At 39.8% G+C, this 121,896-nt stretch overlaps 4 protein-coding genes across 8 annotated transcripts; 1 reads left to right on the top strand and 3 right to left on the bottom strand.

The window, feature by feature from the left end:
• Positions 1–1,331: 1,331 nt before the first annotated feature.
• On the bottom strand, positions 1,332–16,775 carry heg1 (heart development protein with EGF-like domains 1). Its single transcript, XM_069154567.1, has 14 exons — positions 15,986–16,775; positions 8,741–10,409; positions 7,338–7,828; positions 6,216–6,329; positions 5,854–5,976; positions 5,639–5,742; positions 5,481–5,536; positions 5,003–5,160; positions 4,399–4,533; positions 4,168–4,210; positions 4,043–4,080; positions 3,857–3,944; positions 2,761–2,938; positions 1,332–2,630 (listed from the first exon to the last, which is right to left on the bottom strand). Exons 1-14 carry the CDS (start codon positions 16,260–16,262, stop codon positions 2,487–2,489), a joined length of 3,618 nt encoding a protein of 1,205 aa, XP_069010668.1. The 5' UTR covers positions 16,263–16,775; the 3' UTR covers positions 1,332–2,486.
• Positions 16,776–17,040: 265 nt separating this feature from the next.
• Positions 17,041–35,260, bottom strand: slc12a8 (solute carrier family 12 member 8). 3 transcript variants are annotated; one of them, XM_069154564.1, is made up of 14 exons: positions 35,123–35,260; positions 34,376–34,510; positions 34,045–34,182; positions 32,391–32,582; positions 31,981–32,212; positions 26,042–26,155; positions 25,725–25,812; positions 25,210–25,297; positions 23,958–24,104; positions 20,544–21,198; positions 20,353–20,450; positions 20,123–20,240; positions 19,033–19,093; positions 17,041–18,675 (listed from the first exon to the last, which is right to left on the bottom strand). In XM_069154564.1, exons 2-14 carry the CDS (start codon positions 34,502–34,504, stop codon positions 18,507–18,509), a joined length of 2,229 nt encoding a protein of 742 aa, XP_069010665.1. In that variant the 5' UTR covers positions 34,505–34,510; positions 35,123–35,260; the 3' UTR covers positions 17,041–18,506. The 3 variants fall into 3 exon arrangements, with proteins under 3 accessions (XP_069010665.1, XP_069010666.1, XP_069010667.1); XM_069154565.1 differs by lacking the exon at positions 35,123–35,260 and adding an exon at positions 34,616–34,651; XM_069154566.1 differs by lacking the exons at positions 34,376–34,510; positions 35,123–35,260 and having other exon boundaries at positions 17,042–18,675; positions 34,080–34,163.
• A 908-nt stretch (positions 35,261–36,168) lies between these two features.
• Positions 36,169–46,660, bottom strand: znf148 (zinc finger protein 148). 2 transcript variants are annotated; one of them, XM_069154562.1, is made up of 7 exons: positions 46,571–46,660; positions 44,309–44,686; positions 42,729–42,854; positions 42,496–42,619; positions 42,283–42,366; positions 42,059–42,177; positions 36,169–40,977 (listed from the first exon to the last, which is right to left on the bottom strand). In XM_069154562.1, exons 2-7 carry the CDS (start codon positions 44,663–44,665, stop codon positions 39,340–39,342), a joined length of 2,448 nt encoding a protein of 815 aa, XP_069010663.1. In that variant the 5' UTR covers positions 44,666–44,686; positions 46,571–46,660; the 3' UTR covers positions 36,169–39,339. The 2 variants fall into 2 exon arrangements, with proteins under 2 accessions (XP_069010663.1, XP_069010664.1); XM_069154563.1 differs by having other exon boundaries at positions 44,369–44,686.
• A 1,018-nt stretch (positions 46,661–47,678) lies between these two features.
• LOC138201239 (polyprenol dehydrogenase) lies at positions 47,679–95,365 on the top strand. Of its 2 annotated transcripts, none has more exons than XM_069154560.1 (7): positions 47,679–48,304; positions 62,642–62,749; positions 71,556–71,624; positions 84,351–84,452; positions 85,393–85,600; positions 87,576–87,783; positions 91,115–95,365. In XM_069154560.1, exons 2-7 carry the CDS (start codon positions 62,644–62,646, stop codon positions 91,292–91,294), a joined length of 873 nt encoding a protein of 290 aa, XP_069010661.1. In that variant the 5' UTR covers positions 47,679–48,304; positions 62,642–62,643; the 3' UTR covers positions 91,295–95,365. The 2 variants fall into 2 exon arrangements, with proteins under 2 accessions (XP_069010661.1, XP_069010660.1); XM_069154559.1 differs by lacking the exon at positions 47,679–48,304 and adding an exon at positions 61,043–61,172.
• The last annotated feature ends 26,531 nt before the right edge of the window (positions 95,366–121,896 follow it).

Genomic DNA, 121,896 nt, shown 5'->3' with positions numbered 1-121,896 from the left:
AAAATGATTTCCCCTTTGCCACAATCAGCATTTTGTCTAGTCGGAAAAGGCACCAGAGAAACAAACCAGACACTTTCTTTTGATCACAGTTCGGAATATAGATGTAATTTCTATGTGATATACAATTACAATATTGTTTTTTTTTGTTTTTCACCTCAGTTCACATTTCTTCAGCCAGCAATAATGCTACTGGGTCATGAATGTGTAGTCTTCTTTTCTGCTGTTCAGTTAATCAGCTCTGTCAAGAAAGAACTATTTTGGTGTTCAAAGGTCAAGTTCACTGTAACCCTATTTTAACATATTATTGTATGTCATCCAAAATGGCCTGAAAATATCATCGTATAGCATGTCCTCCAAAATGTAAAAATTAAATTCATACATTCATATATCGTCCAAAATAACATACAAATGTCATATGTCGTCCAGTATGTGAAATGAAAGTCTGGTACTTTAGGAAAAAGAGTACCAGAGTGCTTTATGATTTTTTTTTTTAATTATTATTTGTAATATAAGAACAGCACACAGAATTATCAGGCCATTAATAGCCTGTTTAAGAATTATTCTACTTCATAGAGTAATTTATATTGTGGACAGGTCAGTTGTACAGATACCAGTCCAAAGAAAATGTGGGAACATATGAAATAATACCACCTGTCTAAAAATGGATGAAATGTGGACGTGAATTATTTTATTACTGCGCGCTGCTGTCTGCTGATTGAGTTCATTTGTGTGCCATAATTTCACATCAGCATGTCTGATTTTAAAAAAGACTTTGAAACCCGATATCACAGCTGGGAGCACTGACTGTTTCGAATTTAATATTTTAAATTATGAACTCCAATCCTTCACAGCCACTTAATATGGAATTTGGTTTCTATTGTAACAGCTATGAAGGTGCCATTCGGTTCTCTTAACTTCAGGGTAGTTTGTTATTGCTATTTCATACTTGCAGTGACAATTAAGCTATCACCATAACAACAGAATTAACAACATCCAGCGATGAAAACAGAGATGCAACTAAAGCTCTGGAAATATGCAAAAAAGTTATTCTTATTTTTTTTTTAAGTATGAGGTATACTTGTTGTCCTCCTTGCTTTGTACCAAAATATTAAAACAAAGAATTGTACTAAAAATGAAACCATGTACGATACTATTTTGACAGCTCAATTTTATAAATGTTAAGCTTGAACATTTTTTTTTAAATATATTAATTTAAGCTTTGACACAAACTGTCAACTATACAACATAAAAGCCTCGGAGGATCAGAAGGGTTTAAAAACAAAACAAAACAAAAAAATCAACGATCATTTCAATCAGAGTCAGAGACAAAATGCAGTGCAATATGTTTTTACTTAAATAAGCACTTCTGACTAAAACGCCAGAATCAACAGACCATATTTACACAAAGAAAGATAACACTCACATAAAAATATGAATTCACAACAGAAACAGCTAATTATAATACATCTTTACATTCAAATACTTATTGACAGTTATGATCCTTCTGGTATACAGATAAGTACTTTTAACACACAAACACACACAAACACACACAAACCTCAGACACATCAATACTAAAGAGATGCACATACTTGCTCAGCGTCTCTTTTTGACACACACAAATGCAGATACAGACACACTAACACACACACTCACACACTTAAAGCCACAGGTTTATCCCTGTAAAGTCTGTCAGTGTGTATGTATGATACGTCCATTGTGCTACATGTCAACAGTGTGGACATACATGGAATAAATAAAGGTTGGCATCCGATTACAAAGTCATCCTCAATTTCTATTGGCATGAAACTCAACTTTATGCATCTTTCAGTGTATTTTTTTTTTTGGTCTCATACTATAATCTAAGATGAAAACGATTATTTTTGAAAATCACAGCAGTGGCGTGTCCATATTCATATTTCAGCATTTAATGAACCACAGCATCTGTGTTTTTGCATGTTCTAGTCTATTTGCAACACAACACACGTTACTGCTGTGTATTCCCACATAGGAAAATGATCCATGCTTTTTTATTATCAGTGTGCATTAATTCAGAGCAGATTTTTCAAACAAATCTGCACTGCGTCACCAGGCAGCAACAACATAACTCCGACAACAGGTGGGCAGGGGTGATGTTAACCGCAATGGATCACCTACTTCCACACTGAAGCAAATGACAATCAGTGGCTTCATGTAAGGCGGGGAAAATATTAGGTAACATGAGCTGAAGTAAATGACCTAAAACATGCAAAAACACTGAAATGGTTACTCAAGGACACATTTTACTTGCAAAAATATGTACTTTCATAATGTGCAGACACACATTTACATATTTAGTGTGCAACCCTGAATGCAGCCGGTCAAATGGGTTTTCAAAAACAGTGCCGCTCACATTGTGACCGTGAAAGAAAACCATCAAGACACATCTCTTTTGTCAGTGTGACAGATGGTACGTTTCTGAGGGCGTGTATGTTAAAGCGAGGCACTTAGAAGTAGTCTCTTCTCCGTGAATCGTCACTGGTGAAAGAAGGGTTCCACTGGGCAGGGTAAATGCACGAGTGACGTGAGCCCGGCAGACCTGTGAACGGATACAGGCCATTTCTCTCTAGGTCAGAGTTACGCAAGGCAGGCTGAGGGGGAAGAGAAAGAGAAAATGAAGTCCGTGATGCGATTCATCAGCTGCGTCCATACAGACAAAAACTAAGTCTTAAACAAGAAATACAAATGTAAGAAAAAAAAATTTATTATATATTTCCTTACGGAGTAGTAAATGTCGGTCATCTGTAGAAGGTTTTTCGTGCTGCCGTTCTCTTGCATCTCTATGGTCTCCCTGCCCCACTCCATGGATATCCGGTTATTTTTAGGGAAGTCTGCGTATGGAGACATCTGCAGGTCTCCACTCTTGAAAATGATCTTATTGATGTCATTTTTGTCTTTCCTGAAACATTTTAAAAGTAAAACTGTTACCACAGTTCATCAAAATTTACATCACCAAACTAACTGAGAATGTTTTTTGTAATTTAGGTTAACTGATTCAGATGATGAGGGGTGCTCGTACCGAATAACTCGTACAGCTTTGGGACAACATGCACCAAATTCAAGTATGTGGTGTGACCCTATTGGGAATGGTTTGCTATGACTTTTTTTTTCGAGCTCCGTTGTATTTTTTTTTTGTTGACGTTGCAAAAAAGTAGCGAAAATGGAGGTGTTTTTGTTATTTTGCAATATTTAAAAAAAAAAAATCCAATTGCAAACGTTATCACACCTTGTACAACTAAGACTGCTGGCATTTCCCCTCAATAGTGCCACCACGTGGCACACTATTCAATATTTCAGTTTACTGTTAATACCTCCCACACCATTACTCATGGCGGAAAAACTCTTATTTTTTTCTGGGGATTTCCTAGATCATTTGTGATATTATCTATCGTTCTCCTGCAATTGGTTCCCAAATTTGAGTGGGCGGGTTTTTTTGGGTGTTCAAAAGATTCAAAGTCAAATAACTCTTGAATGGATCTTTGTTTTGCAACCAACTTTTAGACAACCGTGCACATAGGAGCACCGAGCAGCCACCCACAAACTTGTGGAATATGGCCGCCAGATGGCATGACATTAAACAAATGATATCTGTAGTGTCTCCTACTGTCCATATTTCATCCAATCTTTACCAAATCTAGTGTGCGTGGAAATTTTGGTAACGCTAGTCCTTATAGTCATTTAGCAAAGTTGCATAGGTCAGGAAAAAAGGATGCCTTGAAATTAAGGTTTAACATGGCAGATTACTGTACTGATTAGAGAATGTTGAAAAATATAATGATAAAGTGGAAAGAAATAGCAAGCCAAGGAGAAATCTTACTTGCAGCAGGTGACAATGAGAGCAATGACGAGGATGAGGAGCAGGGCGCCCCCTGCAGGTGACACCACGACTGCGATAAGCTTGTAAACTGCAATGTTAAATAACAACACATTTAATGCTGCACTTACAAAAACACACATTTACAGATTCAAGTTGAGCTGACATTGGTCTGTGAGAATCACTTACAATTTCCACAGTTGAATCCTCCGAACCCAAACATGCACCTGAAAAATAGAAATAGAAGTTGCAGTGGACTTAAATCTTTCAACATTTCTGGATTGATACTAAAATAAAATAAAAGGATAACTTACGGGACACAGGTGCCATTTTCAAACTTGTAGCCATCCCCGCAATCTGAAACGAAATGTTTTGTGTGGAAACTTTGAATTACAGAGTTTGGTATAAAAGGTCTCAAAAGCCAGTACTTTTTAGATCATTTTCAGTAAATTAACTATATAATATTATGCTTTCCCTTCACTTGGTTGCCACGATCTAGTTTATGGGCATAAACAAAAATACAATGAAACTGAAGAAGACCTTACCTAAGCAGGACAAGTCATCAGGATTGTGTTTGTAGTATCCTTGAAGACACTGGCAGTGGGCTGTGCCACTGCTGTCTGTGCAGGTGGAGCGCTCTGTGTCACACTGAGTCCTCTGAGCCACACATAGACTCTCCACTGGAACACAGTGAGGACAGCGTTATTCAGGACTTTAACAATCAGATCATAACTTGGACAAAATTAGAAGTCAGAGAATACAGAAAACACCAATGCACTTCATTGATGCTGTATATAAATTATGGTGTTTGTACCCTATAGTTTAGCATTGAATGGTCCAGCACCATTTCCTACATTTTAACCATCGGATTTTTTTTGTCATATTATGCTGTGAAAAATAGCATATACATGATGTTTTTGTACAATGTAGTTTATGTATATAATGTTTTCTCAAACGTATCATACTACTGTTCACAGAATAATTATTTATGGCCAAGCTATGCCCTCTGGTGGTTGTAAATATACTCTCAATCACTTTTAAATTTCTGCTCTCAATCTAATTTACAAGTTGGAGATAGCATTAAACCCGTTAAAACAAAACAGCTGATCATGTCGATGTGCACGTGTTATTTCTGGTTAATATACTCACTGTGGTAAGTGAGCTGGTGGTGCAGGGCCATGCGGCAGTGGGCCAACGAGGAGCTGCAGTTGCTGAGAGACATCTGGATACTGTTGTAGACCTCAGCAGTCGTCACGTCAGTGGATATGGAAAACATGTTGACTGCCAAGATATGAACTCCGTCCTCTCTGTGGGGAGGAGATCAGAAGTCAATGTTAGAGCACTGCTTTGTCTCGTGAGCAACCCCCTTCATGATGACAAGTGATGCTTTTTTTCATGAATGTTTTAGCATTCTTAAAATGTGTCAGTATACTGAGAAAATCACTTTAGAATTGTTAGAAATGCATTGGAAACTGCAAAGATAATCTTACAGTGTGGGTTTGTTTTTCTTTTCTAATAAATAAAAAAAACGGGTTGTGAAAGCTTTTTCTTTTTTTTCTTTAAAAAATATGACACAACAACAAAAAATGTAGAGAAATCAAAAAGTTTAGTGATAACAAGAACTTACTTCTTACTCAGTGTGGAGCGACTGTAACCTCGAAGGACTGACAGCGACACATTGAGCTGCAGAAGAGACAAGAGCATATGATATAACAGACTTAAATCCAGTAGAGATTTTCTCCGAAATGTGCAGAGAAGGCACAGCGATGTAGATTTGTTTCTCACCAGCTGAATGATCTCTCTCTGGAGCTCATGCATGGTGGCGCTCTTGAAAGTACTGGGGTCATGTGGCGGTCTGTTAACACTGAAAGTTCCCAGAAATGTCTTTGCTGTGGAGAGAAAAAAATTATACTGTCAGTGATTTAAAATAAGGTCTTAAGACTCCAGAGATAATAACGATAATATACTTGTATGTAGATGTATATGTAGAGCGGTGCTACCTCTGGAGCATGTGCGTCCATCCTCAAGGTCAAAGCCCAGCGGACATTCACAGCTGAAGGAGCCTCGCGTGTTCACACATCTGGAGCCAACAGGGCAGGGGTCCTGCTCACACTCATTCATATCTAAACACACAGCACATGCAGGCATTACAATATTACATTTATAAGGGACTTCACTGAATCCATAGATATCAATTCAAATTTCAACCCTCAGGAACTTTTTTTTTTTAAACGAAAACTTACTTCAGTTTGAAATATTTTGAAGATTTAAAGAATTTTGTGCATTGAAACAGAACCTGTGGTAGCATGCACGTTGACAGTGTTGTTATCAAACTATCAGGGAGAAGAGAGGCGATGCTCACCCTGGTTGCAGGTCTGTCCTGTCCAGGCCTGCTGACAGTGACAGGTGAACTGATGCCCTTTATAGCTCGCGCACATCCCTCCATTCATACAAGGGTTGGACACACAGGGGTTACCTGGAGTTCAAAGAATAAAAAGAGGGCTTTACCTTCAATTTTAGAAACTGAAGCCTTAAAAAGTTAAAAACAGTGTTCTTTGGGCACATACGAGTACATTGTTTCCACACCGACTTCTCATCAGTCTCATAAAGTGATTGTTTTATGAAGCATGTTTTCACACCTGACCTGGTTTCAGTATCTTTCTATTTGTCTGCTTTTCTCTGCATTATTCTAAAAACTCATACGATCAAGTGTAGACATCACTGCAGTATGATCAGCACATCAGAGGCCCTTCCAAAAAGTGTATCACTTGAAAATTAATCAATGACAAGGGAGCACCTTCTTCAGAAAACAGATCAGTGGTCATTTAAATAAACTCTTTTACTTTACGCTCCTAACATTTCCAAGATACATGGACATCAGTGTTTATTTTGTATAATGACATCAGTGATACGTATTGACTTGTTAAGGACTACTACCTTTCTTTAACCTATCCATTCAAATTAAAGTGTCTGCACTCAGTAACGGTCAATTATAATGAAACCTAAAAACCCGTAGAGCGTAACTTGATTGAACAAATAACTTGTGGCTGAGTTGAGCTTAAAAGTTCATACTTATGCACTATACCATACATTATGCAAGACAACACGTATATCTCCTGACGAATGACCTGGAAGTGATATGATTTTTAAAGTGTTTGGAAGATTATAATCCATCATACTTTAAATTAATTTCAGTGCATTTTCAACATTAACATTATTACCATAGTAGTCTACTCAAAGAAAAAGAAACATTGCTTGAAATGAGATACGTTTGCAAAATGCACAACTAAGTTTTGAGGGGAAATTTCCTGCTACATACGACCTGATGTACTTGAACATTTCTGTTTTGGTTATAGTGAATACAAAAATCATGTAACAACAAGCCACCACAGTTAAATTAAAAAAAAAAAGAGTAACTGTGAAACTGCTGTAAAACTGCATGCCAAGGATTGCTGTTTGAAGCGGAAAAAGTCACTGCACTCACTGGGTGGTGATGGTGGTGGTGGTGGTACTTTGGTGGGTTGAACTTCAGTGGTCGGTGTTGTCACCACCATCTCTGTGGTTCCTCTGTCGGCCTGTTTCCAGGTGGTGTGGAAAGCCTCTGTCGGGTTGGTTGGGGTGCTGTGGGTGTAGGTTGTAGTGATGTACTGGCTCTGAGCTGTGGTGATCCTATGAGTTCCTGTGCTTGTTTCAATCTGCAGGGTGCTGACACTGGTAGGGTTAGGCGTCCCAGTAGATAGTCCAGGCGTTTGGTTAGGTGAGCCACTGAGAGTTGAGTGCGCTGCAGAGGTCTGCAGGGTGAAGGTGGAGGCTGTGGTGGAGCGTGCAGTGTATGGGACGGTTGCCTCAGTAGGGGATCCTGGAATAGAGCTACTAGATGTACTACTGGGCCTCGTAACCAGGGGAGGAGTGGTGGCGGCCGTCGTGCTGGTGAAGGCGGTGGCTTTAAAAGTTTCTTCCTCTGTTGTCTGAAATCTGTTAAAGAAAAGATAAACCAATTAAGTCTCTCAAAAAAATACATTGAATCGTTGTCATAACAAAGACTAATGCACCTCTAGACTGACGTGACACTGACGTGCAGGATTCAGTGGCATCTATTGGCAGATGTATTTTTGTTACCTAAGAATAAGCCCTTCATATCTACATGGGGGGGAAGGTCCTTCTCAACAGAGTGTGCCATGTTGCACTGCAATATTTTTACTGTAGCATAAAATGGACAAACCAAACTCTGGCCTTAGAGAGGGCCTTCAGTGTGAGGTTCATGGCCACCGGAGATTCTCCTAAACGCTCCGAAGGGGAGGGTGAGAGGAGGGACGTTAAGTTATCTACACTCTGATACCACTAAATCCTGCTCCTTTAAAGTTACACAGTATACTGCCCTACAAAGTAAGAGATCAGTAAATAGGTAGTCAGAAAGTCAGAAAAAAGGAACCTAAATACTGTCTAAAAACTGCAAATGATACAATCTGCCTTTCGATGGAATCCAAAATGTAAAATGCCTTCATTGAGCTTTCTTATTTAACTGTAATTAGAAAAAAAAACATAGTTTGGTTAATTTGGGGCCATAGCTCATAGTTGGCTAAGTGTCCATCCCTTCTTATATTCATGCTAAAATTATTTTAATAAATACATTTACTATATATTACTTTTAAAAACATAATTTCAAGGTAGCTTTACCACACCAGAGCTTAAAGCTGAGGTACCATTGAGCTCATTAGAATGAATATTTTTCAGAATTAAAAAGTTTATTTTATTTTAGCTTTGCTCCAACTTGGCATTGACCATCTCTCCACCTAGCTTCATTGGGCAGTATAGAGCATGATTTCTCTGCCAAAATAATGTTTTCTCACAAAAAGAAAATTCTGTTTAATAAACAATAAAACATACCTTGCTGTAACAGTGGCAGGTGTGGTAGTGAGGAAGACCTCAGTAACCGGCATGGGCCCGTCTGTCACTGACGCATCGATTTCAGATGTACTGCTGCTGACTGTAGAGGGCACGGCAGTCAGACCCCAGCCCACATGGTCCTCTCTGGTCTGGGGTGAAAGCCCCTCAGTGCCCTCCAGGTTTTGAGTGCTGGAGCTCTGGGCTCCACTGGAAGACTCGGTGGAAGCTCCAACACTGGAGTCCAACCCCTGGTCTGTCCCCGAGATGTTGGCAGGACCTCCTGCGGTTGAGGTGAAAGGAGGTGTGGAGGAAACGGACACTTCAGATTGGTCAGTGCCGGGCTCCGTCACCCTGAGAGGTGGTGTTGAGTCGAAGATTTCCTCTGGCGTTGACGTGTGTTGATGCCGGGTTGTGTTAGGTCGTCCAGTTAAACTCTGGGTTCCTCTTGACCCCACTGGGATCCCAGTCTCTGAAAATGTCCCCTTGAAGGAGTCGGTCATGTGCTGGTCGGTCGTTTCCCTTCCAGTAGTCCTCGTGGACGCGGCACTGGAGGTGTAGTCTTCAGTCTCCGCAGGCCTCGGCGGAATCCCCCAGGTGGAGGGAGGCTGATGTGAGTTGGAGTCTTCTGTAAAAGCAGATGATGTGCTGTTGCTGGAGGAAAAGGTGACGGACAGCAGGGTCCTCTCCCCAGCTCGGCTGATCGTGGTGGTGTAGGTGTTGTCGTCGAGGTCGGCTGTCTGCGACACCAAAGCCGTGGCGTCCCCCAGTCGGACGGTGGTGTCTGGGCTGTCCTGGGCCAGGCTGGTGTCCTCTGTAAACACCCGGGACCTGGCCTCCCAGGATACAGAATGGGAGATGCCTGGCATCTGGTCTGTGTTTGTAAAGTCATTCCAGTCCCTGCTGCTTCTGCCATTGCTGCTGCTGCTGCTGCTGCTGCCGATGCTGCTACTGCTGCTGCTGCTGCTGCTACTGCTGCTGCTGCTGCTACTGCTGCTGCTGCTGCTGCTGCTGCCGATGCTGCTGCTGCCGATGCTGCTGCTGCCGATGCTGCTACTGCCGCTGCTGCTACTGCTGCTGCTGCCGATGCTGCTGCCGATGCTGCTGCTGCCGATGCTGCTACTGCTGCTGCTGCCGATGCTGCTGCTGCTGCTGATGCTGTCGCTGCTGCTGCTGCCACTGCTGCTGCTGATGCCGCTACTGCTGCTGGTGCTGGTGCTGCTACTGCTGCCGATGCCGCCGGTGCTGCTGCTGCCGATGCCGCCGCTGCTGCTGCTGCTGCCGATGCCGCCGGTGGTGCTGCTGCTGCTGATACCGCCGCTGCTGCTGCTGCCGCTACTGCTACTGCTGCTGATGCCGCTACTGCTACTGCTGCTGCCGCTGCTGCCGATACCGCCGGTGCTGCTGCTGCTGCTGCCGCTGCCGCCAGTGCTGCTGCTGCCGATGCCGCCGCTGCTGCTGCCGCTGCCGATGCCGCCGGTGGTGCTGCTGCTGATGCCGCTACTGCTGCTGCCGATGCTGCTGCCGATGCCACCGGTGCTGCTGCTGACGCTGTCGCTGCTGCTGGCCTCAGTGGTGGTTACAAGGGTGGAGGTGATTGGCTCAGTAGAGAGATTTATGGCCTCTAGAGACCTGCTGCTTGTTTCTGTGAGGGTTTGTGTCTGCTCAGTGTCTGTGGATGAAGAAGAAAATACATATCATTACTAAATATTCAATCAATCAAACACTCAATTCACTAAATTCATCATCAACATTTTTATGGTTTATTTACTATTTGATGTTATTAATCAGAAAAACTACCCCAAAATACTGGTTCCACATCAATTTGGAAGCACTGACGAGAAACTTCTATAAAATAGTGCTCCAATTATCTAGCAGATAATGTACACCTCTATCGATATTGATACTCCTTTCAGTCAATTATCAAGCGAAAATGCCAAAAAGCTCACTTGTTTCCAGCCTCTCTGTTTTAGAAGGCTTTTAATTTAAGGTATTTGGGTTTTGTACTATTGCATGTCACGTTAGGCTCTGAACTTTAGTGTTTATTTAAAAAAAAACACTGATAGATCTTATCGCACTAATTAAAAAAAGAATTATGATCTCTAAAGCGTTACTTTTCATTTTTCGCAACACAATTTTACTTCACATTGCAGTCAATTCAATCTGTGGCCACCAGAGGGTGATCTCCAAGCTGTGTCTGACCTGTTTAGGCTGCAGAAAGTGACAAGAAGCTGTCAGAATGCAGAGAGCTGCATACATGGGCAATGATTTTGGGTGGAGAACAACTGGCAGCCAGCTTGTCGACTCTAACAATGGCTTGAACTCCTAAATATGGCGGTGACTGTCTCTGTTGGGAATCAGCCATTTCCTTCCTAAAGCTGAGTGAGCACAAGGCCCCGGCAGAAAAAAACGGTCACCATGAATCTGGGTGTGTGTGTGTTCATAATCAGTCTTTTTTAGTCTGGTTAAAAAAAAATGTTAAGTCATTTTAAACTCCCTGAACACATCCAGAAGTGAAAAGAATGTTGTTGTGGAGTAGGAATCTTGTTTTAGATTCATGTTTTGGCATGTTGCCTTTTACAGTTGACAGAAGAGACCGACAGGAACCAGGGGCAGAGTGGGATGACATGCAACACATTTCCCCGGCTGGAGTCAGTGTCACAATCTCACAATTAAACAGCATGCATCTCAGAATACTCTGCATCTACATTGTTTTCATGTCTAATATCCACAGCTGAATCATTTGTATATGAACACATTACTTTAGATCTTTAGTGATTATATATGTTTATCTGAGGGCAAAGGAACACATTCAGCTTTGCCTGTTTACACATGCAATGGGACAAGGGGTAACATTATGATTCATTTAGAATCATAGTTATGGCCATCTGACTAGTAAAAGTCCAATGCTTGATCCAATAGTCTTTTTAGCTGTTTTGTTCTACAGCAAATGCTCAGTAAAAATTCTGTTTGCTCAAAACTAATATAGGTTTGCAAGTTTGTTGTTAACTGTCTGTTGGATGTTTGGCACTGGTCAAATACCGTATCTATTAATTTAACATAAAACACTTTCCTTCATAAATGGCCTTTTAGGGCAGCATGGTATTGTGCCAAAACATGTAATACACTTGTTAGTCCACTAGAGGACATCGTGTCAATCACATTTTGTCTCGTCTTGGCGTGAAAAACGCATGCATGTATGACCATGGTTGAAGGAGGAGGGATTGGATAGATCAAACACAGGACTTTCACCTGGGGGACCGATATCCGAGTCCGTGTAATGTAAGTAAGTTACTTTCATTATGAAATGTTTTTAACAAATATAACGTACGTTAAGTTGCTTACGTGATGTACCTACTTACTTTTTTTTCAACCTAGACCCTGATCTTTTCCTTAAGATAACCACAAGAGTTTTGGTGCCTAAAATGAAGGCAACTAACTTTTCACGCTTAGGCGAGTTAAAATGTAAGACTGACGCGGCCTTACAGGCTATGGCGTAACACCTGGTTGTTTAGGGAGCATTCATCCAACGTGAAGGTTTGCTGAACTTCAGAGTGCGGTGAGCAGCTTTAACGTAGCCTACAAGCACCTCACAAACAAAAGCCTTAAAGTATCAAGAGTACTAAAACACGAGTCAGCCGGGCAACACGTTTGTGTGCGAGAGGTTTTTCTCTTGTCTGTCTCTGATGCCGTGGCGTCTGCCAGCCTTTCACTTTGCTGGTGTCCAGGACGGGAACAACAGCACTCTGAGGATGAGAGCCAGTGCTGCCAGCAGCCTGTTCACTGTGAATCTACGAGGAGCGCTGGACCACCAGACTCTTCTCCTCTCTCACTTCCTCTGCATGTGTCTCTCTTATTACTTTCTTTTCTCTTTCTGGATCCAGTCTGGCCATCAAAACTCAGACTGGAACGTGGTGTTGGCAGCAAGTGATGGACACTCCCAGATCCTCTGCTGGTTATTTTTCAACTGTTGTCAGTAACATCTTTTAACATCTGTTATACCTCAGAAACGGTGCAATTCGCACATTAATTCAAGTTAATGTATTTAGCATATCCATGAGCTCAGATGATACTGTAGCAGTGTTGTGAATAGACCTGCTGATATTCATTTCACAGTCCAGATAGGAAATAGGAAGTTTTTGGTTATAGTTGATGTTCATAATCCGTTTTGTACGTTTGACGCCGGATGACTTTAAAGGCTGGTTTAGGGCAGGCGCAGTGATTCAGAGTAAAATCTGGGTGAAGAAAGTATAAATTCTTTCTGTCTTAAGTTTCCTTTGCAGCATCAATGAAAAGCTCAATGTCACGGCTTTCAAACCCTTGCAGCTGGTATCACACCAAAGCTTGTAATACTCCTGTCAGTCCACTAGGGGAAATCGTGTCAGTGTCACGTTTTGCCTCACCCATAAGCATGAAAAGTTCGGATGAAGACGGAGGGTATGGTTTAGCTTGCGTTAGTTATAAGTAGCTTAAATGTAACATAAGCTTTTGCAGTTGCTCAAGTATTTAATGTTAAATTGCGTTAAAAACATTGACATAAGTTAGCGCAATGTTACTCGAGGCTAGACGAAACAGGGCAAATAGGAATAAAAACATTTTCTTTATTAGCCTGCCACATGTTACATTATTTTTTAAATTAGTAGGAAATATAGATTGCATCACAAAAATTCTTCAAATGAATACATACATTTTAATATAAGAATAATACGTTTTAAATTCTACTAAAATTATTAAACTTGTAGCACTAAAGGAGTATCTATACTGTAGTGCAGCATTTGCTGTGTATTCTACTGCCACAGACACAAATTAAGACCAATGTTTTTAGGTTTGCATTACATTACTACCTTCGCTGATTACTGTAATCCCTGATTGCTAGTTTTTCTCAACTTTTTTTTTAACCATTTCAGAGGATTTATGGAAGTATTTGATAAACAGAATTTATTACCAGTAGTATAGCTGTAATCATAGTAGGTTTGTATTTAAGCGTGACAGCAATTGCATTTTTGTGATTTTGAGAGTATACCAGTGTAATAGTGTAAATTAGAGCAGCAAAACTGCCTTAAAAAAGACTAATTATTTACAGCTAGCGCAGTCTAATGTCGAGATCCGAGTCATTATTGGATGTGTTATGGTACATTATTTTGTTATCATCCTTGTAAATGGTTGCGTTAAGCATCTTGATGGTAAAAACGTTTTTTGTTTTTTTTTCATACATACTTTCAATTTTCAATCCTCCTTTCTTCAGGGGTGAAGAGTTATTCTGTTTCCAGTATAGCAACTCACTTGAGGGATACAACTTTTGTTTTCTGAAGAACGTGTATCAGCAGTTAAAGGCTTTTCTAATGTTTTATCTTTAATTGCTTTGAGGAAAAATCCCAGTGGTGCAGGAATATTTTGAGACATGCTTTCCTGCCACTTCAGGCCTTTTGGTTGAAAATTGTTTCTACCCACGAAGTTTTTCTTCTTATACTGATGGATGATATTGGGGTCTTGCACACAGGAAATTGAGCCTGAAATCCCATTCTGCCTTCCAATTTTCTGGAGCTATAAAGTGAAGTGAAAAGGGGTGCTTGTTCAGATGTGGTTTCCCTCCACTTAATATCTAAAAGAGTTCAATTGGCAGCTCTTGTGTGTGAGCCACATCTCTCCAAACCAAAATGCATCACAATCCTGCTAAAGTACTGCAAGAATGATCAATTAATTGACTAGCTGAGTGACAGAAATTTTTTTTGACAACTATTTTGACAATCGATTAGTTGTTTTGACTTTTTTTTTTCCATGAAAAAAATGCTAACATGTTCTGATTCCATCTTTTTAAATGTGAATATTTTTTGGTTTCTTTAGTCCTCTACAAACTAAATATATTTTGATTGTGGACTTTTGATTGGGACAAAGCAATATAATTCAGGCTTCACTTTGGGTTTTAGGAAACACCCGTTAACATTTTTCACCATTTTCTGTCATATTAAAGACCGAACGGCTAATGGATCAGTCAATGAGATAATCAACAAATTAATCTGATAATGAAAACAATTGTTTTTTGCAGCCTCAATTGCATGTCTGCTTCGATTCAGGGGCAGCTTTTTTTTTTTTTTTAATGATTGATATATAATTGTCTTTAAGAAGCTGAGCTTTAAGGAAGGCACAATTTCATGCACCTTATCAACACCTGTGTGAGCCGGATAACAAACAGCAGCACCTCAACTAAAAAAGTTAAGTTCCTCAAATGAGGTTGCTGATCATGTAATGAGCGGTTATCAGTGGTTATTATAAAACGTAATTTTTAAGGTCAGTTAATCCTCTTCTATTAGAACCCCAGAAGTGGGCGTACGAGGGTTAATAAGACTTCTCATACTGGATGAGATCTGAAACAATTAGTTGGTGTCTGATTAACCGAGAGGACAAAGAAATGATCTGTATCAATTTAGATAACCAATTAATTAGTGCTGCAATTATTGAATTACTTTAACACTGTTAGTGTCTAATTTTTTCAATTCTATTTTGCCTTTATAATGTCAGAAAATGATGAGACGTGTTGACCAGTGCTTTCCAAAGTTGTTAAATATTCACATTTAAGAAGCTGGAAACAGAGAGTTTAAGAACTGACTCAAATTATTAGCGATTATTAAAATAGTTCTTGCAGCTCTAGCTGGATTGTGAGGGTTGTAGTTTCAGTGGAAATGTTAAAGTCTGACTTGTTGCAATCTCTCAAAACCTCAGACTTTGAGAGAGTATGGGTTTTGAAATGTGGGTTTTAAACTGCTGGTTGAATAAAGCTGGGTATCTGAATATCAACTTGGGTAGGGACACATGTGGTGGGCATTTTGTTCAGTGTCTGACAATTATTAGACCAATCAATCCATCAAGAAAATAATGCGATTTCATTCTATACTTTGTGGCGTGTACACAGCAGCAAAAGGAACATAATTCCAGTGGCATTTTGATTTAGAATTGAAGCCATTCTGCCAAAACAGTAAAAAAAATAAACAAATAAACAGTGCTCACTTCAGACAATGCACTTTCAGTTCATAGTTGTAATTAGGAGATGACCACTACCCAACACAAAATGTTGGGCTACCTCAAACTGCCATCATATGTGAACCTTTCTGCTGCATCCACCAGCTACAGCTCATTTTAACAGGGCGAAAATACAAATATTTACTGAGGTTTTAGTTTGCGGAAAAGAAGACTTCTCATCGTAATGGGAGTTACACTTGTCTTGGCAGGCCTCACTAACAGTGGTCTTACCGAAGTTTCCTGCAGCAGCAGCAGCGTGTGTTTCAGCAGTGTCTGTGAGCAGGAGGTTCCTCTGTGATGGTGATAAACTCTCGCTGGAGTATGAAGTCGAAGTTGCATTGTTGTCCATGTTGCCGAGTTTGTCTGTGGCCGCCGAATGATGAAATCCATCCGTTACCGGACTAGTGCTGTAGCTGCTGGGGGTCCCTGCCCCGAAGGGCCCCGGCAGACCGAGCAGGAGGACCGACAGAGACCAACCGAGGACGTGATTCAAAAACCACGTTTCCATGATTTTCAAGACCCCCAAAACGTTCGCCGATAGTTTCCGTAAAGTCGAGTGAATGCCGGGGAGTCTCCCGGGGACACCATGAGAGGAGCGCTGCAGCCTTTAGGGAACTTTTAATGGGAAATGAATAAATCCTGGTGGAGGTCCGGAGGAGATCCGCTGCTCAGACGGCGGGGAACGGAAGATAACAGAGCTGAGGCTGCAGCCTGTTATCACGGCGAAGGAGCCCGGGCTCCTCCTCCTCCTCCTGCGCGCACGCACGCACACACACATAGACACAGACACATACACGTCCCGTTACTCAAACCAGTAGCCGCCTGCAGGTGTCGGAAGCCCTAAAAATGTCCCTTTATCAGCCATAAGAGAGTGATGCTCCACAGACGTGAAGTTTATAGAGAAATAATCCTTCTGCTGCGGGTCGCGTGGTACCCCATCACAACTGTTAGAATAACTGTTCAATTATCTTACGATTTATAATGTCCATGGAGGATCTCAAATTTCAGGTAATAATAATAAGTCTAGCTTCTGAAATCTTTACTAAAAGATATCCTATGATATTTGTGTCTACAATACGTAGCTATAGTATAACTAATATTACTAATGATTTTATGATCCAAACTTAATTAAAGGTTTTCCTAATGGGAATCCAAAAAATAGGTGACAAATCAAAGCTGTTAAGTATTGCTGGTTTAGGAAATGGAATTTTTAAGTTCACGCAATGCCAGCAAGTCACAGCAGGTCAAAAAAAAATAAATCCCCTTTAAATCGTGGTGATTTCCCTTGACGTACTAAGCCTAAACAAAATAGTTAACTCCAGTGTCTGCAGGGAAGTAGTCATATTTACATACCAGGAAGTCATTGAAGCATCTGACAACTATCAATTAAAGCAGGGAAACCATACAACACTTTGAAGTATAGCCTACAGTACTGTAAAAAAAAAGTTATGGGTACTACAATTTAGAATGAAAATAGAAAATGTATTAACCCCAAATAACTGTAATATGAGCGCATTTAAAATTTTTGCATTTTCACCTGAAACATTTGCTCTTGTTCTTAACTCACTCAAACACACCATAAAGCCAAAATATCCTGTGTTAAAACGTGTCATGTTCAGGCCTGTCCCCCAACTGTATTTCATTAACACTGCTCACATTTCAAGCCACTGTGCCTCCACTGAAATTCATATCGCAACTTTTTCACTGTACACTGATTTAAACCATCCAGAGGGTTTTTCCCTTGGTGTGATCACTGGCATGTGGATGGTTGTGAAGAGAAGCTGCAGAGACAAACAGGTAAACAGTGCCACAGATTGTGTCATCTCGAGACCAATGGAAATAATGTGGTGTCAGGACAGATGAAACTGTGCCTGCTTGCAGGTTCCTGCTCTAACAAAATATTGAGAGGAAGTGGTTTTCAGAGCCTTGCAGTCAAGCTGCTAGAAAAAAAAAAAGCGAACCCTGTGACACATGCAGTTCACCCAAATTGCATTTGAAATATATACAGCATTTATTTTAAATCACACCAAATACCGCCTAAATTACTTTTTTTTTCATGACTGAGAAAAAAACTGATCTGACGCTCTCTCTTGTGCTGGATCTGCGTAACAACAGGCTGCTGGCAAAAAAAACCTTTAATTTGTTTATCCATTCAAATACAGTTTCCAGGATATTTTGTTTTTGATTTGACTATCAGATGCCATAACGAAGTATGATATATTTGTCATTTTGTTATTTTTAAACCATTGAATGTCTGAAAAGAAGATTCGGCCACCTCTGAAATTTCACTGACAAATATAGAAAGGCAAACATTTTAACAGCCTCAACAAAAGCCTTCAGCAAACAATGAACTGAAATAATTTAATTTGACTGCTGTGTCACATGTGCACGGGATCTGAATGCTACATGAGCACTAACTTCTAACAGTGGAGAGTTCCTCAGATTGTGATTTTTCACTCAAAGTAAAAGTTTACTATATTAAGACAAAACTTCCTTTCCTTTTACGCGATATAAACAAAGTCTTAGATACTCTGTCTCTAGCCTCTTATCGTGTCTCTTGATCTCTCATACAAGCACTCACGCTTTGTGCGCCTCTTAGGAAAGCTCAGGAAGTTTCCTTGAACCATCACCGGAAAATAATTTGAGCCACTGAAAGTATTTGTTGAGTCCGACAGAACAACGCGAGACAGATTGAGGCATAAAGTGTCGGGCCGTCCGCGATGACATCTAACTGAGGAAGAGTTGAAGTCAGTCAGTCAAACAGTGGTTGAACCATCTTGTCCGTCCTGATGAATGAGGATTGATGATATGGGTGACGGGAGGCAAAGTCATCATTTTCCTCTGTCAGTTGCTTGGTTTTCATCCCGACCCCTGACAGAGAGGGTGTCACTACGATCTCATCCCGGGGAGATCCTTTTCTCCTAAAATACAAGGAAGACGGTTTCAGATCAAAACTGAAATCGCTGACATTTACAGTATTTACTCATATAAGTTCTTCCATATTATGACATAGTAATGCAAGTACTTTTAAATTACAACCTGTAAAGTAGCTAACTCTGGTTTCAGTCTGTGTTTTATCAGTAAGGAGAGATTATTTACTGAAAGTTTTGAGACTTTTGGTTAATAAAGCTTCAATTTGTTGAAAACATCTTTTTAATTGACACTAAAACTACAGATTAAAGTGACATCAAAATTCCGTACTTCGCAGTCACTCCCTCATTCTTTAACTGTGACATAGACACAACATTTTTTATTGTAACAACAAAATCACACAATACCTGCAAATGCTGCTTAATGTTGATTTGAGCCACGTGAAAAAACTAAATTGAGCTGCAATACCTGCAAAATAAACCGCAAACTGTTATGTTATTATCTGGAAAATATGTATGTTTTCCTGCTGCAATAATAACAAATTTCAATTTCCTCAACTTTAACCTATTTAATGTCAAAAGTATCTGAAGATGTAGCGCTGCACCAAATTGGAGTAACCACACTGAGACATATCAAAGTTTTATCGTCCACCTGTGGGACAAATGTTTGACACTTGCAGTGCTTCTGCTCAGAAATGTCATGAGTTGGACAGCTACGGCACAAAGTAATGTGGTGAGTTTAATGCACAGTTGCCGGGTGTCCCATCCAGCTATTCTCGAAATCCTAAGCCACAACAGCTGCCGGCCAAAGAAACCGCAAGTGAAACTCCCAGCAGATTGAAACTCCCAGCAGAGTATAACCAGGTCACATAATGACTGAGCAAAGGGGGACCAGATCCAAACGCTTAAAAGGCTTTTGCAGGACATAATGAGATAATCTAAATGATCTAATGACACATAATCGTGATTCGGGCATTACTTGTAGATTACACTAGAGTAATAAAAGGCCTCAACTTTCACAAGTTTATGGAATATGTTGTATATGTTCTACAAAACCTAAAACAAGTAATAGAGAAGTCATTTCCTCCTTTAGTTGACAGTACTGATTAAGTATCAACAAAGTGTGGAGTGAATTAAGTTCAGTAAAATCTGCATATCATTTATAAAAATGTACTGTCAACAAAGTGCACTGACTGAACAGAAATATCAGACAGAACTTTAACTGATCTCTTAAGTTTAAAGATCAGATTGAAAATCAAACCATAGGACTTGACTGGTGGTGGATACTCAGTCCACCAGAGGAAACATGGATGAGGTCACAGCAACATGAGCTGCTGGTGCCAAGCACAGCACCCCAGTGCAAAGTAAAAAAAAAAAAAAATCAAATCAGACAAATACAAAGAGTCTGCGACCATCATTTTGCAAATAAAGTTAACAGGAGCTAACTATGAAGCAATGCTCAGTGTCTCTACACAGAATATGAAAAGCTAGAAATCACCTGTAGGAAGTCCCGGACTTGTTTTCCCGATGTAGAAGAAGAGCAGCAAGGCAATGACTATGTTTGCAAGGGCATACACCCACTGAATAACAAACATAATCAATATGGAGCTTAATGCCTGGAAGAAAACAAACAATAAGATCACGTCATTTAAATTCTGTGAAAATGATCTAAAAATAAGAAATCAATGACGGTCAACAAGTGTAGACAAAAAAATTAAAAAAATCTACCCCGATAAGAGCGATCCAGTGGTTACACAACTTTGCATAAAAGGAATTGTGAATGGGTTGGATTTCAAAGCTCTGGTGTTCTGCTTTATCTCCATCAGCTGAAAGATTTCAGAAACGTTAGTACAAACAGGTATTAAATAACTTCTGTGATGTATACTTCCGTCTAATGTTTAATGGATGAATGTGATCACCTGCTTTGTGACTGTGAGTCTCAGCAGATGAATCAACATGACATATTTTTGTGCGACACTTGACTCGAGGTTGCTCTCCAGCCCCGAGCTCCCGGCTTCCACACTGCAGCTCAGCTTCCTCCTCCGGTGGAGCTGAGCTGATCTCATCTCCTTTCTCTTCTGAGAATATATTGCTGTTCAGGTCCAAACCAAAGCTGTCCATCAGCATCTGCTTAGCAGTAGCCTTTCTGCTCTTAGATCTGGTGCCGAGTCCTTGCACGGAGGAGGTCTTTTCAGCTGCAGAATCAGCATTTGCGACAGATGGAAAGATCTGGTCCATGTCCCTGGTGAACTCCAACAGAGTGCCTTTACTCTGAGGACTCTTGCCTCCGCTCCCATAGTTCGGGAGAGTGGCTTCAATCAGCGGTCTGGAGCTCTGCCTGGTGGACCTGCGCTGGTTTCTTTTGGCCAGGACGAAGGAGTCCCTCCTCTCTTTGGTCTGATGCTGGAAAGTCATGGCCACGCTGAAGTAGGAGTAATCGATGAAGCTGTAGGTGAGCATGAAGTTGATGGTGACGATGGGCGCCAGCACATTGACCCCACCGATGAAAATGAAGGCCATGGTCAGCAGGCTGGTCAGACAGATAGCTGCCACTGGAGTCCTGTTTGGTCCTTTCTGTTGGAGAGAGTCATCAAGGTGTTTAGTGACCGCTGCTTTACACATGAAAGTCTATTGTTGCAGCCCAATGCAAGATCAAGACAACTAAATTTAATCATCACCCAGGGAGTGTTATTTTGACCATTTAAAAGCCCACTGCTTCACCTGAAGACTTCATTGACATAAAGCTGAAAACAGACCTCACAATGTTTTGCAGATATATTGGTTTGTAAGTACGTAAACATACGCACATCTTTGGCCTTAAAGTGAACACAAAGAAATGTTTTTCCTATTTCTCCAAACTGAGATATTTGGTCACATCTATCATGTGCCAAAAAAGTGGGTGACAGTTACAGACACAGGAAAAAACATTAGCCCGGAGGAACAGAGTGATACAATGAAAATAAACTTCGTATAAAATCTGAAATTGATAAAACTGTGGATGATGAGGAGCTTCTGCTGTGCCTTCAATTTTAAAAAGTTCAATTTTTATGTTAGATTTTCCAAGAAGTAGCTGTGAACTGATTACCCATTAATGAACTATATGAGTATACTTTATGGTGGTAAGGAGGTTTTACAGTAGAATTTTGGTCTTTCACTATCACTGCCAGTACAGTACCTCAAAAGTTGTGTTTTTTTCACTACAATGCTGCTACAAAAAAACAAACCATTTGACAAAATCTTCCCATGACTTCATCGGGCCTTTTTCTGGCTAACCGGACACTGGACAGCTGTGACACCCATCAGAAAGCTATTCCCACTTGTAGGAAAGTATCAATCCTATTTTTTCCATTAATATATCTACACTGAATTTAATTAAAGTCAACAACTCCTCAATAAAGATGAACAATACCTTTTCGGGTTAAAGTTAAGGAAAGTGAAGCTTCCACTTTACAACCCAGGAAAAACCACTTAATTGAAACTGATTATCTCGAAATCATTAAACGACAAAAGAAATTCCAAAACAATGATCCAACTGGAAAACTCATTTTAACATGTGGTTGGCTAACCAGTTAACTTTGACTTCCCAGGTCCTACCACAAAGTGTGAGGAGCACTGCTGTGTGCCTGGCGGGCCTCCAGAGCATACAGCGGAGCGGGGCCCTGCCCGTCGCCCTTCCTGCGTTTGTTCTGAGGCTTTGATTTGGGCCAAGATGTCTAGGGCCTCATTCCAGCCTGCTGAGAGAGGTCAGACAATGCTGCCATCCAGGGAAGTCTGAGGAAAACTCGGGTGGACGGGGTCAGCATGTCAACGTGACTGAGTGCACCTTTGCAGAGCAGCAGTGTGTCATAACTCTTTGCTGAAATGAAGTCAGTGCACTCACTTATATGGAGTTCACAGTCTATAATTAGGCAGTCCTGTTAACTGTTTCCTGTTGAGTCCAAACATCACCCCTCATATACATTCAGGCGAGGCACACTTACATGATTACAATATGCCAATTACTGCAATCACTCAGAGATGCCATTTCTATTCTAAACACCACATGACTCGTATCTTAATTACCGAAGAATGCATTCAAAAGAAATTCACCAACCGGGGGAATTTTACCAAAGCTAGACTCCTTGATGCTCCTTTTATGTCGGAGTGTGAAGATGAACTAAATAATGAGTTTATCTGACTGTAGTGTCTAATTTGCAGATGTCTATTTTAATATAACTAGCTTGAAATAAATCCTCAGACAGTCTAAGCCTAACATAACATTTCTAAAGCAAACATTTGTACAGGTTCATACAAAATCCTCACAGTTTCATTAGACTGAGATATTTTTGGCAGCGGCTTGTTCACCACATTTATGAGTTTTTCTTGTCCTGAGATGCACCTCTCATGCAGCGCATGTTTAGATTTATTTAATACAAGGTTTAAATCAGGATTTACCTGTCTTGGGGAAGGAGACAGGATGTGTACACACATAATGATAAGAAGAAGTTAGAAATTCTGTTAAATGTAAAATAAGCAATAAAATCTATGAATAATTTTAACTCGAGATCTCTTTACTAGGTTTTTGGAGATTTCAATCATAACACAGTTTTGAAGGTCTGCTCAGTTGCCATGGCGATAGAGCTCTTAAAAAGCTTGTTAGTAGTTTGGTGCATCATGTTTGAAACCTGTGAAAAAACCTGACAAGTGGACTTTTAACTGGACATTTTTTAGTCAAAGTAATATCAGAAAAGTCAAAGATTAATCATGTTGCCTAAACGATAATGTTTAAAAAGACAAGCCATCAAGGTTGGGAGACGTTTTACGTTGTGCTTCTGTACTTCTGATAGTAGCTGTTTCTATAAGAGTTAAATTAAATAAAACTAATCTCAGGCTAAAATTGAGATTACCCACCAACTCATGACACACAGAGAAATTTTTTTTAAAAAGTGCATCAATAGTGTTATCTAAGATCAAGTAAGTATGAAACTAATAATACTCCTTAACATCAAATCATCCCGTAATAGTTGGTCAACTGTTTGCCACTCTGTTGCATTGCAGATCCAGTCTAACAATGAATATAAGCAACAAATAAAAACATTTTAAAGCAGTAAAATGTCTCAAAATAAAGAGACATATTAATAAAAATCTAAAGATAATAATGTGGCAACTAAAATTGTTTTAGTTTAGCTCATTTGGGTTTAGAGCATTAAAGTGAACTCACTGGTGCATAAACACACACCCTCGCAAAAATAATCGCAATTGACATCATGGTGACTTGCTAATATTTCTCAGCATGCTGTCAAAGTCCAGACATTCCTCCCTTCATGGCTCCATCCATCCATTCATCCACCCACCCCTTTTCCCAAGAAGGCCAGAGAGGGGATGACCCTCTCTTGGGCGATGCACTGGAGGATCCTGGGTGCCCCGTACAGACCGCCCATGCAGGAAGCCAGGGAGGAGATGTAGAGGCCCAGCAGAAAGAGGAAACCCACCAAGGAGACCTGGAGGAAGAAGGAAAACAAACAGAGGGTGAAATAGGATGGGGTGGGGTCGGGAGCGCACAACAGCTACACCCAGTTCAGTTCCGCTGCAGCCAGCCCCTTATAAAAACAATGAGAACCAACTACTGATGGAGAAGTCAAGGACATTTGCAACTGGCTGAAGTAAATTTCATGATTACAGTTTAACAATTCCTCTCAATAATGTTAGATTAATTTAGTATTAAGTGACATCTAGTCAGGCACTTCGTTTGGAGATGGCTTTAGAAGAACCACTCATTGAGGTCTACACAATCCTTGAGTCGTCTCTAGTTTGTGGCCTGAAACAGATCAACTACAAAGCAAACTAACAACTGAGAGAAGAGCTTAGCTGCTTTAGAAATCCACAAGTGATCAGAATATAAGTGATCTTCAATTTAGATCAATCACTCCCTCCCTCTTTTCATGGCTAAAGAAAAATAGCCATGACCAGCATGTGTTATTGTGTGCAACCATTATCTTGGCTGCGTTCGATATAAAATGAACTTGTCACTCCTAGTCTCCCAAACACTGACAAACACAGGGTCTGTTGCTGGGAACTCATAGATCACATTCAAAGGCCCATTCAACAGACACAATTATATATAAACACTGTGTGAAACTGGTGCTCACTTTAGGATAAATACCTTGAGTATTAGTTTCCAATCAGCACTCTTATTTTAATTTTAGCATGCTGTGACTCAGGTACTGGAATTGAAAACTTTAAAGTCATGTTCAAAACAGAACATGAAATACTGAGGTTAGACGGTTGAGATTTGTGTGGTTTTTGAGTGTCACCCTCACACTTGACACATTGAGAATATTCTATGAGCACATCATAAGTGTAACTAACTAACCAATGAGAGATAAGACATGGATACATATCGTCTAATCCAGAACAAGAGACAAATGTCATAGAGCCAGAGAATAGTGAAACCATCACTACATATCAAACATTTAGAGAGTACGTAATTCAAAGAGCTTCAACTAACCACAAGAAACCAACAAAGTGAGGCATCGCAGGGAATCCCCTCACCTCGCCCCTCCTGTTAGAGAGCCTGTGTCACAGGATGGAAACAGAGCAGTTTACCTTTTCTGCTATCAAGAATTCATAGCGCAGAGCTTCTCTGGTGCAGATGGCCCCCAGGAGGAAGACGAAGACCAGATACAGGAACCACCTGTGGGTCACCGACAGTACGCCACATGGACTTATTAACAAATGTTCCTTTCTCACATATAATAGGAGACCTGAGTCATTACAGCTTCACATGTGAATGTCTGATAGTACTGGGAATGTGCTAGTGCTCCAGTGAAAGTGGAAAGATAGTGACGTGAGAGTACCTCAAAAATAAAATCTAAACATTTGGACATTACTCTTTTGGATGAATCATTCCATCACAATATATCATATTAAAGTGTAATTAAATAGACCCATTTGTAAGCCTTAGCCTTCCGTTAGTCTTTATTTCTAACTGTATCACCACTGTAGTTACTGTCTGTTTACATGTACTGAAGTTGCAGTCTTGCCCCTTTAATTATGTTGTTTTTTGTTTTTAACTATATTGTCATGTGTGTGCTGGGGGTGGATTTGGGGTGTTGTCATACGAGGTGAAGACTGCTGCCAGCGTTCCCACAGGGATGTTGTGTTCAGGCCGCTGAAGGTCTGAGCTCATGTTGAATCCTGCCATAACCCCTACACACAAGACACACAGAAAAAAACAGGCACACACAAACCACAAATATGTACACAACACACTGTACAATACAAAATATATTTTTACACATTGCCTAAGTAGCAACACAGAATCAAAAGCAGGGCTGGAGTGCTGACATACTGCACGTTTACTATTCCTAGTATGTTACGTTTTTCCTGAAAAACAGAAACGATGGAATCTAAAAGGAGATGTGGGGAGTTTTCTCACCTGTAGCAGTGGGGAAAAAGACCCCAAATACTGTGAAGAAGTTTTCTCCCGGGGTGTAATCTGGCAGCGTGTTACTGCTGAGCAGCCCGGCTGAATAACCAATGAACCCGTGCTCTGGAAGAGGAGGCAACAACATGCACTTCAAACTTCTGACAGGATAACTTAAGAGTGAACAATCAACAATATCAATATATCCACCGTTCTGTTGTGCATCATGTCGGGCTGAATAACTTCAGCCTACAGTGCCGACACCACTGCTGATATTTTAAAACAACTCTCAGTATTTGAGAGAGCAATCTCACCACAAGGTCCGTCTAGGTCTAGGATCTGATCCGCATCTGCACATGGAGTTGTCCAGTTGTCATTGTCACAATTTACAATTTCAAGATGACTGAAAAAAACATATCCTCTGTTAGATGTGTTTTATTCATCATGTGACTTAACAACATGAACGTTTTCCTTCATATCTAATGCAAAATAATCTTTTTTTTTTTTTTTTTTTGTGAAAACACTTCCTGATAAGAAATGTGCAGATCACATTCTTTGATAAATTTATTTCAGCCTACAAGCATCAGCCTGTTTCTTTTTTAAACAGGGAGAGAAAGAAGAAAAATCCAAAACAGCTTTTTCGTGTCTTCAGTCCAGACTTGGCAACAAATAAAACATTATTTCCTAACGATGTCCTTGAATGTTTACCTTTTGACTCAAAAAATATATTTCCAATAATGAAATTAACCAAATGTTCCAGAATGGTTCCCTCTTTTACACAATGATGTCCAAGTAAGATTGAATTGTTTTGGATTTGACTATCTTGCAATAAATCATTTAAAAAAAAAAAGTAAAAACAACTGTGACTGAAGTGCCAGACTGCAGTTTCTGTTTCAGTTTTGCTAACTGCAAATACAATTTGATTTAATTGCATCACTATCACTGGTGTTAAGTGATCATTACAGTGGATCAGATTGGACGTGCTTGTTTTTTTTCTTTAGAATTTATCCACCATGTTTGATCCAATTTTTATTGATTTATACACTACTTCACCTGGAAATAAAAACACATCACACACCATGGGATTATCAGAGGAAAAACGTACAGTACCCGACACTCTGTATCTTAAAAGATATTGTAAATTTAGAAAATATTGCGTTGTATCTAAATAGTTAGCAGAGTGCTAAAAAAAACTCAAACAAATGGACCAATATGCATCTATCATGGTCAGAAATGTAATATCACCAAACAAAGCCAACAAAATTGAAGGTTGTAACATGTATTTCATTCCATAAACATGCATGTAGACGACAACAACAGGTAGTGAAACATAATAAAAGGTGCAGCGTCTTCAGACTGGACAGGTCGGCTCAGTCCAGGTCAGTTTGTTGTACATATGAGGGGAGATTGTTCTGCATTAGTGGGGGCCAGTTAAACCACACAGTCTGAAGGACCCGCCTATGTTACAACACCGGATATTTCCCCCTCGGTTATCTTGCGATGGGAAAGAATGTGTTCTCTCAGATTAATGACATGTTTATTCAAAAGGAAGTCACCACCCTTTTCAGAAGCTCAGCAGCTTCCAAGTACAGAAGAAAGAATCAAAGTGAGCGAGAGAGGGAGACAGAGAGAGTGAGCGTTTTGTTTTAGACAAAAGCTAAAACCCAAAGGGTTGCATTTAGTCTTTGTTGAGAGTGTGCATGCTCTCCACTATATGGATATAAGGAGGGGTAAAAATGAAGATCAGATGGGTTGAGCCCAAACTTTTACTAACGTTGGGACCCGGTGAGATCGCCCTCTGTCCAAACAACCAGGGTCCAACAAATCCAGGGCACTCTGTGTCCATGTCTGCACCAGGAGCTCCCCACCCATATTACAACATCATGCTCCAACATCCAAGTGAGCCGGACCCTGCCAGCTCTCACAACTGTGCTCTCTCAATTGAGGGCGTTCACATGTTCCTAACACTTTTTAACTTAATGGATAAAATGCTCAGATACAACATGGCAACAAGATACTCTCACGCACACAGTTTCACTTTATAGATAATGAGCAGATGAAACGTGTTTGAGGGTCATAGGTTTCCTGTTGCCCCCTGTGGCCTACAGTGCACACAGCATGTTACAAATGGCAGCTTCATTATATTTCACACATGACTTAGAAATATTATTTTGTGTGAAAGTCAGATTCTTACATAGGTCTCTGCTTACAATAGCAATAATTTGCAATGCAGTTGATATTGTACCTTAGTGGTTTATTCCCAAATCCCAAACTAATCTGAAAGTAATCAAATTCCATTACTAACGGACATAAACCTGGAGGTCTGGTGCCAAAGGACAAAGGTTTGCTTTGCCTGGTGCCCGTCTCATGATGTTTGCCAAATGCAAGCTGCAGCTTGAAACATGAGATCGTCTCATGTTACATTTGGCACCTTTAACTCATCAAAAGGAATTGCATACTTTCGTTTCATGCATCAGCTTGGGAGAAATTGAACTATAGAACTGATAAATGTATCTACAATTTCGCAATAGATAATCGTGTGAAATGGGGTGCTGGTCCTATTTTTGATTTTTCAAACTGTTTTTGTCAATCAGGACCATAGCACAGGGCCAGTATTGAATTTGACCCATGTTCGTGGTGCAGCTCCATTTTGTGAAATTACATATCTGGTGCCAACAGTGTGACGGAGCAGTGCTGAGCCCCAAAATATGATGTCCTATGTAACACAAATTCCCTCTGACTTGACTGATGATCCTCTGACTGTTTCTCACACCACTAGCAGGCTGACATACTTTTAGGGCCACGACTTCACAACTATTGGATGGATTGCCATGAAATGTGGTGCAGATATCAATGGGGTCCAGAGGATGAAGTTTAAAGACTCTGGTGATCCCTTCATGAAATCATGACTTTGCTTTATAAGCCTACGGATCATCCAGGTTTTTGACAAAGCTGCATGGCGAGCGTTCTAGTTTGCCTATTTGTTGAAAAGCAAGTGTATAGGCAGAGTGGGGCTGCTTTCTGAGCTCGGCATTCCTCTGATACACACTGGAATGTGTAGTCGGATTACATGAGCATCTGAGGCCTCTCCCTCTGTCTGACTGACCTCTCACTCTCCCACACTAACCAGTATAAACTGCTGCACATGGAGTGCAGGGCAGGCTGTGATTTTACAGAGGTGGGGCAGGTCCCACTGCGATGATTGAAAACTATATATTACAGAGAGGATCACAGCGAGAGATGATGTGTCGGTCTCTGGAGGAGCATGAGGCTTCTGATCTCAGTTCCGGCCATCTCCCTTTGTCATTTTCCAAAAATGTGGGTGAGTCTGGTTAACACCCTAAACCCCAGACCGAAGGAGCTCATTACGGCTTCCCGTTCTGTGGGGAATAAGCTTTGACTAAAGAGAGGGTGAGGCGTTGCAGATTGTAATTCATCTCTGCACCACAATCACAACAGTTTGTGGTTAAACTGTTTGGTCGCAAAGACAATACATTGTCAGCGTTACCGACCACACTGATTAATTGACTACACTTAAAAAGCGTATGTGGCTTCTCCTCCCATCAGAGATGACAAAACACCGATTCTGAGCTGTCTTTCACGTTGCAGTCATTCAATTTTTCAGCTTTGCCTCCACCTCTTATGGTGCTGCAGGAAGGACTTGTCACAGTCCACCCTCTCAACAGGTGCATGTGGCTGGGGAAATGACTAAGAGTTAATATACGCAGAAAATAATCCCCCGAAATTCATCTTCTCGTGATGTCACCTTAGAGTCATCAGTCGGTCACTGTTCTCATGAATGGCATCACATGGGAGGTGTAGAAGGTTAACTCAAATTATCTGCCAAAAAAAAGGCCAACTGAAAAAATCTCATAGATTCAGTAATGCCCATCCATTTTTTGTTGTTGTTGTTGTTGTTGGGAATACAAGTTGCTAAAACTACAGAGGCGCTAAAACCAAGGATGGTAATTTTCTGCCCAATGACTCATCGTTGAGCTCTGAATTTGACCCTCTTTGATCATAAGAGAGGTGGGAAGTAGCCAAAGTCAACACTGTATTAAAAACCCATATTTGCCAAACATGCTGACAAGCCCATATGTAATTAAGGTTTTGAAAGAGTACATTACTTGGCTGACGAGACATGCCATAGCTATGGCAGTGATGGACAATGTTGTGTGAAACCACAGCGATAGCATTGCCAAGTGTACACGGGGGACACGTTATCAAACCACATGATTTTTGGCGGCGGCTACTTTTCCTCCAGGATGTGCCTCAGCGTTCAATGAGTTCAGGCTCATCTGGGCTGTTTCAGCTACGGGACCTGCTGGTCCTCTGCCAACCATGAGGTCACCACAATACACACATAGCAGCTCCTAATTGGAAAAACCTGGAGTAGCCATTATGGCTGGTTCTCCCACAGTTTGTCAGGACGGCAGACTGGCCTCAACCAACTGCGCTATACAGCAGACTGGAAGTCGGGAGGGGTGGAGCAGTAAAAGTCAAGGTCAGGATGAAGGCCTGGCTTTAGTGGAACAGGGGTACCTGAATAACACAGCTAAATCTTGCACAAACAAAAAATCTAGCCTACCATTGGGCAGGTGGCCTGATTCTTTCTAGCAGTTTGGGTAAAAGCAGGGATATATGTATGTATTTGTGTGTTTTATTGCCTGTTTGTTTTTATGTAAAGTACAGTGAGCATTCTTGTTTCTGAAATGTGTTATTGACAGACTGGCTTGACTTCTGGACCACTTTTCTCTTCCCACTGAACAGGAAGTAGATAATCACTGAGAACAGGAAATGTGGGGAAGGACTTCCTGAAGGCCAACAAAAGAATATAATCTCCTCAAAAAGAACAACATTTCCTCACCACACACACACACACACATACAAAAAGAAAAATCTCAATAAATACAGCACCAGTCTCAAACTTAGCTTAAAGTACAACAGAAGGAAAAGAGCATTTTCTCATCTTTCACTGGAGAAAAACTGGTTAACAGTCAAACCAGTCTCAGCAGGATACCAGACTGATAAAATAAGTGATACGACAGCAACACCTACTGGCCTGAACAGGCCATACACATTAACAACTCTGGTCAAGTCAAAAGTTCAGAGGTTCCCAAACTTTGTCTGTCATGACACCTCTTTTCAGCTTCCAAAACTGATAAATTTCACACCCCATCCCACACAAGAACAGTACATTTAATGCAGTTTTATCAAATGCAAACAGTACTGTGGAAACTTGTAACAGTGGAGCCCAGTTTAATCTAACTGATAAACTATCATTTGCAACATGAACGGTTTCTTTTCATACATGTCTCATTAGTTAGTGATATGACAGGCCAGTCATGACAGTAAATACTTTCATAAATGGCACCTTTCAAGTACCGCTGCTCCAAACTCATTAACTCATTTACAACAGATGCTACCGATCAAAACGTTGGCATCCTTAAGTAGCTTTAAAGACTCAATTAAAGACAATTCATCAATTAATGAAGAAATGCGTCAATATGCAAGCACAGTCTGAAAACCTATCTGACACAACCACAGCACTGCCTCTGACTTGTAGCTCTCCAGCCAGTTTAAACACCATTAGCTGCAGGTACTTTAATTGAGTTTACTTGGGAGACTAACTCATTTAAATAATCTTCTGTTATGCTTCCTTTTCTTTGATACGGTAACTGGGGTCTGGATTATTTGTCTTATTTTAAAAGTATTCTCAATGGTTGGGCTGTATTGCTGAAATTTCCTGGAAATATAAACTATATGTCTAAATAACTGCAATTAGTCTAAATGCAGCTTCAGAGTCTAAACACTGATTGATTTAAGGATTATTTTTTGATTTTTAAAAATCCTATAAAGCGTACTGGACAGATAAAACAACATCTGCAATGATTTAACCCTTCCTACAATACCTTTCCCCCTTAAATCTACACCACTGACCTCAGCCCTACCTGGGTCAAGGTGTGTGAAGGTGCCAATGACAAAGTCCAGAGTGGAGACGGCCAACACAGCCAGCAGCAGCAGCTGGAGTCTGACAATCCACTTGACGCCTGCCAGGTTGATTCCAAGCAGAGCCAGCAGCACTGCGGCTGACATGCAGCGTACTGCCCACTGACTCTGCAGCCCCAGCAGCTCCGCCACTGACTCAGAGAAGCCTGTGATGTACATGGCTCCAGCCACACACTACAAGATAAGAGACGGCATGAAAAGAGACACGAGAAAGGAGGAAGATGGAAATTAAAATGTGCGCATTTGTATAAAATATTTCAGTTATGTTATAAAAGGGGGAAAAAAAAAAAATCCAACCAAAAAATATTCATATCAGACTTGTCTAGCTGAAAGTCTACATCCTGTTGCTCACCTGTCCAAAAACATAAAGGAGGCCTACAGTGCCCCCCACCCTGCCGCCGAGGACGGTGGAGATCATGGAGTAGATTCCTCCACCCCTAACACCACAGTGCTCACACAGTCCGATCCCCGACATCACCGTCACCAAAGCAACCAACACGACCATGGAGACGAGGAACATCCCGAGCAGCACTCCCGTGTTCCCCTAAATCACGTCAGGAGACATTATGACATAAAGACTCATTACTGCGCATATATTTACATCTGTAGCTGTAAACTGAATGGATTTGATGGATGTACAGCTTGGACTACACGTGTCTGCACACCTTTAATTGCTACACTGTACATGCTGAATTGTTTGTATAGAATTCACTAAATACCTGCGAAAGCATCACATTTCTCTCCAATAGTTGTTTTTCTATTTTTAAGTCTCGTATTTTTTTTTCTTAACCTGCACACTCATTGTCGACATTGAATTCATCTTTTGGGGAAATAGTCCGTATCTTGGTTGGACCTCACGCTTTTGTTGGTATTGTCAATAGCATTGTGTTTAAAATGCACAAACTGGATAAAAACTAAGAAGTGCTACTATGTGCTGCTTTAAAATTCCTATTTATACGAGAAGCTTTACTGTTCTCCAACTACAACTTAGTGACAAGTGACAACTAATTTTAGCCTTGGTGTGAAGGAAAACTAAGGATGGTGGGGAATCCTTAGGGGGTTAAGGGGCCAAACATGAATCACAGTGTCCCCAGTTTGCGTGTGGCCGAGGAAAATTTATGCTCCCTCCTCTCATTGCCAAATATCCCTCAACAGCTATCTGTCAAATAAAAACTACAGACAGGGTATGATGCACAAGGGTGTTAGACTGTCTGCTGAAATCAGCCTCATCGACACAGGGAAACATGTGCTTAGCTAAAAAAAAAAAAAAAAAAAAGGTATCCTATCCCATAAAAACAAGCAAGTATTTTCTGATGAGATGCATCTCATTCCAGATAGGAAAACCTGACAAACTATGTCAAACTAACCTCAAAACAGATGCAGCAGTAACAATCCCAGGGACTTTGTATCTGTGTCTCACAGTCACACATTCCTATTGTAGTGCTTAGGACAAACTATCAGGGTTAACAAGGCTAAAAATAAAAAGCCTCACTGGAACTGAACAGAAAAACGTAAACCCCACACCATTACCAAACACGCGACGAGGTACTATCAAGTAAGTGGAAATAAACACAAGAAGTAATCCTTCAATTCTGTTCAAACCATCGGTCCACTTATATAATCAGCCATGCACCGATGTTTACTCACCTCGTATATGAAGCACCAAAGTGTCATCTCACCCAAAATCATGAGTAAATTTACACTGTCCTCATTGCAGTGTCGACCACGGAGTCGCTGTAACACAGTCTGCACTGTAATGCCATGGTGTGTTGTTGTGTTGACAGGATGGGTAAAATAAATTGTTATGCTTAACTGTACTCCAGTCAAGCTCAGGAAAAATTCATCACTACTCTCGTCTTAACACCAAACACCAAGGTTTTGTCAGGTTTGTCACTTTGTGCATTCCTGTATATCTTTGGCCTCCCTGCGGTGCCTCTGACTGGACATGGCTTGGCAATTGGTTATGATGCACAGGCTACAGTAATATATACAGAGTCTCTACTAACCACCAGGAAGCCGGTGCGGAGGAAAAGAACCACACCAAAGATGTTGATCATGCAGGTGGTGAAGACGCCGTCCCAGGTACCGAAAAGCACCGGCTCCCAAACAAACAGCTGGATCCTCCACCATGGCTGACTGGACTGCTGAAAACCCCAAATACAAAAGCACAAAATATGTTTCGTTCATTTTCAAAAGATCAGCGTTATCATTGATGTTTGAGCAACTCTGACGTTTAATGTCAGTCTTCAAAAATGACAAATACATATTCTTATGTAAATGACAGTATGTCCTGATTAGTCTGAAAAAATATTGGCGCTTATGTGGTAAACATCTTACCTGTGCATCTTCGTGGAACAGATCATGGACATGTGTTTTAGTGTCAGCTGATCCCTCCTTCATCAGTTCTGCCCCAGCCTCCTCCTGGTCACAGGTGTGCGTAGCCCAGCCGACTGGCAGGGTTTCCATCGCAACCTGCAGGTATAAACAGTTGTGTTTAAAAAAAATAAAATAATAAAAAAAAAAGATTAATAAGGGACCAAGTTGAGGGTGTGAGGTGAGTTCGTCTTGAAAACTGACAGGATCGCAACTGGTGCTGCTGGTTAAACAGGTACAGCATGAGGACACCCGGACACAGCTGGATGTGCTGTTGACACTGCAGCCTGTCCACAGAACGACAAATGGCGTTTATTTGCGTCACAATTTCAAAATCTACTTGGGCAAAAATCAACTGTTTTGCAGCTGTGGTTGTTTAAAAATATTGGAAAGACCGTTGAAGCCAAACCCATTGAGCAAACTTGACAAAAGTAAAATGTGCTCCAGGGCATATTGTGATTTTCTTTACTCTTAAATTAACCAGTTTCCTAAAAAATAAAAAATAAAAAAATAATAATTTCTGACAGGAAAGTCAAACAAAAATAGTTACAAGTTTTGTCAAAATAAGTTAGTTGCTTTATGTGCCATTTTGAGGCACACCTGTGCATTCCGATAGATCTTAAATTGATCCATTTTTGAATGGAGTTTGGTGTGTGACGTTGTTTCCATTCGTGCAGCTTCTCAGCCAAATTTAAGCTATCTAAACCTTACCTTTCACAATCCCATATTATTCCGTGCTTCTGAGGAATAAAAGAAAAGAAAAAAAGTGACAAATCCAATGACAAATTAGTTAATTATTCCTCTGATGAATACAGGCAGTTTATGACAGCGTGTTTTAAGAAAACGTCAGCTGCCTGCCAACAGGAAACTCTGATGTGCTGTCACTGGGTTACCTTTCCAGGATGTGTTGTTACATTGCAGTATTTGCACAAGGATCCTGTGTTGGTTTTGGCAAGCCCTGTGGTGGGTAAGGTTGACTAATGATTAAAGCTGAAAATGCACGTACTACTTGAATACCTTTATCTTTTTCTTTGTGGAGTTATTTTCTGAAACATGTTTGGATTTTATGATGGAAAAGGACAGGTTTGCAACTTCAGAACAGGCCTGCATTATGTCTGCCTGTCAACCAATCTATTATTCCACCCAACAAAACAGAATATAAATATCTCGTGGAAAAAAAATTGAATAATATTAGGAAGGGTTCTCTAAATGTTCCACAAAAATAGCCTTTAAGGGCACTTCAGATAAAGACGAGAGGCAGTCATCTCAACACGAAGGTCCAATTCACATTGCTGCGACTTTACCCTGCAACGTTCTCAAACAGTTTCGTCTCATTGCGAATCTTTTATCTGAATTGGGCTGTAGAGAAGGTTCCTCGAACTTCTTTTCCAAGGTTGCAAAAACTGTAACCTTCAAGAACCTTCGGGGGATGGGGGGGGGGGGGGTGTTCCTTGACGGTTCTCTAAAGATGTCTTTGGGTTTGGAATAGTCAGCTGTCACCCTGTACCACGAGCAATTGGGCTGAAAAAGGAGGGTTACAAATTCTATGAAAGTATGACAATAGTTTGTTGCAGCCCTGCAGTTTGACTTTTTGCTGAGGAACTCTTCTAAACACAGCAGAAAACAACAAATTCAACCAAATCTTTCTATATCGCTGTATTTTGTTTTACTTTTTTGCTTCGGAATCAATAAAATGTAGAGTAAATGACACAAGCAGCTGGTCAGCCTTTGCATATCAAAAACAATTCAAAGTCACATACTGTGAATTGTTTTATTTATAAGGACATGACAGACAACAATCAAAACAACGATTTAATCAGATTGCTTACAAATCATAATATATTGCAAAAAATCTAATCATATGGGTTACTTGACTGAAATTAATCAGCTACAATTAAAGCTGCACATTATTCATAAAACAAGATCACTCGACCCAACAAGTCAGAGACCATGCAAACAAACCTGTCTAACATCAGACCAACCTCATAATGAAGCAGGTGTGTGTGTGGGGGGGGGGAGGGGGGCTTCCTCCTCAAATTCTGAATTCTGAGTATGAAAATGCCAAAGTTCAGACTCCCATCTGTACTAGAATGATCTTGACACACATGACTTGTGCAGAGATAAATGAGGGTAGCAAGAGTGACTGCATACGGTATACTGTACATATCAGTGGCTTAAATGACATGTTTCAAAAATAGTTTTTATCAAAAAATTCAGAATTCAGATCTTTTTACACAAAACAAATTTTTTTTTTTTTTTCTCTAGCTTATACAAGGACACTTATGGCCAGGTTACTGACATTATTAATTAAAAGGAAATAATGGTACTGCTTGTGAAGTTAATGAATCTCTAACGGTTTTACATTGTGAATGCTTCACTGAATTTGAAATTCTCCTAAGAGGAATTTAACAGGAGACCATTTGCAAAAGCAGAATTACGCGTCTGCACTGTGCTTTTAAAGATTGCTTACAATGAAATGGGCAGCTCGTGGAATATCGCCTCCCCCCCCCCACATAACTAATTATCTTTAGGTCATATTCCACCCAAAATCTATTTGAATTGACATTAAGTCGAGCTGCTCAATAGCTGCTGAGGTTAAATATTTGATCCGGAAAATGTCGAGTCATCAACATTTTCTGGTGGTGAGGGACTTTCATGATCCAGTTTTATACAGCAAAGTCCACTTTAAATATTTTTGGTAAATGTGCCAATTTTTCCTCTGACAACAGTGGTGAGATATATACAATCCTCAGAAAGCCACATGTTGTCGGGAGGTGAGCGTTTCACTGCTGAATCTAATAAATGCTTGCAAACAAATTAACATGCCTTCCGCTGACAAAAAGTGTCTCTTGCACACACGCCTCGTCTCTCTCTCTCGACAAAGATCTAACAGTACTTCTCGGAACATAAAAAATATACAAGGTATTTACAGCAGGTTATTTCTATACATTCTAGAGGGAATGATTGACGAGGAGGAATAGAGTGTTTGATGATTTAATGCGGTGCTGTCTGTCCCTGATTGTCAGTGGAGTCGTAACAAGAGGGAGCTCAAGATCGGTTTAGAACCAAAAGCTGGATGGCGCAGATTAAAACAGTGTTTAACACATTAGCACCTAAGACGTCACGTACACATGAACACATGGGAAACAATCAACAGTGTGAGGGAGTACAGAAGAGGCCTCGATCGTCGTCGCTCGCGTGTTTAAAACTGCATGGTTTCAACAAGGCCCGGACATAGATCTGTACTCGTACTGCTGCGGTCGGTGACGTGCCGTTTCCACCCAGCCACGGATAAACAGGCTGACAGTTAAACTTGTTGATATATCTTGCTAAAAAAAAAAAAAATAAAATAAAAAAAAAAAAATTTAAATATGAAAGGCAAAATTAAATAAAGCTCCCACATTTCAACATATTACAGGGTGAATAAGTTGATAGCTTATTGTGCAAGAGTTGGACTGAGTAAAAAGAAATACATATGCAGGAATGAGTGAAGGAAATTCTGGAATAAAAAAAAAAAAAAAATACAAAAAAAAAAAAAAAAAAAATTCCAGAAAGGCACAGATGCAAAATGAATGAAATTGCTAAACCAAACACCTCTTTTTTTTTTTCCCCACGTGCTGTATATTTCTTAATATATTCAAAAAAACCCACAAAAAAAACAACTTCAGTGAATACAAGGGACCTCATCCCATTGTTGTTCCCCCCCCAAAACCTGTGTTATGAACAACAAAGTACTTTAAAACTGCAGCTACATGAGCAGCAGCCTTTTAACTGACAAAAGCAAAGAGCATGATTTGTAATTTCAAATAAACCAAATCTGACAAAGTTTTTCATTATAAGTGGTTTGCCTCACATATTTCATTTTTAACAAAAAGTGGCCTTTAGGTAAATTCCTTAGCCGTGAGGGTACATACTACATTCCCTGTAGTGAAGAATGTGCAAATTGTGCAAACACTAAGCACAATCCTGTTAATTCATTTAGCTACAAATCACATAAAAGAAAAGAAGATTTATCCTGCAACCATTACATGTGTGCAGCTACAAGAGGCCCAAATCTCTTATTGGGGGGAGACGAAAACTTTTTACATGTTAGATTTAACAGCCCATCTTGCACTAGAGTCACGTTTGTAAAAAATCAGTGCCAAGAAATCCAGCCACCGGGGGAATACATCCACAATTTAGATATTATTTTTGGCCATCACACCCACCAAATCAGACCCAATCTGTGAATGGAAAATGAATCAGTCAGATCTTTCCTGTACTACTCGGTACACACACCCCGTGGAAATACCCATTTCAGGTAAGAATAAAGTGACTTCAACGTAAAGTGAAGGATGTGTTGTTGAGTTACGATGCTCTATCCACTGTCATTTCAGTGGATGATTTAACAGCTGGACTAAAAAGGTTCTACCGCCGAATACAACTTGTGTTGTTTTATCAGATTAACGGCGAGGGGAGGTAGCTACAGCAAGAACAAAAAGGCATACATAAATACAGCCTACATTTTAATAAGTGGAAATATTGCATCAAGCAGCAACAGAGTGACTTGATCGTTTTTTGTGTGCAGGGCAAACTGATTGACACCAACATCAAAAATAAACTCCGTGCCGATGGTATGAGAGCATATTAATTAATCTCTTGCGTTACCCTTTGGTCGCTTAATCTCTTAAATGTACATTCTGGAGAGGATAATATTTTTCAGAGGGGAAATGCTAATTATAGTATAATTTTATAAATTGTTAATTAATTCCATTAGTTTAAAGTGATAAGAAAAAAAAAAACACAAAAGAAACACGAATATCTTCTCTGAAAAACTACTTTAAGAAAGAGCGCGTAATTGTGATGGGACTTGTTTTGGCAAAACAGGAGAGATGAGATAAAGTGCCGCTGAAATTATTAACAGAAATGATTCCCCCTCCTCTTTTCCTTCAGCCAAATGATTCGCTGGTTGAAACATCAGGGGAGGAGTTCAGTTGAGACCTGGTCTCAGTGACTCTAACTAAAGGGAACTCTGAGAAGTCTGTGCTGTGTCCTCGAACACTTACTTGTCCGTTGGCAACGGTGAACTGTGACGAGGATGCAGATCTCGATGTCTGGAAATGAGATTTAAAGTTCTGATCAAAGGAGCTTATTTGAAAAGTTTGCAGTAACCCTTGCGAGGAGTCCGTCTTTTTGGAGGGCGAGACCTGCTCCAGGAAGTCCTCCTCAGCTGGGGACACTGCAGAGGGAGGGGTGGTTTCATCACCTGAAAAGGAAAACGAGTGCTGGGAGTCCCCAACCAGCAATCCGAAGTGAGGTTTCTCTAAAGTGGACCTTAGCGGAGAGCTCATCCCTGATTTGAACCTGCTGGGGGAAGGAAACTGTTTCTCTGTGGAGAACAGAGGCTGTCCAGCTAATGTGGGGTTTTCGGAGACCAAGCTAAGGCTCTGGCTGGTCAGGTAGCTGTCGTTCTGACTCGTCCTCTCCAGAGCTTGCTGGAGAAATTTGGAGTATTCTTGCAGGAGACTCACTTTCTCAGTAGGTGGCTGAACCTGTGCACTCGACGCGCCGAGGCTCTCCACGGGGCTGCTGTCTGAAACATCGGAGGAATTAATAGATATACTTGAGGTAACCTCTGTGTCGGCCACGCTAAAAGAAATGTCAGCTTGCCCGTTAGCTTTGTTGGAGTAATGGTCCAACAGTGTCTGAAGAACCTCGTCGGGCAAAACATTCTTGTCGTGACTCGTCTTAATCTCTGCGTTGATTGGCTGGGGCTCCAGAATGGTGGCAGGAACAGTCTCGTCGATGACGGCAGACACCACAGTTTGTGTAACAGGCGGCTGGGAGGAAATGCTGCTCGTGTTCAGGCCATAATCCCGACTGTTGTTGGCCATGGCGGCTTGAAGGTAACGTTTCTTCTTGAGAAATTGCATGGCGTCGTCGTAGTTTGTGCTGCTGGCTGCTGGTTTTGTTGGCCCTCCTTGAAGAGTCTCGACTGTCTCGAGTTCAGTGTTGCCTTCTACGTCTAGAAGGCCCTGCTTGTCCACGATTTCAAAGGTGTACTGCGTGACCTTACTGTTCTCCTCAAAGGAGGACAGAGTGGACAAGATGGGAGGGGTTGGCTCACTGGACTGTTTAAGACTCCTCTTGGGGACTTTCTTCAGGACTAGTTTAGGAGGCGTCGTCTCTTCGGGTGACTCCTCTTCCTCCTGGTGTTGGTTACCCGTTTCTTCAGGAAGGTCCACAGAGTAGTCAGCGATAACATACTCGTGTTTGACTTTGGAGGACACAGCATAGAGAGCTAGACGTTCGATTTTATTCGGTCTCTGCTCCTCTTTCTCTTCCGTTTCTACGACAGCAAAAGTGTGCCCCTCCGTCTGGGCAGTCGTGGGAGCGCCTGAACTCTTCTCTGCACACTTCTGGCGCTTTTTCTTGGGCAGTGAACACTCTTTGGCAAGAAAGGGGGGCCCTAAAGAATCTGCTTCACGCAGAGGTCCGACTTTACCAGCAGACTTGTTAGTCTTCCTCTCCCTGTTCTCGTGACACATTCGTCTGTGCTTTAAAACCCGGTCTGTTCTGGAGAAGTACTGTGGACAAAGGACACAATACATACATCTTACTGCTGCAGGAAACAGACACGGTACAGTAGAGAACATTTAGGAGGGCAGTTCAAGTCAAACACTTTCTGCTTTCCATTTATTCAATTCTTTCAATATTACTGAGATGTTTTCATAGAAATGACATACTTATCGTGATAGTAGTGATGCAGCAGCCACTGGATGACTTCAGCCTTGTTTTATAACTGACTCTTTTCTTTATTGCAGTCGATGTAAACATTATCTTAACTACTTTGACATCGGTCAGTATTTAAGTTAATCGTCTTAAGCTTCCCTGTTCACTATCAATGTCCGATCTGTGAGTTCTACAAATATAAAGACATGAGCATTAATCAGCGCCGTCTTACGGTGGCTTCACACCAAATGTGTTTGTTCCGGTTCAAACAAACTCAGTCCATTTGGTCAGAGGACAAAGGTGATGACTGAACAGACCAGACAAGCGGGCCGAGACTCTTTGAAAATATGGTCTTGGCCCATTTTCAAGCAAATTCTGGTGTAGTTCGTAGTTAACAATGCATTCTTCTGGTGTTGGTGAAGTGCTCAGTAAGTGATCTCATCTGTATAAACAAAGTAAATATCTTTGTATCTTCTGTACATTACATCAATTACAACCCCATTTCCACAGTAATCATCCCAGTAGATTTCTGTACAACGAGAGTCTCCTTTTCATCCTGTTTCTGTTCTTGGGGCTCTTTATGCCACCAGTGTACATAAATACGCACATAAGAACCATCAAAGTGAAGAACGTCGGTCGGTCGGTCGCTGAGATTTGATTTTCCCACGTGCGTCCTGATGATACAGGATGACTCCGCCACAACAGTGATTTAACTGTCAGTCCGTATGACTTCCTGTCATACTGACATAATTTGGTTGTATAAAGTCAGTGTGACTATAAAATGTTCCAGAGCTAAAATGCAACCATGTATGATTTTGTCTCCTCAGTCCAGATCAAATGAATTGAACAGGTTTGAATACGCTCTTAACAACTGATCTATGACCAAATTCAACTGTTTTGTTTGCACAAATTATCAAGCAAACGTGAGCAGCATACCTGGTGACAGTAGTCACATTGGTAGGGCTTCTCTCCACTGTGAGTCCTCTTGTGTCTCTCCATGTGATACTTCTGGATGAACCTCATCCCGCACTCATCACAGCGAAACGGCTTTTCACCTGAGGAAAAAAGACAAGGAAAAAAAAATTAAACAATTACTCACTTTGGACCAAAAAGACAAACAAAATCCTTGTGAATACCGGTTGCATTGATTCTTCACCCACCAGTGTGGATCTTCTCGTGTCTCTGGAGAAGATATTTCTGAATAAAGCGCATGTCACACTGGCTGCACTGAAATGGCTTCTCACCTAGAGTTTGGAAAAGCAAAAATAAAAATCGGTATTTAAATAACAATACAGATACTGAAAGATACTCCACTGTAAATTTCAAAGAAACAATCTCATATAATAGTATTTCAAAACATGAGGGATTCATACCAGTGTGAATGAAGACATGCCTCTGTAGATGGTAGTTTGTCCTGAATGCAGCATTACAGTGCACACAGACGTGACACTTGGGGTTTGGTGTGCCCAACGATCCATCATCATTAATGCTGAGAATCTACACCAGCAAAAAGAACAAAGTATTAGCTTCATTTTCACGAGTCACTCTGAAAGACTCGCGGGCCTTTTAAGAAAACAAAGATTGCCGAGATAAATTGGACTTGCACCTTTGCTGGTGAGCGCTGCTTCCTTTTTTTCTTCTTTGGACACACCATCAGATCCTTAATTGCTTTTTTGTCCTTCTTTATATGGGCCGCTGTCTCAGACAGCTTCAGTTCCTGCTTGATGCTCAACTGTAAAAGTAGCACCATAGATAGTCAAGACATTTAATATGGCACATGACCTACTTTGAGGGCCACCCGGCCGGCCAACGGTTTATCCAGGTCAGGCAGGTGCAACTGGGCAAGCAGAGGATAATCAACCAATGTAAGGGCACCTGGCAGGCTGCAGGGAAGCCTCAGGTACTTGAAAAATTAGGAAAAGCTGAAACACGGCAACTGCCAGCTGGCTGGAGACAGTGTTTGCAGATCCTCCAATTGACTTTTTAAAATTTATGCAGGCACTTTCCAAGATTCAGTAAATAAAATATCTGTAACAATTACGGACGGAAAAAAAAAATGAAAATAGGATTCAAGTTCTTAAAGTTCCTAAATGGGATGAAGCCTGATCCTGTGGATTAGTTCAGATTATCCTCAATGTTTATACTTGGAATAGAAATTAGCCTTTTAAAGTTCTCATTTGCATTATCTTTATACTTTAGTGGAGCAGAAGAGAACATTTTGGCTGATGTCTGCCCCAGTTTATGGGCTCCTGCAGGATTCTTTTTTTTTTTTTTTTTTTTTTTTTTACTCTCAGCTGTTACACGGGTGTCATAAACCGAGTGCACAATTTTTAGCAAAATGTAAGTGTAGCTGGCATGTCACATACATGCAGCTTAAATGTTTGCGGTGTGGAAATATTTTGAAAACAAAAAAGAAAGGAACAGAACAGCCACTTCTAATGTCTGCATTTTGCGAGGCAGAGTAACAGAGCTGCGTTCAATATTACTAACTTGATACAGAACCTAAAAACTAAACACTCAACTAAATACAGTGGAACAAGTGAAATTGTGATTTTAATTTGTTGTGACTGTGAATGTAAAAGTTTAACTATTTCACCAAAACAAAGTGGAATTGTGATTATAATAGTCATTTGCAGTATGTTCTTACTTCTTCTTATATGCAGCACGAAGTCAAATTAATAAGAGCTAATTATAAAGACACATTTTTGTTGTTTTACTTGGTTATTTTGTTAACCTCATTAAGTGTGAACTGTGGTAAAAATTACTTTTGTTTACTTGGTTATTTTGTAAAAAGATAACTAAATTAAAAACATGAAGGAAAAGCTTGGATGCAGGCACATTTTTTCTTAATGCATTATGTACCTTCATTTTATTTTTTATTGAACTTGAATGGCACACTGTTCATCTGTATTATCTAGGAAATTACAAGTATCTTATTGGCACTCTGTATCCGCAGATACTGAATATCTTTTGAAAAATATTTAGTCAATGTTACTTAAAACTTCTTTCACATTATTTTAAAAATATTTTGCAAACTTGCTTTAAGGCAGTTTATAACTGTCAACGGTTGTTATTCGGGACAAGAGTGCCAATAGTTGATCACAGCCTTTGACAGACATTGCTTCGAGTGGACACTTTAAATACAGTATCATAACCTGAACCACTACTTAATCAGCATGAACTCACTGGCATATGAAGCAAGCAGGGCAACTTATTGGTGAGTTTTAGGGGGAAATGCACTCCCACCTCGCCTCCTCCCTCCTCTTGTCCTGCTCCACCATTCTTTGTCATCTCCTCCTGCATCATCAGCTGCTCTGGGGGCACCAGGTCGTGAGTAACCAGCGAGCTCCCCGTCAAGTCCTCGTCGTCATCCTCGTCATCATCGTCCTCCGCCAACAGAGGGTGGTTCGCCAGCGACCGTTCCCCGAGGGTCATCACCACGAGTCCTCCTCCTCCGCTTCCCAGGCCGACTCGCCCTCCTCCGTCTATTCCTCCGCTGCTGCACTTCAGCAGCAAACCGTCCAACTTGTCCTCAGTGTTCATCTTACATAGAGTAGCTCTAGTCTGAAATAACAAGGGAACGGAGAGACAACTGGACAGTGTAACCAAGCCAAATGTCAAACAAACTCATTCCATAAGCAATTATGGGAAGGAGGATATCAAATTCTTCACAACCACAAAAACATCAAGAATAAAACATGTCCAAAACACAACAGCATGTCCACTGTGGTCGATCACGTGAAGGTGCAGATTTCTAACGTATAACTAGAAAGGTAAACTTACATTTTTGAGTTTCCTATAAGCCATAAATTGATGTTCTTGTTCAAATTGTGACAATTACTTTATTATTTTTTTTTTAATTGATTTCAATACCTTGGACCACTAAGCCTTAAGAAATGGATACCCATGTTGGTACTGAACCCTGGCAAAAAAAATAAGTCAACAAAACCGGCTCTGATCTGGCTGGAAAGACCTTCCACAATCATTTAAGGTGGGTTTTAACACACTTTCTGGGTTTTTTTGGGGGTTATAATTATGTATTATACTAATTGTTCACATTGAATTACCTAAGCTCTTAGACATGACTTTCCTTAGCTTACCAAAGCCGTTCAGACATTATGATCAACACTTATGGCCCAAACAACAGCTCATCACAGTAAAGTGTCAACTTTTGTAACTGGATCAGCTGTTGTTTCTGTCATCTTATCTTACAAAATGGGACTGTGCAAAGTGGAAAGGGAATCGCAAGCAACACCGGCGAACTCAGGAAACTTGAGATTTTTTGTTTTGTTTTGTTTTTTTTTCTCCCCTGAACCTACTATTTAAAACCAGGCTGTAAAAGTATATTAGTTTCAGAAACGGGTGATATTGTCACGCAGGATATTTTCACTATCGCAGAGTAAAGTTACAAAAGCAGCGAGTGTTGCACATTTCAACCGAAATATTGCACCCGTGTTGCCTTTACTTGAGTGATGTGGATGTAAAAAGTCCTCTTCAGCCAGATAAGCAACGTTGAGCGATCACTGGAGCTCAACGCGATGAAGCTAACTCAGCGTAGCAGCCTCGGTTCACGAGTTTGAACACTGTAGCTAACACAGACTGACCCGGGACTGACCCGGGAGACAGCAGGGGGGGGGGGGGGGTAAATATCTAACACGGTTTAAAACAAACAAAACAAACAAACCCCGCACATCGTCCCGTTTTGTAAACACACTCACTTGTGTCACTTCAGGGTTAAGTGGTGGGGAGTCGCTTGCTTAGCACGCGAGCTAGCCGCGTTTGTCAAAACCTGCATTTAAAACAAGTGTTGAAGGAAAAAAAAAAAAAAAAAAAAAAAAAAAACAAGGTGGCAGGAAGAGACTCGCAGCTGACTTCAAAGTAAAAGAAAAAAAAAAGAAAAACGGGGACAAACGCTAAAACATTCACACTCGTGATCAACACGCTGCGACCCTCGAAACACGTGCTCGCTAAAACACAAACATCGGCGAAGTAGATCACAGCCGGCGACAAACGCTGAGCTGAACTCTTTTACTTTGAAAGGGAAAACCCGGAAGTGACTTTTTTTTACTTGCGCCGACTTGACGAACAAACCTTTCGCGGCCTGCTCGAAGCTAGTTAGCGAAGCAGGCTAGCGACTCGCTTTGCAAACATTGAGCGGTCTCTCTGCGTCCAGTCCGCGTGTGTCCGTGTTCAACAAATAAACTCCAGCTCTCAACACGACACACGCCGCGTGGCGTAAAAAACAAAAAACAACAACAAAAAACGCACGTTTCATCCAAACTCAGCAGGGCTAGTTGGCGCTAGCGCCTCCAGCTTCCTCAGCCGCCTGCTACCGAAGCTAACGTTTGCTAACGAGCTAGCTCGCCACTACGACGAAAACAACAACAATACGTCCCGGTGGCGCGCGCGTGATGTGTCAACGACTGAAGCCGCGTTGTTTCTTCTTACCTGCGCGTCTTAAACCCGTTTGGCCGTCATGATTGTTATGCAAGACTACAGTGCAGCGACGGTGTGCGGAATATTCAAATACACCATCACATTTCAAGGAGGCAGCGGAGCACGTGTCTGTCGCCATCTAGTGGTCAACGCGTGTAAGTGGCGCTGCGCGCTGCGCGCTCCTCGTCACGCTGCTGATTACGCTCCTGTGGCGACCTACTTCTACAACTCGAAATGATCTTCACTGATAATGTCGTGATTGCACATTTGTTTGGCAGTCATCTCTGGTCTTTGTTCTAATTATTATTATTATTTTTTTTTTTTAACCGTTCTGAAAAAAAGAAAATATTCTCACGGTTGAAGCACAGGTTATGTGTTCTGTCAGTCTAAATATGATTAGTGTATCTACGCGGGGAAAGGCGTGACCCTGTTAGTGGGTTGTAAGCTAAATGGAAAATGTGCTTCGTGCGGTTATGTCTACTGGATATGATGGGGTGTTTGTTTTTTTGTGAATGGAGTAGTTTAGGCTGCTCATTTAATTGCCAAACAGCCAAATCAGTGCGGATTTCCTGATTTGACCTGGTGATTGCGACCACGTGGGTTACAAAAGTGCCACTGCATGTCTGATATTTATGATTTCAAAAATATATTCTAGCCTTTTCAATTAGACTTCGACCGTTCTCGTCGCCTTCACAGAGCTGCGATATCACTATCACTTGACAGGAGTTGTAGGACATTTTTTTTAGACCATTTGCTCTTCATTATCGAATAAGCTCTTTCTGAAAGGATACCTAGGCGTAAAGCTGCCAACCCTCTAATTATGATTATATAAGAATCATAAAAAGTCGTAATAAAGCGCGCATCAAGTGGATACGGCTTTAAAGTAATACTCATCTAGATTAGCCTATCTATTAATCCTTCAACTGACACGCCAACATGGGATGTGATAAAATGATAGCCTGCCATGCCCAGCCATCACGCACACATCGGCTATACACACACATAGGGAATACGACGCCGTGAGGAATACTAATCAACCTGTTTGCCGACAAGCGCAGCAGCTCGGCGCGCAATTTAGGACTTCTCCATTCTGTGTCTAGAAACGTCTCTGCAGGTTTTTATCTAAACACCTACATTTGATAGTGTTTTTTTTCTTTTCTTATTGCAGCCCTCTTTGAACGACTCGTGAGTGTTATCACTTCGGTCTCCACTGTGCCTGTCTCCTCTGATGTGCGACAGGAAGCTGGAGAGAGAGTGGAACTGGGGAAAGACAGCCCACTACTGTGCCGCTTGTAGCAAGGGAAGCCCCCACGCGTTGCGCGCCTGGATCGCCGGTATATATTCACGTCGCGGACTGGAGTGCGTGTGCATGCGCGTCGGGCTCTAAATGTGTGTGTTCGCGCACGACAAAGCCCCGGGCTACGTCCTCAACAGTTGCCACCGGAACGGCAGAGAGCAGAGGAGGAGAGCAGGAGAGGCAGCAGACTGAGGACGGACAGACGCGGAGCCCCACGCCGCTCTGCCCGGCTCTGCTCCTGACATGCAGTCGCTCATCTCTCCGGTGACCAAGGCCATCCTAGTAGCGCTCTTCATCTTTGCCATACTCCTCATTCTCTATGTGATCCTTTGGTACATTTGCAGAGACGTGGACTGCGACCACGGCATTTGAGGATTCCGTTAAAACGGGAGTAACGGGAATATCTCAATGGGGCGCACAGAGGAGCCCGCAGAGCCCAGGGTCATCCTGTAAGTCTACTTGTCTTCCTTTCTGTCTTATCTTTCTAGTTGCGTGGGCGTATTTTGGGGTTGTCCGTGGATGTTTGTCTCTATGTGTGTGTGTGTGTGTGTGTGTGTGTGTGTGTGTGTGTGTGTGTGTGTGTGTGTGTGTGTGTGTGTATACACGCGCGCATTCCTGTCGTGCGTAAATGTTAAATGCGCTCTGGTTAAAAGGTGACGACTGGTGTGCGTCTCCATTGGCACCCAGTATCCCAAACCCTGAATGAATAACGCACCAAATTCTCCTCTCTTCAACTTGACAGAGATCATCTATCAATGACGCCTCATGTAGGCTATTAGAGCGACCCGGTGTTATTACTGATAGGGAATTCTCAAAGGTGAAACAATGTCATGAGAGGGAAATCGAACTGGTGTCAAACAGAAGACGGCGCGGGCGCGCGTGTGTGGGCTCTCAATGAACGGAGTACGGAGACCGCCGGTGACATTGCGGTAAACGGCGTGGATGTCTCTTAAGGTCAAGAACAACAATGTTTACCGAAGGTTGCCAACATTGTTTGCCCACCTCTCCTCGTTCCGAATATCTGCAGCATTAGTTCATGTTCAGTTCATATTGGTCTCTGAGGATGCTTCACATTGGCATTTTACGTCCAACGAGATAACAGGATTATCGCCATTGGCTCCTGTGCGTCTTTTTCCTAATCTGTTTTGTGCCATGTTTTTGCGTCCTTATCATGAATCCCCCGCTAATGCTTTTACGCATAGCGCATTTTTATTCCCCTTGACATCTGTGAGCCTGTTCCACCGTGCTATGTCCAATCTTAGTTTTGGAAGATATTTGCTTTTACACACACACACACACACACACACACACACACACACACACACACATACATACACACACACACACACACACACACACACACACACACACACACACACACACACACACACACACACACACACATACAATCTGCATACTGGCCACGCTTAATGAATGACTTGTTGGACCCCAATACTTACATTGCTGTCACATGGCCCATTAAACTGCTAAACATGTGAGATATAATTGCCATTTTTCATCTTGGTTCAGACTATTTGGTGTCCTCTCCAGCAACCCCTGAACCAGGATAATCAACAATTTTAACACGTTCTAAAGTGAAATGTGAAGGACACACCAAGGACATGTTGATTTGTTAGGGTGTTTAGGATCTTTAAGCAGGAATGTAATGCGGAGGATCCATAGCAAAATCCAGTTAATGTATCTTCACCTGTGGAATAGAGTTTAACCCACTTTCTTCTATGAATCTTTACAACATAAATTTAGGTTGAAAAACTTGATCTCATCGAAATATTACCTGCTGATTACTGAATGATAATCGCAGGCTGCAGCTGATGCTGTAGTGTAGTCACTTTTTTTTTTCTTTTTTTTTTTTTTAAAGTAACATCACATCACTATTTTCCCCATAAATGCCTAGAGGATTTAAAACAGCCGAGCATCTCCCCTAACTCACAGAGAAAGTACAAGTTTAAGCTTAAAATTTTTAAACCTTCTTACTTTCAGCTACGGGTGCTTCACTCTTGTATTTAAAAATCCATAAGCAGCCTAAATGCTGAAGGCAGCCATGAGGAGGAAACCCCGTAGTCTCTTAAACTGTTGTGTGTACCCTCCTGCAGAGAAAAGGAGAGTCTGGTGGGTGGATGGCAGATGCCCTCTTTGACCGCACTACAAAATGATTTCCGCCAGCCATGAGTAGATATGCACCCAGCCTGTCTCCCCCTTCAACACAGACACACACTCACATATGTGCAAGCTGCAAATGACAGTCCTAACTCTTATCAGCCCGAGTAACGGCATGAGAGGGAGAGAGGGAGAGAAGGAGCGAGGGAGAGGAAAAAGGTATATGACAAGTGCTCCAGCTGTTTGAATGTGTCTAAACTGATGTCCTGGATTGTGTGTGTGTGTGTGTGTGTGTGTGTGTGTGTGTGTGTGTGTGTGTGTGTGTGTGTGTGTGTGTGTTAAAGTGGAAAGAAGGAAAAAGAAAAGCTGTGTTTGAGTGGCTGTGTATGTTTGTGCAGTTTGTTAAAGAAGAAAGGCAGTGTGTGTGTGCGTGTGTGCGTCTGTAAGAGACAGCGTGGGTGGGGTGGGGGGGGGTAAACACTGACATGCACCACAATGACAGATGAAAAAAAAAAGTGGAGCAGGGAAGGCTCAGTGGGACTCAGCATGGGAAACAGGTGTGTGTGTGTGTGTGTGTGTGTGTGTGTGTGTGTGTGTGTGTGTGTGTGTGTGTGTGTGTGTGTGTGTGTGTGTGTGTGTGTGTGTGTGTGTGCTTGCATTTGTGCGGGGGTGTGTGTCAGAGCGTCCATAAATGCATTAAATTGCCTCAAGTTTATTGAAAAGCTAAAAAATTACCCAATAGTTCAAAACAGAGAGCGACACTATGGATTTCCCTTACATTGTTCAACTTTTACTCCTTTGAGAAGTATGTTTTCTGATTTCCATGTGATCTTTATAGTCACAATTCACATTCATAATAAAGAAAATGTATCCCACTACACAACAGAGCAATGCCCAATGTGTTGCTTTATATTGGAGGGAAGCAGCTAAACAGAAATGATTCACCCAGAATGTTTCAGTTAATACACCTTGATAAATCCGAGTTCAATTCAGATTGAAGTCATAAAATATGTATGGATAAATGTAAATGTTTGAGGCTTAAGGCGGTGGAGAAGGGATTTGTTAACCTCTTCAGGCTTCACAATGTGAATAAACTGTATTTGACAAAGTGTGTTTGTGCATGAGTGTGTGTGTGTTGCCATCACTCACAAATAACAGAGAGCTGATGAATCCTACAGTCCTAACACTGTCTTCATAAATATAGAACCATCAGAAAAGTTTCTCATTATCAAACTGTAAATATGACAGTAAAGGTCAGGATTTTCCATTTGGGTTGGTGAGATGTGGTGTTTGTCACCGAGCAGAACACACAAACTGCGTGATGGTAAAAGAGGCACATTTCATAATTAAATTTTTTGGCATTTACCATGAATAATTCATACTTTTGTATATTTCCATTTCTAATACTTGTACTTGTTGAACAGTGTTTATACTTGTGCTACTGTGTTAAACAGACGCAAATACTACTTAACATGTTGATTCATTTAGCTTACAAACATGGACATCCATCATTACATGCTCCATAACTTCTCACCACTAAATTAATAAAAAAAAAACAACCACATGTCTAATTGGAAATATGTTAATATTACTCTTTCATATCATTGCAGTGTTACACAACTACTATGCTGAAAAAGGGTCGCTTAGTTTGACCGCGCTAAACAACTTCTCTTTGTTCAGAGACAATCTAATTTTCATTGACAATAATTATGATTTGTTTGGTTAATGAAATTCTAAATTAAATTGAAATGATATTAATATGTTTGTCATTGTTTAGTTCAGTTTGTGTGTCTGTGTATCTCAAAGACCCTCAAGTGATCACATTCTTTTGTCAAAGACACTTATCCTTACCTCGTGGCTGTGTGGTCACTGAAGTGAAATGCACTTAATTAACTGTGTTCAGATGGCAAATGATAGAAATGAAGCCCTGCTGAGTGTTTCTGTTTTGCTTATAGTTATCAGAATATCCCATTAATATGCTTTGATTTTGAAACTTTGACAGCCAACAGGCTGAAAAATAAAGGACACGTTTTATTTTTTTTTGTATTTTATGATGGCTTGTTTCACACAGATCAACATTTTAAATTAGTTTTGACATGTTGGATCAGAAATGCCAAAAATACATTGTATGTTATTTAGAATAATGTATCATCAAGTTTGTCCAGCTGAAAGAGAAGTTTATTTTTGATGTTCGCCACAATTCTTTAAGATTTAAAGAGTTCCTGCAACATGTTTTTGTCATCAATTAAATATTGGCAAATCAATTTCACACTTAACATATTTACATTGGTATGAACTTCAAAAATCCATCACTGCTCAGGATCTACTTACCAACCTTTACACACACAAACAAGGGGAAGAGACAGACTCTTATTCTGAAAAGTCTGTCTCATTGGTGTGCCACCTTTTTTTACTTTCATAATTAAGTTATATTTTTCAGGTTTAGCATCCAGTTTTCCTTTCTCCAAAGTGCACACTTGTTGTGGTATTTGGATTTTCACATTCACTCACTACCATCAACGCTATATGTCCGGGGCATCCTGTTGCGTGTCCCCCCCCCTTGTCTCTCTCGTCCCCCACTATTTAGTTCTCAACTGTTCTCTCTCATAAGGGCAAACATTTGCCCTAGAATAGTTTTCAAAAAAGCACCACATGCGTGCCCCCCTAAACCTCGTCCTGATTCAATTCTTAACCTGACAACATTTGACAGGTTGTCAAACGTTCCCTGGAAGCAGTGAAGCCGGGTCAGGATGACCCAATGTCACAAACACGTCCTCATTCTGAAGGTCTAAAACTCAAATTGGCTCTCATGAAGATAGAAGCGCACACACACACGCACGCACGCACGCACGCACGCACGCACGCACGCACACACACACACACACACACACCTCAAAGCCATAAAAATAGATTGTGAGTGACTCAGCCGTTATGTAAAGTCCATCTCCGATAGGGCCGCCCGGGGCTGTTTATGTCAGTTTAGCTTGACGGCACTGGAGCTGAGGTGACACATGTCTGCTGTGTCCAAGCTTTAATGCACACTCACATAACCATACGCACACACACATATCCCAGAATATGCGTGCGAACCTCTCTCCCTCTTACTCTTCCTTCCTTTCTAAGTCTCCATTCCCCAGTGTGTGTCCCCCAATGGACAAAGATGTGATACAGTCATCGTAATGGACTCCCTTTGGCCCGAAAAGCGTACATTATTAGCATTTCAGCACAGACTGGGACGGAAACACCACGTTAGACATGAATCACATCCGCCATCCCTCCGGCCAGGTGGACAGTTCAATCAATACTGGTAAACATGACCAACCCAGGACTTTAATCCAGAACTAGACTGATGTCTTGGCTTGTTGTTGCTTGCTACAGAGGGGTAGCTGAAGGTCTCCTTGGCTTCAAGGCAGAACACACACACACACGCATGCACACACACACACACACACGCACGCACGCACGCACGCATGCACGCACGCACGCACACACTACCACCACCACCACCTTAAAGCTTCTCCGTTTTCACACAATCCTGGAGTGAGAGACTGGAGGAGAGAAAAGCAGAGACACAGAAAGTGAGAGAGCGAGAGATGAAAGAGTCTCCTCACAGTCCTTTTCTCACTGACAACAGGTTTCAGACAGAAAGAGAAGCACGCACACACTGACTCACAGACTGTTAAATTAAATGTGTTAAATACTGTGTGTGTGCATGTTTGTCTCACCGTGTGTGTGTGAGAGAGTGTGCTGCACAGAGTTAATGACAGTCTTAATTGGTGCAAGCAAATATCCCTCCCACTGCTCCTTATTCTACATCTACTAATAGAAAGACATCCACTCCCTCCAGACAGTTAGGAAAAACTGTTAGGATGTATTTGATGAAGATGAGTGCGCACACACACACACACACACACACACACACACACACACACACACACACTCACAGATTTTGGTCCCTCACACAAGGATGAACATGTGGTGGTGTGCACACAATTTACGTGCGTAATAATATTATCTTTACTCTGTTTGCGTGTGCAAAAACACAGCTACAAGCATTTAGAAGAAATGTCTTTTTCCAGCAGCTTACATGCAGTAACAGACTTTCTCATACACAGAAATGCAGAAACCTTTAAATGCATCTTCCTAACTTAAAAATTCGGAGTATTTGTATTTGATAGACTGCAGTTTGTTCTACATTTAAATTAGGCACCAAAAAAGAGTCATAACGCCACACCTTTCTTGCCCCATTTAGGGCCAGAAGTTGTTTGGAGATATCTGACATTTTCCGAGCATGTTTATCTAGCATGAAAACTGGAAGGAAAGACCAATTACATTTCAAGGGATGGCGTGTTCTGGTCGGCATGCAGAAGGAAGTTATTATTGATCCGTTGTGTGAAGCTTTGTAAAGTTTTAAATATGCGTATTTGGCCACTGAAAACTGATTTGATAGTTCAAAACAGCAAGTGAATAAAATATTTAGAAGACTGGATTTTAAAATGCACCTCCGTCCGACGTTTATCATCAAAATATCTACAACCTAGTTAACAAGCTGTCATAAAAATGTACTCTTTGCTACCCTCGTAATAACTCCCAGATTTACCCCTATCGCTTCCCAGTAATAAAAGTGCTAAAGATTTTGGGGCACTATGAACTTTTTGCTACAAATGAAGACAGAAAAATGCCTGTAAAACAGACAGATGGATAATATGCAACAAAGGTCCAAGACTGACTGCTAATCCAGGATGTTGTTATATTGTGTGTGCAGTTGCTCACTGCAAACACATGCAAAAATCTCAGGTTTCACGTTTATGTTTACAAGCTGGCCTTTGGCTTTCCTCCCCGCAGAAAACCTGTGGTGGCTGCCGCTGAGTCAACACAACAATTACTTAATCTGCCAACGTAGAGTTTACTGCCTTTTCCGACCCACAGCTAGTGCACCTCTGACCATCCGTGGATGGGGGATCTCTCTCTGAATTGCCTCTGCTGGGGTATCTTCTCTTTTTTTTCTTTTTACTTACAGTCTGAAGTGTTTTTGTTTGCTCTGTAGTTTTTCCTTGTCTTAATAGAGAGCTGGTGCTGGGTTGAAAACCTATGCTGCTGTGGGCCCACAAATCCTTTTCAGGCAATTTATATAATATGAGGTTCTACAAAAAGGAGAAGAACTTGCACTGAGCAAAAGCAGCAATATCATCATGTGCAAAAAAAATGCATTATTAAAAGCACTGCATTCAAAATTTACTTGAGCAAAAATACACTTTCTTGCAAATAGTTAGATGAGAAGATTGGTACAACTCTTGTGTTCATAAGCGCAATATAAATATGTCCAAGTTTAGATTTGGACAGAGAGTCTTCAAACTGAGGTGTGCCAGTGCAGCAGAGTCAAAGGGGAGGCTCAGATACTTTGGAAAATACACTGTGGGAAACAAATTTTGCAACTTTGGGTCGAGGGGAGTTCTTCTCTGAGTCATAACGTCTTTTACACATATTTTTAGATTCAGTGCGACCCAAAGAATTGATCTATCATGAATAAACATCCATATATTCACGACTCACGCATTAGGTAAGAGACACTGACCGTTCAGATGTTTTCATTCCAGTGATAATTTCCATTAATTCTGCCTTTAAATGGGGTCATTTTTACCTCGCCCATGAGAAGTCTATAAGAAGATCGCCCTCTCTTGTGGCATTCATGTCTTCAGACCTTCAACTTTTCAGAAAGCTTTCAGAAAGAGTTCATGAATTATGAAGTTTTTGCTGATATTTTCAGAATTGTGGCAGGCTGTGAAATAGATATTTTAATTTGTGTCGTATTAAGTTTTTCTTTGCACTTTAATTATACGTCTGAAGAAAATGTTGATGGTGTCATCTTTTACCTCTGTCAATATGCATTTGCATTACCCGCCGGCTAGCTTGCTAAATTGTTAGCCTTTGCGCCATCAAGATCCCGTCCACATTGCCATTGCCTAATAGCAATGTTCTGACGAGTTAATTACTTGAGTGCTAAGCATAGCATGCACACGCCCTCCCATGAGGGAGAAACCATGAGGTTAAGAAACCATGAGTTTCATTAGAAGGCAGCATAGGTCTATGGCTATATTGCACATAGGAATTAACAGCTAATTGATCACATTTTTAGTGGTGTAAATTTGCTAAACTGGAAACAACACGTTCAAGAAAAAGTGCACACAGACCTTTTTGTGCTTTAGGGTGCAAAATGAGGATATTACAATGGATTTCTCTGTCCTATATATACATTTACACAGGCTGTACTACTCTGGGCTAAACTCTGAGTAGGCTGCAGCTCTGTCTAAGTCAGAGCTTTGAGTATAACCTTGATCGTCTGCTTCTCAAATGGCTTCTGAGGAAAAGCGCTGAAAGAGGCGGCTCAAACTGAGAGAAAAAGACAACATCAATTCACACAAGTTGTTGCACTCCGGAGCCCAAATTGCCCATGACACACCTGGAAAATTCCCTTTCGTCACAATATGACACTTCACCTGCCATCTCCCTTGGATGGCAGCTGATCACGAACAAAAACAAACAAGGGTAAGGAACAGTGTGTCAAAACACAATGTGAAAACTCTGAGTGTCATTTTCTGCTAAAAATATCCAATATGGTCTACCTTGTCTTCTCACCAGGAATAAGTCGATGTGAAACATGAAATAAAGATTACATTTTAACTGGCAGCACACACACATACACACAGAGAGAGATCCCGCAGAGCCGTTGTCAGCCTGGATTTACAAAACAAGACAAGTTAGGCTCTGCAGCCAGCCAGTGGTTGTCATATCAGACTAGGTGACTGTTTAGCTGGAGCTATTTTGATGCTGTTCACATGTTATTTACATCACACACACCCTCCCGTCATGCACTGTTCCAGACATGTCTCGTGTGTCTACATATGTCTTCATTTTTGTGTGTGCGACTGTGGATTTATGTGTGTGTCTCCCTGATGTCCCATCATCCCAAATAATCATCCCACAGTCATGCGTGAGATGCGATTTCCTTTAAACAATAGCGGGCCAGCTCGCCTTGCTGACCCCCCAACCTCTCAGGCTGCGGCACAACAAACATTCACATGCGCACGCGAACAGACACACATCCTTTCAGCTTGCATTAACAGAAACACATGCACATCTGAATACGCACACATCCTCCACAGCTCAGCCTCCATCAGGGCAGTGGTGATGACACGGCCTCTTTATGTTGCTGCTCCTTTAACTGCCTTCCAGAGCTGGCTTTAATAACTGGGGCCAACTGCTTGTCAGTGCTGCTATTCTGGCCTGAACTTAGTCGGCAAGACACAAACTAATACGAACGATTTCCCTGCCACGAGAAAAAGGGACATTATTGTGAATGCCCCAGACCTATTTTTAACAGAAATGATTGTAATTGTATTGAAATGAGGAAGAGTTGGGTTGGCCTACTTTGAATGCCAGTGATAATTCAGCTTGCTCTGGGCTCGTGAACCAAACACAGTCCAACACTGCAGCAGAACATCTCTTCAGTTTTGTGGTTTATGGACTTGAAAAAAGTCTCTAACGCTACAGAGATCTTTTTGGTAATAGTCGATTTGATTTTGTCTCTGTAGTTTGGACCAAGCATTTATCGCTGCAGTTTGTTTGTCAGTCACCTGTCAATGAAATGTCGTGGCTGTTCAATACTGGTGGAGGATATGGCCCTAAAATAATATCAGTATATTTCAGGGAATTACAATATTCTTGATTATATGAGTAGATATTTGAAAATAATTGTATCATTTATTTTCAGGACCTGCAAATTAAACTATATAAGTTTTAGTTTTATGTCAGCCTAAATGTAACAGTTGTCCTTCAAATATTTAGGAAAAGTAAACTCAAATTATCTCTTGGTTCTAGTTTGTAAACAACAACAGCACATCAGGGTAAGATTCACATTCTGTATAAAATAAAGCAGCTTTCAGCGATGCTTGTTGTTGCTCTGCGTATGTTACCGTGACTCTGTGTAATGCATGACATCATTATGTCAGAATATTTCCATGATCAGAGTGGCAGAATGAACGTTGCAAACAGCAGTGCCGTGTCTTACTGCGTGACTCTGGCAAACAGTGTTTCCAATCTCTAATCACAGTGATTAAAACTGAAACTGTGAACAACAGCCCAGTAACGCCAGGTTAACGTTTAACTATTTACAGTTTGGTATCTACTCCAGTGACTCCTGACCTGTACTCACAGGATAAATCAGAGAAATCGAAAGAAGATTAATGGGTCTAAGATAGAAGAAAAAAAATAATAATTCTGCTCCACATATATTAATTTATTTGTCTATTTAGAACCTTGAATCTGATTTTATCTTTTTGGACCTTATCTAAATAAAACAGTATGAGAAGTTCAGAGGGGAGATGTCTCTTTGGTGAAACTGTTAACAACTTATAAACAAAAAAAATTGATAAAACGGAAAAAAAAAGACATGTTTTTTTTTGCTATAGATTCAAAGGTGGTGACGTTAGGAATCTATGGTTCAGCCTTTAACAATACTACATTCAATGATATTATCATATGGTTTTTAATGTAAAAAGTCATTTGTAAGAATAGATGTTGTAGCATACATGAACTATTCAAGTGGAGTACATATACTCCCCAAACTGCATTCCATCGCTGATACAATAAAGACTATCAAAATTCTCTCGTTCAAAATCATGCATACCTTACAACGAAAACTGAATGTTCTCCTTCAGTATCTAAAAACCAGCAGCCGTATTGATTCAGTGATTGTCCCTAATTAATTTCCACTTTCATGCAGGTCTTCCCACTTGAATTGACTGAGTGATTTCTGTTAGCATTTCAACATGCGATGGGAATGTGACTCAGTGCAGCAGGTGTCCTTTCAAGAGACAGAAATAAACATTCATCCAACATAAGAACGCTGCTCTTTTAATAGATGCTTGATAGCTTCACAATCATCAATTACACACAATTGGGTATTCATGTAACCACTTGCAGTGTGTATCTACTTTCATCTGAGCTTTTGTAGGAGGATGCGTGTCGCTCAAATAACAGGTGGATGAATTAGTTTTATTACTTCTGTAAAAAACAACCAACAAGCACATAGGATTCTCTCATAATTCAAATTTGGCTTTAATCAGCTGCTCAACCAAACATCTCTATTTATATACAGGCAGTTTGTATGTCTTCTTGACATTTCCGTCTTTGAGCCTGTAGTGAAATGGTCGAAGATGTTCAGTATACTGTACGCAGGGAGCATCGGTCCTTATTGGAAGTCATGGTGTGTGACATTGGGTGTCAGTCGCTTATCTCTGGAAGTGGAAAATGATTTCACTCTGTTACAGCAGTCTGAATCTTCACTGTAATGATCGGCGCTATAAATGTTTATTTGTAATTATGTTTACAAAATCTAAAAAAATATCTTTGCACGTACCAGTTTTAAATCATAACATATCGCATTTTTGTGGCACAAACATCATAACCGAGTTACATCATATTGTGGCATACATCACGGTAAAAAAAAATGTTGCCTGTCTTTTGAAGGAACACTTTGTGATGATTGAATCATAGAATTTGTGAGAAAAGACCAGCAGTCTGTCAGAACTGACTGCAAAACAATGCTGCTGCAGACAGGAGCTGCACTGCTCCAGAAACATGCTCTTAAAGCCTATCTTGGGAAAATATGAATCAGACTAGTGTGTCATCCCTCTGTTGCTTCTGTTGTGTGTGACCTCTCTGGCAGCAGTTAATGAGGTAGTCAGTGAGCTGAAGGGAGCAATATATGCTGGATCTGCAGAGAAGGATCATACGGCACATCAAGCAGCCAAGCAGCAGCGACGAGTGCCCTCCATCATACACTAATTCCCCCTCTATACAGCCAAGTGAGGGATGGCGATCACATTTTTCCAGGTCAACTTGTGGATCACTGGAGGAAAAAAGTTGTCAATTTGGTCATTTCAAGGAAAGCCCACCCTTCTACAGTGTTGTAGTTTGCCCTCTAAAAAAAAGGAGTTCATTTAATCTGATTGTCATAAGGTTCCATGACTTTGTTCACAGGGCATCTGAACACACAAAATACATTTGAATGAGTTTCATTTATTGTTTTGGTGGTGTTCCTGGTCAAAAATGGCTGGTCAATAGAAAGGAATATGTGAGACCCCAATTAATGCTTTAAAATTGATTTCACACACATGCTCATTCATCACATGGACATACTTGTCTCCCAGTTGGCCGGTTGGCTATTCTGACAAACAATTGCAATAAAAGCAAGGCTGTGTTGTATATTTGATCGTGACACTGGTGAGGAGGAAGGAGGCCAGGAAACTAACAGTGAAGATGCACTGGAGGCGGAAGTGTCAGAAGTTGAAGACAACACAGAATAACATCCAAGAAACAGCTGATGTGGTGCGGTCCAGTGATGAGGTTGATGTCACATTCTGGTCATAGCATACTAATTCACTGACTGTCAGATTGTGAAAATTGTTAGAAATAATGTTCGTGTTACTGTTGTTCTTAGACATTAATTTGGTAAAGTTTTCATTTTGACCTTATGTATTTTTTTTTTGTAATAAAATGCTAAAAATCTAAAGTGTTTTCAAAACAAATATGCTTGTTTGACACAAAGTAGTCTAATTAGTGCATTATGTTTCATCTAAATGGGCCTATTTGTTATAGCCTAGTCAAAACAACCCCTTTGTTGCTATTTAATCTCTATTAAGACTCTATCAATATTTACAAGGCCATTCATAGCAAATAGAAATTTAAAACTTATGTTCTTAATAATTTATATACATATATATATATATATGGATTCATAATTACATTTTGGACCTACAGTCTATGCTTTGGACCGAGAAATCTAAATGAATTGACAGTGAATGAACACAACAGGAGGGTTGTTAGTCTGAGGACAGAGTAGGCTTCAAAATCTCAATATCTAAATGTAAATAAATGAAAGATCCGATAAGGAAGGAAGCCAGCCGAGGTCGGACGACTTCATATTGGAACGTGTCCCACAGACGGAGCCCGTCATTGTGCTCCCCGGGTTTGTCTGCTTTGCCTGCGCGCTGGCTGCTCACCGCGGTACTTGTTTACACATCCCGACAGAGATGTGGTCCGCGTTTAAGTCTCACCTCCTACCAGTCATCCAGCTCTATCTGCTGGGTTTGAAGGTCCTGGTGGTTCAGCTGTTGAGCGGACCTTTGAGGTTGCCAGGTCGGTTCGATTCCCTCTTAACATTAGTTTGACGAGTCGTATCAGAAATGTAGCGTGTTGCGCAACTGTCCGTAACGCGCACACGACGTTTTACTCATGACCGTCGGTGCGTTGTAATACACGAGTTAGTATTCGTGCGTATTATCCAGCAGCCATTATTCATATCGGTAAGGGCTGTCATCGTGCTTGCACCAAATGTCAACGCTAAGTTAGCAATGTTAGCTGGTACAAGTGAAGTCGAAATAATAAAAAAATCTGCTTAGTGAAGTGTTTTCCGGTGTCATATGTATGCCGAATTCCCCACAATAAGTTCATAGTTGCGTATCACCTCAACGTTTGGTTTCAGCGCGTTTATGTTTGTCGCCAAGCAGTCTGGGTTTGAATCTGGATTTTTTTTTTTTTTTTTTTTAAATCTAATGCAGTTTGGGCTGGCGTGGCTATCACCGAGAGACGAGTACAATGCAGAAGAATCAAGGCGTTTCAGTACAACCGACTAAAGAGCGACAAAAGACAGTACATTTACTCAAGTAGTGTGCAATTGTGCAATCGTGAGGCACATGTGCTTGAGTATTTCCGTTAGATCCCACTTCATATTTCTACTCCACCACGTTTCAGTGGGAAATATGGCAGATTTGTGGATCAGAACTTTCTTCTTCTTCCCTCTCCCAGGAATCATTTTATAACCCCTCAGATTTATCTGTAAAATGCTGCTTACACACTGCTTCAGTATCAATAATCTAATGAAAGAGATATATAATAATATATCAGTCAAAGGGACCACACCAGTACTTTTACCTTAATACATGAAACTACATTTTTGCTGCTAATACTTCTGTTCTTATACTTAAGTATGTTTCCTGCAGGACCTTTACCTGTGATTTTTACTTCGCTCAATTGGTACTTTTTTATTAAGTAAAGGATCTGAATCCTTCTTCCACCGCTGCGAAGGTGCTTCAGTGCAACTCATTAATGAATACCAATGTAATACAGCACTCTTCTAAAGAGAAATGCACTAATTCAATCATTCATTCCAAATAATGACCTCTTCGTGTTGGTAGACAATATCACTTGTACTGGACTTACATGCAAATGTGACTATTTCATTATCACGATATCATTTTTCTATTTAATTTTACAGCTAAAGTTCTATTTAATTTGTGATTCATTTATTTACCGTAAATATTTTTTAATCTTACGTGAAATCATTTAGCTTTTTCCTGTAATCATTTGAAAGACAATAAAGCAATGTCATCGAACTTCTATGATAAAACATTCTTTAAGGAAGCGGAGAAAATGTTCTATGCAGAACCCTAAAAAATAAAAACCATGAAGTCAGAGTTTTACAGAGAATCTACAGGTGTAACTACAAGGACTTGGTCATCTCTACAAATATCTGCCTGTCCCGAATAGGCTTTCTTATCAAATGACATTCTCTCTGATATCTGTGTGTCCTCTTCTGCCTCTGCCAGTGATGCCAAGACAAGATGGCAAGGTTGCCATAGTGACAGGAGGAGGCAGGGGAATCGGCTATGAGGTAGTCCGCCACATGGCCAGACTGGGGGCGCATGTTATCATAGGTATAGTATCAAGCACCGTACCACCGACATGCAAGCAGAACAGGTGATACATCCTTTTAACAGCACAAACACGTACGAAATTTCCCTGAAGGCTGCCCTGCATTTGTTTGCACTCAAATTTACAAAGCAGCAACAATAGTATTAACGATTATGCACCATTAACAATTTAGCACATATGACAACAAAATAAACAAATGTAAAATACAGCAGATAATAGAAGACAAATGGATGAAGCCATGCAGATTCATTATATAAGTATAAAGGTGCATTTTTTGAGAGGTTTAAGGTTAACCTCACTAGAAGTGAGTACTGTTCTTCAAACTGCAGACTGGCTCAATTCCCTGACTCACAATCCTCCGAAAAGTTCTGTTCTCGTTATCTAGTGTTTGTCATTTCCCATCATTAAAAAAAAAAAAAAAATCTTCTCTCCTTTGCACTGCATGAACCCTATCAGGCCTAAAACTGGTGGTTTGTAATGTTTTTATCTGCTGTGTGAAAATAATTTAGGTTTCTAGTGAATTGGATATTTTAGAATATCTGTAACAATAAAGTTATAAGCCTGATGAAAAATGCATTACAACACAACAATAAAAATCTCAACAAAATTATGCTTTACTTTATTCAAACCTGTGTCAATGTGTGTGAGCAGTTTTACTGAGGAAGCTATTGCTGATATGTTGCTGATACTCAATACTTTGACTTTTCATCACACAAAATGATCACCATAAAAATGAAGTTGTGTGCAGGGCAGAGCCACTTGCTCGCGGCGTCAAACATGATAATTCAATGTGTCAAAACACGTACAGTATATGCCGATATGAAAGCAATGGCACAATAACCTAGTCTAATCACACATGATGGTGCATATGCCTTGATTAAACAGACTTCCTTAGCGATACAATACAGTAAATTATTGCACAACTGACTTAAGTTTTTGGTCGGATCAATTTCACAATCATTTTCCACTGCCTCAAGATAGCAACGCACCAACATTGCACCTGACCACATCTCATTTAAAGATTAACATGCTTACGGGAGCTCAGATTGGACTCAAGTACATTTGTTATTTAAACAACATGAGCGCTTGACAGTCTGAAACCAGCAAAGAAACTTGAGTTGCACTTGTCGCCACTTTGCACCGGGTGTAAGAGCCCCAAAACGTCAAAGAAAAGTGCATCTTTTTGTAATGCCGCTTTAAGTGTTCAGAGAATAGATAATCGGTTAGCCGTAATCTGTGCATCTGACTCACCACCATTACGGTTATCGAGTGTCCCTCTCTTTATGAATATTCTATAGAACCAGGATGATAGTCCTAATAAGGCTGAATGTTGAGGTGTTGATAATATTTGGATTGGATACAGAGAAGATACTATCCCACTCCTACATGTCTATTTTCTTATAATAACATACAATCTATAGTACACTGAGCAAAGCCATGGCTCGGCAGTGCCAATCATACTAAAGGCAGCCTCTGTGTGTTTGTACTTAAAAGCCTGCCGTTGTCAGAGATCCTTAAACACCATCAGACGGTCAACAGTGCATACAGATTCCTCTTGAAAGCCCATTGATCCAATTTAAAGGTTGGAATAGCCGCACAACAGCCTGTTTTAATCGTTAGCAAAGACTGTATGTGTGATACTCTCCTGTGGGAAGATGTAAAGACTTTTGGAGCTCTGCAGGGATTAAACGGATGTTATCAAACTGGGTGTTGAATGCAAAATTAGGATTATGAGAGGCTTTTTTGCATAAAACAAGGTCTGGTATTGTTCCATTATTCATTTAGAAGTATTTGCTGTTGGAAGATAAATCCAGTACAACAAAGTATTTGAAAGGAAATGCCTAAAATGCTTTACGATTGCTGTTTCTTTTAAAATTGACATAAAAAAACTCCATAATTTAATAATCAAAGATTATATATGAATACTTAAATATTTTAGATTTGTGTTTCAAAATTTGTGAGAGAATTTATTTCAGATCAGCTTTGTGAAAGAAGTACTTGAATATTAATTTGACAATATCAATGATATCTTCAAGGCATATTAATAGTTAAAATAACAGAGGATGATGCTTGCCATGAATTTATAGTTGCTGTCATCAAAAGTTTGTTTGAAAGAAAAACAGATAAAGACCGTGAGATATTCAACATTCAGAAAAGTGTGTATCTATATGTGTGAATACTTTATATAAATAATCAGTTGAATGAACTGTCATTCTCTTCATATATTTATTTTGAGCTCTTTATTGCTTTTTATTTTCGTTTTTCAAGTGTCATCTGGTCCCAACTTCTGAGGGTGATGTCTCTCGTTTTTCATACCGAGAGCTACTTTCTTAAATATGTTGATCACCGCACCTCTGATGTCTGCCCTGTCTTCCTCCTTAATATTATGCAGCTTAAGTCTTCATCTGTGATTACGGGGCTGCTTCTTCACACACTTTCAGCATTCTGTTGAGCTCTCTGACTTAAGGCTCTGAAGCGAACGTCTCTGTCCGCGTCTTTTTGATTAAGGAGCAACACATTTTTTGCAGCTAATAATCGTCATATGTGTGCTAGTTGTTGTTAACGTGAATGGTTATTATTTTCTCTGCACGCTCTAGACTGTAAGAGGAATTCTGGATGTGATGTAGTCATGTTGCCAGTGAGTCAGGCGTTGATGTTTCTCTGGAACAGTATTTTCAATTCTTTTGTATGGTGTGTGTAAAAAAATAAATTTGAAAGCTGTGTTATCTTGTGTTGCAGCTGAAGAAAATAAAGTCCTTTATAGAAAGGGGCAATGTCTCCCAACAACTATGCTTCTCAAGGTTGCATGTAAGCAACATGCATTGGGATTGTTTACAGACATTTGTATGGTGTTTGTCTGTCAGCAGGATTATTTTTCACTTTCATTACATTGCCAGATAGGGCATTTGGCCAACTAAATGCAATACATCTTGAAATGCAGTAATAGCATTAAAGTTCAATAGTGACAAAATATTGGTCAACCTAGAATAAAAATATTTTTTTGCAATTATTTTTTATATATAACAACCCACTTCAGGTGGAGGCCACACACATAGCAATGTGTTTCCATGCAACCGGTTTCTAGGGTGAGAATAGATTTTGTAATTCTATTCATGAGTTTGGAAACTTTGAACAAACCTCTGCTTTATTCATTCAGAGTGTATACAGTCAATGTCAGAGTATCCTTGGAGACGGTATGAACAGAACATAAGTGAGATATGAGCATCATGATAACACACAAAAATCAATCATACAAGAGCTTGGTTAAGTATCTCTTGTAGTACCTGATAATCCTCTGTGTTTTGAAGCTGATCCTACAGCTGATAACTCTCTCCATTTCAAATACGCCAACTTCTTGAGATAATTCATGACATTTTCATATTTATGGTAAAGTGGATCCCCCTCTAGTTATGGAGTGGATGCATATTCCAGGTGGAGTGGTGGCATCGTACTTGAGTGAGGGGAGTTTATGGTTAGAGCCTCTGGACTGACACATACCAGAGTTGGGAATTAATAAGTGTGCAATTGGGCTTGGAGTATATTTCTGCAGGTTTATGATTCAATTGATGTGGTCTCGAGTATTTTAACGATAAGATAATGAAAGTTAAATTAATCTGCATAGTAAAGTGAAGACTTTGGTGCTTGGAAATATTTTTTTACTGGGGAAAAAGTAAAAGTCATTTAAGTTTTAGTTGCATGTCAGGACTTTCCTACTCTGTCATGCTCAGTTTATGCATTTGTTGAGCTGCAGCAAGATTATTTCAGTGAATTAATTAGGTTACATTTTTAACCCCCTGCCCAAAATATTTAGTAGGCAAACTATTTCCTCAGGGCACGTTTTTAATCAGTGGCTATTTTAATGGAGAGCTTTTTCCGCAAGCAGTTGTGCAGAGATGTGTTTTTAATGATGTGCAGTGTTCTCAGTGAGTGTCGGTAAGTGAAGTCCAGTCAGTTCATTTAAAAGCACGTAAAAAAAAAAAACAGAACAAATGTTGACCATAGGGCTTTACAAAGATACAACAAACATAGGACTGATTAGATAAAACAAGACATTAATAAGAGGATATAAGTCAGTGAATATGAACTTGAACTTAAACTATCTGGATGAATTATAACAAACTGCAATGCATAAGTAATTAATCAAATAAAAACAAAGCTAGGATGTGGTATGGCATGTGTTTGTGATAACAGTTATGAAGCTAAAGAGCAGCGGAGGGTCTAATCATCCAAGAAGGGGAAGATGGAATAGTTAGCAGCTAACTTTTCCTAAATTTAGGGCCAATGACTGAAAATGCTCGATCACCTTTGGTTTTTATGTTGGTGTGTGGGATAGAGAGAAGTGATTTGTCAGCAGATATAAGGATTGTGGTGACAGAATAGGGCAGGGTCTCCAACTATCAGTAGCTCCCGAGCGCTGGCAGACATATATATATATTTTATTTATATATATATATATATATATATATATATATATATATATATATATATTTATATATTATAAATAACATTTATAATTGTTTTCATTAGTGAAACTAAAACTCCCCAGTAGCCCAGAACAGACAAACCAAACACTGGTTCCAGAAAGGGCCTTGCAGGTTTTTTTTTTGCAAGTTTCACAACCCTTGAGATTTTCCTACACCTTGGAAGAGGAGGGTGAGGGGAAGACTATTCAGCTGGTTGTAATTTACAACCTCACAGCTAGTTGGCAATAAATCATACACACTGCTCCTTTAAAATCAAGTCTTCCCTGATAACCAGTGAAGAGTGGACAGTCTCACTGCTGCATTTTAAATCAGCAAGATAGGGCTGACTGACTGATAGTAGAATTACAGAATTCAAAGCGTGAACTGTAGTCTCCAAATCTTTGAAGTCCCTCTCCTGACATTGATTAAACCCCTAAAAACTCATGAAAATTACATATTTAAAAGTATTATATATATATATATATATTCTATATTACATATAGTATTTCATCAGTCGACATGGGTGTACAAGTAACCATGACCAGTAAGCTGTGGTTAGTGGTTAGTGGTTAGTTCGGACATATGTATATTGGAAGACAATATTTAGAAAAAGAGCTGGTTTCACTCGGTCTGGATTAAAATAGAATCATTTTAAACAATGGATAGTGATCTGATATTTAAAAGCTCCAATTGTGTGAAAGAGGCTGTTTTGGGGAATATGCGGATTCCCTGCGATTGAATGAAATACGGACCTTAACCGTTAGAAGAAGTAATAGTACTGGGGCAGTACTGATAAATACAAATAGCCTCGTAGTATTTCTAGTAGTTAATAGTTTGGGTAAATTGGTATGTGTAGGAGGAGTTGTGTTGTATCATTCAAAGGGCAGAAAAGCTTGTTGAAGGGAAACTAGTTGTCAAAAAAAACAAAACAAGGGCAAAGTTGTGTAAAACTAGTTGTGTAAAAAAAAACAAAAAAAAACGTGAGAGCAGCGTGTTCCCATCCTGTTGGTGTGTGTCTGTGTGACCCTTGTGACATGTCACACAGAGGAGCCACATCCTTCAGCCCTGCCTGAACCGTAGTGCATCAGGGTAAATGATGCTCTGCCCTTGAAATAGCCTGTGTGATAATCCAAGATTAGTGTGTCTGGGTGTATGTGCGGAGAGGAATTGAGAATGTGCATGCAGGCTATTTGTGTGTATGAGTTTGGGTAAAAAGAGTTTTGTGTTTATGTGTGTCTATTCATGCACAGTGTGTGTTAAAATGCGGCAGCTTAGATAAATAGGAACAAGCTAATGTTCAAGTAATGTCTTGTTAATCAATATTTTGTCTATTGACTAATCACTTAAGGCCATGATTCCCAATCACGGGTGCACGTACCTCATCGCTACATCTGCAGTAACCATGTGTGTGTGGAAAAAGTATTTTTAAATTTACAAATTCAATGGACCTGAACAGGTCTGAGCAGAAACGTTTACAGCTATTGAAAATTAATGAATAAGCAGAAGAAATAGGAAACCAAATGGGAATAAATAAATAATAGTCAGAATGTGAATAGACGTTTAAAACAGCTACTGAAACATGCGGCGAATAATATGGAAAAACAATTAGAAATGCTGGGCTGAAAACATGGCTTGAAGTTGTTTGGCTAATTCATGAAATTGATAGCTGACAGTATAAATTAATAAAATTGTTTGCTAACAATATGAATAAGCAATATGGAAATCGTTAGCTGCAATCATGGTTGTTTGCTAAAGGTATGGCTAACACAAGGACAGATACAGGAGATCATTCCTGCCCACTGCAATAAGACTACAATAACTCACCTCTGGCAAAATCCATCACAGTACAATTACACTGTTGACTGTGTTTCTTGGTTTGTTTGTATATAATATATATAGATATATACTGTACTGTATATATATATATATATATATATGTTGACTGTGTTCTTGGTTTGTTTGTATATACTATATATAGATATATAATGTACTGTATAAACTGTGCATTTTATATTGTATATTTTATATTTATATTTCTTACTGCTATTTACTGCTATTTTATTGCTTTTCTATTATTATATTATATTCTAGTATTGTATTCTATTATTTCTATTATTATCTTATTGCTTCTGTATGCTGCTGTAGCGAAAAAATTTCCCCTCGGGGATTAATAAAGTAAATACCTACCTACCTACCTACCTAACTGATGAAGTTGTTAGCTAACAGTATGAATAAACAATTGAAATTGCATGCTAAGCACTGGCTACCTGTTAAATGTAATAGCTAAAAGTAGTGGATAAATGGTTGAAATGATAAACTAAAAATCATTGATAAATAGTGAAAACGGTTAACTATAATTGATAAATGTCAAGCTCTTTGTAGTCACTACAAAGAAGTGCTAAGATAAAAGTAGTCCTGAAATGGTTAAAATAACTTAATGTATTTATAAAATTGGTTAAATAGTTAAAAAAAAAAAAAATTCTAAAAAAGCTGAATTAAGGATAGATGTTGAAGTGTATAACCTGAACTAATGAGTCAATACTGTAGCTCAAACCAAACTGACCTAAATATTGATAATTTTACTGGATGGATTTTGGAGAAAAAAAAAAAATTCACTTATATATTATTAATAAATAAGTTTAAAATGAACGTAGCTGAATATGAAAGGTGGTGTTAACGAAGGGGTGCATGAGTCATATCACAGGCCTGTGGGGGAATCAGATGAAGAAGGTTGAGAACCACTGACTTCAGCTGCTAATTGTTGGCACTAATTCATAGGCAGTGAGAGTATATGTTTATTTATGCCTTTGCACTTGTGAGTTTGTGTGTGCTTTCATGTAACCAACTTGTTTTTTTGTTTTATTTAAAAAGGGAGTTAGAGTTTATCTCATCCCCGTGCTCAGTCAGTAACTGCATTTTCGAGCAGAGTGACTACTTGTTTAAATATATAAAGATATGAATACACTAATGTTGAAGTAACAGAGATGGATTTCAAAACAGTGCGTTTTGAATGCAACATAATGACAAGGCATTAAATTCCTATTCATCCACACAGTTGTCCTGAGTGAACACTGAAAATATGTGTGTAGACTACTAATGGAAATGTTTTATTTTTAATTTTTAACCTTTTTGAGGCAGAAGTCGTTTTTATTAACTGATCTGATATGACAAGATCAACATCCTTCAGTGTCTTGAAATTGAGTCGTCACAGTGTACTTGTTTATTAATATGATTGTAATAATATATTCATTATAGTGATCTTAGAAAGCAGTAAAAGACATGCATCTCCCTCTATCTCTGCGTGTTTTTCCTGGTACTGCAGCAGCTTATATATTAATCTGTCACTGTTCCATTCCAGACTTGTGCCATGTTTAAGAGATGAGAAAATGATGCTATTTGTGGTGACTTTTGTCTGAAAAAGTTCAGGGCGCCAACATGTTAAACTCCTGTGAGAATAAAGGGCTTATGTTTCTTAAGCAGAGTGAAAACCCATCTTAAATACTAACTATTAGCTCTTTGATTGAGAATTGGTTCAGTAAATGTTTAATATTTCCCTGTTAATACATGTTGTTAAAATAACTACTTTAAATGCTTTTTCAATAATAATTCAATACATTCTGTATGCACAAAAACAAAGTGCAATTTCTTATAAATGGAAATCTGTATTAAATTAAACACTTATTTGTCATGATAAGCCCACATTTCCTGCAAACCTTAGTTTTTTTTCTGGGTTTTTATGTTTGTTGCGATTAGCAAGTATGTCATTTGTAACGACAATGAGAGGAGAGGTTGAAGAGCCTCCCTGACTGTAAATAAGGAGCTATTTTTGTTAATAAAGCAAGTTCCATTTGGAAAGAGTTATTTTGAGTCCTACTACCACCAGCAGAGCTTCTGCTAAATCTGTTTGCAACGAAATGACGTGAATTTTTGCAAAATTGCAATCTCTTGCAAACATGGGCAAATCATTTTGTATGTTCAATTTTGCGTTTGCATGATTGCGATTTCCTGTCGGGACTGTGTACTTCACCCAACTAACCTGTCTCTTCCAAAATAACTCAACAGTTATTTTAAATATGCCACACTCATTCCGGGAATGTTTGAATCATGATAACAAAGTCTTCACTGAAGCAGTAGAAGTATTTAGAATCTTTGTTGACATTCATAAATATTGCTGAAGGGCCAAATGGTTTATCAATAACTCTTTTCCTTTCTAGAACACATCTTGGAAATATGTTTTAATCAGAGAGAATAAACTAATATAAAAGGGTTTTATAGAAGGCTTGTCAGACACTGTACTCATCTGTGTGTGTGTGTGTGTGTGTGTGTGTCTGTCCTTCTCTTTGAGGTGGGAGGGATGAGCAGGAGGGTCTTGCAGTTGTCAGAAGGATCTGTGAACAGTACAAAGAGGCCAAAGGTAACACTGCAAACATATCAAACACACGCACGCACACACACACACACACACACACATACACATACACACAAATGCTTGTGCGGAAGTGTACTTGCTTTCCCCTGCCAGTGTTTGAAGATAAAGGGCAGAGCTGCAGCAATCTGTCCCTCAGGATTATTTTTAAAGTCTTTACCAAGCACACATGCATAATTGCACACTTGCAGGTATGCAGACAAACACTGAGGCACACAATGAGCTTCCACACTGGAAATACAATGTCAGGAGTGTTTCTGATGAAGAGACGGATAAAAGATGAATGGCTGTGAGAAAGAAAAGGAAGGGAAGATAATGATAAGAAACACTATACAATTTGCTCGAGGAGGCGCAGTGCACCATGGACAGGTCACCAGTCCATCACCGGCAACCGTTCATGCTCACATACACACCTACGGACAATTTAGAATCACCAGTTGACATACATGCATGTCCTTGGACTGTGGGAAGAAGCATGTAGCCTGGTGTTACTAAACCCAAATTCACTGTGAATATATTGGTCTGTGTGTGCTCAATAGGGAATCGTCCACAATTGTTTAATCCTACTGTGTAGACCTCGGGTTCATTTTAAAACTATTGGAGTAGCTTTAACCAATTGGTATTCACCGAAACTCCACCGCCGCTGAAACTGCATTGAGTAAAAATGCTCAATTATAACATCATCGCACTTAACCACCGACACTGGTTGCTGTTTGGGGCGCCCTTTACAGTGGCTGAGCGAACGTTCATGCAAACAGTTTGTCCAAACTATAATCACAGCAGAAAACTGAAGCTATGAGCAATATTGTGGTGGAGTCAGGCTAGAAAGCCAGAGCACCTAGAAGAAAATGATGCACGAACAGGGAGGACATGTAAACTCCTCACTTAAAGGTCCCAGCTGACAGCAGGTTCCCACCCAGAACCTTCTTGCTGTGAACTATTACCTAATTAAGAGTCATATGGTATCACTTTCTATGATAATAGGCATTGTGCACATTACAGACATAGTTGGAAACACTTTTTTTCTTTATCTTTTAAAAAAAAATCTTCACTTCAAGAAGAACAGGCTCAAACAATCCCGAAACATAAAAGTGATGTAACTTTATAAAGCAGACAGAATGCCACTGAAATATAAATAGGCAACATGTTCTGTAACAAGAGATGCCTTAAATACTTTTTAAATAATATGAATTCAACACATACTGTATGCACATCAAAGTGCAAACTCTTACAACTGCACATATATATATGTATATACATGTAATTGAACACAAGCTGTGTGATTTGACTGACGCAGGGATGTGTGGTGATTAGTTTCCTAATCTTCATGATAAGAGCGCATTTCCTATTAACTCCCTCACTTCCACTGTTGCTTTTTTCTCTGGTTTGTCTGGTTTTGATGATGAGAGGAGAGGTTGAAGAGCCATGCTGATTTTCAATAAGGATTATTTTTCCTTGACAAAGCAGAGCTTTTATTGAGTACGTTTATTAAAGTGAAATCATGAAATCTTTAGAAAGTTGTACCTCAAAGTTACCTCAAATTGGTTGAATTTCTAATAATTATCAGGGCTGCAAGATTGCAATTTCCTTGCAAGATTTGATAGTTGTAACAAGTGTGCCATCGTCCTACCATAATGATAAATAAATATATACAATTTGATAGAGGAAGGGTAGAGATGTAGAGGCAGAGGAAAACATAACAAATGCATAAATGCAAGAAAATACAAGCGGGAAAAGAGAGAGGTGGAAAAGGAGAGGAAGTACAGAGGAGGTGACGAACATAAGAAGAGATAGATGATAGCAGAGATTTATCACGCTATTGATTGAAGCTTACAGGGTTCTCCGTAGCTCCGGTGTTGATTAATTGATTTGGCTGACCTTCACAGCGCCATAAATTCCACCACAGTGTCATGAGTAAGAAGCCTCATAAGTTCTTCTTCTCTGTACCAAATGGCCCTGAGTTTTCACCACATTGTAAGGTGTGTCATGTGCTGTTTACCTCAGAGGATGTTCAGAGATCTGTACTCCGGCAAAAATCGGATTTTAGTTATCGTCAATGCGTTAAAATTTGGGTTCTCTTCACTTTTTATTTCAGGAAATTAACATTATCCATGCAGTTATATCATAGCATACTGTCACTGCACAAATATTTCTTTTTAAAGAATAATTTGGGGGGGTTTCTTTGTTTTTCTCATCGTTAACAAATCTTAACCTGACGCGCTCAATGATTTGTTACCTCGAACAATCTGAGAAGTTGTCCTTGTTTTGGAAGAGGATACTTAGCAGGTGATAGGATAAACCATCCATCTATCACTGCTATCCCGGGCTAACTTCAACCAATCAGATCATTGTCGTTTTTGCGCTAGTTTATCACTTCAGATTTTGTAATCTCATAATCTCTCGATCTTGTGTGATCTTATTTGATTTTCTAAAAATCTAGTTATCTCACAAGATAAAAACAAATCCGGTTAAAAGACAAAAAACAACAATAAATGATCCCAAACTATTAAGAACACATCCGATGAGCAACACTGTTGCCCTGGGTTACGTCTTCACAAAAAACGATGGGCATCGTTGTTTATTTATAAGCAGCTCAGCAGAAAAATAACAGTGATCCACAGAGATCTAACAGACATCAAGCGTCACAACAGGGCTGGCTACGTCAGAAAACAACGTATGTCAAGAGCCGTACGTAAATCACATGCTCAGTGCAAAACAAACACAAAGCTTACAAGAACAGAAACTGTCTTTTACTTTGTATGTCTGAACGTGGCATGACTCTGACCCTGAGTAACGACTGACAGCGTAGAGTGGCACCCTCAACTGTTACACATGTTGATACAATGTAGGTTTTTTTATTTTCTTATTTAAGTCCACAGAGCCATCTGGCACGAGCATTTAAAGCTTTTTGTTGTTGTTGTTGTACAACAGTCAAGTAAGATCCATTATGCTAAAATAGTTGCCCTAATTATGAATGGATGGGTTTTTCATGTCAGGATAAATAACTATGGCGCAAGTCAAAACAAATGCCAGGGATATTATGTTTTTTGAATTTTGATTCCAGGAACTGAAACTGAATTTGAATATTGTGAAAGTATACCATTTTTGTAGCTTTCAGAATAATAAAGTTCCTCTGTACATTACTTGCACAGTGACAAATTCTTTCCATTTATTTATTCACAGACAAATGATGTTGCCCTTTCAATAGGGCGTTTGATTAGAAAACACTTGATTTGTTGTGAACTGAAATTAATATTAACATGGCTTGATTGAGTACACATCTGTGAAGTCAAAATCAAGTGAATATAATACTGCTCATCAGACACTAGCAATCCTGCTGTAACGAGTATGTATGGGTGTGTTGTAAGGAGTATGTTAACAGTTATCATAGGTGACCATAGGTTATGTGCAGTGTTAAACCCAGTGCTACCAATTGGGAAAATAGCTGTGGTTTACCTTGCTTTTCCTTGCAGTGGAGAGTAGCAGTAGGCTGGCGGACTGGGCCCCTGCTTGTGTGTAAGTGGCTGTCAGGTACAGAGACAGCGGCCATGTAGCTGGTGTCATTGAAGTCGATTTCCCTGGACGGGGCCGTGGTGGAATTGATTACTTCTTTTGTAATTGGCAGGCACTGAGGCATAGGGGACAAGGGGGTGTCTGTAGCCAGATGCTTGTGCACTGAATGAGAATGTGTTGATGTGTGTGTGTGTGTGTGTGTGTGTGTGTGTGTGTGTGTGTGTGTGTGTGTGTGTGTGTGTGTGTGAGTGTTTGAGTGTGTTTGAATGAGGCAGTAATGGATTCTCATTAGTATGTGAGGCAAGAGCTTTAAACATCTCTGTCCAAACGCCCTTTGGCATCCTTCCCAGTGTGTGTACATTTGTCTGTTATGAGAAATGGGAGACAGCTCATAATAAACACGTAGAGGTAGTTTTCCAACTGAGGGCTTGAGTGGACAATTGTTGACACCCCTCAGGGATTTCAAGGTGTCACCAGTGAAAGAGAATTTAGTTAGACTTCAAAGTATCTATTATGTTTTAAAAAATTGAAAAGATAGAAGTCTATTAGCCACTTTGAAAAATTTTAAAAGAAATTTGATGTATTCTTCAGCCTGCATCTTAGTCTTATAATTGTGGCCAATCTTTTTTCAAATAAACTTCAGTTTTACACAACATTTATATGTAGGTCATACTTAACGTAGGCACTGAAATTAGACCCTGGATTAGCTGTAATAACTGAGTGCAAGACTGCATTTTAAGCAATTTACCAGAAAATGTAAGTATTTGCTTATTCATCTGCACATGACAATTTGTTTATGTTTTGCTTTGAGGATTGATAGATTGATACTTTAATAAGAATGCGCATTCACTCTCCTGCTGAGATGAATATGCAATTATCAATACAACTCTCACAGCTATATCTGTTGATGAAATATTAAAGTGTGGACAGTAGGCATTTAGCTCAGCTCTGTCATATTATCACCACAAGTTTGGCAGGAAAACAGCAGAGACTGCTAAATATGCACCTGGCTAAGAAATGGTCCTCGACACAACCTCTTGTGAAACACTACTTGTTTTAGATTGAAAGATTTAAATTTATTTTGATTTTTTTTTTTTTTTTTTTTTTTTTTTTTGTGCAGAGCTAAGAATTTGACCTATTTAGTATTTTTCTTTTCATTAAAATTTTACCTGCATGATCTTTACCTTTAAGTTGCTTTAACAAGGTTTTATTTGGCTATATCAAGAATGTAACCCTGAACAAGACTGCAGAGCACAACCGTTTGGCCTTTTTTTTTTTTTTCCTTAAAAAAACTGGGCGCCTGTCGCACCTGACTGTTATCACATTGATTGAAAACACCTGACTCGAATCTCGCCTTCAAAATAACTGCTGGTCCCAGAGGTTCTCTTACTTTTGCCACTCACAGATAATATTGAATGATTTTCCTCAAGGAATAAAGTATGATATTTTTTATCTCTTGTTTAAATGGGTTCTCCTTATCTATTTTTAAGGATTTATGTTAAAAACACATTTATTCAGAAATATAGAAAAATTGAAAGGGTTCAGAAAGTTTCCTGCACCACTGTATTAGCAGAATCTTCTGAATTATTTTTTTTGCTGGTACACCTGACTGAAAAACACAAGTGCATTATAAATATCTAGTCCAAAGTCCTGCTAAACATATACTATGTAGAGTAAGAAGAAATACAATTACACATTTATTCACACATGTACAACATAATTCATACTTCAATCACCATCATTTAGCGCAGGAGTTCTCAACCTTTTTCAAGCAATGGAACCCCAAACTGTTACTCCAAAAACCTCATAGATATACCATAAAACTATTACATAACACATTTTGGTTGTTAAAGCATCCTTTTTAAAATCTGTTAATAACATGTTCACAAAATAATGGAGTTCTTCTCATTTACAATGACAAGAACTTACCTGAAACTAGTAAGATGTACGTGAAAGACCCAAAACTCTGCATGAGACGCCTGCTAGAAATCTTACCTTCAGTGTCCGGCGACAGGACAAGTCGTGCCACTGCTCCCCTGCATTACCAGTAGTACCACTTGAAGCTGTCTTAGCAGGAGTGAAAGGATCAACCACCGGGTCCCAAACATCACAGAGGCATGAACTGAGGTCCTGGCTCAGAGCAGTGAAGTCCCAGGTGGCTTCATCTCTCTCTGCATCCACAGACAAGCTGTCTATGAGAAGAAAAAAGGAACCGTCATTACAGTTATCCTATTAGCTCCCTCTGTAACCTCACACAATTAACCCTCAGCTCGAGCACGAGTTTTCTCCAGTGTATTTTTTGTTTTTTACAATTAGCTGAGTCACTCATTACAAATGAGTTGGATTCTGTGCTTTTTCTAAAACATTTGCAAGGTGAAACATTTTTTTTTTTTTTTTTTTTTCTCGGTGAATTCCTCACTGTCAGAAAATGTCTTTGGATTTACTGGCGTGCTGTGTTTTCAAATGGCACTTTAGCGTGTCTGGTTTCATGGCTTTGCTCGCTCACAACAAATCACACATTGTGGTAAGATGATAAACTCAATATATCTATGATCGTATTCTCTTAGTTGGGCTAATCAGGGTTGAGCAGCATTCCAGATTGTGTCCTAACCAAGCGGCAATCAGCAGTGATGTCACCAATTGGTGGAGCGAGCAGTGGATCTGAGTCAATCTCTAAGGACACAATATCCAACCATCTATAGTGGAAACTTGACAGCACCACAGGCCTGTCTATCAAACAGACACCCCCCCAATCATACCACTTTTTGAGGCCTAATATCTAATTAATGACAGAATTATTTTAATTTGGCCCGCCAGAAAGCTAATTAGAAGGAGTAACCCCAGCAAATTACACCATAATTACTTCGTATTTCATGAGAGAGCCTTGTTGGAGCCAACCCCTAGTGGCCCTTGGTGGTATTGCACTTTTAGCCACTTCCCCGGAAGCTACGTCCAATTTTGTATACAGACATATTGTCGATTTATTCACAGCACTCATAGTAACATATTTAGAATTTGCGTTGGCTCAAAGTGAGCAGACGTATCACAGTGGTGTGATTGCTTTATTGCACAGCATAGCATTGTAATGTATTACCTTGACTGGATAAGTACTGTCCCAAAAAAACCTTGAGTAAACATCTGTGGAAACATGATTAGGACTTTACACTGCAAGTAGGCGCTAGCCAATGACGCTTGGAGCATTTTACTGAAATTATGAACATGAACTCACACAGATGCAGATACAGGGTATTTCTGTAGTTTTTGCCACAGGCAGTGCTGTCTGTCCACTAACTTTAGTCACGGTGAACTTGAAAGTAACACATTGTGCCTGAAACCATAGGCCTAGATTAACAGTGTGAAGCAAGGCAACCTGTGTGTGTGTGCGTGTTTGTCTGCTTTTCACACATTAAACTTTCTGCCGGCTTAGGTAACCCAGCTGCTCCTTTCTTACAAAAGCTCTTTGACGCCAAGCCCAATTTAATAGTAACAGACGTGTTTAAAAGACTGCCCTTGTTAGACTGTGTTTGTACTTTTTAAATGTTTGTGTGATTCTGAACATGACTGTGTGCATTTGTGACAAGCTGCGGTGTCAAACAAATGCATTATTTCTAACTATCTGCATGTGTGTTGGGTTTGTTTTTGTTTGTTGTTGTTGTTGTTGTCGTTTATAGCTGTCTTGACTTGGGAGACTGTCATCCCATTAACAAAACAAGCAGGAGTTGACTGGGGCACTAGCCAGCCTCCTCTCTCCTACATCAGCTGCATAAAAATGTCTGTGGAGGAGCAAAAACTGGCACACTGCCCAGACGTAATATTCTTGGATTTCACTGTGCTGTTTATCAGACAGCTCAAAGGGAAACTATTTATATTTCTTCGTCTGGGTCTCATAAGAGGTGGTTTCAGGAGGGACGGTTCATTCATCCTTGTGTGTTTTCTGCTTTTTATTCAGCCAGTATTGTTGACAGGTAGAGCTGGTAGGTGGGAAACATTCAAGGGAATTTCTGACTCTGCACTCACCTTAAACTGTAGTGTATTTAGGGTCAAAACAGTGAAAGGTGAAAATGCAATGCAAAATCAGATCTTGCTGAGGTATTCATTGTCAACTTTAAAGCATGAGTAATGCAAGATCCCTGACCTGTTGTCGAGCAGAAGAAAAATGTAATGTGTTTACTAGCTATGCATTTTAATATCAGATTTAGGTGTAATTCAGCTTAATCATATGCACTGTAGTCACAGTCAGGACACAAGGTGCATGTTGAAGCCTGGAAGAAATAGGGATTTATGTTAGAGAACCAGGCGGTCTACCCATCAATTATTTTATTTTTTTACTGTGTTGCGCTTTTAAAATTGTTCTATAACACCACATTGAGCAAAATACAACTAAGTATGAAGGCCAGAAATGAAACTGTTTTTTTTTAGTTGTGAGCAACAAGGCATAAACAACAGCTGACTGATATATGACTGTCATTTTCAGGATTCAGACCGTGCTTGTATTTGTTTGGATAGTCTTGGAAGTCTGTGTTGAAAGTGTAGCTTTTCAGCAGAAAAGTGAAATTTTAATGTATATTTCTGTTGCATGCTGAAGCCTAGCTAGGGAGAGAAAAACATTTGCACCCTTTGGGAGGGGGTCCTTTTAAAATAAATTCCATAATTGATTAGATGTTAGGCCTCAAAGAGAGGTATGTTTGGGGACGTGTCTAGTTTGATCGACATGCCTGGGGTGCATTCTGGTGTTGGTGGGCGGGGGTAGTGTGTCTGGGTTCTAATACAGATAGAGTCAGATCCGCGCTTCGCTCCTCCCCAGCTGGTCCAAATATGGCCACTTCAGGCTCCAAACCAAGATGTCAAAGGCCCAAAAATGTCAGACTCAAGGCTTCAAAGCAGCAGTTCACGAACCAATGAGCGACGTCATGGAGTGTTGCCGGTTGGTGGGGAGGCGAGCCCTGGCATTAGGATAGTTAATTACCCACAAATAACTGACGAGAACCAAGCAGGCATGCTTTATTGTATGGTCTACATCTTCCTCAGAACTTGCCCGTTTCTGCGTTTATTTTTGCTAGCCTGGAGGTTGTTGCTTCCCGCTGCGACGTAGATTTTTGAAAACAATAACACACATTAGAAAGGGAAGAAAAATGCTGTCTGAAACAGTTGGCCACTGGCAGGCTTACTGTGTAGCACCATACTCCATCCGATGAGTCAGACTGGCTGCATAGTTTTTTTTTATACTCACAAAGACTAAACACTTATTAAATGACTTTCAGTCTTTTAGGCTTTTATGTTTTCAGTTTCTCTTTTGCTACTATAGTGACTGATTGTGCACTGATGTGGCAGGAACCATTTATGGTCACATTTATTTTTTTTTAAATTACAGACACAGTTGTGTAACACTATTGTATTTGCTTTTCCATCCACATGGGACATAAAGGAAAACTAGTTGAGATACAAATACAAAGTTGTTGTTGCAGCTGAGGAAATGGAAAAGTGGAAAAGGTAAAAGGCTAATGGTTCCCCTGCTCCCGAAGCAGAGTTACAAACCGCTACTCTCCCACAAAACCATCCTTCGCCTTTTGCTCCTTGCAAGACTTGAAAAGTCATAGATGGGACATTCAAGTGTTTCTGTTTGGAAGCAACATATTGATGCAATCTAGAAAATCGGTTGTTTTGCAGGCAATAAGAAAGTGGTATACAGTATGTTAAATAATACCTTCAACTTTCCCCTGAAAGAAGCCTTTCTAACTGCAGGTATTCTAGCAGGAAAAGCATGTGTAAATGAGAACAAGAATGATGACTCCTCTCTATCCAAATGTCTCTGTAAACTATGACATTATGCGGGGAAAGTCATCAATAACTTTTTGATTTACTCCATGTGCTTTTACCACTGTTACATGCCAAAATGTCTTCAGTTATATTTTGCTTTATTTTCTGTTACTTGTCATATTCAAAAATATTGTTTTCCCTTTCTGTCTCACCTTGAAGCTTAACATTGCGACTGTGATTTAATGCATTCTATTAAATCTGAAATCAGTATAAAAGCTCTTATTAAAACTTTTGTCAAATTTTGATTTTCACTGCTTTTGAGCAGTTATCCTCTTCCTCAATATTTTATTTTACAAGAGTGGGCCATAACTTAATAGTCAGACTATGTTTAGTTCTTTTGGACCATCTCAGTGTATGACCACACTGTGGCAATTTCATTAAATGAAAATTAAATCTCTGTAAAGCAGTGATTCCCACTGTCTTTGGCTTCAGGCCCCTCACAAAAAGAAGTTTCTAACTGGAGTCTCTTGTTACAGGTTTTAGACGCCTAACAGTCCCCTTTAAAGTGCTCAGATCATTTGAATAACAGTAGACTCAAAAATAGCATGAGAGATTACAGAAAAAAATACACATTTGTCTACTAGAACTTATGGTGTGATTGTACAATGTGTATAAGTAGTCATACAAGTGGCTTCAAATAGAAATTAAAAGTATACTAAGATTTGTAAACCTTGAATAAATATTCAATGGAGGTTTTAGTGAGCTAATCTAAGAAAAAACAGTCAAAATTTTTAATTGCAAATTACATTACGATATAAAAATATGAGGATGAATATACAGATAATTTGCTTTTAGTTAATACTGTAATCACAAACTAAGTTACATATTTGACTTTGACACTACTTTATCCTCGCCAAAGTATTGTTCAAGAAAATTTCTACACGTTTTGAATTAAACAACTTCATCTATCACTCATAAAACAAGACTAAAAAACACTTTGCTATTACATTAACTTAAAATTCATTGAAAGAAAATCAAAAGGAATTATTTAATTTGCATTTCTTCCACATTTCATAAGTAGATATGCAGCTTGTATGAAATGAACAACGACTTATAAAAGTCAGATTGTGAATCGACTGTGTGGTCTTTAACAACTTGCATATGTCTCCAAAGGCAGTTGCTTTTGTCAAGAAACAAAAACACAATCCCTGTGTTCAGCAATTGAGGCAAGGAGGTTGAGCTTTAGAGAAAATCCAGGGATCCAGGTCGACACCTGATCAATATTATTTCACTCCCAGTGGTCTCTAGATATGACTGGCTTTCCTGAAAGGGCTCGGTCTAAAGGGGGCCGATTTAAGAGGACTGGAGATGACTGACTGGCATCGCACACCCAAACACACACATGTACACACACAAGTGTTACGTTTGCAGTTTAATGCACATGTGCGCGCACACACACACACACACACACACACACACACACACACACACACACACACACACACACATTTGCTTGCTGGTACATATGCAGCTCAAATACACCTACACACAAACTAAGACAAATTTGTGCTCACGGTCATTCAGGTAACACACTGTGGTTCTTTCTGTCTCTTTTCCTTTCTTTCCCTCTCTCTCTCGCTCACACACACATACAGTCAGCAGGAGGTGAGCGGCATGGCTCGGAGATAAGGCTGCTATCAGACCTTCATCAGGGACAGCTGCACTCTCATCTGTCTCCGGCCTTTTTCTCTATCAGCTCCATCAACTCTCCCTTCCCTGCTCCCCCCTGCTCCCTCCAAGTCCGTCTCCTGTCTGTGCATTATATTTGACCCTCTATGCCCTTACTGGAATTATAGAGAGGAACAATCTATTATTTTATTTTCTTGAGATGTTTGAAAGACATGGTCTTCTTGTAAAGTGGCAGTGCACTTGTATTTTTTTTCCTTGACAGCAGCAGTTAATACAAAAAAAGATTTGCCAAATACTAAAAAAGTAATTCAAAGTCCAGCAGGAACTAGGAATATTTACAAATTCCTGCAGGGTTCATGCCCAATTTGCCATGCATTTTGAGGGTTTGGTTTGGATTAAGGCCTATTATATGACAGTACTATTACAAAAAAAAAAAAAAACAGACCCAGCCAAGTGAATAATCCTGAGGCTTCATGCAGCTTGAGGCATACTTGTCAGAATGGACCTCCTGGTTCCTCATTTCACAATTCTCACAGTGATCATAGGCTTACTACTCTGTCTAATACTGTGATATATATAATATTACGCCTGTGACAGGCCTGTCCAGGATATGAAAACTGAAAAAAAAGATTGGTTTTAGTTGCATCTCTGTTTGTCTTTGGTTACCAACTAAAAGAGAATCTGGTTGCTTGCCTAAAACTTTACTTTGCAAGAATTTGAACTTCCAATATTTTTTACATTTCAAGAATATTTACCATCTAAATGTTAAAAGGAAATAGAATTAAAAGACTGAAATGTACTGTAACTGTGACATCCATGGTTCGACTCCTGGTCGGGGCAGACTTTAGTTGCATGCCATACACCCGTCACACTTCCTGCTTTCTCTTATCTGTCTCTCGACTCCTGCTATCAATAAAGATCTAAATGGCAAAAAATATATATATTTTTTTAAATAAAATAAAATAAAAATAGTAGGTTTTCACTTTACTCAGAATGTTAGCTTTGACATAATCAAGCCTGAATGTAATCAACAAACCACATCTGAACAAGCTGAACAACATGGACGATGGAATGGACAGCAGTGACTGAGCATGCTCAAACGATCAAACTTGGAAATTGGAGGAAACTTCGTGTTCAGGGACACAGCAGTCTGACATAAAGTTTTGGAACTTTGACCAAGTATAAAATAGACTTCTGACATCATACCATATCTAAATGACAGAAAATCACAAATAGCACGATGTCATTTTTAATACACTTATATAATAAAACTCTTTAAAGTTACTAAGTAAATGTGCTTACAAGATATCTACAGTATCTGTTAAGCTTATTAGGTAAGTCAGTGTTGAAAGTCGCTTCTCTGCATGCACACACTCATAGGAAAGTGCAAAGAGCCACTTTCACGCTCTGATGATACCAGCTCGTGGGCAATGATCTCTTACCTGTGTCTTATCATATATTAGACGTGATATAAAAATGTGTTAGGCTTTGATGGAGTTTAGGAAGAAGTATTAGGTTTGATACAATGTGCTACAGAGGCCCAGTGCTGCCAGTACTGTACTGTAAGAACCCACCGAGCCCGCTGTAAGAGATGATTAATACACCCTTTGATGTCTTACCGGCAAAACGGCTAGCAGGAATAATCCGTTTACAATGGCTCTGATGTGCGTGCCTGTGTGTGTGTGTGTGTGTGTGTGTGTGTGTGTGTGTGTGTGTGTGTGTGTGTGTGTGTGTGTGTGTGTGTGTCCATTCCAGTGGAGTTCAAGAAATTGGACCTTGCCTCTTTGCAGTCCATCCGTCAATTCTCCCAGAGCTTCAAGGAGCGGGACCTTCCACTAAATATTTTGGTTAATAATGGTGAGTAGTGGAAATGTCATGTTTGAGAAATGTGCAGGCGGCGTACTGTATATGTAAAGTAGTTTATCAAATATTCAGCGGGACAAATCCTCTGCACAGCAGTATAATTTCGATGCTGTCACATGACTGAATTGAAAAGGATTTAAAGCATTAAACTCAGCTCCAGACCCACAGAGAGATCTTATACATACATACATACATACATGTATATATATTGAGTTCATGAACCCCATCATCGAAACCAGCTGTCATCTTCCAGGTGTGCCTAATTGAACTTTCAAATGGATGCTAAATAACACTTAATGATACACTTCATTATATTGGATTTTGTTGGAGCAAGTTTGTGTGCACTCTTAACAGCTCCCCAGTGGGAAGTGTCTTTCTTTAGTTTATTTAATATATTTGCCAAGACAGGATTGTTGCTGCATATATTTACATCCTCCGTATGGCTGCAGCTGGACTGAAACAAGCAAAAGAGAACACGCATCATTAACTCTGTGTTGAACACTGCAGCAGAGACGCCTATGCTACATGATATTAGGGATATTAGCTGCTGATTTATTGATATTTTCACTTTAAAAAATGATGTCCTACTGTTATATGTTTTATCTAATAGAAATTTAGATTTGTGTTGAGGTATCACTCACCGAATTTAGATCACGTTCACACTTTAAACACTAAAATTTATTTGAGGGTTAATACCTGGTTCTGGGATTAGCGTTAGAAGTTAGTGTTCAGGTTAGGCATTTGGTTTTGATGGTTAGGATTAGCGTAAAAAAACGAGGGAATGCATAATAACAATGAACATTTTCCTTGAGACAGTGAAAAAAGTTTGTGTTTGTGTGTTTATTTGTGTGTGTGTGTGTGTGTGTGTGTGTGTGTGTGTGTGTGTGTGTGTGTGTGTGTGTGTGTGTGTGTGTGTGTGCGTGTGTGTTTCAAGCGGGTGTAATGCTGGTTCCTGAGGGGAGGACTGAGGATGGATTTGAGCAGCATTTCGGTGTGAACTACTTGGGCCACTTCCTGTTGACCTGGCTACTCCTGGATCCACTGAAGGATTCTGGGAAATGTGGTTCCGTTTCCCGCGTGGTCAACGTCTCGTCCTCAGCCCACTGCATCGGGGATATCAAACTGAATGACCTAAATAGCTGGTAGGTACACACACATGCGCGCACACACACACACACACACACACATGCGCATACGATACATGTGAAATGGTTTATTACAAATAATAAAGAATAATGGTATACAATAATGAATTGCGAAGTAGAGATGCAAACAGAGGCCTTTAACGTAATTGCTGTTGGGAAGGGACAGGAAGAACAATGGACATTAAGTTGTACCATTGCACTTAACTCTAATGCTTTCTGGCTATTAGCCATTTATTGTTCTAACGATGTTTAGTTGTTGCAACCATTTCAAATTATGTAGCCAATTGTTTACAAAAAGAGCTTTATTAAATAAAGCTTAGTACTGGACTGTTTCCTTGTCATTCGGAAGGACATTTAATCAAACTCACCTGCCTTGTCTGTGCTGGCGTCACCAACAAATAACTCAATTTCTATTGGCATTAGTGGGGAACTGTTGATTCCATTTGGCACATCATGGTCCCAGCTCTCAACACTGCTGTCAATAAGCATTAGCAGCCTAAATGTCTTCATTGTGTTGTTTCATCGCCATGGTAGTGGGTTAAAGCCTGCATTCTTAAACTCTCACAGCATGTTATAAATTCATAATTAATCTACGATGTTTTAGTTTAGTGCAAAATTCTTTTGGTCCTAACAAGCTGCCGTGGGTGTTGTGTTTCCCCTCCCAAGATATGTGGATCAAAGAAGACTTTTCCTGTAATGTCCCTGCTGTCCTGTTGTCACACTGATTTCAAAAATGTATTAAAAACCAGGTTGTCGCTATATTCAGCTGCAGCGTGACATAGTGGGGATGTCTTTCCATGTCCGGATTGTGTTTTAACAAGAAAGAGGAAGAGTGAAAGTTTAACTTTTTATTGTGTGAATTTGAATCAGTTATTATGAATTAAGGAGTGCTTTCATTTGTGTTCTGTTTGTCTTTGTGCCACTGCTCATCATTTAGGTCAAAGCAGATTAGTCTTTATGAAGTCCCAGAGGACCTGCAGTGCGGGCATGAAACTCTTTAATCTCATTGAACAATATTTTTTTGGGAGTAGAACTAATTTGGCATTTACATTTATGAAGAAGGTTTCAATGTAATTTTAACCTTTTGCCTCTGTTCAACTAAATCTTTTATTCCTTATCGTGTTTATTACTGTTTGATCTTCAGAAATGCCTCCAGTGCTGATACAAAGCTAACTGTGCTGTGACCACATATTAACAGTGACACACATGCAACAGCACCTTGTGTAACTGACTTTAGACTGTCTGTGTGTGTGTGTGTGTGTGTGTGTGTGTGTGTGTGTGTGTGTGTGTGTGTGTGTGTGTGTGTGTTTTATATATTTTACACTTGTACCACCTGTTAGCTGAAATGAAATAACTCATAAACCAGAACATCATTGTCCTCGAATGCATATTAAATAGTGAGTCTAGTTTAGATGTGAGTTAAAGTAGGACAAGCTTTATGCATGTGACATCCGTCTAATATGATACACAGCCTGTCTAAATTAAACAGTCAAACTGGTAAAATATTTCAATAACAACTGAGTGAGACAGAAATTACAAATAAACAACACATAGCAAAAGACAAAAATATTTTATGTCTCCCTTTTAGGCTGATGTAAAAAAAAAATGGACATACTTTCCTTTCCTATGGATGAGTTTAAGTTGTGGCTTTTATTCCAATGGGTCGGACTCAGACTGCTGCAGATCTCTTTGCTGGCACTGCAGCTCTGCACTCAAATGATGTTTAAGATGCTTCACATTTGATTTTCAGCCCGAGGATTCAGAGATATTCCACTATAAAAACAACATGTCCTTGTTCAGCAGGATGAGTTCTTCTTACATCGGAAAGTGTTTTATCTGTTTTGGCAACAGTTGATTGGTATGAACTGAACAAAACTGAGCTGTTTACTTCCTGTTTGACCTCGTCATAATTAAACAGAGGCACATTTCATTGCTTTTATCTTGAAGTCTTTCTTGCTTGCTCTCTCCTCAGCCAGTGTTATTCAGCCCATGCTGCATATTGTCACAGTAAGCTGGCCCAGCTGTTATTCAGTTCCCAGCTGCACCAGGAGATGCAGCACCGAGGTTTCCCAGTGAGCTCGTGTGCTGTGGATCCTGGCATGGTGGATACTGCTCTCTACTGCCACCTTTGGACACCCCTCCATCTGGCACAGAGAGCCATTGCTCGCCTGCTTTTCAGGGTAAGACACTGTGCTCACTGTGATCTTCTTTATGCAAACTAAATCTGACTTATATCCTCCTTGGAGCAAAGATATGATTTAAAGTGCTGTTATTCAGTCTACAATAAACTACACATAATAATTATTCCTTCACAGAGAAAAGGTCGTTTTTATACTTTTTATTAAAATATTCATTTTCTGTAGTCTTGCTGTCACTATGTAGAGTCATAACTTATGATATCCAATTCAATTAAAAAAATGCTTACATGCATAAAGTAAATATATTTTTGTGTTCATTTGTTTACTGGTCATAGTAGTTTGTCTGTAATCCACTATGTTGATTAATTACTTTATTGTTACAGGAATAGTTTTAGGACACCAAGGCTTTAACCTTGGTAACTTCAAATGTTTCCTCGATCCTCAAACTGCTGTTTATTCTGCTGTTGTCCTTGTGAAGTGCTTGTTAGTTAAATGACTTGAATGTTAATGCCTGCAGGGTAAAAATGCTCAATCTAAGTGTGTTTTCTGAAGACCCATGAAAGATTTGTAAACGTAAATTTCTTTCTTCTGCACGACACGATTTACACTCCAAATATTGACATACTTCACTGGATCAAGAATAGTTAGTAAATAATTGTAAATCTTGTAAATGGTGGCAAATGGTGATTAGAATTATGTTTTTCTTAGTAATGCTTGCTCCTATCTTAGATGTTAAAACATTAACTTTGCAGTCGACATGATTTTCCGACCTGGATCCTGGAAAGAAACTGCTACACGATCACTGTTCATTTTTGTTCAATGTACCACGGTGGCCTGAAACAACAGGCTCCACCGCAGACACTGTTCAGGATTTTATTATAAGATAAAACAAAGACACTCATGCGTGCGCAGACACATTTGCACAGTCCATCCACATCACTGAAAATGTAAGTGCTTCTAAAAATCAAGCCGGGCTGTTCACTTTGTGTTACATTTTAAAGCCTTTCTTGCATAGCTTAAAGTTCCGACCGCAGGCTTCTGTTAATGTCCCTGGAATTTAATTGAAGGAGACGTGTGTGCATGTTCCAGCCCTAAACTGCAATTGTCAGTGTTTTGCCTGTGAGCGGAACCTTTGGGGTGTTCTGCCCCATATAAGCAAACACATTAATCACACAAACCTGCACATGTAATTATTAACACACAGGCACACACGAACAGACCAACTGTGATCCTAACCTTAACCCTGTAACAACACCTTTTTATCTAAAGCCGGAGGATTTAGTTGCATGCAGAGCCAAAGGTTTGAAGATAGAAAGAAACAAAAGGAGAAAGTACTTCAAGTAGAAGGGCACTTGAAGAGTGCAGACCTCTGCCAGGGCTACTCGTCTAGTCCTCTATGAACAACCGTGTAACCGTGTTACAGTTGTACCGGCTATAAAACCACGCTTACCAAGTGCCACATAACGACTGCTATCTGTAGCGAGTTGGAGCAAGTGAGTGCTGTCCAGAGGATTACTGGGACCCTTGAACAAGTCTGGGCACCATTCAAAATGTTTTGATAACCAGTACAGGTATATATATTTTCATTTCCATACTGGTTCCTGAACCATACTTTTTTCAAAACCAATGTGAAGAAAAATACATTACACTACAAATTTATCTTTCATGCAGTTTAGAGGTGGAGTTTAACTCAGGTTTATTTCTGTAGCTACAAATAATAGACATTCCAGAAATGTCTCAAATGTAAATTATTGGTAAACACACATTTTACCAATTTCCACTAAATACCTCACATATTTACATCAATTGTCACTGCAGTGCACACAATTTGGACAGGTGTGTGGCCAACAATGAGTTTGAAAAAAGGTAAGATTTGTATACTTATGTTGAAACTATGTTGAGATTTTATCTTCCTGGGTGAGCTGCCCAAGGTCAGGCTATGTATGGTAAATGCTTTGGCTCATTCACACTGCTGAGATTGACTCCTGTGTAAACGTAGCAAGAGCTATGTGTTTTAAAACGAAAACGTCTTAACGTGGATGGAGCCTATGTATTGAATCTTGGTACCAAATGACAAGGCATTATTGATATTAGATAGTGCTAAAACAATTTGGTCAGCAGTTCATAAACTAGTGATAAACTGATTGGTGGCTGCTTGATTTTGATAATCATTTAGGCTGGCCAATGTTTTCTCACTATTAAACTTGACTGCCATTGCTGGATTTTAAGATGTATTGCATTTAGTTGGTCAAATAAATTATCTTGCAATGTTACTAAAAGTGGAAAAAAAAACCGCATCGATAACATAACTTCTTTGCCGGAGGTAATAAACTGTAATCTTTACTTATATCTTTAATTAGAAGACTAAACAAAAATAAGAACCAAATTCCAAATGTTACAGTGCCTGGTGATATGCTATACATTGCTATCTACAATATACTCTATAGTATATTGATGTTTTGTACTGGTAGTCAAAGTGCTTCGTTAGAATTGCTCAGTTATGTAGAAGTATCTAAAAAGGCTATGTATGACAGTTTTGGACAGAAAATAAAGTAGGTGCAAGCTCTCAGTTTTCAAACGCTCCTAAAAAGTCAACATAACCAGCTGCATTTTTGCTATCATTCCACAATCAATGTTCAGAGAAAGTAACAACTGCAAAAACAAAGTGCAGCAAAGCGGTGAAGTCAGAAACAACAGCGCAACAGGTGACCTAGACATAGTGGCCTATTTACATGGAAACAAGTTGTTTTGTAAAAAGCATTGTGTTTTTTCTGCACTAAAACACCGCCATGTGACCTTTAATATACAGACAGGAAAAGGAATAATAAAGAACAAGTTATGTTTTCCAAGCGTCATTGCTCTTACTGAAAAGTTTAGCCCTCAGAGCCAAATAATAATTCATTCAGAAGAACAATTAAAATTCATGTTTGAAAATATTGTGGAGGACTATGCCAAACACAAACACAAACACACACACATGCACGCACTGTTTCACACAAGTATGCAAGTGTGCTGTTGATGCTCGCAGGATGTGATCCCCTCTCCGCTCTGAAACCTGCTCCTGGTCTCACAGCTGACACTGAGATCATTGTTAAAATGCATTAACACTCTCTCACACACACACACACACACACACACACACACACACACACACACACACACACACACAGGCACTTACCCTGAGCTTCCTTTTCACTGATGCTAACATATAGTGACATCAGCCCTACTCTTAAATTCACGCACACACTCAGACACATTCTTTGTTGTTGATCTTGTCATCCTGTGGTCATCCAAGTTCCTTTTAAAATTTATGGATTTTTGGTATGCAATAACCTTTTGAAAATTTAGATTTGTGTGTGTGCGTTATCTCCAGACTCCTGCAGAGGGTGCTGCCACCGTTCTATCGGCTGCTCTGTCTCCAGCCCTGGAGGGGGATTGCGGAGGAGGCTACTGGGCTAATGGGCGCAGGGAGAGCACAACAACGCCAACCTTTGACCCCCAGCTGCAACTGAGCCTATGGGAAATCAGCCTCCAGTTGCTGGGCCTACAGTAGCACGGGACTAAAGGATCACCAACAGGACTAAACCCGTTTGAAAACACCTGTTAAAAACCTAAACTCTGTCCCACCAGCCACCTTCTTCTTCTTCCTTTTATCTGTCTTTTTTTTTCTCCGTCCATAGCTCACATCATGGCGTTGGTAGCAGTTTGTGTTGACAGTGTCAAAATCCACAATCACTGGACTGTGATTGGTTGTTCGGGGAGTAAAGACATCCTTTTTTTTTTTTTTTTCAGACCTTCTAAAGAAGGGCTACGGGGGATGGAAGAAATGTTTTTGGTTTCTCACTGTGAGAAAGCAAACATATACACATATATCCATACTCTAGGGTTTCAGCAAATTGTTATTTTGCTGTCATAGATACAAAGCAGTTGCTGATGCTGCCCTTCAGTCAGAAGTAAGATATCAGTTAGTGTCATTCGTCTTTGATATGATGGTTCCCTGATCATAACAAACATAAGATGTCCAGTCAGTGAATTTGGTCCACAGTGGTCGGTTTAAATATCTGCAATGACACATGCCTCTCTCTGCCTTATTGTCATTAGTCTGGCTTTCAATAAAGTGTTTCGTCAATGAACTAAATGCTGTTTCAGAGGCTTTTCCATACCAGCATACAATTCTAGAGGAACGGCTAAAGATCTTTTGGGAAATAGCTTAATCCAAAAGCCAAATTTTGGCATAGTATACGTCCTGCAAAATAACATGTTGTTAAAACCCTAACACACACACACACACACACACACACACACACATTCACGCACCACAACTATGATCTGATATAACCCGCCTTGTTGTGCCGGGGGAAGGTGATGTCATCGGTTTGCTTTGACATCACAATGATTTCTCAGATCATCTTGCCATCCCGCCTGTTTTACTGGAAGCACTTTGATTTATTTTTATTTTTTTTAATTTTTGTGCTTTTACTGGTTACCGCTGAATCATCACGTTAACTGCTAGTAGTTGCAGTTCGATAAGCTCTTCTGGGAAAAAAAAAAAACCTGAATTCAGCTGTACTCATGAAAACCCTGAGAAAACATCACCAACTCTGTTTGCCTCTCTCTCCACTGCCCAGAAACCCAGCAAAAGATAGTCAATCAGACTGGTGGGGGGATTTGGGAAGACACTGAAAAAGACAGAAATCCCCTTTAAAATGGGTCTAAATTTGGAATAATTCCCCCTCGACCTACGAGTGAAGAAACAATCGGTTTTGTTGTTGGGAATTTTTTGCTGTCGTCATTTTCGGAAACCAGGATTTCCAGATGTTTTTGTTTGCTTTTGTTTGCTCAGTAACACAAAGGGAACGCTGGTGAACCAACCTCCACTTCATCCTGTCACCATTTCCCTTTGTAATCTGTGTTAATCGCTTTTTCTGTGTCTGTGATACGTGCGTGTGTGTATGCACACAAGTTCAGAATCAACTCATGCATAGACCCAATTCATGCCAATGGATAGCACAACAATGGCTAGTCCTGGTGGAACAGCGGTGAGAACGAAAGAGGGGGGGGGGGGAAGCACTGTTTTTTTCAGCGTTCAAACTGTGATTGGTCCCTCATTGCTGCTGCTACTGCTGGTTTCCTCATTTGGCGCCACTCCCAGTGCATTGTGGGATTGAGATTTCCCAGCGGTGAGAATCAAACTCCATCTGCTAAGCTGACACACACACACACACTCACTCAGACACATTGGAAGCAGTACATCCAGGCACAGGCTTATCCAAACAAGCATACAGCAAACAAACACGTCTGTCTATCTTGCAGGAATACACTCACACACACATGCAAACATGCACTGCGCCATAAAGCCATCTCCACTGTGATTAATGCATTTTAGCTGTGAGGATAAAAAAAGTTTTATCTCAAATTAACAAGTTTTGGCTAAAACCCTTAACCGCAAGTTATTCCTGTATGCGTATATTGTTGCTTTGAATCCTGCCACTGAGCATCCAGCACTCGTTATTATCTGCCGTATGTGAAGCAATAGTATCGCTATGGTAGCTAATTCAGCCCGTGGCACACAGTCAGACATTCAGAGGACGAACAGAGCCCAAGAGAATGAAAGTCAACAGAGCAAAAAATACCAGCTTCAAGTTACCCATGTATTGGGAACTAAAAAATATCTCTGGCCAGATGACATAGCGTAAAACATCGCAGATGCACCAGGACCACTGCTCACAAAAGCTTGTGAAACTCAAGGGCTGATTTTCATCAAGTGACAAAACTTGGGGTACTTACTCACAAAGGTTATAGCTTCTCTGAGCTCTCTGCACGTCACGGTTCTGCAAATTGTTCACGTGCAGCAGGAGTAGTCTCTGAACTTTTTGATCCTCCCTCGTATACTGAAATGTGAAGGGGAAAAAAAAAGGTAATTACTTGTATGTGGATACGAACAACTTGATAAGTCATGATCTGATAATTGCATAACTCTGATATGAGACAAATGCACAACAACTCCAGAAAAACACTTTCCATCTGAATTTGGTCCTGATTGTAGCAAAACCTCTAACCTGTCCAACCAGAGTACTTTCAAGTTAAACTGGAAAACCTCAATGAGCAGGTTTATGCCTCTTGTGTAAGAGTCAGCGACTAAAATGGGTCATTTAAAAATCACATCTAAAGCAAACATCTCTTTAAGTTTGATGTTTTTATCGATATAAGCAGTTACTTGGGAATTGACTCTAAATGCCAGCAACATTCCTCCGTTTTGTGGGTTTTCTTCCTCAGCAACAAAAACAGTTTATTGCCTCTGTGCTTCCTTGTTTGACTGTGTGGTTCCCGTAGGCTACTTGTTGAGGTACTGACAAAATAACAAACAACCAAACCTAGTCCCGCTGAAACAAATGTGCTTGCTTCCTTTCACACAAATGATAACACCAGCTTACTTCTCAGCAGCGCTCATTTAAGGAGTACAAGGCTACAATTTGAGCTACATCCCGTCAAAGAGCTAACATGCTTTTCTCAGTCCAGCTGCGACAGTAGACGTATCTAAACCTGAGGGAGAACATCGCTGACTGTCTTTTCTATCCGAACACAAGGTTTTTCGAGGAGTGCGAGGGGTCTGTCTGGGTGTTTTTGTGGTGTCAGTGTGCAAGAAGTGGCTGCTAAATTATCTATGATTACCTGGTTATATATTTAGCGGCCTCCTGAAGCGTTCTGCACAGACAGGTGAACTTTCTCAACTTGAATTGCAAATATAGAAAAAGAGCAAAGCAGCTCGAGTTAACTGTCTATGATGTTGTCTGTGTGTCATTTACTCGTATATGATCATTTCAAAGCGTTGGAGGAGACCAGCGGAGATGTGTGTAGACTGAAAATGCTCTAATAGCCATTCCTCGGGCCGACCTGGGATTACATTTATATTAAATGTTCCAGTCCCAAGTTTTGCAAATCCTAAATGTGTATATGTATATGAAGAGATAATATAAAGATGTATACAGGGGTAACCAGATGAACTGAGTCCTTACTCTGATCCTATTACAATTCAAATAGAACACACTCAACACATTTTTCTAACCCTAAATAATACACCCTGATACTATATTGTCCTCTGCCGTGAGTGGGGTCTTTCACTGGAGCCCCCGGGAGCTGCATACAAACGATGTTCCCCCCTCAAATCCATTGTAAACATTCAGTCCATCTGGGCCCCTGAGGATTTATGAAATGTGTAAAATGTTTTATTTTTTATCAGTACTCTGTTGAAACACGCATCTTATTGCTTTTGCCGTGCCTAAGAAGAAAATCTCCCTCATATATGTGTACCTGTGAATTTTTTCATGTAGAAATGAACTTGTAGAAACTGTGATAACCGTCTTGTCCTGTACATTGCCGTAAGTTTTTTCTCTCTTTGGAGTGACGAGAGCGGAGGTGAAGAATGTGTGTGTATGTTTATGTGTGTGCGTGTGCGTGTGCGTGTGCGTGTGCGTGTGCGTGTGCGCGTGTGTGTGAGTGCGTGTGTCTAGATAAAGGAGTTGATGTCCACGTTTTTTTGTCGATGGTTGTGACATTCCAGCAGCAGCCACCACCTTTTCTATTATCCAAAGCCTCTCAATAAACATATCATTGTGCCACTCGCTCTCCGTCCTTTTGCACCGCGTGAGTGAGAAACCATCCGTCTGATGACGCTCAGCATGAGACAGCGAGCCTCAAGCACTGTCTGAACTTTGGAGACATTTTCAGATCCATCAGTGAAACTTACACACGCACCCACAAGCACACAAAAACAGTACATCACTCGAGAGGACATAATGTCAATTTGCATTTATTTTTTGGAGCCGAGCCTTTCACTACTTGTTTAATCCTAAACCATTCTCTAACCTTAAACTGAGTAGTTTACCTAATATTCAATGATTTACAATATGGGAACTTGATTTTTGCCCCCAAAAGAAAGACTGTAAACAGATTTATCTCCCCACAACGTGAGTAATACACATTCCCTCATTCCTGTTAACTTAAAATCCGTATACGTACTCAATTACAATCACATTGCATTTAAATGATGCACATATGGTAGAAGCTGCACACATTAATATGTGGTTTAGTGCCTTGAACAAGTAAGATAACTGGACGTATACTCATGACCAACCGGCTCCTCCACTTAAACTTCAAAAAACGCAATTTACATTTGGTTTTCTTTTGGGAAGACCTCTATCTGATATAATCTTTTTAATCCAAACAAGAATGCATGCAGATGATACTTCAGGGGATTTTCTACCGTGACAACTTCCTCTGAAATTATTCAAATGAAATTAAACCAAATTAAATTAAAGTATAAAAGTAAGTGCAAAAATATTAACCATGCAGCCTCACTGGCAGCATTGGTCTGCAAAATTAAAGATTTGGTAATGAATTTCAATTCATTTTTGATAAGCAATTAGTTTAGTGTCATAAAACTATCAAAATGACTTTTCTTGGGTTTCATTAACAATATTATTTTTGTGAACATGTTTTTTTTCTTTTTCTTACAGTTCCTTTACAGTACCATAGCTCTATATTCAGCAAAGCCTGAAGAAGTACAGCAGAAAAATGCATTTGTTTTCTGTTTTTATTTAATAGAAGTTGGGGTCTAACATAATTCCAGAGACTTTTGGTGAAGGTCATATTTCAGAAAACAAAACACACAAACCTGTGAAGAAAAAAAAAAAAAGAAGACACACTCCCTCTATTGCTCCCGGCTAAATATATTCACAAACAGTGAACCCAGAAAAACTGTGACATGTCTTTCCGCATATGTGACACTAGACTTTCAATTAGAGGAGGCACAGAAGACCTGGTGTCATTCTGTCTTCAAAGAAAATGAATCTGTGGCAAATCAAAACCCTGGAAAGATCTATGACATCTCATCAAGCTCCACTTGAATGGCATGCAAGGGTTACGTCATGTATGTGTCTATTTGTTAGAACAACTATCTGACACAATGAGGAGAATGAGGTGCTGTCTCTTCAACTCTATAATATGAGGACACATACAGCATATCTGCATTTAATTGACTGCTGTCTGAGCTCACTCGAGTAGAAGAAAGAAAGAAAGGAACCTTAAATGACAAAATTACCATCTTCATTCATGTCACGCTAACTGATGCACATATATTTTGGACAGATTCTAGATCATAATAATGGATGTGATCCACAGCATCATAAATATACTTAATAGGTCCTTAGTCAACCAATTAGGAGGCAGCTCTCCCTGCATAAATTCCTTATGAGATATCTAATGAACTAATTGCATGCACACTCATAAACCAGGAAGTGGCTAATAAGAATCCATTTAAGTAATTGGGGCCAAATGACTGAAAAGACATTATTGCTCATGGCAATGTTCAAATGATACCAGGTTGTTAAAAGTCACTCACTTTTTTTTTTACTGACACAGTCTTTGTGCGTGCGTGGGCTTAGTATCTATATCAAAGGTGGAAATACAATGTCACTAGCCATGGAAAGATTACTGAATGGGCCTATGGGGCACAGGCCCAGAGGCCTAAAGGGTCAGGGGACCCCAAAGTAGGCCCACAGTACCTGGATGAAGTGACTAAAAATGGTGAGAGAACAAATATTTGTATAGCTTATATTAAAACCGCATTGTATCATCCTGCTGTGCCAATCTCCGCATGTTTTCATCCTGCGGGTGGCAATCTAATGGTGTTTTGACTAGATGCAAACTGACCTTGTCTTTTTCTAGGGGTTTGTGCGTCATGGCCATAATGTGAATATTTGGGTTCTACCACACTCTCACTCTCTCACTCTGGTTGACACAAACTTCACGTTTTCCTGTTGTTTCCATCCTGTGAATTAGTTTAATGTTCTATTTACAAATTCAAGCAAGGCGGATCCGAAGGGATGTGTTCCATCTTTCCTCTGCTCCATTTCAGAACCGGGGCCAGTGCCACATGGTCCCATGGAAATAAGCTAAGTGAAGCCTATCTGTCAATGACATGCCAAATAAACAGAAAAGTAAGCCATCTTATTTCTGCCTCATCTTACCTCAGGAGAGAGACTGGATCAGGTTACAAACTTTAAATGTTTTTTAGAGGAAAACGTCAAAAAGGTGTGTCATTACTTTCATTAGTTTTTTCTGGATTAGTATTTTTTGATAGGGTAGTTTACGCAAATCTTAATCTGGGGGCCATCGTGAAGCTGGGTGCTCACAAAATGGCACAAAACGAACACAAAAAGAAGCAAAATGCAACAAAGTGACACAAAACGACTGCAAAAAGAAGGAAAATGCAACAAGACAACCCAAAACAACTACAAAACCATCAAGACACATTTTATGTCTTGAGGCCTTTTACATGTCTGAGGAGCCGGTTGTGTTCGAATCTGCCTGTTTCTAGTTGCTTCTGAGAGACGGGGTGATTCTTACTTGGCCATGCATTGGTTGTTTTCGTTCTATCTCAAAATTTGGACGCTCCCTCCAGTGATCTCTCCTGGAGTCTTATCCGTCCTCGTTCAATGAATACGAAGGCAAACACATTCTGTTTTGATTTTACAGGAGAAAATCTAAATCGAGATCAAATTCAACTCAGCTTTTTGATTCTTTCTTACCAGAACCTGCTCAGAGGATTATGACCAGTAAAGAAACAGGAGTGATAAGAATAGAGCTGTGCTAGTGTCTGTCTGAAACTGGCTGTTGGGTGATGCCACTGGGTTTGGAGGTGTTTGGTCATCGAAATTTTGATATGATTATGGCACGAGAGAAAAAAATTAAGCGATCCCCCCCTCCATCCTGTGGAGATAAGTGCTTGTACAAATTGTCCTGGTAATCCACCCAATTGTTGTCAAGATATTCAGTGGCGGATCAAGCAAGCAACAGTTAAGCATCGCCTCCTTCTTTTTTTTTTAGCCTCACCATTGGCTAAAGAAAATAAGATCAGCTCATGAAGAATGCAATATCAACCTGATATTTAAAAGAGGGGAGTAAGTATGTTCTTTTTGTTTATAAATTTCCAAAATTATTTCCAAAATTACAGATTTATAATATGTGTCTGCAAGGTACAGGGCAGTAATATTATCTCTGAGTTACAGAGTTATCTGTCACAATCTGCTGCCTCCAAAACAGATGAGCGCTCAGTGTTGCCACAAAGCACCTTGCCAGTAGCTGTTGAGGGGAAGATGAACATAACTCGTTCATTCTTTTCTCCAATGCCTTTTCAAGGGTACAAACCACTGACCCTTTAATCATACGTCCACCTCCAACCTGTTCACCAGTTTTGCTCATCATTTATTGAAAGGTCTCGTTTTTTTTCCTGATTCGCAGTGCTGAACAGATGTGTCCAACAGATGTCTAATAGATGCCCTGATTAATTTTCACACAGAATGACCTTTCCTTCACCGTATCACATCATTGAAGTGTGGTTTATATCAAAACAAAAATACTCCCATACAGCTAAGAATCAATATATGATCTTTGATCTGATGGCAGACAAAAAGAAACTGTGAAAAAATGGTTTGATGTGTTTGTCACATAAATGGGAACATGTTTCAAAAACATGCAAAACAAACGAGGATTTATTTGCCTTTTGAGTGTGAGACAAGTCTGGTCATCTGCAGATATTAGCAGTCCCTAAATTTAAGATTAAGACAGTCATTAATCTTCCAGGCAGCAGTGGCTGATGGGAAAGGCCTGACAGCCCAGGGCTAAGTGATACATGGACCTTGTCAGGACTCCTGATGGAGGAATGGATGGGTGGATGAGAGAACACACACATGCCCACCACGCCTGACCAATACGGAGTGTGAGGTGAAAGTATATGTCAGGACTGAGACTGCTGCAGACGCAGATAGGCTCGGATCATTTTATCAAGTTTATGTAATCACTTTTAAAGAGCACGTGTCACAGTGATTCACAAAAAAGAAAAAAAAAAAAAAAAAAGAAACAAACAAAAATTATGCAGTTGTGCTTCCTCCAATAACCTGTTTTTCTATCCATCAGTCTTACTTCAGTCAACAGCTGGTTTGTTTTGGTCTTTTCTTCCAGATTTCAGTTGCATTTAATTTTACTTCTCACTCTTTGAAGTCTTACTTTGTCTGCGGTGCATCTCGGTTAATCTATTTGTAATTCTGCGCTCACTGATTGTGCAGCCAGATTGATTTAGGTTGGTCTCGGTTGGCAGCAGTTGGCGGGAGACCAGTAGAAATACAGATGATGATCCTTGCAGTATATTTCTTTGGGTAATATAATTTTGTATTATATATGAATTTGCTCCTCACTGCTGATTGTATGATTCTCTAAAGTGTTTTGACTAGATTCAACTATATATGTCTTTTGAAAGTATATATACTTGCAATATTGAGTTGAAGTAGCACCAACAAGATATGACATGACTCTCCAGTACTTGCCAGGCTCCACTTTCCCACCACTGTAGTTCTACCAAGAGATTTTGTTCTGCGTCTGAATATACCGACAACGCGCTGTTGCTTTATTCAGTCGCTGTTTGAGAATAGACTGAGGAGATGACGGTGTATCTGTGTCTTATTTTGTAAAGAGAAAGTCTAAATTTGGCAAAATATTCATAGTTTGAGTTTGAAAAATATTGTTCAGCATAAACTCTATAATCATGTCTCTATTTGCATGTTGTCACTGTGCATACAAAAAAGGTTTCTACCTTTTATGTTCCAGACTGAAACAGTCCCCCCAGGATTTCGCAGAATGTTTTTGTGAGTGTTGCAATCAAAAATGTTCGATTTTGCGGTGGATTCTCTCAAAAATTGAGGTAATTTGTCAAGTTTTAAGTGAGTTTTTTGCGTAAAATTGCGGGAATTTGAAAAAATTGCAAGTTGAGAAAGAAAAAGGTGACTTTTTTTAAGCACTTAAGCAATAAATATGTAGCCACTTCCTGTGATAATAAACATGCTGCAATTTTGTCCGACTTTAGCCAGCACTGCAAAATGTCACGATGTCACGTGATATTAAAACATCACGGGAGTGAGGAGGCTGCAGTTTCTCTCCTCCAACTGCAACGGCGGAGAACCTCCTCTGTGACGACACTACTTCATTCTGATTTAAAGTTTAACCGACGCGCATGACATGACGTTTGTTTTTATTCGAAGAGCTTCAGAGCAGTTATCTTCCCTAATTTATTGATCTGCTCCTGCTGCAGCTCAGATTTTACATCTGGACACAGACACACTGTAGTTTTACATCCAGCAGGAAAGCTGTAAAAAGAGGTTATTTCTATTAAACATAGATTTAATTTGATGTCCAACACTGATGTAAACTGAAATATTGATACTTACAAATTGACGCCTTAAAATATGAGCCACAGAGCAGCTGTGCAGGTTTTCCTGCTGTCTGATTGGTCTATTCAAACTAACATTCTGATTGGTCTATTCTATCATGCTATTCAATTGGTCTATTCTATGCTGCCTGTCATGTTCAGGTTTGTAAAATGAAACATTTTATCATCAACAGGCAAAATGCGTACACATAAAAATCCGTCCAGCTGTGTCAGCTGCACCTTGTTCAAATAACTCTGAAAAACCTGCAGCTGCTCTGTGGTTTGTATTTTAAGCGTATAAGTGTAAACCTCAATTGCTGGTTGGGGGAATCGATGCTGATTGGTTAAAGGCTCCAATAGTTTTAAAAATGAATCAGGGGCCTGGAGCATGGCCATTGAAGTCAAGCGTTTGTTTGTAAGTGCAGTTCCAACGATGGCGGCAGTGGTAGAGCTAGATGAAGCGATACAAACAGCAACGCTGGCAAATATCAAGGATTTAAAGCCAGAGTCTACAAAGTTTACAATGGTCATTTGTCAACATTGTGTTGCACTCTACTCACATTGGGGAAGAGTCTCTGTTGTTTACTGTCAGCTGAGTTTCGGCACACAACATATGTCGTATTGTGGTAAATGTCAATTAGTTAAAGGCTCATCAAGTGTTTGTAAAATTAGTGATGTCTACACCCATTAGAATACAAAGACTGCAAAAAAAAAAAAAAATCCCAAATTAAATGTGGCCAAACTCGTACATTTACGCAGTGAATTTGGATGTGGTAGTACCAGACTAGACATGTCTGAGATCAGTTGACAAGGTTATTAATGGGGTTAAATAGAAAAACAAAAAAACACAACTGAAAATAAAACACATAGTGAATATAACTTGGTCAACTCAACAGCAGCCCCTCAGCATTAATGTTGGGGAATTGATTGGAGCTTTAAATACATGTTGGAAGTTACTTCCCAAACACCGTGACATGAAAATGTTTCTAAAAGGTTACACACCTTTACAAGATAAAATAAATGGAGAATACAGAGTAACTTTGATTTTGTTTGGACATGAAAGGGAAAGCAAATAAATTACTTGTATCTTCAGCAACCAACAGGAGTTCAACCCAAACACAGCGGCTCACCTGGCAAAGACGTGCAGAAAGAAAAGGAACGGAACAACACACTCACTGTCGGTCCGGCGCAGTAAACAAACCCAATGACCTGAATAACAGCACAACAAATGTGTTTCAGTAGGTTAAAAATAAGCTGTTACAACATCACAAATGAGTCTTACATGAAAGATCACATTTTCAATGATTTATCCAGTAACTGCATTAATTTGTCGAATGATGTATTTTTTTTTATTCTACCAATGAGCCAAATGCCGTGAAAAGCCAATTATTCTGGTGGAGAATTAGTATCACTGTCTTCGGATTATATGATGCAAAATATTGTTTGGTGGTTTGTGAAAGTATCACATCTGGTCACAGTCAGTGTGTTCAGGAATTTACAGTATGAGGGTTAAGAAGGTGAGTGGTGGCATATTGCTTTTGTATTTCTGTGTGTGTGTGTGTGTGTGTGTGTGTGTGTTTTAAGAGATAGTAAGGGAAGCGCGCGCGCGCACACACACACACACACACACACACTGACATACAGTCACGCACTCAGACAAGTACTGTAGAAGAGGATGGGATTTGCTGTCTAAAAATGGCCAAACAGGAGGAGGAGGGGAGAAGAAGAAGGCAGGGGAAGTGAGAAGATACGTGGAGAGGAGGGGGATATATTTCTCTCTGAGCTGACACGGAAAGGAATGCGAGGAGAAAAGGACAAGTCATGAGTAAGAGAGAAATGAGGAAAGAAAAACAAAAAGGATCAAATTAAAAAAACAAAAGAAAAATGGCTGGACACAAAATCGAGAAATGCAGGAGAGCCTGAGACACAGAAAATAAGCTGTCATGTTTTAAATAAGATTTATGTATTTGTAAGACAGCAACGATGAAGCAATAACTCAGCATTTATTTAAGCCTGAATAAAAGGAAGATGACCATTTTTCTTGTTGTGCGAGGGCTCTGGAAGTGCACACACATATATAGACGCACATGCACACAGCATGCACACAAAGTCTGACCCATCCGAAAAGCGGATGGCACAACAATCTCCAGGGCACAATGCTTCACTCCACCCACTCATCTCCACTGAGAGGATAGAGAGAAGGAAAAAAGAAGGTAAAACTGAGAGGTGGGAGGGCAGAGAGCTAAAAGAGAAAACAAATTGAAATTAAAAAAAAGCAAGAAAGGAGGAGAAAGTGGAAAGAGGGGAAGAGAAATGCCTAGAGAATGAGCAGAAGCATGGAGGGAGATAAAACAGCAGGCAAGACAAGGAAAGGAAATGAGGAAGATAAAGGGGAAGGAAAGTGGAGAGGAGAGGAAGGGGGGAGGAGGATGACACAGCGGAGAGAAGAGAATGAGAAGTGTATATTTGCGTCACATCTGCAGTGAAGGAGAACTGCCTGACAGCCATCAGACGCCTGCTGAATGACAATCTCCCCTCCTCTCTCAGGTGGCTGGTTTATCCCTCTTTCCATCCTTTCTTTCTTTTTTTTCTCGTAAGAAAACACTCTGGGAAAAAAGAACACTTGCCCTCAATGTCCTTGAAACGCAATACACTGCGCTTACAGTGCGGGGCGATTTCCCACATGGAAATTCATCTTTTCTGAAACTACACGAGCTCCTGGAGCTTGTATGTCTAGCCGGTACCACGTTATCACAGTCGATAAACTATTACAGTTAAATCAATAGTCAGGGAGAAACATGAATTGAGCACAGTCAGGGTCCACCTGGTGTAATTTACCGTTATCAGCTTTCAGAGCAAAAACACACACACACACACACAAAAAGGGCCTTATTAATGACACCGACAATGTAATTAAATTTATAATTAATTTCCAAACAGCCTGTGAATGCAATCTCTGAAATGTTTTCGGCTTGATTTATTTATTTAGTTTATTTGTCAGGAAGATTACAGAATCTGCCGGCCCAACATAAAGTGTAGTGGAAGGGTGTAGGTTGGGCCAAGGAGGAACCCATTATATTTCGGAGCGGGTCTGAATCAAGATTCAGATCAACTAATTATTTTTCACTTTCATAAACATTTTGAATAGGGAATTTAGCCGACTGAATGCGATGCATGTTGATCCCGGGTGTCACATTTGATGTGGCAACCAAGCGGCAACCAACTCTGACATCACCCATTGGTTTATAAACTGTCGTTCTGAAGCCTGAAATTCTGCTTTTCTGTAGTCGCCATCTTACATTTGTGGAGCCAGAAGAGACATATTTGAATGAGCTGAGGAGGAGCAGGCTGAAAATATGACTTAATCTGATTGTAAACCCAAGAACACTACACCCCGTCCACCTAAAACCGACACCTGATTGCACCACAAACCTGTCAATCAAACATGCATTCTGATCGTTTAAGAAATATATCCAGATGTGTTGTGGTTGCTGATTTGCAAAAATTGACCTTGGCGGAGGTTGGCACTCTCTGAGTGACCTTCTAGTTATTGGTGGGATAAGGAGCATTCACACTAAGTCATTTTTACGATACAGGTGTAATTTTTCAGTTCTGGTAAAGGCTGTATGAAGATAGTGAGGGCAAATAAGTTATAAAAAGGAGGACGCAGGTAAGAAAAGAGGCAAACTGAGATCATGTTCAAGCAGGCAGAACAAACTATGACCGGAACAATATGACTGAATGGCTCAGAAGAGATTCTTAACAAGCCAAAACTCACTTTTTTATTCACCTGACGTGCCATTTCAAGTACTTCCTATCGAGGTAAAAGGATGGTGTGGTCCGAAAAGTTTCCGTCAGCTGTAAACAACAACTAAGAGGTGCAATCGGTTGACTGTTCATGAACGCTACTGTTGCAGCTTTGCATTAATACCAGCATGAGAGAGGCTCTCGCCATTAATGGTTTAGATTTAAGCCTATAACGATGGTTAAAAAGGTAAAATTATTCAGTAAATGAGTCACAGGTCAGCCACCCCCCCGCTACAGGTTAGCCCTGATACAAACGACCTAGTTGTAGTAGTTGTGGTTGTGTCAGCTGTTTTCTATTACAGTAAAACACCAGCCTCTGACTAACTGAAGGAAAGCAGCGGATGAACAGACAAAACATGCTAAAATAAAGACGAGCCAACCCTTAGCTGACTAACAAACAGTAGCTAAGTATAGCTCACTGACTTAAATAGTTCTTCCCTTCGAGGAGCCCAAGTTTAATACCGACAGTATTTGCCTGTTGACAACACAGACTCCTCTCTTTTTGTTTAACCGTCAGCTGCCGTGCAGTCAGTGTAGCCGTGTTTTGTTTTTCAGACTCATCTCTGTTAATTATGAAGAGCACACAATGACATGCAGCTCTGTGGTCGGTTTGACAGTTCTTAGTTAAATGCTGGAAAGGAGTCAATGTTTAAGAGCCTCTTCTATTCAAGTTGTTGTTCTTGCTTGCTTCGAAGTCAACTCATGAAGAAGCCTGCTAAATGAAATCCATTAAAAACAATTGTGCTCCCGCTTGTCTGTGATGGATTTTTGACAAAACAATGTTGTAAGTTTCTTGTTTTTTTTGTTTTTCAGAACAGAAACAACACCTTTACACCTTACAGATATTGCTTTATGGATTATCGTGTGGTAAATCACCGTCAGGCCCAAATTTCAACATGTCACAAAAACATGATTAAAATTTCAGAGTTCATTGATCTGTGTGTGTGCGGTGAATGTAGCAGAAAAAAATGTTGTCGTCTGTGAGACTAAAGCTGCAGATATTTAAACCCCCTAAGAGAAACAACTTACCTCAGAGGTTATTCATACCCACAACGTGTCACACTAAAGTTTCCATTTTGTGAGAGAAATTACAAAAGAGAGAAAAATGTACACAGGAGACGTTAGTGATTAGACCCCATCCTGAAATGAATCAACAACCTGTGAAGACAGCAGATGACTTTTGTCCTATGGTGGTTCAGTATCTAGACACTGACGGAGGTGAGAGGACCGCAGAGACTTTCTGCGAGTGACCAATAAAATTGTTGAGATCTCATTAGCGGACCAACTGTTTCGTTTGTCTTGCATGTGTATGCATGTATTTCCTGTGAATGTGCACATGGGTGACCCCAAACATTACATTACATTACATTTAATTTCGCTGACGCTTTTATCCAAAGCGACTTACAATAAGTGCATTTCAACCACGAGGGTACAAAACCCAGAACAACAGGAATCAATCAAACATAGTCCTAACAATGATGTGACACTATTCCACAGATGAAAAAGTGTTGGTATGCACATAAAAATGCAGCAATGGACCAGGAAAAGCAGGAAAGAAGAAGACTTCTTGGCAGTAAATTGGTGATGTGCAAAGAAATTCCTTTCAGTGTCCAAATCACTATCAATTCAGTGGAAAGATTTGTTCAAAAGATGAATTCACTGAATCACAAAGGACTTGTTGGGAGCTCCGACGGTGTAGTCCCTCTCACTGAACTGAAACATGGCCAGACTGTGTACAAGGGTGGATCAAAGGGTTCAGTGACTGCTCCTGTTGCACGCGAACGAATTGCAGCACTATAACATGCATGGAGCAGAACGAAGGTTTAACCCTGATGAGAAAGTGTTAAAAATGTTGTCGCTTGATCATCATCAGTTCCTGAGTTACACATTTTTCTGAGCAGTGGTTCGAGTGCTTCTACAATATTTTAGGCACCTGAAACTTGAGCAGAGAGTGTCAACTTTTCAGGGAGCAGAAAGAAGTTGCAGGCAGCCAAATCTGGCAAGTAGAGGTGGTGGGGGGAGCAACGATTGTGTTGCTGTGGTCGGCAAACCTATGCATTTTCAATGCATTGAGTGGGCACATTTTTTTTAAAGTTTCTTCACTGAATTTTGGAGATGAACGTTGGTTTTTAATGACTTTTAAATATTTTTATCGGAACTACAGTCTGCATTGCTTTTGAATTTGTTCCCAGGGCTAGCCGCCTGCCACACATTCTCATTTGTATGAGAGCTATAATATACAGCATATTTGGGAATTAGCTTTGTCCCTAAAACCTGTCCTTAAATATTAAAAAACAAATGCATTTAGACTTAAGTAAACTTGCACGCGTACACAGAAATATGTGCAGTTGCGTATATTTGTGCACTGCTCTGATACATGCACCGCCACCGCGTTCATACACAGTTGCCCACATGTACTGTACGTCCAAGGTTGCATTAATTGATCTGGTATATGAAGGAGGTGCCGCTTTTTAGATCCATGATTAGTGTTAGTTTATGCTTTGGGGAATTTACGACACTTCGCAGTTCTTCGACTTTCATTTCTCACGACTGTTCACTTCTGTAGGATTTAGAGAAGAGCGGGAGATTATCGAGAGATTGCGGAGATTATCAAGAGGAGGGACAATCAGGGAGACAAGGAGTCTAAGATAGGAGGAGATCATTGGTGGATGGATGGGAGGAAAGAGGGGGTAAGCTGTGGATGAAACATAGAGGAGGAGGAGAGCCTTCCATTAAGCAACCATTTGGTTTAGGTGGGGAGGGCTGTGCAGTCCTTGGGCTTCAGGTCAATAAAGCTATTAGATTATACTGACACACATACACGAACGCTGTCAAGGCTATCCAGAGACCTGACAGAGTGTGTGTGTGTGTGTGTGTGTGTGTGTGTGTGTGTGTGTGTGTGTGTGTGTGTGTGTGTGTGTGTGTGTGTGTGTGTGTGTGTGTGTGAGAGAGAGAGAGTGTGAGTGTGTAAGCAGGATACAGGTGACAAATGAGTGACACTGCATGAACAAGTAGTCTGCTCGGTAGACAATTTGTCATAGCGTGAACATGAGCTCTACCTCTGACACACACACACACACGCACACTCATACCCATACCCTCAGGACTGCAGTTTCCAATATGCTCAAATCAAAGCACATATGCTTTTGAAGAAACAGTCTGCCATTTTTCATCTTTACCTCTGTATGTCTGTGATAACGAAAACATTTGATTCGCTGTCTCATTGCTTTTGTATCTCCCACGTGTCACCCACAGGCCCTCCAGCACTGTCTATAAAATTGTTTGGACAGTGACATGACCGAAGAGATGAACCATATAGATCTTAATGTTAAATTCTGTTAAATGAGAAATAGGATTTTTACTATTTTAGGTAAAATATCTGAGCATATTTGGCAAGACTATCAACAGCAGGCTGGTAGGACTGCAGCTCATAAGCACCGAGCACTAACTGTGATTCCAGAGAGATGTTCCAGATAGCAGACTGGCCATGACATGAGAAACCTAGATTAAATCTTGTGATGCACAAACTGCACAATTGGCTGTATACAATAGCACTACAGGATAAAAGGAGTTATCTACCTCGATTGTGTGCCAGAGCCTGTCGCCTGCAGCCCTTCATCTAACTACCTCACTGTGGCTGTTTCTTCATGTACCGTTCCTTTCCTGCATTTTTAAGATCTGCTCTGCTGGAAAATGTCAAATACTAGCTCTGCAGCGCCAATTTTATCTACTTTTTTTTGTTAGTTTTCATCACAACACCACTCTGAGGCTCAGTAACAAATAAATTAGACTTCTATATTGTGTTTTTTTCTGTAGGAACAAAAAAGGAACAAATGAGCTCCATCCTGTACCTGAGTCCTTGTTATACAAACCTATGATGATTCAGTGTTGTTTATTGGTCCACATTTCTAATTGTTGCTTCACAGTGAAACCCTCTCAGTGGTTTGTCAGTGGAGAGTTTCGAATGTGAAGCAGCAGTGATAAATGGCTACATAGCAGTGCCCTAATATTGTGCATCAAATACAGCTGCAACAACATGAAGGAAGTCTTTATTCTGTGCCACAATATTAAATAAAGTATTTGTATCTTTTCTCCAAAAAGGAACACATCTCTTTCCATTTAATATGTGTCACATGTTAAAGTATTTTAAATGTTTAGTATTGTAAGAAAATACATTTTGGGGTGCACAATGCAGCCTTAATTTCAGTATATTCTTTTTTAATGTAGCACACAATATACAGTATTTGCTCATATACTATATTTGTAAGATGAATATATATTTCAGGTAGCTACTTCTATAATATCTACATAAGGGGTCTGCAACCTTTTTTCCTCTGAAAGCTATTTTTACAAAATGAAAGTGTCTGAGAGCTACTCATGTTAAGTAACATTTATTCACATAACTGAGCTTTACCGCTCTGGCGCTGCTGTTGTAGTCCAGCCGAAAATATTGTGTTTATGTTATTTACCTAATTTATGAGCACCTGTTTTCTTTTAGCTTAGTGTGAGAGTGTCTGCTGTGTTTTACAGGCGTGTTGCAAGTCGCACTAATTTATGTCCTCTGATCTCTGTGTTTCACAAAGGGCAGAGCTCAACCCTGCCTCTCTGGTGAAGGAGAGCGAGGGGAGCTCGTCCAGTTCAATCAATCGTGTTGTTGTTCGAACCATCAGCGAGCTACTCAGAAACCGGTAACGAGTTACTTGAAGCTCGCACATGACGTGTTGGAGACCCCTGATCTACACACTGTAACTACGATATATTTAAGTTTCAACAACTAAATCCTTCATGTTAAGGTGAGTAAACAAATTCAGAAATTCTAGTGCTCTTGTTTTTATGAAAATTGATTTTGCATCTTGATTGGCAAAATAATAAACTGAATAAAAAGAAAATAAGTCATTTAGAACCCACCACCAGTCTCTATCTGTATGAACCTGACGCCACCATCTTCTGTTTTCCTTACTTTGGTTTTGCTGCAGGTTTGCTGTGTGTGTTTGTGAGTGTGAGTATGCATAAATCTGTGAAGCCTTCACTCTGCCTCACTTCTTAGACCTTTTTCTTTTCTCTCTGGAGTTGTCCTGTCACTCACCAATCCTCTGCAGTTAGTTTGTGTGAATGTGTGTGTGCGTACATGAACAAGGAAGCAGCAGAGTTAAGTGTATGGTTTTCAAGCATTCGATTTGCTTGTGTGTGCCTGTCTGCATTCTTGTGCTTTCTTTAATGATCTGTGATTTGTGTGTGTGTCTACTTCACTGTCTAGTTGTGTGTCTGCGTGTGTCGCAGCCCCCCATGGTGCAATAATGAGACATATTGGCGAGACAGAGCTTAGGGAAGGTCATGCTAAATTGAGGCAATAACGAAGAAGGGAAGGTGTGACTTGTGCGTCTGTGAGCGCCTAATAACAAATCAGAATATACTTGCGCTAATTTAGCAGGCGAATATCATCCTATAATGACCTGAGGAGGAGAAATGAGACAAAAATGAAGCGAGAACAAGGGAGATGTGAGTAAGACAAGCACCAGCAAAAGATAACACAATTCAATCCGTCAAGTCTCAGTCATCAACGCCTCCAGGATTCTCAGACAGGGAGGGTGGGTGGTAAAAGAGACCAGCAATATTGTTAACTTATTAGTGGGTAACGCAAGACTGATGGCACTAAACACGATGCAGCTGTCAGACAGATTTGAATGAGTAAATAAATGGTGTAATGGCTGTTTTCCATCCCCCTGAGATAAGCTACGCCTACATCCTTCAATGACAGGACATAGATCCCTCACCCAGTAGGAAGGGTAGAAGGCGAGTAAATCGTCAATCTCTTAAGTAACAATCCAGTCCTACCAATGGTGTAACACTGTTCCACTGCTCAACAGATGGTGGTAATGCATCAAGAAAAGGAGAAATACAAACAAATGAGAAGTGTTTTTGGTGGAAGGAAGTGCATTTGTTAAAAATTAAGGATAAATACATCACACAATGCCTTTTGATGTGTAACAATGAAAGTGGAAAACTCAGCAGGGTACTTTTCACTAATGTGCTTTTGTTACCTAAAAAACAAAAAAGACACGTGACTCAGAATAGCAACTCTGTAGCCTGGCTCCACCCGCATACTGTTCCACCACTTCAGCTTTCTCTGAGATTATTGTCTGGAAACCTCGTTCACATTGTTTGCTCAGCCCCACAAGAGCAGACCAATCAGTGACCAGTGTGACGTTGAAGCACAGACTGTAGATAAATATTCAAGGTAGCTTTCAGGTCTGAGGACCAAAAAGGATGCGAAAGTGCCTTTAGGTGCCATATCACTGAGGGCCACTAGGAGTTGGCTCCAAAAAATGTTTTGGTTCCAATAAATTAAACTTCTCTTTTGAAATAGCTCACCACTTCTGATCAATGTTCTGATGATCCATCAGAAAATATGTCCATTAATTAGATATTACGGCTCATGGAGCATTGTTTGGAGGGGGCGTCTAGTTTGATTGACAGGTCTGGGGTGCAGTCAGGTTTCCAGCATCAGTGGGTGGGTGTAGATGCCTCGGAGATTAAGTCAGATTCACCTCTCGCTCCAAAGAAACAAGATAGTGATGGCCGAAATGCTAAACTCGAGGCTTCAAAACCGCAGTTCACAAGCCAACGGGTGATGTCATGGTAGGTTGTAGCTTGTGCTCAAGACAAGCGTTTGTTTCTGAGTGTACTTTGTAGTTCCAACAACGGCATCAGTGGTAGCACTTGATGAAGAAGAACAGTTGTACAATCGCTATTAAATATCGAGCAAGAATAATGCTTCTTGTGTTCTTTACTTTACTTTACACATTCTGCAATAGTCATCTACCCACATGGCATTGCCCTCTGCTCAAACTGGGGGAGGGTCTCTCTTTTTTACATCTTGGTGAGCTTCGGCACAATACAGTTTCAAAATAAAGCCAATGTCTACGTCCATTAGGGTTTGCAACGACTGAAAACAATGCCAAGTGGAATGTGACAAGACCCTTATATTCAAGAAGAGATTTTGGGTATGGTAACACCAGGTTAGAAACTCACTGTAGAAGTCTGTGTTCCATCTCTAATTTCTAACCAACTGGGCTTGACTTCCTCCATAAAGTGATGATGTCATAATGAGGTCTAAATTTGTCGTATTCTGCACAGTGGCTCAAATGAAGTCATTTCTGAACAACTACTTATTTCACTTAAAACATTCTGCCATGAGTATTTTAGCAGCATAAACTTAATGACACACAGGGTACAGAATAGAAACCATGACCTTCATGCATCCACCTCCAACCATCTATGTTCACCTATTAACTAATTCAGACAGCAAATATATGGATTAAGTAAAGCAAATTAGCTGCACCCAAACATACTTGTAGCAGGGAGGGGAGCTCCTGCAACAAACTGCTTCCAGATATTGGCTTTTTATCTCATCACCCGTTGAATGATTTATGAACTAATTCCATGAGTCATACACCACCTCCTCCCTGACCCTGGAGGAAACAGCTAACAGTCCATCTTTTTGTCTTTCTCCTCTTTAATTTCTCATCGGAGGGCGGGGGGGAGCAGCAGCAGCAGCAGCCTGGAGCCTGAAAGCACTTTGGTCTCACACCCCCAGCTGATCCTCTGTAGCTGCTGCCCAGTGACCACAAGTAGCAGTGAAACTTTATGAACCAGGGAGAGGATGTAAATACTTCTAGAGATTAGCTGGCATTGTGGTGGTTAAAACAACCTTGATAAACCACTGATAAATCCATGTGACTCAGTCTCAGGCAATTGTAATAGAACCACTCTATGCACACCAAACTCCCTTTCCCCACACCAAGTGTTCACCTTTGTTCCTTTAACAAAGAGGTCAGAAACTAATTCTGTGACGACAGGCAAAACAATTTTGCAGCTTAATAAAATGTTGATATTTAAAAAGGCAATTACAGTGAATAATGTATCATGAAAGAGCTCTAAGAAGCCTTTTTAGAAAGAAGTTACAAAAAGGGTGATTAAAGAGCCTGCAATGAACCCAACAAGTGCTTTTTGACAATCAAGAAAACCGAGTTTGTCCTTTGTCTGACCTTACATGATGTTTGTTTACCTTTATCCGACGTAGACCTACAGTGAGGCTGTGTGAATGACTCCTGTGAATGACGGGAATAACAGAATGGAGGTGGATCTTTCTTCCCTATTTTTAACACAAATAAATTAATGTCTGTTACACACAAGCCCTCGCCAAACAATTTCACAAAATGCTGATTGAGCCTATCAATGCCAAACCTGGTGTCTGGTGAGACATTCCTGGGCTGGTGGCATGAGTGCATACTGGGCATGTTCTATAAGCAGGGCATGCACACCAGAGACTTCTGGTTGAGCCCTATGCCAACTTGAATCATGAGGAAATAATTGAATCGTGTGGCTCGTCTAGACTTCTTAAATATTACTGGACCGAATAGATCAAATTATTATGTGATGGTGTAGGCTTCGGAAAGCCAATGACATCAGCTTGCGTCAACATGGTTTTTGTAATTACTCTCTCTGGCTAGAAAGGGGAGACACAAATTTTGCTCTCCAGGTTTAACCAAGTATCCTTCTTTTTCTTTTTTTGACCCAAACTGCAATTTGCAGATCCTCATTCAAGGATCAAAGCTTCCGACCAAATCTATCCATATTCTAAAAATAGTCAATTCCATCACATAGGTTTTGATCACATATAATAAAGTAGGTTTTGAAACTTAGCCGAACCAAACTTACATTGTTGCAGTGGAAGAACAGAAAAATGTTACATGAATCATTCTCCATCATCGTTTTCATTATCGAAGACAGAATAAAGAATCATATCAGCTGAACCTCAGTAATCACTAGGTATTTTACTTTTGGCTTTTTGCTGTATAAAAGCAGAAATTGCAAAAAAACAGCATGAATCTTTGTTGTCTTCAAAGCCATTTAATCTGCATGGTGAAGCACGTACAACAAAATGAAGCCATTCATCATCGCTTGGAACAAAATCAATTGTAGGGAAGAAAAAAAAAAGAAAGCGAAAGCTCTTTTTGTATGACAGCAACATAAAGAAGAACATTACATGACGTTGCAGTAAAATGTTTTATAAGACATGGCAGCGGAAAATTGTCAGGGGAGCAGAGATTGGTACGGCTGTCAGCCAGGAGCGCAGAAGCACATACGGCATGAAACGGAGCATCGTGGGCTGCCCTCCACAGATGATCATTGACATTACCTGCTCATCTCTGTAACGCTTCAAAATATACATAGAAATCACTACTGCTTTATAATTCTTCAAACAAGTGGCAGAAATATAATCTGATAGTATCCCCATTTATTATTATCTTTTCAATCAATTTCTTTAACCAAATATGATTGCTTCGAAACTGTTCAGCCTTGATTATGCTTCATCTTGAAAAAAGAGACGCTTATTTCCTGACATTAAACTGCATTGAAATCAAAAGGAATTACTGCAGCCTACTGGGCACACATTTTCTTGAATTTTAGGGCGAAGAAAAAGTGTTAGATTGAATATGAGAATTGTTCTGATTGGTATTTTTTTGCAGCGTGCCCCCTCCTCTCTCGTCTCTAGTTATTATTCTATCCTAGTCCGCCCGGCTCTTACTCTGTGCAGTGGAGTGCCAATTATTATGGTAATGACTGAAACAGATATCAGATGGGTTTCCCTGGAATAAGCCTTTCATATTTTACACACATCAATCTGCGCGTCTGTATAAGCGTGTTCATGTCTGCACATGTGTGTCTTTGTGGGAAAGCGAGAGAGACGGCGGTAGAAAACAGCTGAGAGAGTTTCTCCATTTGTGGAATTGAGTTTTCTCACCTTCCCTTGCTGAATTAAATCTTCATAGGGGGAAAATTCAAAGCAAACTACTCGGCTCATTCCTTTGAACGTTTTGGACATGAATTTGGGATTATTAGAGGCGTACGCGACAGAAATTGGGCGCAAGAGAGAGATGTGATGACAGTGCCGTTTCCAAGGTCACTGCTCCATCTCCCTCCTGTTTCATCTCTGCAGCCTTACTGCCACATGGTTCACTGTGATCTTCATGGGAGAATGTAATGTGTTTCATCAAATGTGTGGAAACTGCTCAGTGATGATTATGATGGACCAGTTTGCTAGCGTTGTTTCAGAAGGGTGGTGGTGTGTACGTCCTATCGGCCGTGTAGAATCACAGAATTACTGAAGGGAGAAACAATTTCGCACGTCTGGTTAAAGCTTTAAAACAACCTTTCAACCACTATTGGGTAAATTACCCAAATTAAGCCTATCAATATAAACAAAGTGTATTAGTTGGTGCTGGTGACTACAATGGCAAAGGGTGTAACCAATTCTGTGCTGATATCTACCTTGTCTTGTGATGAAACTGTATGTTAATAATTGACTCGTTTTTGTTGATTGTTTTTCATTTCCGTCTAGTTTCTGTCAGCATATATTAAATATATTTTAATCTAATTTCTTTCAGTAAAATCTTAGCCTGCTTTTATATCTTTTGGTCCGGACCTCTGAACACTTCAGTTTGGTCTAACCATTAGAAGTAGTCTTGGTCCATATTAAACTTGAACCATGGTAGTGAGAAATCAGTTTTTGGATAATTTGGATATTCTAACTAATTACAGGAAGTTGAAGTGGACAGAACAACAGAAGAAGAAAAAGAACTGGAAGAGAAGTGAAAAGAAGTTGCAGAAGCATGTGGGGCGAGGGCACAAAGTATTTAATTATAATTTGGTCTGACAGAAATAAAAAGTAAACTTGAAAAAATGCATACAAATGCACAAACTCATTTCCTGAGAGGAAAATAAGTGCTTTTAGTAATGGCATAATAATAATAGCATAGCTGCAATGAAGTGATTCTGTTAATTTATTTTTCTCCATTCATATGTAACCAAAACTAATTTATACATGTAACAAAAATCTTGCTTCCGACCATGGTCTGGACTTTCAGATGTGAAATTGCCCTCAGTCTTACTTTTGTTATGCAGAATTTGTCTTTGTTTTTATATGCGGTTACCATGGTTACATGTGTCATTCTTGTTTTGTTTTTTTATTTTAGTGGAAAGTATACTATCTATCACAGCGTACATGAACAGACAGTATCAGTTCTGTTTCATTCTTGGACCTGAGCATTACTGCAGCTACTGTTCAGTAAACTACTCTTCATTGTCTGGGTTTAGCTTGAGAGAGGCAGCTTGAACATACCAGTGCATTAACACATTTGCATTTCTTGAGGAAACATGAACAGGAATATTTTGTTGATTGATGCTGCCATTAATTCTGCACTCATTCCCACCATGTTACATCAACATCCCCAGCTTTTGAAAATTTCTCACTGGCTTTCATAAATATTGGTGTACTTTCAGAGATGGTCCCAGTTGTTTTGCTGGTTCTTGTCAAATTATCAGTAGGACTAAAGAGGCTACAAATAACTCCTAATTAGCTCAAATGCAAATCAGGTCATCTTATTATTGTTTAGTTTGTATTGGTTGACAATATATTTTCACAATAATTCTCTGTAATATTTTTTATTTTATTTTTATTTTCTAATCATGTTTTTTTAATTACATTTTAAGAGTTTATTGTGGAGAAACAAATCATTTTGGTCATTTTGTGTGGTAAAAAACATCCAAATTTGGCCTCTTTTCAGCTCAATAAAGTGTTTAAAGCTTTCATCTATTGCTAACATTGTTGGTCAAATGTTATTATGATTCTGAGAGGATGTTATGAAAAATGACAGACTTATAGAATTATTTAGCCAGCAAAATAATTCTATAATGGAGTAAGAAATAGGGGAATAGTCTTTCTTGCTGGCCAAGCAAAAAAGGTAAATGACAGTTCTGATACACATTGTTATTAAAAAGGATTATTATTTTAGAAAGGAATTACTATATTATTGTAGCTGGAGCTATTCTCTGGAGTTTGCAGTACTGCCCGCCCCACAGTCCAAAGACATGCGTGTTAGGTTAGTTGTTGATTATAAATTGGCTGTGGGCGTGAATGTGAGCATGTGTTAGACCTGTGATGAACTGGCAGCCTGTCCAGGATGGAAACCCGCCTCTCGCCCATTATGTGCTTGAATAAGCTCCGACCTTCACCCTGCAACCATCTAAAGGGTAAAAGGGTATGGCTGATTCTACTATTAAATATTACACGTTACCACTAAAGCATAACAAAGACACAAAAAATATAAGAACAGAGATACAAAAATATGATGAGTGAATAAATGAGTAGCTGAATATTATCTTTGTTTTAGAGATGGTGGAAAAGCTTTACAACAGTATATTGTCATTTATTAAAAAATAAATAAATAAATAAATAAATGGTGCATGCACCCTGGGGAGTATGTTGCTAATGTTGAGTCCATTCATTTAAGAAGAAAAATAAGAAAAAGTCCTGATGAAATTAGGATGCACTGATAAATCTGAATGTTGAAGTTGAAATGAGTCTGATAGGATCGAGTCCCACAGAGGAGAGTTGGAGGATTTACTTTGTTTTTGGCTCTTGACTAGATCATTTTCCTCCTTTTCTCATCATGGTTGAAGCTATAATGGCCTGTGAATTGCAGCATTGTGGGTGCAGAGGGAGTACCTGCTCTTCACAGACAGGCGGCCGAATGAACGTGTTATCCTTATTCTAACACTGTACTCTCAGCTGGAGATTTAGCATTAATTTGTGCCATCAATAATGATGCAGTTCTATTATTGGTCTTATTGTTGACTTAGGAGAATATTAGTGTAATCAACCAGACATATAATTGCATGTAAATACTTACAATCATAGCAAAATAAAGACAGTACTGCTCAATACTACATGTAAAGGTCTTTACACACCAGGGCCCACATGAATATGTGAAATACTCACCAGCAAATATTTAGCATCAAAACTATTCATACAGTGACAGTGATGCAAATTTGCAACATGTTTTCAAAAAGAAAGTTCAAAAAGATTTTCACCAGGTCATTCTTCGGAAAAAACGATGGATTCAAAATGGCAAAAATCTCTTTGTGAAATCAACACACCTGGTATTAAGATATACTGCTATCGAAAGAAAACTTCCTGTCGTAAAGATCTTCTCCTTTTCTGTGCACAACGGACCATCATTATACAGCAGCTGGACAGAAAAACAGGCAGCCCAGCTGAGAAAGAATCAGTTTTGTTTGGCAGTATTTTTGATTCAGACCTGACGATAGTGGGCCGACCAACACGGGACAAAGATGAGTGCTCTGTCTGCAAGTCCCTCTGCAGGTGTGCTTCAAGTGCAGCATCTGAATGAATATTCTCCACAGTTGTACCTCGGTTAGGTCACAATACCTCAAATGCACAACGTGATTGGCGAATGCTCTTTTTTTACCGTGTAATATTTTGTGTGAGTTTGGAAAAAATATATTGACGTGCAAATGAAATGCATAAATTTTTTTTTCACAAATGTGCAGTCAGAGTCCATAGGAAAATAATTTTTAACAAGATCAAAAATTTGGGAAAGGTCTCGGCTGTTGTCCTGGTTAAGTGGTCTTGTTGTATATAAGAGGTTCCTAATCCGAGTGTTTGGGTTGTCTATCGGATGTGTTGTTGGCTATAGTATTCCTGTGGGGTGTTGAAGACACTTTTTTGTATAAACAGAAGCTCCTGAGCCGTCTGCTCTGAGCACTTGAGTTGACTCTGTGTTATTCTGGAAAGATACTGATGACAAATACTGTACAAACAGTGTTCCCACACTGACCGTCAAGGACATTTTTACTTTCGATATATTGATGTTTTAAGAATTAAAAGATGAGACTCCACAGAATCAATTTTACACATTATCATGTCAACTTGAAAATTTGAGTAAAAGAATTAAAAGCGCAGGCTGTGTCGACACTAATCTGCATCCCAAGTTCCCAGGATGTGATGTGCCAAAGACGAAAGGAGAGCTGGGGTTTATCGATTAAACTGGATGCTGAATTTTAATGAAGTCAAACACTTTCAAGGCTCTCAGCAAATCTCAGCGCTTTACCTCTGTTTACCCTCAAATCTACAAACCTACCACTCTTCAAAACTCATTGGAACCCTGCAGGGAGGATACTGGCCACCAAATTATATTTATTTTTAGTAAGAAGGAGGTCCCAAAGTGATGTTGTCCAATAATATTCCACTCAGTGAATTAATTCATTTAAGAACAATATGATTCGGGTTCCAAAGCCATAAAGGACGCAGTATTTTTATTATGAGTTCATTAAGCTCCTCTTTCACATTGTGTGTAATTGGCCACTTTACATTCACAATTCATTTGTAAGTGCCAGTTTTAATAAGCCAAAGCGTTTGTTTTAATTCTATTCATGTGCTTAAAAAAACACCTCTCTGTGATGTTCAAAGCATTCTCCAATCTATTTTGTGTTTTACCCCAATGTGCTTCATTGAACTCTCTACTTGTGTGTTTATAATTTAACCACATGATAAGAAACATCACATTAGTATAAGATGGGGAAAGGCCAAATCCTTCAGGGATATCAAAGAGATAAATGTTTTTTTATTGTCAGTATTTGTAATAAGAACAATGGACATGGAGCTCTTTATTGCTCATAAACTGAAATTGCAAACTTAGGTAATTAATTTTTTTTTCCTAATTCAATATCTGTTTATTTGATTAGTTATATTTCAAAGGAAATAAAAAGAATCCTGTTTCTAAAAAGAAAGAAAAATATACATACATTGTTCATAAAAAAAAAAAATATATATATATATATATTAAATTAAACTCAGCATTTCAAAGCATCCAAACATCAAAACCATGTCATGGTAAATTTGAGGGAAATGTGTATAAAAGGACATCATCTCCGGAAACATTTGAAAACCAATTTAGAGTAAGCAGTTTGCACTTTCAGTGAGAGACTCTGCAGGTTTTAAAATGTGAGTTCAAAGGCAATTCCTTCTTTTTCATCATTTGTGATTGAGCCTCAAGGCAAACACTGTGATTGCAGCTATAAGTGTACATGAGGAGGAGGATGATTTGCTGCTCCATTAGATTACCTTGTGATTCTGGACAAAGGAAATATCATTGAGGTGTTGTGGAGGAGGACGTGACGGTGGATATTGTACAGATGGAAACATTTCTGCCAAGAACTGGCGGATTAGATGCTGTATTATTAACCCTACATGAACACGCCACTTGTGTAATGATGAAGAGCATTACATATTTATGCAACTGGTTCATTTCAGCATAACACAGGTCAGGATTCAGGACTGAGCACCACTCCTCTCTGCACTCACAGAGGGGGCTGTGTTCCTATTGAAGTCTGTAATTTATAGCAGCCATATTAAAGCATTTGTTCATCTCTCATACTGATCATTATGTGTGAAGGATGACATCAACAACTGAAAATCCATCTATTTCACCGAGATTTCAACAGGTCTTTGAAACCAGATTAATTCCAACATGTGCTCACTGGATAACCTGTATGAGTTATTGATAATAGAGCTTCAAAATGCGTTCATGATCTTAAATAGCTGATTTGAACTCAAAGCTGCTTATTCAGACACCAAATATTTAACTTTTGTATTTTTTGTTTGACCAGCTGATGAATCCAAGTCCAACATTCACACACTTTATGATTTAAAGCAACTCCTGAGAGAAATATCTGCTGCTAAATATTCACCAGTTAGTTATAACTTCTCCCTTGCTTTTTACTTCAGAGAAAGTAATGTGAATTTATCAAAGCCTGATGAAAATTAGATCGATAAAAGGTTTGAGGAAACCAAAACAAAATACACTTGCGGGCCATAGAACCAAAACATTGAGCTGAAAGCACAAAACATTGTCATCCACATTTTAGTTAAAGTTTTGAAAAGGGTTGTATATTTGACAAAATATACACTCAGGCTTTTTCTAAAGGATGCTCAGCATTTTCCTCTCCACTTTTCATTTTCCGACTGAAGAATAATAAAATTGTTCTGTATAATTGTGTTCAGTATTTTGGAAAAAAATTTGCTTCCTTTCTGAGATTTAGATGAGAAGATTGACACCACTCTCCAAGATAGTATAGTAGCATAACATATTGAAACATAAAGACAGGAAACACGGGGAGAAGCTAGCGTGGTCCTGTATAAAGTTTTTAAAAAATCCACCACCTACCAGCATCTCTCAAATTCACAAATAATCATGTTATGTCTTGCTTGTTTAATAAGCCATCTGAAGTAACTGTTTGATGAAATGCAGTTCTTACACCACCTCATGATTGCTGTTTACAGTTAAAACAACCAACATGTATTAAGAAGTAAATGAGTGTTATTTAGTGAGCTTAAGAGGTGCTGATAGATGTAATTTAAAGCTTTGGAGAGTTACGTTCGCCGTGTCCTCCTGCTTCCAGTCTTTATACCTTCCTGAGATAGTGGATCGACCGCCATGCTTGACTCACAGAGGAATACTGACCTTCATTTTTGAACTCATAAACAAAACAAATGTCTACTTAACAAAATATGTGCTCACTACTTAAAAAGGAAACTAGACTAATAAAATGGATGGTCTTTTAAGAGTGAAACTTTCTACTGCAATACAATTATAAAGCACTATATTTTCCGGCCATTATGCAGTAATCACTTTCCCACATTTATGATTATCCACAAGTGCAAATATTATTTTTTTTGTAAATCTTAGCTCAGAAGCATAAATGTGACACTTTCACCAGCAAAACAACCCAAAATGCACATACAAGGCAGATTGTAGTTGGGAGGGAAAGCAAAACTTCAAGAAAGAAGAAGAAAAACCAGGTAAACAAAACACAAAGGCCAGCCTGAGGCAAACTCCTCAATCCAGGTACAATAAGCAGCTGGCTGAGAACGCGTCCAAAGTAAAATTAGGATGAACCGAAGGAAACTCTCACATGGAAAACAAACAAAGCTCCAAGCACAGCGCAGAGGCCAATACGACAAGCCTGATTGGCAGAGTGGCTGAAGGTGAGCACACTGGAAACTGGGAGCAGGTGAAGTGGGCGTGGCAGACAGAAAGAAAAAGGGAGAGGGCAGGAAGGGCAGGAGACAAGAAAAAGAAAAAGCCAAAGTAAAAAAACAAAAGAACAGAAAAGCAAAAATATGACAAAATGTTATCAAATGAAAAGTTTATAAGTGGTTC

The sequence above is a fragment of the Embiotoca jacksoni genome, unplaced genomic scaffold (genome assembly GCF_022577435.1).
Source record: "Embiotoca jacksoni isolate LCO1_2020_lvr unplaced genomic scaffold, fEmbJac1.0.p SCAF_2, whole genome shotgun sequence".
Lineage (NCBI taxonomy): Eukaryota > Metazoa > Chordata > Actinopteri > Embiotocidae > Embiotoca > Embiotoca jacksoni.
This window is presented reverse-complemented; position numbering and strand designations above follow the sequence as displayed.

Bases quoted from the DNA above. Each gene is read 5' to 3' on its own strand.
- heg1 (XM_069154567.1), bottom strand. From the start codon at position 16,262: ATGGAAACGTGGTTTTTGAATCACGTCCTCGGTTGGTCTCTGTCGGTC. The intron at 6,330-7,337 runs GTGAGTGCAGTG...TTTGAACTCCAG, and splicing joins ACCACCACCATCACCACCCA to GTAACCCCTGTGTGTCCAAC. The intron at 4,211-4,398 runs GTAAGGTCTTCT...ATTTCGTTTCAG, and splicing joins TGATGACTTGTCCTGCTTAG to ATTGCGGGGATGGCTACAAG.
- LOC138201239 (XM_069154559.1), top strand. From the start codon at position 61,067: ATGTGGTCCGCGTTTAAGTCTCACCTCCTACCAGTCATCCAGCTCTAT. The intron at 71,625-84,350 runs GTAACACTGCAA...TGTCCATTCCAG, and splicing joins ACAGTACAAAGAGGCCAAAG to TGGAGTTCAAGAAATTGGAC. The intron at 84,453-85,392 runs GTGAGTAGTGGA...GTGTGTTTCAAG, and splicing joins AAATATTTTGGTTAATAATG to CGGGTGTAATGCTGGTTCCT.
- znf148 (XM_069154562.1), bottom strand. From the start codon at position 44,665: ATGAACACTGAGGACAAGTTGGACGGTTTGCTGCTGAAGTGCAGCAGC. The intron at 42,855-44,308 runs GTGAGTTCATGC...CTACTTTTACAG, and splicing joins CCTGCTTGCTTCATATGCCA to TTGAGCATCAAGCAGGAACT. The intron at 42,178-42,282 runs GTGGGTGAAGAA...TTTTTTCCTCAG, and splicing joins ACACGAGAAGATCCACACTG to GTGAAAAGCCGTTTCGCTGT.
- slc12a8 (XM_069154564.1), bottom strand. From the start codon at position 34,504: ATGGAAACCCTGCCAGTCGGCTGGGCTACGCACACCTGTGACCAGGAG. The intron at 34,183-34,375 runs GTAAGATGTTTA...TGGGGTTTTCAG, and splicing joins TGTTCCACGAAGATGCACAG to CAGTCCAGTCAGCCATGGTG. The intron at 21,199-23,957 runs GTGGGTGGATGA...TCTCTCCAACAG, and splicing joins TGGCCTTCTTGGGAAAAGGG to AAAGGACCAAACAGGACTCC.